The sequence below is a fragment of the Coregonus clupeaformis genome, chromosome 4, assembly GCF_020615455.1.
Source record: "Coregonus clupeaformis isolate EN_2021a chromosome 4, ASM2061545v1, whole genome shotgun sequence".
Classification (NCBI taxonomy): Eukaryota; Metazoa; Chordata; class Actinopteri; order Salmoniformes; family Salmonidae; genus Coregonus; species Coregonus clupeaformis.
In genome coordinates, this window is record NC_059195.1 from 22214833 (window position 1) to 22359011 (window position 144179).

At 43.6% G+C, this 144179-nt stretch overlaps 2 protein-coding genes and 1 non-coding gene across 9 annotated transcripts; 2 read left to right on the forward strand and 1 right to left on the reverse strand.

Annotated features, from left to right (window-relative positions):
• Positions 1-1690: 1690 nt before the first annotated feature.
• On the forward strand, positions 1691-66550 carry dcaf6 (ddb1 and cul4 associated factor 6). Of its 7 annotated transcripts, none has more exons than XM_041868045.2 (21): positions 1691-2147; positions 13013-13074; positions 23267-23359; positions 26503-26688; positions 26850-26963; positions 27216-27351; positions 28939-29150; positions 30614-30707; positions 31274-31396; positions 31711-32046; positions 32496-32669; positions 36990-37049; positions 43748-43973; positions 49496-49608; positions 49849-50257; positions 50420-50461; positions 51789-51927; positions 52132-52288; positions 64962-65050; positions 65484-65589; positions 66033-66550. In XM_041868045.2, exons 1-21 carry the CDS (start codon positions 2057-2059, stop codon positions 66089-66091), a joined length of 3021 nt encoding a protein of 1006 aa, XP_041723979.1. In that variant the 5' UTR covers positions 1691-2056; the 3' UTR covers positions 66092-66550. The 7 variants fall into 7 exon arrangements, with proteins under 7 accessions (XP_041723979.1, XP_041723994.1, XP_041723987.1 ...); XM_041868060.2 differs by having other exon boundaries at positions 50432-50461; XM_041868053.2 differs by having other exon boundaries at positions 49852-50257.
• A 4379-nt stretch (positions 66551-70929) lies between these two features.
• On the reverse strand, positions 70930-83921 carry gpr161a (G protein-coupled receptor 161a). Its single transcript, XM_041868098.2, has 6 exons — positions 83620-83921; positions 79325-79733; positions 76382-77115; positions 74041-74148; positions 73091-73207; positions 70930-72141 (listed from the first exon to the last, which is right to left on the reverse strand). The coding sequence occupies exons 2-6, from the start codon at positions 79687-79689 to the stop codon at positions 71864-71866; spliced, it is 1602 nt and encodes a 533-aa protein (XP_041724032.2). The 5' UTR covers positions 79690-79733; positions 83620-83921; the 3' UTR covers positions 70930-71863.
• Positions 82831-82905, forward strand: trnaa-ugc. Its single transcript has one exon. It is a non-coding gene; the product is annotated as a tRNA-Ala (tRNA).
• Positions 83922-144179: the final 60258 nt, after the last annotated feature.

Here is a 144179-nt window from a genome sequence, read left to right on the forward strand (position 1 = left end):
CCAACAGTACAGTAACACATAACAATACAAAACAATACACACAAAAACCCCAAAATAAAAAGAAATTAAGAAATATCAGAACAAGCAATGTCAGAGTCATGAATATATATATTGAACAAAAATATAAACACAACATGCAACAATTTCAACGATTTTACTGAGTTACAGCTCATATAAGGAAATCAGTCAATTTAAATAAATTCATTAGGCCCTAATCTATGGATTTCACATGATTTGGCAGAGGTGCAGCCATGGGTGGGCATAGGCCTACCCACTTGGCAGCCAGGCCCAGCAAATCAGAATTAGTTGTTGTTTTTTCCACAAAAGGGCTTTATTACAGACAGAAATACTCATTATTCATGATTAATTCAGGATTATCCGTAATCATGGTAGCATCCACATTAATGTAGAAGTGTTTTGGAAACATATTATATTCTTATTTACAATAAAAGTGACTCCAAAATGACACAATACATTATTTACCATTCATTTCTATTGGGCACAAAATAATCTGAAACACAACTAAAACAAACAGCAAATGCATCCAACAAGTTTGTAGAGTCACAAGCTTAATGTAATCATTGCATGCTAGGAATATGGGACTAAACATTTGACTACTTTAATACACATAAGTGAATTGTCCCAATACATTTGGTCCCCTAAAATGGGGGGACTATGTACAAAATGTACTGTAATTCCTAAACGGTTCACCTGATATGGATTAAAATACCCTCAAATTAAAGCTGACAGTCTGCACTTACCTCATAGTCATTGTATCATGTCAGATCCAAAGTGCTGGAGTACAAAAAACATGTCACTGTCCCAATACTTTTGGACCTCCCTGTAGATGGTAGCAGGCCGTGGCTCCGGTCCTTGATGATCTTCTTGGCCTTCCTGTGACACATTACATTAACGTCATTTAGCAGACGCTCATATCCAGAGCAACTTACATTATTTATTTATAAATTATTATTATTTTTTCATACCCCCTGTGGGAATCGAACCCACAACCCTGGCGTTGCAAACACCATGCTCTATCAACTGAGCTACATCCCTGCCGGCCATTCCCTCCCCTATCCTGGACGACGCTGGGCCAATTGCGCGCCGCCCCATGGGTCTCCCAGTCACGGCCGGCTACGACAGAGCCTGGATTCGAACCAGGATCTCTAGTGGCACAGCTAGCACTGCGATGCAGTGCCTTAGACCACTGCGCCACTCAGGACACCAGGTGCTGTAGATGTCCTGGAGGGCATGAAGTGTGCCCCACCCCCAAGCCTGACAGGATGCTCTCAATTGTGCAGCTGTATACATTTGTGAGGGCCAAGCCAAATTTCTTCAGCCTCCTGAGGTTGAAGAGGCGCTGTTCACCACACTGTCTGTATGTATGGACCGTTTCAGGTTGTCAGGGATGTGTGTTCACCGAGGAACTTGAAGCTTTACATCTGAACGCTCCAAAACGTTGCGTCCTGCTGAACGGTCCCCAGAGTCTACCGTTTGTTAATCTACCTACACATCCAGTATTAATATGATAACACTTTATTACAGCATCGCGCAATTATAACTATATTATATATAATGGCCTCAACTGGGTTTTCAACTAATATTGTTAGAGACTAGAGGGTCTACTCATTAAGGGCTGCGTCATACCGCTGCAACGTTGACGGTCTCGATTAATGGTCTCGACCATAGAAATAGAACGGCTCGCATACCTTTGAGAACCTGCTTTATCGCGTTGTTTCAACCAGGGAGTTAATTGGTTGCAACGGCAGGGTTTAACACAACAAGACAGAGAAGTAGCGAGCCATCCAAATAACAAACATCAGAGGAATATAGCGACCGAAGAGAGGCTGCAAAGTGAAGACGGGCGATAAAGATAGCTTTATATAGCTAGAGTAAGCTTAGCGCGCATGCTGACGTTACTAGCTAGCTACTGTACGTCGCAACGGCCCCAACGACCCCGCAGAGAACAAGCAAAACAACATCCAAAGGCGATAGTCAGAAGGCAGGGTTTACAACTGTATTTCAATGCTATTTTTAAATATAAAGAGGTTCGAGCATGATGTCCTGCTCTGGTAACCTGGTTTGGGATGTTAACAAGCGCTCCATTGGATATAATGAACCGAATGCTGTCAGGATCAACTACTTAGGTAAGAGCTCCTGACTCGGTCCAAAATAATTTGCAACAGCACAGACATCTACAGCTAGTGAACGTCGATCAGTTAACTAGCTAGCTATATTTTTGATTAGCTTGCCGACACGTGAAATACAAACTGACAACAATGCAACAACATTGTGCTATCTTGTTTCCCAGTTTAGACAACAGTAGCGTTGATACTTTGTTTCATTGCAACGATTGCTTTCCTTTCCGCTTGGGCAGCTTGCTATTTGTAACAATACCCCTTCACTTGCCACAACTAGCTATGCCTTTTTAAGTAGCTACACATAAGATACACCATTACGTATATTTGTGCCAGTTTGTGAATTCCTGTGTTGATATTGATGTTTGATTAACCGATTCTTTCCTCACATAGGTTATACAAGTTGTAGATAGGCCTAGGGGTACATTTCTATATCCACCTGCAGTCTACCCGTTGACCTTACAAAATAAATAATAATGCTGGTCATTTGAAGACTGTATTTCGGCAGAATATAGAGAAAGAGTCTTGGGCCAAGTCATTGGAAGTGTTGGTTATTGCGATTTGCCCAGTTGCTTATCAAATTAGTAGCTATCATTATATTATAGGTGATTATATTATGATTGAAGACATCCTTTTGTCTGACTATCAAACCTTGGCCTTTGAGAGAAAACAATGTAAACATGTATAATGTAAACATAACAGCATTGTTGAACTTGAACTGTGTGCAATTACTAACATCCAGACAGGTCAAATGCTGTCTTTCGCCATCTGTCCTTTAAACTCTTACAAGTTTCCAATGTTTATCATCTCCCACTGGGTTCTGGCATCTGTTAGAGGATGGGCCATTCTAAAGAATTCATGCTCATGTTTAAAATCAGTTTGAACTGAAAAAAAATCTGCCATATCATTAAAGCTAGAATCCTTAATTGCAACATCAATTTTTTGATTTATAAATTAATGATATATTCCCATTGATTCTTGAAGAATATACTTATAAATGCCTCATGAGCTTAGTTCAATTGTCGTACCCCATCAGAACCGGGCAGTTCCACGGTAACGGAATGATGCTGAGACTCCGATTTTTGACTTTAAAAGTATGCCAAACAAAAACCAGGGATTGCAAAGTTAAACATATCAAACAACTCTATGCACAAGGACGACTTTTAAACATTTCCACTGAAAATGTTACAAAAACACATTCGCTCAAAGAACAGTGCAGATGTAAAGTTTGGTAACAGAATGATGGTAAAATCTCTCTATGTTTTTTTGTGACCATGTTTTTATGTAGTTTTTTTTTTTGGGGGGGGGGGTGTTACAGGTACAAAAAACAACAACAAAGTAATGCATACAATAGGGCTGGGCGGTATCCAGATTTTCATACCGTCATACCGTTTCTGTACCATAACCAATATGAGCTGGGTATAATTTATTTGATCATCAAGACTCTTGGAAGAATATTCTATGGACCGATGATTCAAAAGTATAACTTTTTGGAAGACATGGGTCCCATCATGCCTGGCAAAAACCAAACACTGCATACCACAGTAAGAACCTCATACCAACGGTCTAGCATGGTGATGGTTTGGGGATGCTTTGCTGCCTCAGGACCTGGACGACTTGCCTTAATAGAATAAACCATGAATTCTGCTCTATATCAGCGAATTCTACAGGAGAATGTCAGGCCGTCCGTCTGTGAGCTGAAGCGTAGCAGGTTCATGCAGCAAGACAATGATCCAAAACACACAATCAAGAAATGGCTAAAAAGCAACACATTTGAAGTTTTGGAATGGCCTAGTCAAAGCCCAGACCTAATCCCAATTGAGATGTTGTGGCAGGACTTGAAACGAGCAGTTCATGCTTGAAAACCCACAAATGTCGCTGAGTTACAGCAATTCTGCTTGAAGAGTGGGCCAAAATTCCTCCACAGCGACGTGAGGGACTGATCAACAACTATAGGAAGCGTTTGGTTGGAGTCATTGCAGCTAAAGGTGGCACAACAAGTTATTGAGTGTAAGGGGGCAATTACTTTTTCACACAGGGACATTGGGTGTTGCATAACTTTGTTTATTAAATAAATAAAGTATGTAATTGTTGTGTTATTTGTTCACTCAGGTTCCCTTTATCTAATATTAGGTTTTGGTTGAAGATCTGATAACATTCAGTATCAAAAATATGCAAAAGTAGAGAAAATTAGAAAGGGGGAAAATACTTTTTCACGGCACTGTATGTGTGGGGCTTTAGCTGAGATTGTCTTTACAGAGTCAAGTACATTTGTCCAGGCCTCAATTGTTCCTTGGCTAGCACCATTTATTCTCTCTGTTGATAATTCTAATGTTATAACTTCTAATAGAAACTGTATCCACTGGTTAAATGGGAGAGCATGAGGTGGTTGCCATCTTAGAGCCCAACAATTTTTTGAGCCCAACAACTGCCTGCCAGAAGTAATCTTCTCTGATTGATTGAGAGTTATAAGGGGCTGTCATCGTTAAGTAACATGATAGATGCAAAGCACAGAATATTTAAATTCATGCACTTCTAAATTAATTTTGTTACTTTGCCCCAGAAGCATTTAACTGCAGGGCACTCCCACATCATATGAAGAAATGTGCGTTCCTGATTTTAGGGGACACAGTAAACAGCTGTGATTTGGGGCCAATTTCATCGTAAAACATTTCGTTGGTGTTAGATACAGTTTGTGAACAAACTGAAAATCTGTGGACCATACTTTTTTAATGGCTAACTCAGAATATGAGCTTTCCAAAAGTTGTTTATATATTATAGAGTTCAGTCCTTTCGGAAGCCCAGATCATTTATTTATAAATCCCATCATTGGATGGTTCGGTAGTTGGGTTTCCCAAGGGACTCAATAGTCCAGCATAGCTGACCTAAGTTGTAAATGTAGAAAAAAGGAGTTGCCTGGTAATGTGTATGTATCTTTCAAATCTTGAAATGTTCTCAAACCATTACTGTCCATGATATCGGTAAGGGTACAGATTCCACATTTGGACCATTGGGGGAATGCAATAGTCCGCCATCCAGATTGCAAGGCATTATTGTGAAATATTGGAGTATGGGCATGGCATTTTGATTCCCAGTTACATTGTTTTTCAATTTTGCGCCAAATAGAAATTGTGTGAGCAATAATAGGACCGAAGCGTAGTTTACATTGTTTAAGGGATATATCAGTGAAGATCCCCTCTTCCAGGGCAATAGGATACACCATATTTCTCTCTATACTCAGCAAGCGGGCAGAAGAATCATGTCTAAATCAATTTCAGGATGGGACGAAATGCTAGTACCTGGAAATCGTTTACCTTGCCATATACATTTTGAGACCGCACTGTGAATTTTATCCCAAAAGCCAGAAGGGGGAGCCATACGCAATGAACTACAGAAATTCAGCCGTGGCAATATATTCATTTTGACAATAGATATTCTGCCGGTTACTCGATTTTGAGCGTTTTGTTAAAGTTTCTGGCAATGGTTTTATCTAAGGAAGGAAATATATCTACTCCCAAATATAAAAAAATGGGAACTATTGTGATTCCATAAGTAGAGATGGACTCATCCATCGGGGTCTTGAGAGGCAGTAGGGCTGTTTTTGGTTAGATAATTCTGCTTAATCTCAAGCTATAAAATGTATCTACGGTCTTCAGTGCTTTTGGGAGCGATTGAGATACATTGTCTAAATATAGTAAAATATTGTCTGCGTATAATGAGATGAAGTGATCGGTAGATTTTAGTGTTATTTTCTTCGATTGACGAATTGCCTGGGCCAGGCGTTCCATGGATAATAAGAATAGCAAAGGCGAAATTGGATCGCCTTGTCTGCTGCTTCTAGTGATTCTGAATGGAGCAGAGCAGATATGGCCTGTTATAACTATGGCTGAAGGATTGGCATATAGTATTTTGTTTGGCATACTTTGAAGTGAAAATCTGAGTCTCAGTGTCATTCTGTTACTGTGGAATTGCCCATACACATAGCTTTACCTCCTACACATCCAGTTCTCAGTGTGTGCGTGTGTGTGGGAGATGGGGCCAGGAGTTGAATAATTGATACATAATCCTTAACACCCTGCTGGACTTCACAGAACGACAGCACAAACATCATCATCGCTTCCTTCCGCCCACACACAGGTCTCCATTCATCTCAGTTACGTTTCATGGGGGACAGATTTAATTGGGACACAACATGAGCACAGATTGGATGATTCATAAAACAAAGGCCACAACCAAAGCTTTAAAATCAGAGTACAGTAAGTGTTCAAACGCACTGGCATCAGTGTTTGTTTTCCTCGACACACAGGGAAAGAATCAGTCGATTTGGGGCAAATGGGCTACTCATAATATAACAGAGACTCTGAAATGAATCTGCTTGAGTGGGAAATGCACTGGAATTAAAAGCCTCTTTCTGACCTGGGTCTTAATCTAAAGTCTATGGTCTAGAAAAGAAAGCCCAGTCTTTTTCAACAGCTGCAGTGTCTGCAAGGAACAAAGTCCTATGAGTGTGGTACACCAGACTACATGATCTTAAATGAAACAGTAAGCATATGACAGAGGAGGCTACAGTAATGGGATCATCAACTTCAAAATGATCATAACAATCTACTGTTTCTATAATGAGGACATGTATTGGTTTACTTAATCCTTCTTCCTGTTGATATTAATTTACTGCCTGCAGCTCTGTAGTGGTTGTTTACAAACCTTCAGCTGTCCCTCCTATACACCACTCTTCCTGGGGTTGGCTCTCCACTACACTGACTGGCATCCCAAGTGGGTGGACCAGGACAACACTGGGGTTTCTCAGGTAGTGTGGGTACTGGATATGTGCACTCATGTCAGAGGACCCTGAACTGAAACTGCACCAGGCTTTTCCTTGAGCACCATTCACAAAAATCGATGATGCTCTGATTAAAACACGACGTTTTTATATGCCTAGGCTATATTCATTGTTTTTGATTTGCTGTGCTTCTATTTGATTCCCATCTGTTGTGTTGCCATCAGCTAACATACATTTCTACAATGTTCTACTACTCAGTCTGTGCCTTTTTAGCCTGTTTAATTGTGTGGCTGTTTCACTTGCTGGTGAAAAAGAATGATCAAGCTCCATAGAATCATACTGTTACAGTGGGGAAAAAAAGTATTTAGTCAGCCACCAATTGTGCAAGTTCTCCCACTTAAAAAGATGAGAGAGGCCTGTAATTTTCATCATAGGTACACGTCAACTATGACAGACAAATTGAGAAAAAAATTCCTGAAAATCACATTGTAGGATTTTTAATGAATTGATTTGCAAATTATGGTGGAAAATAAGTATTTGGTCACCTACAAACAAGCAAGATTTCTGGCTCTCACAGACCTGTAACTTCTTCATTAAGAGGCTCCTCTGTCCTCCACTCGTTACCTGTATTAATGGCACCTGTTTGAACTTGTTATCAGTATAAAAGACACCTGTCCACAACCTCAAACAGTCACACTCCAAACTCCACTATGGCCAAGACCAAAGAGCTGTCAAAGGACACCAGAAACAAAATTGTAGACCTGCATCAGGCTGGGAAGACTGAATCTGCAATAGGTAAGCAGCTTGGTTTGAAGAAATCAACTGTGGGAGCAATTATTAGGAAATGGAAGACATACAAGACCACTGATAATCTCCCTCGATCTGGGGCTCCACGCAAGATCTCACCCCGTGGGGTAAAAATGATCACAAGAACGGTGAGCAAAAATCCCAGAACCACACAGGGGGACCTAGTGAATGACCTGCAGAGAGCTGGGACCAAAGTAACAAAGCCTACCATCAGTAACACACTACGCCGCCAGGGACTCAAATCCTGCAGTGCAAGACGTGTCCCCCTGCTTAAGCCAGTACATGTCCAGGCCCGTCTGAAGTTTGCTAGAGGGCATTTGGATGATCCAGAAGAGGATTGGGAGAATGTCATATGGTCAGATGAAACCAAAATATGCTGAGGCGTTTCTTTGATTTACGAGAAGAAATTGAACAGTTCATGGAAGAAAAGGGCAAACCAGTGTTAGAATTTCATTCCGCAGAATGGATGCAGGACCTTGCATTTATGGTGGATGTTACAGAGCACCTGAATAACTTGAACAAATAGACTGTTCTCTCTGCTACCGCACGGCAAGCGGTACCGGAGTGCCAAGTGTAGGTCCAAAAGACTTCTCAACAGCTTCTACCCCCAAGCCATAAGACTCCTGAACAGCTAATCATGGCTACCCGGACTATTTGCACTGCCCCCCCACCCCATTTTACGCTGCTGCTACTCTGTTAAGTATTTATGCATAGTCACTTTAACTCTACCCACATGTACATATTACCTCAACTACCTCAACTAGCCGGTGCCCCCGCACATTGACTCTGCAACGGTACCCCCCTGTATATATATAGCCTCCCTACTGTCACTTTATTTTACTTCTGCTCTTTTTTTCTCAACACTTTTTGTTGTTGTTGTTTTATTCTTACTTTTTTTGTTTAAAATAAATGTACTGTTGGTTAAGGGCTGTAAGTAAGCATTTCACTGTAATGTCTGCACCTGTTGTATTCGGCGCATGTGACCAATAAAATTTGATTTGATTTGCAAGGGCGCAACAAAGTTGTCACGCAGTATTATGACAGCATACATTCTTTCAAGTTGAAGCTGTCATTGTGGGAGACGCAACTTGCCGGTGGAGATGCAGCTCACTTCCCCTGTCTGAAAAATGTGTGCGCGACCCAACATGTGGCAGACATGAAGCGGTTCAAAGATAAAATAACGGGACTGTTACGGGAGTTTGAGCAACGCTTTCAGATTTATGTTTATATGTTTTTATGTTGATGTGCTATTGTTTTTAATTGATTTTATTTTATTTGTATATTTAACCTATTCTTGACTCTGTGGTTCTTGCACTTGTTTGGGGAACAGGATTTCATTCTTTTTATCTACATTTCTGCCTGAAAAATGACGTTCTGTGATATACTTCTGTGAATCACTGAGGCATTGTGTGTTTGTTCTTTGTCCTCAGAACTTTCAAATAACTTGAGGTGTTTTATGATTAATAGTGATGTTGTGCTTTTGGACACTGTCCTCAGGCTCCAGCTTTATGTTTATATGTTTTTATGTTGATGTGCTATTGTTTTTAATTGTTTTTATTTTATTTGTATATTTAACCTATTCTTGACTCTGTGGTTCTTGCACTTGTTTGGGGAACAGGATTTCATTATTTTTATCTACATTTCTGCCTGAGAAATGACACCCTGATATAGTTATGTGATCTGTGAAACAGTTCTGTTAATCACTGAGGCAGTGTGTGTTTGTGTGTTCTTTTTCTTTAGAATTTTCAAATAAACTTGACGTGTTTTATGATTAATAGTGATGTTGTGCTTGTACTATTTTGGACACACTGTCCTCAGGCTCCAGTTTTATGTTGTATGTTGATCGTATTAAAACAAAGAAAACAATCTGAAGTTGTTGTTTTTAAGTTATATATATATACCATGATTTTTCCGGTCCGGCCCACTTAGGAATAGATTCTCCTCCATGTGGCCCCTGAGCTAAAATGAGTTTGACACCCCTGCTATAGGCTATATCAGATACGTTTCTTTTTTTGCAGGGGAAAAATTTGGCTTTTTATAAACACATTTCATGCAATTCTACTACACTTTATATGACTGGAGACATTAGGTGAAACATATATATTTTTACACAAATTACAAGATACACTACTCTGCTTACACTGACAAACAGATCAATAAAAACAACATTGTCGGATCCATATAAAAGGCCTACGAGAAGGGGAGACACATACAATATGACGTCCATCTAACCTGGAGGAGGAAATTATTGTCCAAAAACAAACTTTCATGTGGCACTGACCCAACAATGATAAAGAGTGAATATGAGCACTCACCGGGGATATGGCCGATGCTCTCCGCTGGTGCCAAGAAGGTAGGCCTAGGCTATACTGTTCGCTCAATTAAGTTGAGAATGTTGATAACTAAAAGACAGATTAGAATCTTGTCTTCTCTTTACAGCATTAGCCATTTGCTTAACAAACTGTTTTCCCATGATTGTATTTTTGAAATATTGCGGTATGCCTGGCTGGGCCTCTACCTTTCACTGACAGTTGCAACTCAACAATCATCTAGTTAGCATATCCGCTCGCGCTGCCCAAACTGTGGGCCCTCCCGACTGTAGACAATGCGATTTAAAGCAATCCACATCTTATTTTTAAAAAATAATCTAATGATCCTCTCTGGCCAAATCATGCTTTCTGGTGTAGTAGCCTATATTTATTTTATTTATTGGAGTAGGCTAATTAGGCTATATCATTTTGGCAATTTACTTTAGGGCAAGCTTAGTATGTATGTTACACTTTATCACAAATATGATTTCAGTGAATCATTAGTGAGGAAGTGGCTTTGAGAGATGTGATCTTCTGCAGGTTTCACATTCTCTGTTTCCCAAAGATGAATAACAATTACCACATGCTTGAAAAGCTACAGTATCAACCACCGTGCACAGTGTGTAGCAACAAAGCTATGGTCATGGTATCCTATGTGATATTGACTCAAAGATGCCTCTGCTCTCAAACTTTATGGAATTGACAGACACTGTGCTAACCATGCCATTCAGGATACCAACCATCTTCAATCAGAGGCCCAGACAGTCTCAGTCACTGATGGGATGCAAATGTTGGCACACATCTCCATCCGTACCAGTGGTTTTAGTGTCATCTACCTCAAGAATGAGAAACACTGAAAAATTAAAGTGTGTCTAGTTTTTAAACCCACTATGGCTCCTTCTTCAGAATCAGACCTCTTGGCACAGGGTCAATTGCCTGTCACTTCTCTTCTCTAGGGTTTGGTGACACTGGGATGTGGTGACACTTTAGCTTGTATAGCATGATGTTATAGGCTATATGTGGTTATGCTGTCTGGGGCTACCGGAATGGTAAATGTGTATTTTCTATCTGGGGCCAAGCTAACCTGTGATTGTATTGAGTGGTGTTTGAGTGAGGATTAGCAGGCCCAGGGGTGGGGCAGGTGGCGTATGGATCTGCCTAGCGCTGCATTTAGCTTGACTAGGCTGGCTGTGTTGCTAGAACTGTCAAAATCAATGGACAGGAGAGACATGCATGTAATCCTACCAGTTAGAGGCTACATTTGGCACTGTAAAAGGGGGGCCGCCAGGGGGGCTAGCATAGCATTTGTGGAATCTAAATCCCAACAAAAGCTAGAAGGATACTTTAAGGGAGAGTTAGGCCTAGGCTAACCATAGAACATTTAAGGCTATATGTTGCACAGTCTTCCTCACCCATGAGATTTAGCAAGATCAAAGTAGCCTACATGGTTTCAGCTAAATATGTTAAATCTATCATCACATGACATCAATGCTTATCAGAAAAATAAAGAGGGGGCTGGGACATGTTTATCTGGTGTCTCATTCTCTTTTTAGACATTTGACTTTAAATATCTGAAGGTTGAAGACAAAGGAGGGGATATGGAGACAACACCATTTTGAGCTGTCAGGCCTTTTTACAAGCATGTCTTCAATATTCCACTTCTCCAATGGTGAAATATCGTTATATTGATGCAGCCGAAGCTGTTCATTCCAGAAGGTGTGAGCGTAAAATGGGCAGCTTTCAGGCATGTCTTTGGGGACATCACTGACCTGGGAAGAGCTCTCTGTTGCCCTCCATTTTCTCTTATTGATTGGGTCTAATCCTCAACACTCTCAAAATGGATTGGATGTGAAAAGAACATCATGGCATAGGGGTGTGTGTGTGGGTGGGGGGGTGCCTGGAGTGTTGATAGTCCGGCACGAATAACTGTTTGATTTGAACAGCAATGCAGCAGCAATGAACTAGAACCCAGATGTAGGACAAAAGCTGATATTGTGCCTTGAATGCACTTACTAACTTGAAGCTCAGACTTCAATACGATTACAGAGCATTGGCCTGTTTATTTATTTATCATATTACCTATTTATTTACCTTTGCCTCTCTATTATTGAATGGGACTTTCCAATTTCATCTGGCTAGGCGACACAATATACATAGTATCAGTGTTTGTTTATATGAGCATTTCAGGACTGGCACCGAGGCACGCAAGGTCACAAAGGCCATAGTGTTAATGACTGTCTGCTGTAATTCTACTTTATTGCCTTTGACATTGGCCTTGTACTGTCAATGCACAGTAGAGTCTGTCATAGTGGATGATGGAACTAAGGCCTTCCTTTCCATGCCCTCTACGAATACAGAATGCAATGAATGGTTTTTAGATTCTAGCCTGTCATCGCTTTACCTGAGGGCATGAATTCTCGCCCAATGTTTTTTTTCTTACTATTCTAAGGCAAGTTGAATAATTTGAGGCGAGGATTTATTTTAAAACCTGCATCTTCTAGCCTGATACAGTTTAAGTTTAGAAGCAAGTTCACTGCCAAACCTGAACCTTTCTTCATGACATTAGTCTATTTCAGGACAGGATAGGCAGCCTGCTCATTTGGTTCTTCCCCTCTCCCTGTGATGGTGACAGCAGATGCGAGGGAGGCTTCCTCAAGATGAATAATACATTATAAGCCACAGAAAGACTGATTGCAATGATTCTATGTGACGCGTTAGTCCTCTCCCTGCTCCCTCTGTAAATACTGAGAGCTGAGGCATGAAAACAAACCATGGCAAAACAAAATGGAGCCTTACAAATGGGTTCCAACACTTCTGGTATAGGGTATGGCCATTGCTTTGTCATCTACCCTAGTCGATGACTTGAATTCATCAGTCATTTTTAATGCTGACTGAAGTAGTCCAAAAATAAATGAAAGTTCAAGTCATGGCTAAACAATTGTGACTTGAAAGAAAGTCTTTCTTCTGTTTCTGCACAGGTAGAAGAGAATTTGTCCAGCGGCTGAAACTCGAAGCGACACTCAATGTTCACGATGGCTGTGTAAGTACACATTACCCACCCTGTGTATGTTTTTGTGTCTGTGGTGTACACTGTGCATGTCTGTCCCTCCTTTCATCTTTAGAGCACTTCACCCTCCCCCCTGTCTGTCAGTCAGTGAGACTGACTGACTGAGTGACGGACAGACAGGAAGTGATGGACAGATGGACAGGGAGTGATTCTGTCATTCTAATCCTGTCCATTCAGTTGGTTGGAGTCTTCTGTTTGGAAAATAAAGAGATAAACAACAAAGGGTTGATGAAACTTCTGCATAGTACAAACAAAATCTGTCTGCCATACACAATCCCCTCGTACAACTTACTGCAATATTCCCGGATTGTAGGCTACATACACATATTTGTCCAAGCGAGTTCTGTCAAATTGTGTTATCTCTATTCTCTCAAACCAGTAGCTTGGAGTTTACGCCATATCACTCCCACCTACCCAGTCCTTATCAGTGCATATGAAAGATGCAAAGGGACAAGAAGACGTAAGGAAGCCATTTTTAAATGTCGCTCCGCTTACTGCATCACCAGCCCCTGTCTCTCTCCCTGAGGTCCTGTCTGTCACGAACGTCCTCTCTCTCATTTTGGAGACCTGAAGTCGAGCTGCCCTCCAACATGTCACGGGTGCCATTCTAACTCACAACCTCTATTGTGCCCTTACGAGTGACGAGATGTTGTGTTGGTGCTGGGGGCCATCACTTTTCAGTTTCCCAAATCACTGTATTGCCAGATGTTGAAAAACTAAGATGGAAGAGATACATTTAGATCTACTCTGTAGATAACATACTGTACAAAAGTACTGGATCACAGAAGTAGCCTAATACATACTGTATTGTCATGTAGGCTATTATTACACTTATTTTACAAAAATACACATTTCTTAAACAGCCTCTTGCCCATGTTTCGACTCCTTGGTGTTGTAGGCATATGCAGATCTGAATTTCTAAAGGGGGTTTATGGGAGCTTGTGCCGTATTGCTGCTCACACCTTTCTTCTTCCTGTAGATCTACAACACAGAAGGTACTGGGGCTTGGGGCAAGGAGAAGAAACTACTGTAGGGGTTGGTTTCAGACTGATTCAAAATGATGCTAGTCTGACTCTGAAGGGTCAGAGGGGTATACTACAAAGCAGCATCAATGAGTTAGCCAGCTAACTTGGATGAATAACTATTGGTTTTCTGGTTCATTAAGAAAGCGAAACTTAGAAATGTGTTTTTGGTTGTTGAGTCAATTAGACCATGCCTATTTCAATCTTATCTTTCAAAAACATTAAAAGTAATTTCAGAATATTTAGTTAGCTGGCTAATTCATTGAACCTGCTTTGTAGTATACCCCGCTGGTTGAGTCGGGTTGAGTTGAGGCTGGAGAGTGGAGGGAGGTAGGGACCTGGGCAGCCAGGGGCATCTGGGCAACAGAAGGTGGCACACAGTGGTCTGGGTGGCAAAAGGACTGACACAGACACACAGTATTCCTACAGAGTTTGATCAAGTAGTATTAGTATACAACACAACATGCAGAATAATTTGTAATGCAGGTGATAGGATAGGCCTATATTAAGATCAAGCTACAGTCTGCTTGAACAAAAAAGATGGTGGTTGTGGCAGGAGAACCCCACTTTTTTTAGTTCCGTTCCGACCAGAAAATAACGAAAGAAAAGTTACAGTTCATATAGTTCCCATATAGTACAGTTCATACATTCATTTACTCCCCCAATTAGCGCCGATAGAGCAGCTTGCTGTGGAACGGGTAAGATGTTATAAACAGTACCAGTCAAAAGTTTGGACACGCCTACTCATTCAAAGGTTTTTCTTTGTTTTTACTATTTTCTACATTGTAGAATAATAGTGAAGACATCAAAACTATGAAATAACACATATGGAATCATGTAGTAACCAAAAAAGTGTTAAACAAATCAACATGTATTTTATATTTGAGATTCTTTAAATAGCCACCCTTTGTCTTGATGACAGCTTTGCACACTCTTGGCATTCTCTCAACCATCTTCACCTGCAATGGTTTTCCAACAGTATTGAAGAAGTTCCCACATATGCTGAGCACTTGTTGGCTGCTTTTCCTTCACTCTGCCGTCCGACTCATCCCAAACCATCTCAATTGGGTTGAGGTCGGTGGATTGTCGAGGCCAGGTCATCTGGTGCAGCACTCCATCACTCTCCTTCTTGGTAAAATAGCCCTTACACAGCCTGGAGGTGTGCTGGGTCATTGTCCTGTTGAAAAACAAATGATAGTCCCACTAAGCCCAAACCAGATGGGATGGAGTATCGCTGCAGAATGCTGTGGTAGCCATGCTGGTTAAGTGTGCCTTGAATTCTAAATAAATCACAGACAGTGTCACCAGCAAAGCACCCCCACACCATAACACCTCCTCCTCCATGCTTTACGGTGGGAAATACACATGCGGAGATCATCCGTTCACCCACACCACGTCTCACAAAGACACGGCAGTTAGAACCAAAAATCTCAAATTTGGACTACAGACCAAAGGACAGATTTCCACCGGTCTAATGTCCATTGCTCGTGTTTCTTGGCCCAAGCAGGTCTCTTCTTATTATTGGTGTCCTTTAGTAGTGGTTTCTTTGCACCAATTCGACCATGAAGGCCTGATTCACACAGTTCCCTCTGAACAGTTGATGTTGAGATGTGTCTGTGACTTGAACTCTGTGAAGCATTTATTTGGGCTGCAATTTCTGAGGCTGGTAACTCTAATGAACTTATCCTCTGCAACAGAGGAAACTCTGGGTCTTCCATTCCTGTGGCGGTCCTCATGAGAGCCATTTTCATCATAGCACTTGATGGTTTTGAGACTGCACTTGAAGAAACTTTAAAAGTTATTGAAATGTTCCGTATTGACTGACCTTCATGTCTTAAAGTAATGGACTCTCATTTCGCTTTGCTTTTTTGAGCTGTTCTTGCCATAATATGGACTTGATCTTTTACCAAATAGGGCCATCTTCTGTATACCCCCTACCTTGTCACAACACAACTGATTGGCTCAAATGCATTAAGAAGGAATTCCACAAATTAACTTTTAACAAGGCACACCTGTTAATTGAAATGCATTCCAGGTCACTACCTCATGAATGCCAAGCGTGTGCAAAGCTGTCATCAAGGCAAATGGTGGTTATTTGAAAAATCTCAAATATAAAATACATTTTGATTTGTTCAACACTCTTTTGGTTTCTACATGATTCCATATGTGTTATTTCATAGTTTTGATGTCTTCACTATTATTCTACAATCTAAAAAATAGTAAAAATAAAGAAAAACCCTTTAGGTGTGTCCAAACTTTTGACTGGTAGTGTACATGTTTGATTGGTCAGGTAAGTGCAAGCCCGAGATGCCACTGAAATTTCACAGGTGGGGGGAGAGCAAGAGAGGGGTGGACATGGAGGGTGCTTGGCTTGAAGCGCTGAACATCATGACATGACGTGAATTGGAATGTGTTTAGGCTATTACTAGCATTATAACTTAACCAAATTATAGAATTACTGTGCCTTCAGAAGGTATTCACACCCCTTGATTTTTTCCCACATTTTGTTGTGTTACAGCCTGAATTTAAAATGGATTAAATTGAGATTTTGTGTCACTGGCCTACACACAATACCCCATAATGTCTAAGTGGAAATATGTTTTTAGAAATGTTTACCATTAATTAAAAACTTAATAAGTATTCAACCCCTTTTGTTATGGCAAGCCTAAATAAGTTCAGGAGTAGAAATGTGCTTAACAAGTCACAAGTTGCATGGACTCAGTCTGTGTGCAATAAAAGTGTTTAACATTATTTTTTTATGATTTCCTCATCTCTGTACCCCACACATACAATTATCTGTAAGGTCCCTTAGTCAAGCAGTGAATTTCAAACAGATTCAACTACAAAGGCCAGGGAGGTTTTCCAATGCCTCTCCTCTCAAAGAAGGGCACCTGTTGGTAGATGGATTAAAAAAAAAGCAGACATTGATTATCCCTTTGAGCATGGTGCAGTTATTAATTATACTTTGGATGGTGTATCAATACAGCCAGTCACTACAAAGATACAGGTGTCCTTCCTAACGCAGTTGCCGGAGAGGAAGGAAACCGCTCAGGGATTTCACAATGAGGTCAATGGTGACTTTAAAACAGTTACAGAGTTTAATGGCTGTGGTAGGAGAAACTGAGAATGGATCAACAACATTGCACTAAAGTAAAACTGCAAAAAATGTGACAAAGAAATTAACTTTATGTCCTGAATACAAAGCGTTATTTTGGTGGCAAATCCAACCCAACACATCACTGAGTACCAGTCTTCATATTTTCAAGCAAGGTTGGTGGCTGCATAAAATTTGATTTGATTTGTAATGGGTATGCTTGTCATCGGCAAGGACTAGGGAGTTTTTTAGGAAAAAAAATAAACGCAATAGAGCTAAGCACAGGCAAAATCCTAGAGGAACACCTGGTTCAGTTTGCGTTCCATCAGACACTGCGAGACTAATTCATACAATACAAATTCACCTTTCAGAAGGACAATAACGTAAAACACAAGGCCAAATATACACTGGAGTTGCTTACCAAGACAACATTGAATGAAGTTTTGACTTAAATCGGCTTGAAAATCTATTGCAAGAAATGGCTGTCTAGCAATGATGAACAACTAACTTGACAGAGCTTAAATATTATTTTTCAGAATATTGTGCAAATATTGTACAATGCAGGTGTGCAAAGCTCTTAGAGACATACCCAGAAAGACTCACAGCTGTAATCACTGTCAAAGGTGATTCTAACGTGTGAATATTTAAACAATATATTTAAATATATATTTAAACAAATTCGATATTTCTGTATTTCATTTTCAATAAATGTGCAAAAATGTCTAATTGTTGTTATGGGGTATTGTGTGTAGATAGGTGTGAAACAAATCTATTGAATCCATTTTGAATTCAGGCTGTACCACAACAAAATGTCAATAAGTCAAGGGGTATGAATACTTTCTGAAGCTACTTTACATTACAAATATTTTTGGAACACATTTTGTTTTTATTAACCAGTTCTCAAGATTTGAAAAGAACAGTTCTGCTGGAGCAGCTACTTGACACTTTTAATAAGGCACTAATTTCATTCATTCTTAAGAAGGATAGAGACCCCACTGACCCAGGCAGTTTTCGCCCTATCAGTTTAATCTGAGTTTATTGTAAGGTGCTCTCCAAAGTACTAGCCATGAGGCTGGAGAAGGTTTTACCTCATATTATTAACATAGATTAGATGGGATTTGTAAAAAGTAGAACCTCCACAGACAATCTTAGACGTTTGCTTCACCTCATGTGGCTGAGTCAAAAAGAGGATACTCAGGTGGCAGCCCTTTCCCTAGATGCAGAGAAGACATTCGATAGGGTGGAGTGGGGCTTTTTGACAAATACCAAGTGGGTTAAGGTATTATACTCCAATCCAAGAGCAGCAGTCCTCACAAATGGTATGATCTCTTCCTTTTTTTAATTTGTCGAGGGGAACCCAGCAGGGCAGTCCTCTCTCACCTCTCCTTTTTACTCTATTTTTGGAGCCCTTGGCAGCAGCAATCAGAGCTGATTCAGGAATCAAAGGAGTAATGGGAGGTGCCAGAGAGCGTAAACTGTTCTTATATGCTGACGACATATTGTTACTTATTAGGGAACCGGCCACATCAATCCCTTTGGTTTTGAACACAATTGACATGTTCTCACAGATATCTGGTTATAAGATTAATTGGCAGAAGTCAGAGGCTATGCCTGTATCCAAATTCTGTCCTCCTGTTGCAATTACTTCATTACAGTTAAAATGGGTGCCATCAGGGATGAAATACCTGGGTATAAGACTGAGCAATGAACTGCAAAATATAATGCAAATTAATATGATGCCACTACTACAAAAAATTAAGAATAATCTTGGTAAATGGAGGTTGCTTAATCTTACTTTATGGGGCAAAATAAATACTGTGAAAATGGTTGTGGCACCACAGTTTAAATATGTGTCCATGATGCTCCCTGTGACCATTTCTCCCTTACTATTTAAGCAGTACAATCAAATGATTAAGGATTATCTTTGGGATGGGAAAAACCCCAGAATAAATGTGAACAAGTTATATTTTCCAAGGGATAAAGGAGGACTAGCACTACCCAATGTAGAACTTTACAACATATCATTTGAAGTAGCCAAATTGCCCAGACAATGGGGCAAATATGATTCCCATTTGGGATGGACTCAGATTGACAGGTCTATCACAGCCCCGTTTAAGCCTATTGAGGCCTTATCACCCCAAAATATTCAGAGACAGCCAACTGAAGAGGATAACCCAATCCTACAACATTCCCGAGAGGTATGGGTTAAGATTCATAAGATGCTTGGAATTTCCCAGTATAAACAAAAATATTCTTCCATATGCACAACCCATCGGTTTCCATAGGAAAATATTTCATTTATCTGGGAGGTATGGCTTAGACAAGGCCTGCATGCACTAGGGGATCTATAGGACATAAGCACTCCTTTATCATATCAGAACCTGAAGGAGAAATGTAATTTGCAATTATAAGGCTGATTTCTGGAAATACTTACAACTAAGGAGCTGCATGGGGTCTTTTAGGAGTATTAACCTCCAGAGAGATGAAAACTTGTTAGAACAATATTTCATGTTACCAGGAATATCACACTCCGCTTCAGTGTTTTTATAAAAGAGTCTCATATGCACAATATGGAAACTGATTTGGCAGAGGGATCTTAATTGTGACATTGAAGAGGATGTATTGAAAAATGTAGTTTCCTATGTAGGGTGGTGTACCAGGGATACAAGGGGTACATTTACACATAAGATTGTTCATAGATACTACTGGACCCCAGTTAGATTACATAAAATGGGTTTATTGCAAAATAATTTATGCTGGAAATGCAAGGGTGAAGTAGGTACCTTTTTGCATGCTATATGGGAATGTCACATGGTGCTCCCTTTCACAGCTGTGCTTATTAGGGGATATATCTATTTTACTACCAGGTGTTAGCAAAGAAGAGTTTGGTCTTGCCTCAGTGGGTTTTCTTACTGCGGCTAGACTCATACTACGTAACTGGAAGAGCGCAGATGGTCCGAAATCAACAGATTGGCTCAAACTCATGGTGGAGACTGCATCTTATGAATCAATGATAGCGAAATTACAGGAGAGGAAAGGGAAATTTAGTATGATATGGGAACACTTTTCTAATTACATTTAAACTCAGTTTTTCACAATTCCTGACATTTAATCCTAGTAAAAATTCCCTGTCTTAGGTCAGTTAGGATCACCACTTAATTTTAAGAATGTGATATGTCAGAATAATAGTAGAGAGAATGATTTATTTCAGCTTTTATTTCTTTCATCACATTCCCAGTGGGTCAGAAGTTTACATACACTCAATAAGTATTTCGTAGCATTGCCTTTAAATTGTTTAACCTGGGTCAAACGTTTCAGGTAGCCTTCCACAAGCTTCCCACAATAAGTTGGGTGAATTTTGGCCCATTCCTCCTGACAGAGCTGGTGTAACTGAGTCAGGTTTGTAGGCCTTGCTCGCACATGCTTTTTCAGTTCTGCCCACATTCTCCATAGGATTGAGGTCAGGGCTTTGTGATGGCCACTCCAATACCTTGACTTTGTTGTCCTTAAGCCATTTTGCCACAACTTTGGAAGTATGCTTGGGGTCATTGTCCATTTGGAAGACCCATTTGCGTCCAAGCTTTAACTTCCAGACTGATGTCTTGAGATGTTGCTTTAATATATCCACATAATTTTCCTTCCTCATGATGCCACCTATTTTGTGAAGTGCACCAGTCCCTCCTGCAGCAAAGCACCCCCACAGCATGATGCTGCCACCCCGTGCTTCACGGTTGGGATGATGTTCTTCGGCTTGCAAGCAACCCCCTTTTTCATCCAAACATAACAATGGCCATTATAGCCAAACAGTTCTATTTTTGTTTCATCAGACCAGAGGACATTTCTCAAAAAAGTATGATCTTTGTCCCCATGTGCAGTTGCAAACTGTGGTCTGGCTTTTTTATGGCGGTTTTGGAGCAGTGGCTTCTTCCTTGCTGAGCAGCCTTTCAGGTTATGTCGATATAGGACTCGTTTTACTGTGGATATAGATACTTTTGTACCTGTTTCCTCCAGCATCTTCACAAGGTCCTTTGCTGCTGTTCTGGGATTGATTTGCACTTTTCGCACCAAAGTACGTCCATCTCTAGGAGACAGAACGCGTCTCCTTCTTGAGCGGTATGATGGCTGTGTGGTCCCATGGTGTTTATACTTGCGTACTATTGTTTGTACAGATGAACGTGGTACCTTCAGGCGTTTGGAAATTGCTCCCAAGGATGAACCAGACTTGTGGAGGTCTACCATTTTTTTTATGAGGTCTTGGCTGATTTCTTTTTATTTTCCCATGATGTCAAGCAAAGAGGCACTGAGTTTGAAGGTAGGCCTTGAAATACATCCACAGGTACACCTCCAATTGACTCAAATGATGTCAATTAGCCTATCAGTAGCTTCTAAAGCCATGACATCATTTTCTGGAATTTTCCAAGCTGTTTAAAGGCACAGTCAACTTAGTGTATGTGAACTTCTGACCCACTGGAATTGTGATACAGTGAAATAATCTGTCTGTCTGTAAATTTTTGGAAAAATTACTTGTGTCATGCACAAAGTAGATGTCCTAACCGACTTGCCAAAACTATAGTTTGTTAACAAGAAATCTGTGGAGTGGTTGAAAAATGAGTTTTAATGACTCCAACCTAAGTGTATGTAAACTTCCTACTTCAACTGTATATAAGGGACGTGCGGGTGAGAAGCTAGGGCATAAATTGGAACAAATGTATGTGTAATGTTTTTTGTTGATGTATTTTTATCAAAACAAATATATTAACTTTTTTTTGTTGCTCTTTTAATATTCCAACCACTGATATATATGTATTGTTAGTGTTATGTAATGTCATATTGATAAAACATTTTACAAATAAAATACGAATATATCAGTTCTGTTCCGGAACACTACAGATCACTTTCGTTACCGGTTTTGTTCCCTTAAGCAGTTCCAAATCCTGATTGTGGTCATAGTGATGATTTAATGATCTCCTCAATTTCATGTTAGCAACCCACAGAGCTAGGCCAGAAGAAATTGAATAAGCAAGAAAATAATATGAAAAGCATCGCCTACCACCGGTGATATCAATGCCAACATGTTTTTTCAGTGAATAGCCTATTTATTACACAATCTAGACCTACATTTGTACAATACTTTTCTGTAACATCAAATGTTGTGCCTTTTCTAGATGGATACCAGTTAACAGCAGTGTAGTCTTTAATAGCGTGGCTGTATTTTGTCTTGGCCACCACTGACACACGTTGTTAGCAGAGTGGCGACAACAGGAAAACATTCTTACCCCCTTTGGAGAGACTTTAGCGTTCTTTATCATTGAAAGATAATCTGTCTGTTTCCAATGCATGCATGACATTGTCCCCCACATTTAGAATGGGCTCCCTTTTGTGTCTGTCTGTATAGTGTGGTGTGTGTCTTTCTAATCTAAACCATCAACCATATATATCTAGTTACAGCATATGTGTGTTATTTTAGCACATAACACACCACTCTTATTAAGCTAATGTATTTTCTCAGACAGTGATGTGAGCAGTTTCTCCGAAATTACAGCCGTTCTGTGAAAATGCAATACCATTTACAGTGTTTTAAAGCTGCTCGACAAGGGACGGAAAATAAAACATGACAGGGGATTAAATCACCCAGAAAGACTATTTGGGAATTGGGGGGTTGATGGGGAGGAGGGGTCCAATTTGGTTTGGCAATGAAGAGGGATTGTGTGACCAACCTTGTTGCACACTGATGGGTCTCGCCCCAGAAATGGAGGGAAGAGTGTATCGACTTCCGCTGGAGGACTTAATGAAATATTGATCTACGGTCCCAAAGACATGACGCCTAGCGAAGGCGTTCACCGCCTTTAGTTCCATTCTAGTTCCATGTTTCTCATTTGGTGAACGTTCACCTGGTTTCTATTTGATTGGGGGACAGTGACACATTCAGATGTTACACCTTAGATTGGTTTACGAACATCCACAGTTGTAGACGTTCTTTCATAAAGTTGTTTCAATATTGTTATATGTGCATGGAGTGAACTCACACACTGTATTTTGTCCCAATCAGGTCAATACCATATCCTGGAACGATACAGGGGAGTACATCCTGTCAGGGTCAGACGATACCAACCTTGTCATCACAAACCCATACAACAGAAAGGTAAGGAGAGCTAGAGTCTAATGTACTGTATACCAGACCTGGGTTCAAAGAAGTGTATTTTGAAATAGTATTTGAACCCAGTTCTGTTGTATACAGATGAACCTTATGACCTTACATCACCAACATCATGTAGCTAACTGTGTTATAACAACAGGATCTACCTGGGGTTAAATGATAATGGATTGGATTTATAGAGATAGTGCTTTATAGGTGCTCATTATATGCCTGCTGAAAGATCTTTCTTGTCGATAAAGACGGACAGAGAAAAAAGCAGACAGTGGTTAGATTTCTATAAACCTCCCATCACCCTAATCAACAGCCAAAGAAATTGGCTGTCGAGGGATTCTGAAAAATCATAATCAGCGATGTCTGTCTCTTGTGTTGATATGAAACAAGAGTGACCTTGGTCAATTAAGTGCAGGTTCTATTTTTTTCAGTGCCCGGCCGTGCATTAAGTATACCTTTGTCAGCCCTCTTCTATTATACAATTATTATCCAATCACTTAAAGGTGCAATATGCAGAAATCGCTCTACCATTTCCTGGTTGCTAAATTCTAATAATTTGCCTAATGTCAGTTTACGTGACAAAACAAGCAAGTATAATGTAGACTAGAGAATCATTGTACCATCTACACCGCTGTGAAATACCTTTTAATAACCAAAAATATTGTATTTTCAGCTGTTTGAATCTGGTGTACAAAACAGAAAGTAAAAGATGCAAAAACTTAAGAACCAGAAGCATAGAAATAGCATACATAGAACAGATCTACCGCCTCTTAGACTTGCTTTCAATGCGAATGACAGACCTATAACTCACATTTCTATGTGAATTTGGTCATGTCGCCCAAAAAGTTACATATTAACGCTTTACATTTTATAATTATCTTAGTCAAGCACAATTCAACTGACCAGAATGTTTTTTGCGTGATTGAGTTGACTTCAGTTGACGAAGCATGGGAGAGAGAGAATCAATATTTTCCTTTGAGTCAGAAGACATAGGGAGCATCCCAGTGGTCTTCAATGCAAATGAAGAGGATACCAGGAGAGGGAGCCACTTTAGACTATTGAGACGCTCCTACACAGTAAAATTGCAGTTAATTCAACTCCTATGGAGGCAAATGTAACACTATTTTGGGGTTTATATGGTCCCACCCCCATTTTGTGTTAACTACTCTGGTCATGGTGTTGATATTTTTGGAGTTAAAACGACTCTAAATGCAGTAAATATCCAACTCTCAGTTGCTTAAAATTAACTCCAACTGCCATTTTACTATTTTCACTGTTGTTTTTAATCAACTCCCTTGCCATTTTACACTTTTCTGTGTTGTTTTGAATTAACAATCAACTACAGCAGAGTACATTTCTCTTTCAGTTTATTTCCTTTTGAGTTATAAGAGTGTAAAGCCTTATTTGAATATTTCTTAATGTGTCAAATTATGTTGGTTTGCAATGTGATATCACATTTCTGTTGGAAGTCAACTTGCAGGAAGATATCCAGCACTTTTACATCATTCACAACTTGCATTCAGAATGCCTGTCAGAGTAGGGAAGAAAATACAATACACTATATGTACAAAAGTATGTGGACACCCCTTCAAATTAGTGGATTCGGCTACTTCAGCTACACCCGTTGCTGACAGGTGTATAAAATCGAGCACACAGTCATGCGATGTCCATAGACAAACATTGGCAGTAGAATGGCCTTACTGAACAGCTCAGTGACTTTCAACGTGGCACTGTCATAGGATGCCACCTTTCCAACAAGTCAGTTCGTCAAATTTCTGACCTGCTAGAGCTGCCCTGGTCAACTGTAAGTGCTGTTATTGTGAAGTGGAAATGTCTAGGAGCAACAACGGCTCAGCCGCGACATGGTAGGCCACACAAGGTCACAGAAAGGGACTCCCAAGTGCTGAAGCAGTTGCAACACTCACTACCATGTATCAAACTGCCTCTGGAAGCAACATCAGCACAATAACTGTTCTTCGGGAGCTTCATGAAATGTGTTTCCATGGCCGAGCAGCCGCACACAAACCAAAGATCACAATGCCAAGCGTCAGCTGGAGTGGTGTAAAGCTCGCCGCCATTGTACTCTGGAGCGGTGGAAATGCGTTCTTTGGAGTGATGAATCATGCTTCACTATCTGGCAGTCCGACGGATGAATCTGGGTTTGGCGGATGCCAGGTGAACGAGACCTGCCCCAATGCATAGTGCCAACTGTAAAGTTTGGTGGAGGAGGAATAATGGTTTGGGGTTGTTTTTCATGGTTCATGCTAGGCCCCTTAGTTCCAGTGAAGGGAAATCTTAACGCTACAGCATACAATTACATTCTAGACGATTCTGTGCTTCCAACTTTGTGGCAACAGATGGGGAAGTCCCTTTTCTGTTTCAGCATTACAATGCCCCCGTGCACAAAGCGAGGTCCGTACAGAAATAGTTTGTCGATCGGTGTGGAAGAACTTGACTGGCCTGCACAGAGCCCTGACCTCAACCCCATCGAACACCTTTGGGTGTCCCCGCAGCAATGTTCCAACATCTAGTGGAAAGCCTTCCCCGAAGAGTGGAGGCTGTTATAGCAGCCAAAGGGGGACCAACTCCATATTAATGCCCATGATTTTGGAATGAGATGTTCCACGAGCAGTTGTCCACATACTTTTGGTCATGTAGTGTACATGAAGACTACCTATACTAACCTATACTATCTCACTAACGGTTGCTATAAATGTAGAACAAATTATTTTTCTTATCTATGTTTATTATAAGATTTTAAAAAGTCAATGTACATGCGAAAACACAGATATTGAAACAAACAATGACAAAAAAATCTACCTGCAACAGAGCATGCTGGGAAATATGACAATGAGGCCTCTCCCACATCTGTGGATAACTCCATAGATTTCTCCATCTCTGGTTACTCTTAATGGAGTTAAAAGTACCCCCCGTCCCAATGAACTCCAGTTATCAACACTAACTCCAGGGAGTGTGTAACTCTCTTGAGGGTTAAGATTACTCCCAGTAGAGTCAATTTAACCCAAAAATGTGTAACACTGATTTCAAACATCATTGATTTCCTGTGTATACAACAGAGCCAACCACACACACCACTGCAACTTGCTACACACTCTCCTCTCTGAAACTCTCCTCAGGTCAAGGCAACCATACGGTCGGGTCACCGGGCGAACATCTTCAGTGCTAAGTTCATGCCCCAGACCAGTGACCAGCAGATCATCTCGTGCTCTGGAGATGGCATCATCTACTACACCCACACAGAGAAGAGCCCTGACATCAACAGGCAGTGCCAGTTCACCTGCCACTACGGCACAGCCTACGAGGTACTGTACACAAGGGTTTCTCAACTTGATTTTTTTGTGTGGCTAATTGAAATTAGGTTGAGGGAGCTATGCAAACATTACATTTTTTCACATGTCCTCCCACCTCTCTCTCTCTTTCCCTTCACCTCTTGCTGCTCTCTCTCCTCCTGTTCTGCTGTTAGATTATGACGGTACCCAACGACCCCTACACGTTCCTGTCGTGTGGGGAGGATGGCACCGTGCGCTGGTTCGACTTGCGCATGAAGACCAGCTGCACTAAAGAGGACTGCAAAGACGTAAGGAAGGAGGGGAAGACATTTGTATTGATTTTGAACATAAATTAAAACAAAGAACACCAACAATCAGCACTTATCTCTTATTCATTTTTGTTTTTATTGGTCTATTATTTGGCCTCTTGTGTTTTAATGTCAGCATATTCTTCTTATTGTATCTTATTTTATATTATATCATGTCACACCTTTTTATCTTGCCAGTTTGCCTGATTTTAGCCAACTAGTCTGTTGTTTACATTCTCTTCCTCTCACCAGGACATCTTGATAAACTGTCGGCGGGCGGCAACGTCTATCTCCATCTGTCCGCTGGTGCCCTATTACCTGGCGGTGGGCTGCTCCGACAGCTCCGTACGCATCTACGACAGACGCATGCTGGGCACCAGGGCTACGGGTAACAACCAACTCTGTCCTCTCATTTAGTTATATCCAAATGTGTCTCTCTCGCTCTGCGTATATCTGTCTGTCTTTGTTGTACATCTGTCTGTCTGAATTTGTATCAATAGACATTTCATGGACTGGAAGATCAGTTAGTCAACAATCCCCTGTCACAATGTATTCTTCTATCAGTGTATCAATGTATCTATGGATATATCTATACTCCTATCCACTCCGCTGTTGGGGCAGTGCAATGACCCATACTACTGGACCATAGAGACACCATCCCTCCAGCACCTGCTACTGCTTTTCACAGTGCCCCTATTACAGAGTGCAGCAGTACACTGTGGCAGCCAGGTCTTTGGGTTGACAGATGAGGGTAACGCACTAGAGGCTGTCTTGTCTTTCTGTGTCTGTCTCGGTGATGCCATCGCCCTGTGGGCTAGAGAAAGATGAATGTCTGTTCCATTAAGCGCACTCCAGTCTAGACGGCTGTGCTGTGTCTGTTTGGCATCCTTTGGGATGAGTCTCTGAACGCTCTGTCATTGTGGAAGACAGACAGGATCTAACCTTACCATTGGAGCCAACTTCATCGAACGAGTGAAATACATGTTGTTTTCAAACTCTCGTAAGAATGTTTCAGATTAACTATATGTTCACTCATTAGATGGTTCTCCAATCGAAGGTGTTCCTGCATATAAGTACTTAGGCATTAGGATTGACATGGATTTGACGTTTAAAAAACCATAGATGAACTGGTTAAGAAGCTAAGATTTAATGTTGGCTTTTTCTACAGAAACAGATTGTGTCTTTCTCTAAGCAGTAGGAAGCAGATTATTCAGTCAACCTTTCTATCTGTTCTTGATTGTGGTGATATTATTTATCAAAGTGCAGCTACTACGACTCTTAAACCTTTGGATGCCATCTACCATAGTGCCCTTCGTTTTGTTACAAGTGACAGTTTTGATACTCATCACTGCATCCTGTATCAAAAGATTGGCTGGACTTCGCTAAAGACCCTTAGATCTCTACATTACTCCCTTATTGTTTACAAGGCCCTACTTCATAAACTTCCGTCTCTCCGTCTTATCTAACTTTGCAGTTGAAGTATAGATACCTGAGTTGCCTAACCCGTTCACAGGATTGGTTAACTCTTGAGGTTCCTAGGGTCTCCACCAAGCTAGGTAAATCTGCTTTTAGTTTTAATGCACCGTATTGCTGGACAAAATTCTAAATACATTTCATCTTGATGTTCTGGTGCCGTTCGGGCAAATTAAATTATTGATTGGGGACTTATTTGTGGAGGAATGTAACATGTTTATGTGTGATTTGTGATGTTTAATTTGTGCTTCCCATGACTGTGTTTTTCTATTTTAATGTGCATAGATAGATATAGTTTGGGTATAATGTGTATATTTATCTTGTGTATATACAGGGCACATTTGTAAAAGAGACCTAGGTCTCAATATGTCTTCCCTGTTAAAATAAAGGTTAAATAAAATAAACATTTGGAGTTACGCTACTACTGACTTCATTGCGTTTCATTTAACTCTGTCGTTCCCCCCTACTTGCCTCTGACTATCTCACCAAATCCCCCCCTCAGGTAACTACATGGGCCGTGGAACGACGGGCATGTGTGTGCGCTTTGTCCCAGCCCACCTGTCAAACAAGTCGTGTCGCGTGACGTCGCTCTGCTACAGCGGGGACGGACAGGAGGTGCTGGTCAGCTACTCTTCAGACTACATCTACCTGTTTGACCCCAATAATGACCAGGCCCGAGAGCTGAAGGGCCCATCCGAGGAGAGGAGGGAGGAGGTGAGGAGAGGAGGGAAGAGACGCCGCCATTTTAGTTTGAGTTAAATATGAAAGGTGTATACTTCTCTATGCACAGCCAGGCTAGGATACACACACACACACACACACACACACACACTGTGTGTTTGCCCCTCTGTGAAACTGTGTATACGTACTTCAGTATTTTTCCATACACTCTCCTTCTGTGTGTTAAAAACATTAAATAATATGCCATTTAGCAGACGCTTTTATCCAAAGCGACTTACAGTCATGCGTGCATACATTTTTGTGTATGGGTGGTCCCGGGGATCGAACCCACTACCTTGGCGTTACAAGCGCCGTGCTCTACCAGCTGAGCTACAGAGGACCAATTACATGAGTCAGTGTGGGATTTTATCACGATACCATGTTGTTTATTGTCCATATGGGACTTTGTGGGGAGCATAAACACACACATGGCCAGACAAGACATAGGCCTCTAATGTAAGCTCCTCCTCCACTCTCAAGCCAAGGGGATGTTGATTGTAAACAGACATAGTTGGCTTTGTGTTCAGCGACTGAAGTGCTCTCAGGGCATCTCCTGTTAATGTGTTGTGTGGTGGCTGCTGTTGCAGTGAGAGGAACCAAGGACCCTGACAGGCCACAGGAAGGACAGAAAGAGCGAGGAAGAGGGGAAGAAACAGGAACAGGAGGAGTAAGAGGGAGCATAAAATGAAAAGGAGAGAAGAGAAGGAGCACACACTAGATTCCAGGGGGAAGGAAGACGAGAAATGATTCTGCTCATATACTCAGCGGTGCACACACACACACACAAACAAACAGCCTCTGTAAGGACGTGGGCCAAGTTAAGAGTAAGGGCTTGAGGGGGGAACCAGTTTTTCTGGATGTGCTAGATCACGGTGCCAGTCTCCTCAGCTGTCGCATGGTGTGTCTGGATTGACCCGGCTCTGCTCCCGCATGCCTTTCCAAATACAGCTACCGACGCAGGCAATGTTCCGCCACTCACCCCACCGAAATAGACCAGGACGGGGACTGTAGGGCATGCCAAGGAATCTTTTTACCCCTCTCTAACGCGCTCTTCCTCCTCCACCCATAATCTTACTTCTGCAACCCTACTTGTGCTTGGTTTCTCACATCTTCAGCCCTCTCACTATCTCGCCTCTCTTTATCTCTCCTCTCTCCTTAGCTCCCTTCAGCTCTTTACCCTCTCACCCCCTCTCTCTCGCTCTATCCATTTATCCCTCCACACAGTTGTAATTCTGTCTCTTCCACGTTCTCGCTCTCCCTTCATCTCTCTCCACTGAAGTTGGCTGTCCCTCTCTCTATCTGTCCCCAGGGGAGGAGTTAAGGCACCAGTGTTGGGTGACCAGGTCCCTGGCTCTAGGCCTGTTTTCCTGTGTGGGGGAGTGACTGGGACTGTGCCATGTTTTGCTTGTCAGTGGGGCTATTTTTAACTATGCTTAATGTTTTGTGTGTGTCCACAGCTGCGGCAACCCCCAGTGAAGCGTCTTCGTCTACGAGGTGACTGGTCTGACACTGGACCCCGAGCTCGCCCTGAGAGCGAGAGGGAGCGGGACGGTAAGAGTACACAGAATCACGCTCACAACATACACACACATTCTCCCTCTCCCTCCCTCTCTTCTCTATTACCTCCTCGGTCTCTCTGTTATTCTTAATTGGTATGACTGAACACATTACAAAAACAATGTCACACCCTCTCAAACTTACACACACACACACTCTCTCTCGCTCTCGCTCTCTCTCTGACACACACAGCCTGATAACTCTCCACGTCTCCTCTGAGAGCCTGAGCTCTAATCTCTCACCCAGAGCCTCTACCTCTCATTGCTAATGAGGCTAACAGGGCCTATCTCTGTCTATGCGGATCTTGTTAGCTTTAGCTCTCTCTGACTCATAACTTATTACGGGCCCAGCTGGGACTGTGATAAAGCTGCCTCTCGCTATCACAGACTTTTATAGATCTTAGGGTATTGTAGATGTAGAAGAAGGAGAAGCAAACTTTTTTCCCAATAAGTCAGCAGTTGTCTGGATGATGCAGTGGATTGGTACTCCGCTGTTCGCTAATGAGGGACTTATGCATTATACTACAAGCTATACCCTGATTCGAGGATTCCCCCCCCCAGGAGAACAGAGCCAGAACGTATCGCTGATGCAGAGGATGTCGGACATGTTGTCCCGCTGGTTCGAGGAGGCCAGCGAGGCCCAGAGCAGTCGGGGGACCACGCGCCCTCAGACACGCCCCAGAGGTGAGACACTGGGACGGTAGTGGTTGGCGGCCAGCTTAAATGGCCGTTTTGGTGTAAGTACGCAGTACTTAGTGTTGGCCCGTTGCCACAGATCTAGGATCAGGCCTTAGTTGTTCGTTTGGGACACTATTTCTGGAGCTTAGTTTGCACCAATGTTTTTTTTAAAGTGGGAAATAATTGAATACAATATAATGAAATGGAATAGAAAACAATACATTTTTATTGTCTGAGGATGGAAATTCTCCTTGAAGTAACACTGAAAAAACCCTCAGAAAATGTATGACAAAAAAACATCTTCCATTTGTCTCCTCCAGGCACTCTTCCCCGTATAGAGGGGACTCTTACAACCCACACCATCCCAACACTCCCTGCAATACCCCCTCCACAAGAAGCCAGAGCCTCAGAGGGCTCCATGGAAACAGAGGCCCCCGCCGTCAACCCTGTACATGTACCCCTCCCCAAGTCCACCTCCTCAACCGAGTCATCGTCAACCGTTACAGCACCTCCCCCATCAACCTCCTCGTCCATGGAGGGCTCGGTGCTCCCCTCCTCCTCCTCCCTCACCTCCTCCCTAGACTCAGAACAGAGGAGTCAGGCAGACATGGCTGTGACCCCCACCCCAACACCCACCACAGAGGCTGTGCTGTCCGGTAAGAATTGCGTGGAGAGAACACACACACACTGAGTACTCCCATAAGAGGGGCGAGTCATCATCATATTTGATTTGAGGGGAGCTAACCGGTGACTCATAGTAGACCCACAAGCAGACCAAAACACGTGTGTGTGTGTGTGTGTGTGTGTGTGTGTGTGTGTGTGTGTGTGTGTGTGTGTGTGTGTGTGTGTGTGTGTGTGTGTGTGTGTGTGTGTGTGTGTGTGTGTGTGTGTGTGTGTGTGTGTGTGTGTGTGTGTGTGTGTGTGTGTACCGTCTATTGGTGTGTGGGAGCCATGCCACTCAAGCAGCAGCCTTACCCTCTCCTTTTTCGACCATACTATTTCCTTTGTCTCCCTTTGTTTACCTCTCCCTCTCCTCCTTATCCTCCTTCTCTTGTCTTCTGCCTCCATTCACTCTATCCCTCTCGTCTCTCTACCTCTCTGTCAGAGTACGGCCCTCACCGGCTGCCGGTAAGTCTAGTGTGTAGACGTTTGCAGCGGTTGCTCCTGTTGGCTGACCCCCCGGGACAGAGCCAAACCCCTTCCTCCACTGCAGCCACTGAGAGCCAATCAAGGGGGGCTACTGCTGTTGGTGCTGCCACTGAGATGCCCCCCCCTACAGGTTACTTGCCCCCCCAACCACTCCTTCCTGCACAAGTTTCCACTTAAATCCCCATACTTTCGGTAGAACTTGCCCGCACAGATCAAGGATCAGCTTACCCTATTGTGATTTTGATACTGAATCTGACCTTATATCTGTCTAGGGGTCATCTTCATCCTACTCCAATTCCCACACCCATACTCCCTTTTCTCTCTTCTCCCTAACTCACCACCCCCTCTACCCAAATTCCTTTTCCTAATTCTCATATGCCCCTCACACCTCACCTGTCAACATTACCTCTCACACACCCAAACCCCTTCCCACCAAACATACACAACCCCACCACCACCCCCTCCTCTTGCTGCTTGGGTAGTCCCGCCTGTAACTCCCCTGTATGGTGTGGCGTTTGGCACCCTCTGGCTGTGGAACACTGCTTTTGCACCCCCTTGGCATCAAAAGCAGTATGAAGTGGTTGTCTATCTATGAGATTGAAGACTATGGACTACGACCAATGTTCCCCCAGGACTGCCATGCAGAAGAAATATCAGCTCGCGCAGAGAAGCACGAGATTGAACTTCACACAACTTTCTAGTTTTTCCCTTTAGTTAACACTATCAACGTTTCCCTCTACTGTGGGAATTGCCAATATTAGCCACTTTCAATGCAACTTACCAAAACAAAACAAACTATGCAAGAGATTTTCTTGTAGGCAGAACGCACCGGAGTAGGATTCTATTGCGTTGACAGGCATGACCCAGCCCATACTCTACAGACTGGTGCGGTATAACCAATCAGAGCTGCAGTATCCCTATATGCAAATAGACCATTGCCATATATGGATCTGTGCCATTCACTTTGAACTGGACTGTGTTTACAGCATGAGTGGTCGCTAGTAGATGCACTTGTTTTGAGATCAAAGCTAGAGCTGCATGTAGCCACGTGTGCACATTTGTTCATATTCTTTGCTAGTAAGTGAGTTATTAGCCCAGATATAGCTAATTTCTAGTCAGCAATGTGGCAGTGGTTGCTTCCTACAAAACATGCATTTCTAGCAATCTTTGAAAAGCAAGTCCGGTAAAGAGCTTTTTTTTTTATGTCTTAAGGGGGCAGTGTTGTATTTTGAGACAGGCTTGAATAAGCTAGGTAGCCAATAGGCAGAGGGCAGCATAATTTGTCTAATTCTCTGTAATAATAGTAAAGTGGTTTCTTGCATCAAACAACACATTTTCAGTCACCTCCTTATCTCAAGGACAAGTGGATAAACAGGTTAATGTCAAGCTCTGCACATTTTTTCCAAAAGTCTCACGGAATGTAGGCCTACATTGAACACCACGCATTGGCTGCTACTGTAGGCTGAATGATATAACAGCTATTTCCGTGTAAAAAGGTTATGGGATGCATTTTCTCCATTGTTTTTGATGGTAGGCCACTCTGATAGGCATACCGTTGAAGTTGGAAGTTTACATACACCTTAGCCAAATACATTTAAACTCAGTTTTTCACAATTCCTAACATTTAATCCTAGCAAAAATTCCCTGTCTTAGGTCAGTTAGGATCACAACTTTATTTTAAGAATGTGAAATGTCAGAATAATAGTAGAGAGAATGATTTATTTCAGCTATTATTTATTTCATCACATTTCCAGTGGGGTCAGAAGTTTACATACACTCAATTAGTATTTGGTAGCAATGCCTTTAAATTGTTTAACTTGGATCAAATGTTTCGGGTAGCCTTCCACAAGCTTCCCACAATAAGTTGGGTGAATTTTGGCCCATTCCTCTGGACAGAGCTGATGTAACTGAGTCAGGTTTGTAGGCCTCTTTGCTCGCACATGCTTTTTTCAGTTCTGCCCACAAATTTTCGATAGGAGTAAGGTCAAGACTTTGTGATGGCCACTCCAATACCTTGACTTTGTTGTCTTTAAGCCATTTTGCCACAACTTTGGAAGTATGCTTGGGGTCATTGTCCATTTGGAAGACCCATTTGCGACCAAGCTTTAACTTCCTGACTGATGTCTTGAGTTGTTGCTTCAATATATCCACATCATTTTCCTTCCTCATGATGCCATCTATTTTGTGAAGTGCACCAGTCCTTCCTGCAGCAAAGCACCCCCACAGCATGATGCTGCCACCCCCGTGCTTCACAGTTGGGATGGTGTTCTTCGGCTTGCAAGCATGCCCCTTTTTCCTCCAAACATAACGATGGTCATTATGGCCAAACAGTTCTATTTTTGTTTCATCAGACCAGAGGACAGTTCTCCAAAAAGTACGATCTTTGTCCCCATGTGTAGTTGCAAACTGTGGTCTGGCTTTTTTATGGTGGTTTTGGAGCAGTGGCTTCTTCCTTGCTGAGCGGCCTTTCAGGTTATGTCGATATAGGACTCGTTTTACTGTGGATATAGATACTTTTGTACCTGTTTCCTCCAGCATCTTCACAAGGTCCTTTGCTGCTGTTCTGGGATTGATTTGCACCAAAGTACGTTCATCTCTAGGAGACAGAACGCGTCTCCTTCCTGAGCGGTATGATGGCTGTGTGGTCCCATGGTGTTTATACTTGCGTACTATTGTTTGTACAGATGAATGTGGTACCTTCAGGCATTTGAAAATTGCTCCCAAGGATGAACCAGACTTGTGGAGATCTACAATGTTTTTTCTGAGGTCTTGGCTGATTTCTTTAGATTTTCCCATGATGTCAAGCAAAGAGGCACTGAGTTTGAAGGTAGGCCTTGAAATACATCCACAGGTACACCTCCAATTGACTCAAATGATGTCAATTAGCCTATCATTTACATTTTACATTTTAGTCATTTAGCAGATGCTCTTATCCAGAGCGACTTACAGTTAGTGAGTGCATAATCATTTTATTTTTTTTCTGGAATTTTCCACGCTGTTTAAAGGCACTGTCAACTTAGTGTTTGAACTTCTGACCCACTGGAATTGTGATACAGTGAATCATAAGTGAAATAATCTGTCTGTAAACAATTGTTGGAAAAATTACTTGAGTCATGCACAAAGTAGATGTCATAACCGACTTGCCAAAACTATAGTTTAACAAGAAATTTGTGGAGGGGTTGAAAAACTAGTTTTAATGACTCCAACCTAGGTGTATGTAAACTTCCGACTTCAACTGTACATTATGATCAAATATAGCCACTTTTATAACTGTAACTTTATAACAGTAAACGCGCACCAGAAGTTGCACAGAATTTTCACAACGTTCAAGTTTGTGCTCAGCAGACCTGACATTTGCTCAGTGCCGAACATTTTTCACACACTCAAAGGGCCATGGCTTGTGTTATGGTTGTATTCTTATAGTGTTGAAATATGAGAATACATACAGTATATAATGTAAATGGCTACAATGATTTAGTTTTCTTTAGCTTCCCATTCCATATGTAGTTAAACTAAATATGTCCATATTTGGACCTGAACATTTGACCTTCAGTAATGGTGCAAGGCCTCGTCAGTGCTGTGAAATATCTGGCTTTACTGTAGACACTGATAAAGCTACTTTGTACACACCAATTGGTATTTTCATATTAAGATGAATAACAAGGTTCATTCTCAATCCTCTACGATTTGCCTCACGCAACGCTGTAATGTGGACGTACATAGCTTGAATTGCAGTGGAATGCACTAGCATCAGACCATGTGACATTGTTGTAGGAATCAATCAATATGTACTGGTAACAACTTTTTGGGGGATGTCTATGAATCTAATTTGAGGTGGAGTAAAAGGTTTGCCAATGATGAATTTCTGCATGATGCCCTTTTTGAGATTACTGACTACTGCTCACATACGGTGACAGGTGTTTGGGCATGACATGGGTTTTGGTCAGTGTGGTTGCCCATTGGTATCAGTTTAACAGGCATGCAGTGAGTGGATGTTAGTATTACTGTGAGGTCCATCAGTCCATGACTTAGGTCTCACTCAGCCCTGTGAGAGTAACTTGAGATGCGTGAATAAGTTAAACTACTGTGTAAATCTTCCATTGACATCAAACTTTGAATCGCGCGTGTGATATATTTTTCAGCACTGTACGTGTGGCACTCTACAGTCTGTTCAATCTCCCACAAGCTGTGTGTAGGGAAATTGCTGTTGTTCTATTCCCATATCAATATGTCCTTCCTAGCTCTTCCCAGCGTTACACCAAACAACACTGTCTGTTCATGTAGCCGTGTTTGTTAACTCTTCTTCCTGCTGTTTGTTAACTCTTCTTCCTGCTTGGACTTGGTCCACTTTAAGCTGCTTTTGAACTTTGACCTGCGCGTGACCATATGACCCCTGGTGTGACCTCCGACCTCTATGCCCGTTGTTTAGTGAGTCTTATTTGTGTTCCAGATTCTCCCTCATCTGTGGTTAACAAACAGCTGGGATCCATGACTCTGGATGAGCAGCAGGGTGCGTCTCCTCTCCTCTCTTTCCCTCCCTTCTCACTTTCTCGCTCTCTCTCCCTCCTTCACTCTCTCCTTCTTTCCCTGTATCCTTGTAGTTTATTCCTTTCTCTCCTGCTTTTGTATCTCTGTTTTCCTCTGTGCTTTCTCTCTGTCGTCTGTGTGGCATTTTAAAAAACATATTCGCATGAGACTCACGGCGTGCACCTTGCCCCTCTACCATCTTTACCTGAGAGCATTTTCACTAGGCATGCATTCTAGTCACTTTGACCAACCCAGTCCCCAAGGCGGAAACTGGTGTTGGCTATCTTCTCCAAGGCTTTCTTGTTGAACCTATAGCTTGAGATAATGTTTGGTCATTCTCCAGCCCTAAAGTCTTGTTTTTATTTTGGATTCATAACATAATCTTGCTCCTCTTCTTCTGGCTTTTCACTCAGTCACAGCCGTGTGTAAATCATCTCAAGCCCAAACCATTCCCTCTCAATGGAATCGTCCCTGTATTGGCTTATTTCACAGAACATTAACACAAAATGCCCTAGGATGACAGTGACATTCGTATACCCTTTGCCTTGACCCCTTGACTTTTTCCACATTTTATACGTTACAGCCTTATTCTAAAATTGATTAAATTAAACATTTTCCTCATCAATCTACACACAATACCCCATAATGACGAAGCGAAAACAGGTTTTTAGTTTATTTTGCAAATGTGTGTATATATATATACAAAAAAAAACTGAAAAACCTTATGTACAGTTGAAGTCGGAAGTTTACATACAGTGGGGGAAAAAAGTATTTAGTCAGCCACCAATTGTGCAAGTTCTCCCACTTAAAAAGATGAGAGAGGCCTGTAATTTTCATCATAGGTACACGTCAACTATGACAGACAAATTGAGAAAAAAAATCCAGAAAATCACATTGTAGGATTTTTAATGAATTTATTTGGAAATTATGGTGGAAAATAAGTATTTGGTCAATAACAAAAGTTTCTCAATACTTTGTTATATACCCTTTGTTGGCACTGACACAGGTCAAACGTTTTCTGTAAGTCTTCACAAGGTTTTCACACACTGTTGCTGGTATTTTGGCCCATTCCTCCATGCAGATCTCCTCTAGAGCAGTGATGTTTTGGGGCTGTCGCTGGGCAACACAGACTTTCAACTCCCTCCAAAGATTTTCTATGGGGTTGAGATCTGGAGACTGGCTAGGCCACTCCAGGACCTTGAAATGCTTCTTACGAAGCCACTCCTTCGTTGCCCGGGCGGTGTGTTTGGGATCATTGTCATGCTGAAAGACCCAGCCACGTTTCATCTTCAATGCCCTTGCTGATGGAAGGAGGTTTTCACTCAAAATCTCACGATACATGGCCCCATTCATTTTATCCTTTACACGGATCAGTCGTCCTGGTCCCTTTGCAGAAAAACAGCCCCAAAGCATGATGTTTCCACCCCCATGCTTCACAGTAGGTATGGTGTTCTTTGGATGCAACTCAGCATTCTTTGTCCTCCAAACACGACGAGTTGAGTTTTTACCAAAAAGTTCTATTTTGGTTTCATCTGACCATATGACATTCTCCCAATCCTCTTCTGGATCATCCAAATGCACTCTAGCAAACTTCAGACGGGCCTGGACATGTACTGGCTTAAGCAGGGGGACACGTCTGGCACTGCAGGATTTGAGTCCCCGGCGGCGTAGTGTGTTACTGATGGTAGGCTCTGTTACTTTGGTCCCAGCTCTCTGCAGGTCATTCACTAGGTCCCCCCGTGTGGTTCTGGGATTTTTGCTCACCGTTCTTGTGATCATTTTGACCCCACGGGGTGAGATCTTGGTGGAGCCCCAGATCGAGGGAGATTATCAGTGGTCTTGTATGTCTTCCATTTCCTAATAATTGCTCCCACAGTTGATTTCTTCAAACCAAGCTGCTTACCTATTGCAGATTCAGTCTTCCCAGCCTGGTGCAGGTCTACAATTTTGTTTCTGGTGTCCTTTGACAGCTCTTTGGTCTTGGCCATAGTGGAGTTTGGAGTGTGACTGTTTGAGGTTGTGGACAGGTGTCTTTTATACTGATAACAAGTTCAAACAGGTGCCATTAATACAGGTAACGAGTGGAGGACAGAGGAGCCTCTTAAAGAAGAAGTTACAGGTCTGTGAGAGCCAGAAATCTTGCTTGTTTGTTGGTGACCAAATACTTATTTTCCACCATCATTTGCAAATAAATTCATAAAAAATTCTACAATGTGATTTTCTGGAAAATAATTCTCAATTTATCTGTCATAGTTGACGTGTACCTATGATGAAAATTACAGGCCTCTCTCATCTTTTTAAGTTGCACAATTGGTGGCTGACTAAATACTTTTTTCCCCCACTGTACACTTAGGTTGGAGTCATTAAAACTCGTTTTTCAACCACTCCACAAATTTCTTTTTTAACAAACCATAGTTTTGGCAAGTCGGTTAGGACATCTACTTTGTGCATGACGAAAGTAATTTTTAAAACAATTGTTTACAGACAGATTATTTCACTTATAATTTACTGTATCACAATTCCAGTGGGTCAGAAGTTTACTAAGTTGACTGTGCCTTTAAACAGCTTGGAAAATTGCAGAAAATTATGTCATGGCTTTAGAAACTTCTGGTAGGCTAATTGACATCATTTGAGTCAATTGGAGGTGTACCTGTGGATGTATTTCAAGGCCTACCTTCAAACTCAGTGCCTCTTTGCTTGACATCATGGGAAAATCTAAAGAAATCAGCCAAGACCTCAGAAAAAACATTGTAGATCTCCACAAGTCTGGTTCATCCTTGGGAGCAATTTTCAAATGCCTGAAGGTACCACATTCATCTGTACAAACAATAGTACGCAAGTATAAACACCATGGGACCACACAGCCATCATACCGCTCAGGAAGGAGACGCGTTCTGTCTCCTAGAGATGAATGTACTTTGGTGCGAAAAGTGCAAATCAATCCCAGAACAGCAGCAAAGGACCTTGTGAAGATGCTGGAGGAAACAGGTACAAAAGTATCTATATCCACAGTAAAATGAGTCCTATATTGACATAACCTGAAAGGCTGCTCAGCAAGGAAGAAGCCACTGCTCCAAAACCGCCATAAAAAAGCCAGACTACGGTTTGCAACTGCACATGGGGACAAAGATCGTACTTTTTAGAGAAATGTCCTCTGGTCTGATGAAACAAAAATAGAACTGTTTGGCCAGAATGACCATCGTTATGTTTGGATGAAAAAGGGGGTTGCTTGCAATCCGAAGAACACCATCCCAACCGTGAAGCACAGGGGTGGCAGCATCGTGCTGTGGGGGTGCTTTGCTGCAGGAGGGACTGGTGCACTTCACAAAATAGGTGGCATCATGAGGAAGGAAAATTATGTGGATATATTGAAGCAACATCTCAAGACATCAGTCAGGAAGTTAAAGCTTGGTCGCAAATGGGTCTTCCAAATGGACAATGACCCCAAGCATACTTCCAAAGTTGTGGCAAAATGGCTTAAGGACAACAAAGTCAAGATATTGGAGTGGCCATCACAAAGTCTTGACCTTACTCCTATCGAAAATGTGTGGGCAGAACTGAAAAAGCATGTGCGAGCAAGGAGGCCTACGAACCTGACTCAGGTACACCAGCTCTGTCAGGAGGAATGGGCCAAAATTCACCCAACTTATTGTGGGAAGCTTGTGGAAGGCTACCTGAAATATTTGACCCAAGTTAAACAATTTAAAGGCAATGCTACCAAATACTAATAGAGTGTATGAAAACTTCTGACCCACTGGGAATGTGATGAAATAAATAAAAGCTTAAATAAATAATTCTCTCTACTATTATTCTGACATTTCAAATTCTTAAAATAAAGTGGTGATCTTAACTGACCTAAGACAGGGCATTTTTACTAGGATTAAATGTCAGGAATTGTGAAAAACTGAGTTTAAATGTATTTGGCTAAGGTGTATGTAAACTTCCGACTTCAGCTGTACATAAGTATTCAGACCCTTCGCTATGAGACTTGAAATTGACCTGTGGTAAATTCAATTGATTGGACATGATTTGGAAAGGCACACACCTGGATATATAAGGTCCTACAGTTGACAGTGCATGTCAGAGCAAAAACCAAGCCATGAAGTCAAAGGAATTGTCTGTAGAGCTCCAACATAGGATTGTGTTGAGGCACAGATCTGGGGAAGGTTACCAAAACATTTCTGCAGCATTGAAGGTCCCCAAGAACACAGTGACCTCCATCATTCTTAAATGAAAGAAGTTTGGAACCACCAAGACTCTTCCTAGAGCTGGCCGCCCGGCCAAACTGAGCAATCGGGGAAGAAGGGCCTTGGTCAGGGAGGTGACCAAGAACCCGATGGTCACTCTGACGGAGCTCCAGAGTTCCTCTGTAGAGATGGGAGAACCTTCCAGAAGGACAACCATCTCTGCAGCACTCCACCAATCAGGCCTTTATGGTAGAGTGGCCAGACTGAAGCTACTCCTCAGTAAAAGGCACATGACCGCCCACTTGGAGTTTGCCAAAAGGCACCTAAAGGACTCTGACCATGAGAAACAAGATTCTCTGGTCTGATGTAACCAAGATTGAACTCTTTGGCCTGAATGCCAAGCGTCACGTTTGGGGTGAACCTGGCACCGTTCCTATGGTGAAGCATGGTGGTGGCAGCATCATGCTGTGGGGATGTTTTTAAGCGGCAGGGACAGGGAGACTAGTCAGGTTCGAGGGAAAGATAAACGGAGCAAAGTACAGAGAGATCCTTGATGAAAACCTGCTCAGGACCTCAGACTGGGTTGAAGGTTCACCTATCAACAGGACAACGATCCTAAGCACACAGCCAAGACAACAAATCTCTGAATGACCTTGAGTGGCCCAGCCAGAGCCCGGACTTGAACTCGATCCAACATCTCTGGAGAGACGTGAAAATAGCTGTGCAGCGACGATCCCCATCCAACCTGACAAAGCTTGAGAGGATCTGCAGAGAAGAATGGGAGAAACTCCCCAAATACAGGTGTGCCAAGCTTGTAGCGTCATACCCAAGAAGACTAGAGGCTGTAATCGCTGCCAAAGGTGCTTCAACAAAGTACTGAGTGAAAGGTCTGAATACTTTTTCAGTTTTTTATTTTTTATACATTTGCATAAGATTCTAAACCTCTTTTTGCTTTGTCATTATGGGGTATTGTGTGTAGATTGAGGAAAAAAATAATTGAATCAGTTTTGGAATAAGGCTGTAACGTAACAAAATGTGGAAAAAGTCAAGGGGTCTGAATACTTTCCGATTGCACTGTATATGACCCACCGAAATAGTGTTAAACTAACACTTTTCAAAGTGTTGATAAACTAACACCCCAAGAGTGTTGGGTCCCCTAACACTGTGGGTGTTGCTAATTCCGACTTACATTAACACTTTATTAGCGCTGATGCTGTTATACTTCCTCAGTGTTAGGGAATTAACCCCTGTGGTGTTACTGTAACTCGTTGTTGGGTGTTTTAACACTGTAGGGTGTAAAGCCTTATTCGCATATTTATTTCCATGGGTGCCTTTTGAGTGAATTTTAAAGGTACCAGTACCACCCATGACTGTGTTTGCTAGTGTTAGAGACATGATTGTTGCATTCGATGGCTTTGTTTTGTAGCCTTCAACAAGTGAATGCCTAAGTGAATATTCTTCAAAAAATTATTTATTACAATACATTACTTTTATCATAAGGCAATACTTTGACAGCCTAGTTTTACCCTAACACAGTGGTCTGAAACTCTTGGTTTGCAGGCCACATCGGCAAGTCACATTATGCTGGCTTGCAAAGTGTTATATAATTCCTATTGGAATCCACTCAGAATTAGGATATCAAACAAATTGAACTTTTAATCACCCGCAATCTGCAGTTGGAACGACTGCCAAGGTAGGGAAGATAGATAAATGAGACTACCTAAACCATATAAACTGGAACAACCATGCCAATAATGGGTGAAATAAGTCCAACCACTTACAGATTGAATTAGTGAAGAAAAATGTGTTATTTATCTTTGTGTATTATAAGATAAATTAATCAATATGCATGCACAAACATAGATATTAAAACAAATTATTCTAAAAAGCAACATGAAACAAAGCATGCTGGGAAATATGATGACGGCCCTCCCACGTCTTTTTCACTCAGAGTTGACGCAGTCGAGTAACTGTGATTCAAGTAACTCTTAATTTATTCACCGCAGGTGGCGTCAATTTCAATCCCACGGGTTAACCCCACTTGAATCAACATTCCGATATAACACTAACAACACTTTTTACCTCAACACCGAGATTTTAACACCAGCAAATTTGTTGTGGCTTTTTTGCATTGCCATTGACATACCTCAAATAACAATGCTGCATGTTGTCATCATATTGCAAAGTGCTAACACTGAAATGGAATACAATGTGGTTTTATCTATTTGCTAAATTATTATTAGTCTACACACTAGTTTCAAAAGCAACCAATGATGATTGTTTTATCACAAAGTCTCAAATGTACTTAAGATGAATAACTGGGTTGAAAATGTATGGAGGCTAGTAGTGATTTTTACTTTGGTAACCAGGAGCCAATCAAAGGCAAAACTATTGTCATATATAAACTAATATATTCCACCTTATTAAATAATCTGTATCTCTTTCTACTTCCCTTCGTCTCTCTCTCCTCTCTCCTCTCTCCTCTCTCTCTCAGGAGCATCAGAAGCTGTGAGTGTGGAGCGAAGTGCTGGAGCGAGTTCAATCAAAGTGAAAACCCAGTCTCTATCTGTCAGTGTAGCTGGAACCTCGTCCGGGGAACCTAGTAGCAGTACTGGACCTGGATGTAGCCGAGCCAGCACAGCAGAACCCGTCCTGAGTTTACACTACAGCACTGAGGGAACCACCACCAGCACCATCAAACTGGACTTCACTGACGAGTGGTGAGCAAGTGACTCTGACTCCACTGCTTAAAAAGCCAGAAGCACAACTTTACACTATTCAAACTTTAGGAGCTGATTTCACAGACACAGGTTAAGCCTACTGCTGGAATGAAAAGCACACTCCATGGAGATGTTTATTTTTTTGTGACTTTGTTTTATTATTATAATTTTGATAAGACCTTACAAACACAACACAAAAACAAACAAACAAAACGCCCACTATACAAAACATTCTTGAAAGTGATCAAGATACACTGCACTAACATAACATCTACTGCTGCTAAGCTTCCCAGTAAAGCAATAAAAACAAGTAAGCATCCCTGTCACGATCGTCAGGGAGAGACCAAGGCGCAGCGTGATGAACGAACATGGTAAACTTTATTATCTTTAGTGATAATAGAAACAATAAACAAAACAAGAATCGACTCGTGAAGTCCACGGTAACAATGACCGAACATGGAACAAGAACCCACAAACACAAAGGGAAAATAGACAGTATAAATATGGCTCCCAATCAGAGACAACCAACGACAGCTGACACTCGTTGCCTCTGATTGGGAGTCACTCTAGCCAACATAGAAATAAACACAACAGAATTACCAACATAGAAATAAACACATAGAATGAACACACCCTGGCTCAACATATAGAGTCCCAGAGCCAGGGTGTGACAGTACCCCCCCCTAAAGGCGCGGACTGCGACCGCGCCTCAACCTGAACAAAACAGGGGAGGGCTGGGCGGGCATACCTCCTCGGCGGCGGTTCTGGCTCCGGCCTTGACCACCACCCTCCAATACACCCCCCATAGCGCCCCTGGTCCAGTCTGGCCCCGCCGGCTGGAGCTGAACTGGACTTAGCAGGAGCGGTTCGCTTCAGCTCCATAGTGGAGCAGTTGACCGGTGCCTGGGACCCAGGCACGGGTTGTGCTGGACTGACGACGCGCACCCCTGGCTTGGTGCGTGGAGGAGGAACGGGCCTTACCAGGCTGACGACGCGCACCCCTGGCTTGGTGCGTGGAGGAGGAACGGGCCTTACCAGGCTGACGACTCGCACCCCTGGCTTAGTGCGTGGAGGAGGAACGGGCCTTACCAGGCTGACGACTCGCACCCCTGGCTTAGTGCGTGGAGGAGGAACGGGCCTTACCAGGCTGACGACTCGCACCCCTGGCTTGGTGCGTGGAGGAGGGACGGGCCTTACCAGGCTGACGTCTCGCACCCCTGGCTTAGTGCGAGTAGCAGGAACAGGCCTTACCAGGCTGACGTCTCGCACCCCTGGCTTAGTGCGAGTAGCAGGAACAGGCCGGGCCGGGCTGGCGACGCGCACCGTAGACTTGGTGCGAGTGGCAGGAACAGGCCGGGCCGGGCTGGCGACGCGCACCGTAGACTTGGTGCGAGTGGCAGGAACAGGCCGGGCCGGGCTGGCGACGCGCACCGTAGACTTGGTGCGAGTGGCAGGAACAGGCCGGGCCGGGCTGGCGACGCGCACCGTAGACTTGGTGCGAGTGGCAGGAACAGGCCGGGCCGGGCTGGCGACGCACACCGTAGGCTTGGTGCGTGGAGCAGGGACAGGCCGGACTGGGCTGGCGACGCACACCGTAGGCTTGGTGCGTAGAGCAGGGACAGGCCGGACTGGGCTGGCGACGCACACCGTAGGCTTGGTGCGTAGAGCAGGGACAGGCCGGACTGGGCTGGCGACGCACACCGTAGACTTGGTGCGTGGAGCAGGGACAGGCCGGACCGGGCTGGCGACGCACACCGTAGGCTTGGTGCGTGGAGCAGGGACAGGCCGAACCGGGCTGTGGAGACGGATAGGAGACCTGGAGTGAAGAGCGGCCACAACCCGTCCTGGCTGAATGCCTACCCTCACACACTCTGTGTGAGGCATCCGCACAGGACGTACAGGGCGGTGTATCCATAACCTGGTGGCCTTCTGAATCCGCCTCTTTTCTGCCTCCGTCAGCCCCGTCGTCCATGCCGTGTGCCCCCCCCTAAAAAATTTCTGGGGTTGCCTCTCGCCTGTCCGACGTTGACCCTTTTGGCGCCGCTGCTCCTCTCTACGGCACGCCTCCACCGTCTCTTCTCCCGGCGCTTCCTCCCATGTCCAGCCCAAGAGCTGCCCCTGGACACGCTGCTTGGTCGGTGCATGGTGGGTTCTTCTGTCACGATCGTCGTAATGAACAGACCAAGGCGCAGCGTGATGAACGAACATGGTAAACTTTATTATCTTTAGTGATAATAGAAACAATAAACAAAACAAGAATCGACTCGTGAAGTCCACGGTAACAATGACCGAACACGGAACAAGAACCCACAAACACAAAGGGAAAATAGACAGTATAAATATGGCTCCCAATCAGAGACAACCAACGACAGCTGACACTCGTTGCCTCTGATTGGGAGTCACTCTAGCCAACATAGAAATAAACACAACAGAATTACCAACATAGAAATAAACACATAGAATGAACACACCCTGGCTCAACATATAGAGTCCCAGAGCCAGGGTGTGACAATCCCAGAAGAAAAGTGCTCAAAATAGCCCATGTTAACATATGTAGCTTAAGAAACAAGGTTCATGAAATCAATAATTTGCTAGTAACAGATGACATTCATATTCTGACTACAGCCCTGTGTAGCTCAGTTGGTAGAGCATGGCGCTTGCAACGCCAGGGTTGTGGGTTCGTTTCCCACGGGGGGCCAGTATGAAAAAATGTATGCACTCACTAACTGTAAGTCGCTCTGGATAAGAGCGTCTGCTAAATGACTAAAATGTAAATGTATCTCTGAAACTCACTTAGATAATACCTTTGAGGATACAGTGGTAGCAATACAAGGTTATAACATTTACAGAAAAGATAGAAATGCCAATGGTGGAGGTGTTGCTGTTTATAATCAGAACCATATTCCTGTGAAGATTAGAGAGGATCTCATGTTAAATACTGTTGAAGTAATATGGCTACAGGTTCATCTGCCTCACCTAAAGCCAATTCTGGTGGGAAGCTGCTATAGACCACCATGTGCTAACAGTCAGTATCTGGATAACATGAGTGAAATGCTTGATAATGTATGTGATATCAATAGAGAGGTATACTTTCTGGGTGATTTTAAATATTGACTGGCTTTCATCAGGTTGCCCACTCAAGAGAAAGCTTCAAACTGTAACCAGTGCCTGCAACCTGGTTCAGGTTATCAGTCAACCTACCAGGGTAGTTACAAACAGTACAGGAATTAAATCATCAACCTGTATTGATCATATCTTTACTAATGCTGCAGAGATTTGTTTGAAAACAGTATCCAAATCCATTGGATGTAGTGATCACAATATAGTAGCCATATCTAGGAAAACCAAAGTTCCAAAGGCTGGGCCTAATATTGTGTATAAGAGGTCATACAATAAGTTTTGTAGTGATTCCTATGTTGTTGATGTAAAGAATATATGTTGGTCCGTGGTGTGTAATGAGGAGCAGACAGACACTGCACTTGACGCATTTATGAAATTGCTTATTCCAGTTACTAATAAGCATGCACCCATTTAAGAAAATGACTGTAAAAACTGTTAAATCCCCGTGGATTGGTGAGGAATTGGAAAACTATGGTTGAGCGGGATGAGGCAAAAGGAAAGGAAAGTAAGTCTGGCTGCACAACCGATTGGCAAACGTATTGCAAATTGAGAAACCATGTGACTAAACTGAATAAAAAGAAGAAGAAACAAGGATAAATGACATAAAGAATGATAGTAAAAAGCTTTGGAGCACCTTAAATGAAATTTTGGGAAAAAAGGCAAACTCAGCTCCATCATTCATTGAATCAGATGGCTCATTCATCACAAAACCAACTGATATGGCCAACTACTTTAATATTTTTTTCATTGGCAAGATTAGCAAACTTAGGCTTGACATGCCAGCAACAATTGCTGACACTACACATCCAAGTATATCTGACCAAATTATGAAAGACAAGCATTGTAATTTTGAATTCCGTAAAGTGAGTGTGGAAGAGGTGAACAAATTAGTGTTGTCTATTAACACTGACAAGCCACCGGGGTCTGACAACTTGGATGGAAAATTACTGAGGATAATAGCGGACGATATTGCCACTCCTATTTGCCATATTTTCAATTTAAGCCTACTAGAATGTATGTGCCCCAAGGCTTTGAGGGAAGCAAAAGTCATTCCGCTACCTAAGAATAGTAAAGCCCCCTTTACTGGCTCAAATAGCCGACCAATTAGCCTGTTACCAACCCTTAGTAAACTATTGGAAAAAATTGTGTTTGACCAGATACAATGCTATTTTACAGTAAACAAATTGACAACAAACTTTCAGCATGCTTATAGAGAAGGACATTCAACAAGCACAGCACTTACACAAATTACTGATGATTGGCTGAGAGAAATTGATGATAAAAAGATTGTGGGGGCTGTTTTGTTAGACTTCAGTGCGGCTTTTGACATTATCGATCCTAGTCTGTTGCTGGAAAAAGGTATGTGTTATGGCTTTACACCCCCTGCTATAATGTGGATAAAGAGTTACTTGTCTAACAACCTAGAGGGTGTTCTTTAATGGAAGCCTCTCAAACTTAATCCAGGTAGAATCAGGAATTCCCCAGGGCAGCGGTTTAGGCCCCTTACTTTTTTCAATTTTTACTAACGACATGCCACTGGCTTTGAGTAAAGCCAGTGTGTCTTATGTATGCGGATGACTCAACACTATACACGTCAGCTGCTACAGACTCTGAAATAACTGCAACACTTAATAAAGAGTTGCAGTTAGTTTCGGAATGGGTGGCAAGGAATAAGTTAGTCCTAAATATTTCCAAAATCATTCACTAAACCCTAAACCTCAACTACATCTCGTAATGAATAATGTGGAAATTGAGCAAGTTGAGGTGACTAAACTGCTTGGAGTAACCCTGGATTGTAGACTGTCATGGTCAAAACATATTGATACAACAGTAGCTAAAATGGGGAGAAGTATGTCCTTAATTAAGCGCTGCTCTGCCTTCTTAACAACACTATCAAGGCAGGTCCTTAGGCCCTAGTTTTGTCGCAACTAGACTACTGTTCAGTAGTGTGGTCAGGTGCCACAAGGAGGGACTTTTTGTGTGTATGGAACATTTCTGGGATCTTTTATTTCAGCTCATGAAACATGGGACCAACACTTTACATGTAGCGTTTATATTTTTGTTCAGTGTGTGTGTGTATCTGTGGCATTGTGTGTGTGTGTGTATATGTGTATGTGTATATATATATATATATATATATATATAATACGACTTATGATTCCATTGGTAAGTCCATTGCCCAACGAGGACTAAATTACACTTTTATTTATTACAATTATTTTTTATATTTTTTTATATTGAAGATTCTTTATGAAATACCGAGGGAAACTGAACCTTGATGTTCTCTGATTTTTACTCATCAAATAAATTTACAAATTAAAATGTACAATCTCATTTTGGTGACAATGTTTCTCAGGTGTTCTTTAAGAAAGACTCTCACCCCCCCACCCCCCACACTTTAGGAGCAGCAGAGCCTCCAGTTCCAGGGGCAGTGGAGGGCCCAAACAGTCAGAGGCAGCAGGGGCCGTCCAGACCAGAGAGGGGCCCTCGGCTGAGAGCTCTGCCTCAGAGCAGGGTGAGGACTAGAGCGGCCTAATGTCCATGATTGTTACTGCACTCTATGGGATGCCATGTGTAGCACTGATCTGGTGGTCATGACTTCAAACATTGGAGGGTTTTATTCAGTGGATCACACGAAAACGGCATTAGGTCCACTTAGTTTCTGACATATTGTCCTCACCTAGACAACTGTTCAGTTCTTGAGCCTCATACTGACCACATCACTCTCCCTTTCTCTCTCCTCCTTCAATACCAGCAGCTGCAGCTATTTTAGAGCCCTCAAGCCGGAGCAGGGCTGCTGCTCCCCATACAGACCCAGTGTGCGAGGCTGGGGATGCCTCCGCCTCCTCCTCCAGCACCAGCACCCAGGGCTACACGCCCGCCCAGGCCCCAGCACAAGCCTCCTCTGTGGGGGAGAGTTTGACTGCCTCGCCCCTGGAAAGGAGCCATGGTGTGGGTGCAGAGGACACCTCTGGGGGGTGCAGGAGAGAGCAGCCTGCTGGGGAGGGGGGGCATGGGGGTCCAACAGGACCAGGGGGGCAGGGGGTTCCAACGGGACCGGGTGGGCAGGGCCAACCCTCCCGTAGTAACCAGGACTCAGACGACAGTGATGACGACCCAATTCTTATCCCCTCAGCGAGGTACAGAGGAGGACAGGGGCAGAGGTACGGACTACAGCACGGCAGCTCATACACACACACACACACACACACACACACACACACACACGCACACTATTTTGATGTATATTTTCTCCTTGTTGTGAGGACTCCTTTTCTCTTGTTCTGTGTGGTTTATTACAATTGATGATTCTGCTATACACATAGATCTAATTTCAGAGGATCAGCGGTAGGCGATAGAATGATCAGGTAACGTCTGTGTGTCGACTACTAAAACATCTAACCTGCAAGGAGTGCAGTGCTCATAGAAAAACTCCCATGAGTCCAAGCAACCCCCTGAGACTACTGTAAGTCTGTACCTAGAAGGCGTGGTGTTTGTAGTTTTCACCAACATTATTAAGCCTTGTGGGTGTGAGGGGCACTGTTGCGGAACACTAATGGTGTGAGCATGCATATGCATGTGTGTATCACCACCACCATTTGCTAAGAGGATAGCTATTAGCTACTTCATCCCTGGCAGGTACCTAGTGATGTCGCCAGGGTAAAAGGCAACACCAGTGATGCAACAGCCAATGAATGAAGCCCTACAATCCCTGGAGAAAATGTAGATGATGCCTATTGGTAATATAGCCAGCTTAGACTAAGCTTATTCATTGTTTGCACACAACAAGATTGATAGGATAAAGATATATATATATATATATATATATATATATATATATATATATATATATATATATATATATATACTGTATATATATATACTGTATATACACTGAGTGTACAAAAACATTAAGAACACCTGCTCCTTCCATGACATAGACTGCAGCTGAATCCAGGTGAAAGCTATGATCCCTTATTGATGCCACTTGTTAAATCCACTTTAATCAGTGTAGGTGAAGGGTAGGAGACCAGTTAAAGAAGGATTTTTAAGCCTTGAGACATGGATTGTGTATGTGTGCCATTCAGAGGGTGAATGGGTAAGACAAAAGATTTAAGTGCCTTTGAACAGGGTATGGTAGTAGATGCCAGGCACACCAATTTGTGTCAAGAACTGCAATGCAGCTGGGTCCTTCACCCTCAACAGTTTCCTGTGTGTATCAAGAATGGTCCACCACCCAAACGACACCCAGTCAACATGGGCCAGCATCCCTGTGGAACGCTTTCGACACCTTGTAGAGTCCATGCCCGACAAATTGAGGCTGTTCTGGGGGTAAAGGGGTGGGGGGGTGGGGTGCAACTCAATATTAAGAAGGTGTTCTTAATGTTTTGTACACTGTGTGTATAGATAGATTGGCTACAGTGAGAAGTCAAATAATTACATTCCCCTATCTACAGTATGTGTAGGATCGTAATAGACTGGTGACAGTCAGTTAGCTTGGCATGAGGAATATTGGCAGCTTGAAGCTGATTCTTTTTCCATGTGATGTTTTGGTTGGTTCAGTATCATCGAGGGGTGAATCAGCATGACGCTCAGTATTCACTTCCCTCTCTGCAGATATAGAGTGAAAGATATTAACTGTCAATACTGTATATAACTTCTGTGTGTCTCTTTCTGTCTCTGCGTGTGTCACAGACGCTCCGCTGCGGCCCGTATCCAGGAGCTGTTTCGTCGGAGGAAGGAGAGGAGAGAGATGGAGGAGAGCGAGACCCAGAATATCAGGAGACCCTCAGTCAAAATGGTCTACAAGGGACACCGCAACTCCAGGACTATGGTACGCTAATCTTCACTTCCAACTTTGGTTACTTCTGGTCCCTCTTTTACAGCTGATTCTAGATCAGCTCACCCCTACCTGTGCCCGTACTGAAAACATCATGCAATGTACAATACACTATACTATATATAAGTACGTTTCGAGATGCTTTGAAAGCATTTAAAATTCCTTTATCTACGCCAATGCTTTGTGTGTTGTCTGTAGATTAAGGAGTCGTGTTTCTGGGGGAACAACTTTGTGATGAGCGGTTCAGACTGCGGACACATCTTCATCTGGGACAGACACACGGGGGAGCACCTGATGCTGCTGGAGGCCGACAATCACGTAGTAAACTGCCTCCAGCCACACCCCTACGACCCCAGTGAGTTGTATTTATTTTGTATTCCTTATTTTACCAGGTCCGTTGACTGAGAATACATTCTTATTTACAGCAATGGCATGGGGAAAGTTACAAAACATAGTAAAAATATTAGTTAACATTTATAAACATGCAAAAAAACAAACACAATAAAAAATGTATAAAAATATGAGATCAAGCACAGAATCATAAGAAACAAACACATTCTCAGTGTTTTCCACAACCACATGGAGTAGTCAGCCAAATAGAAAAAGTAGCCAGCCGTGCTCCCCGGGCCCAGGTTAAGAACTTTATGCCGAACAAGCTCTATTTTGGTGGCCTCTGGTACATTCCAATGCTAGAATGTATTTGTATTTTCAACCAGCAACTATCAGAAAATAACACTGATCAGATTTTTCACACTTTTACAGTGTTAGTTTTATCAGCTGTTGTACAATATGATATAAAAGACAGGAAAATCTGTATTTTGACTTAAAGAATCCTTTTAAGAGTCTGCTGACTTCCACAGGTTTCAGGCTTCCTTTTAAGAGGCATTTTGTCAGCTATCTGCAATACAGGTATGATTGAAGAATGAAGCAGGTGTTAAACATTTTCTTTGCTACACAGAAAGCAGCAGTTGACTCCTCCATAGTCAACACTTTGATTAAATCAGTAGACCTATATCAATATCTTTGAAAATACCATATAAGTATCATTAGCTTTTAAAACAATTCAATCTGTTTTCTTTTATCATATTTTGGACCAGAGTGAGGCGCTCTCTCCACTAGCTTACCCATTGTTCCTGCAGTGAGGAGGATTTCACCATCTTCAACAAATGTTTTCATAAGTTATCTGCAGATAATCGCCCAAAAGACTACCAGTATGCAAATTAGGGAGCAAAATGAACGTCTCTCTTACCAATGCGATTTGGTAGGCTACTGACAAGTCATTTACTTTAACGTTACTGTCTGGCAAGTCCTGATGGACTACATATCGAAAATACAAAATGATATATTTAGGTTACTTGTCCCGATGTGATACCAGGGACATATAATTATGTTGTATGATTTATGAATGGCAAAGATGTGAGATCGACTTTATTCAGTCAGTTCGACACCTTTCATAAACTATTAAAGCTTGCTGTTCGTCAATCAAAGCACAGTAAATAGCCTATGCGCCACCACTCCGTGGCTGCATATGAAATACGCCATGGTCCAACGTTAACTTTTTTTCTTCACTGGCCCAGTCAGTCCAGTTGGCCAAAAATCTACTGGCCCGAACATAATTTCTACTTTCCCGGACATGGTGTAATTCTTAAATGCATTGGGGTCATGCAGGGCACTCGCTAACTGTAAGTCGCTCTGGATAAGAGCGTCTGCTAAATGACTAAAATGTAAATGGTGTGGTTACACGTGGTCTGCGGTTGTGAGGCCGGTTGGACGTACTGGCCAAGTTCTCTAAAACGACTTGGAGGCAGTTTATTGTAGAGAAATGAACATTCAATTATCTGGCAACAGCTCTGGTGGACATTCCTGCAGTCAGCATGCCAATTGCACACTCTCTCAAAACTTGAGACATCTGTGGCATTATGTTGTGTGACAAAACTGTACATTTTAGAGTGGCCTTTTATTGTCCCCAGCACAAGGTGCACCTGTGTAATGATCATGCTGTTTAATCAGCATCTTGATATGCCACACCTGTCAGGTGGATGGATTATCTTGGCAAAGGAGAAATGCTCACTAACAGGAAATAAGCCTTTTGTGCGTATGGAATATGTCTAGGATCTTTTATTTCTGGTCATAAAACATGGGGCCCTACGGGTCGCCCTGTCCTGCCCGTAGGGATCCACCGCCCTGCAGCGCCCCAACCCAACACACCCCACTCAGCTTTAGGATCTTACTGAGACGTTCATTTTTGGTTTCAAGTGTGTTAGGCCAAGGCCAGAGTGACTACCCACAGTACGGCAGACCCACAGGACCAGGACTGAGCAGCCCAGCAGCTAGTGATTACCTAAATAGGTATCTCCCCTGATAAGGGCATGTTTTCAATCCAGACTCCTTTTGTCGTACTGTATTCCATATAAGGCATCCAGACCTTATGAAAGTTGCCCAGCATACCCTTAATATTGTAATAAATCCAATCTAGTGATGCATAACTTGACATTTCTGTTATCCATTGTGACATTGTGGGAGGATAACCAACCTTCCAATGAATGGCAATGCATTGCTTAGCCGCTATAAATGCAAGGTTACAACCAAATTATGATAAATGTACTATATTACGTATTTGATCACAAAAAAATAAAAAATTTACATTACCATGTAGTTTACCAATAAAATGGTCTGATGGTGATGTGGATATACTCGGAATACATATCCTAAATGATCTCACTCCAATACATTTTAATAGAAAGTTAGCAAAAATAGATTAGATCTTGCTACCATGGAAAGGTAAATACCTGTCAATTTGTGGAAAAATCACCCTGATTAACTCTTTAGTATTATCCCAGTTTACGTATTTGCTTATGGTCTTGCCTACGCCTAGCGAACAGTTTTTTAAATTATATGAGAAAAAAAATATTCCATTTTATTTGGAACGGCAAGCCAGACAAAATTATTAAATATTAAAGCATCAGACCTATCACTAAAAGCTTCAGTCATACAAAAGTTATACTTAAATCCGAACTGGTTCTCTAGCAAATTAGTAAGATTGTCTCACCCAATGTTCAAGAATGGCCTTTTTCCCTTTATTCAGATTACAACCTCTCACTTTGTTATTTGAAAAGGAAATCATCTCCCAAATATCACTATTTCTAAAACAAGCCATAGAAAGTTGGTTCCAATTTCAATTAAATCCTCCAGAAACGACAGAACAAATAATGCAACAAATATTGTGGTTAAACTCAAATATACTAATTGATAAAAAAAAACATTATTTTTTGACAAAATGTTTAAAAAAGGTATAATCTTCGTAAATGATATCATAGGTAGGACTGGTGGAGTTATGTCGCACATGCAGCTAACAAAAACATATGGAAATGTCTGCTCTACCCAAAATTACAACCAAATTACAACCAAATATTTTAAAATAATTGCAGCATTACTGCAAAAATGGAAGAGGAAAGTGGAAGGGGGAAAAAGTAAGGAACTTGTCTCTCGGCCCTGCATTAAAGAACATAATTGGTTAAAGAAAATTGTGATAAATAAAAAAAAGTATAGCAGTTTAATTTAAGGACCAAAGGATTGACAGCCGTCCCATATAGATTGCAAAATAGTTGGGGAGAGATTTTTGATGTACCGATTCCACCATTCCAGTGTTTATGAACTGATACGCAAAACGACGCCGGATTCAAAACTTCAAATTTTTCAATTTAAATTATTATATAAAATTCTTGCTACCAAAATAATGTTATTTATATGGGGGATACCATCTTCCCAGCTCTGCAGATTTTGCTGCGAAGAGACAGAATCATTAGATCATTGGTTTTGGTACTGTCCATTTGTAGCTTGTTTTTGGACACAGGTCGCAATATTTACCTGGAGCTAACCCTGCAGATAGCACTACTGGGTGATCTGAAACGTCATAGTCAATTTTAATATAATAATACTTTTAGCAAAAATGTTTATTTTCGATTTACAATCTGTAGAAACAATGAGAATAGAAAGGTTCAGAACCTTTGTAAAACATCACAGTACAGTTGAAAAATATGGCAAATAGAAATCCAATATGGATGGTGTTAAGAGATAGATGGGTGGTGTTGAAGGATGGGACTAATAACAACTAACAACAACTAATAACAACAAGATAACTAATGTAAAGCATACTGTGTCCATAATAAGTATATAGGTTGAGAGGTTTTGTGAAAGAGCACAGTTAGAAAGATATGGCATATAGAAGCAAACCGGATGGACATCATGAAAATGATCGGAGAGGTTGAGGGTAGAGGAAGTTCAGGAGTAAAAACAAACAAAATAGAATTATTGTAAAATTGACTGTGTCCATAAAATGTATATACAGTGAGGGAATTAAGTATTTGATCCCCTGCTGATTTTGTATGTTTGCCCACTGACAAAGACATGATCAGTCTATAATTTTAATGGTAGGTTTATTTGAACAGTGAGAGACCGAATAGCAACAACAAAATCCAGAAAAACGCATGTCAAAAATGTGATGATTAAATTGATTTGCATTTTAATGAGGGAAATAAGTATTTGACCCCTCTGCAAAACATGACTTAGTACTTGGTGGCAAAACCCTTGTTGGCAATCACAGAGGTCAGACATTTCTTGTAGTTGGCCACCAGGTTTGCACACATCTCAGGAGGGATTTTGTCCCACTCCTCTTTGCAGATCTTCTCCAAGTCATTAAGGTTTCGAGGCTGACGTTTGGCAACTCGAACCTTCAGCTCCCTCCACAGATTTTCTATGGGATTAAGGTCTGGAGACTGGCTAGGCCACTCCAGGACCTTAATGTGCTTCTTCTTGAGCCACTCCTTTGTTGCCTTGGCTGTGTGTTTTGGGTCATTGTCATGCTGGAATACCCATCCACGACCCATTTTCAATGCCCTGGCTGAGGGAAGGAGGTTCTCACCCAAGATGTGACGGTCCATCGTCCCTTTGATGCAGTGAAGTTGTCCTGTCCCTTAGCAGAAAAACACCCCCAAAGCATAATGTTTCCACCTCCATGTTTGACGGTGGGGATGGTGTTCTTGTGGTCATAGGCAGCATTCCTCCTCCTCCAAACACGGCGAGTTGAGTTGATGCCAAAGAGCTCGATTTTGGTCTCATCTGACCACAACACTTTCACCCAGTTCTCCTCTGAATCATTCAGTGGTTCATTGGCAAACTTCAGACGGGCATGTATACAGAGGGGGAAAAAAGTATTTAGTCAGCCACCAATTGTGCAAGTTCTCCCACTTAAAAAGATGAGAGAGGCCTGTAATTTTCATCATAGGTACACGTCAACTATGACAGACAAATTGAGGAAAAAAAATCCAGAAAATCACATTGTAGGATTTTTAATGAATTTATTTGCAAATTATGGTGGAAAATAAGTATTTGGTCACCTACAAACAAGCAAGATTTCTGGCTCTCACAGACCTGTAACAACTTCTTTAAGAGGCTCCTCTGTCCTCCACTCGTTACCTGTATTAATGGCACCTGTTTGAACTTGTTATCAGTATAAAAGACACCTGTCCACAACCTCAAACAGTCACACTCCAAACACCACTATGGCCAAGACCAAAGAGCTGTCAAAGGACACCAGAAACAAAATTGTAGACCTGCACCAGGCTGGGAAGACTGAATCTGCAATAGGTAAGCAGTTTGGTTTGAAGAAATCAACTGTGGGAGCAATTATTAGGAAATGGAAGACATACAAGACCACTGATAATCTCCCTCGATCTGGAGCTCCATGCAAGATCTCACCCCGTGGGGTCAAAATGATCACAAGAACGGTGAGCAAAAATCCCAGAACCACCTAGTGAATGACCTGCAGAGAGCTGGGACCAAAGTAACAAAGCCTACCATCAGTAACACACTACGCCGCCAGGGACTCAAATCCTGTCCAGGCCCGTCTGAAGTTTGCTAGAGTGCATTTGGATGATCCAGAAGAGGATTGGGAGAATGTCATATGGTCAGATGAAACCAAAATAGAACTTTTTGGTAAAAACTCAACTCGTCGTGTTTGGAGGACAAAGAATGCTGAGTTGCATCCAAAGAACACCATACCTACTGTGAAGCATGGGGGTGGAAACATCATGCTTTGGGGCTGTTTTTCTGCAAAGGGACCAGGACGACTGATCCGTGTAAAGGAAAGAATGAATGGGGCCATGTATCGTGAGATTTTTAGTGAAAACCTCCTTCCATCAGCAAGGGCATTGAAGATTAAACGTGGCTGGGTCTTTCAGCATGACAATGATCCCAAACACACCGCCCGGGCAACGAAGGAGTGGCTTCGTAAGAAGCATTTCAAGGTCCTGGAGTGGCCTAGCCAGTCTCCAGATCTCAACCTCATAGAAAATCTTTGGAGGGAGTTGAAAGTCTGTGTTGCCCAGCGACAGCCCCAAAACATCACTGCTCTAGAGGAGATCTGCATGGAGGAATGGGCCAAAATACCAGCAACAGTGTGTGAAAACCTTGTGAAGGCTTACAGAAAACGTTTGACCTGTGTCATTGCCAACAAAGGGTATATAACAAAGTATTGAGAAACTTTTGTTATTGACCATATACTTATTTTCCACCATAATTTGCAAATAAATTCATTAAAAATCCTACAATGTGTTTTTCTGGATTTTTTGTTCTCATTTTGTCTGTCATAGTTGACGTGTACCTATGATGAAAATTACATGCCTCTCTCATCTTTTTAAGTGGGACAACTTGCACAATTGGTGGCTGACTAAATACTTTTTTCCCCACTGTATGTGGGTTCTTGAGCAGGGGGACCTTGTGGGCGCTGCAGGATTTCAGTCCTTCACGGCGTAGTGTGTTACCAATTGTTTTCTTGGTGACTATGGTCCCAGCTGCCTTGAGATCATTGACAAGATCCTCCCGTGTAGTTCTGGGCTGATTCGTCACCGTTCTCATGATCATTGCAACTCCACGAGGTGAGATTTTGCATGGAGCCCCAGGCTGAGGGAGATTGACAGTTATTTTGTGTTTCTTCCATTTGCGAATAATCGCACCAACTGTTGTCACCTTCTCACCAAGCTGCTTGGCGATGGTCTTGTAGCCCATTCCAGCCTTGTGTAGGTCTACAATCTTGTCCCTGACATCCTTGGAGAGCTCTTTGGTCTTGGCCATGGTGGAGAGTTTGGAATCTGATTGATTGATTGCTTCTGTGGACAGGTGTCTTTTATACAGGTAACAAGATGAGATTAGGAGCACTCCCTTTAAGAGTGTGCTCCTAATCTCAGCTTGTTACTTGTATAAAATACACCTGGGAGCCAGAAATCTTTCTGATTGAGAGGGGTCAAATACTTATTTCCCTCATTAAAATGCAAATCAATTCATAAAATTTTTGACATGCGTTTTGTCTGGATATTTTTGTTGTTATTCTGTCTCTCACTGTTGAAATAAACCTACCATTAAAATTATAGACTGATCATTTCTTTGTCAGTGGGAAAACGTACAAAATCAGCAGGGGATCAAATACTTTTTTCCCTCACTGTATGTATGTATGTATGTGAATATATATATATACATTGGGGAGAACAAGTATTTGATACACTGCCGATTTTGCAGGTTTTCCTACTTACAAAGCATGTAGAGGTCTGTCATTTTTATCATAGGTACACATCAACTGTGAGAGACAGAATCTAACAAAAATCCAGAAAATCACATTGTATGATTTTTAAGTAATTAAATTGCATTTTATTGCATGACATAAGTATTTGATACATTAGAAAAGCAGAACTTAATATTTGGTACAGAAACCTTTGTTTGCAATTACAGAGATCATACGTTTCCTGTAGGTCTTGACCAGGTTTGCACACACTGCAGCAGGGATTTTGGCCCACTCCTCCATACAGACCTTCTCAAGATCCTTCTGGTTTCGGGGCTGTCGCTAGGCAATACGGACTTTCAGCTCCCTCCAAAGATTTGCTATTGGGTTCAGGTCTGGAGACTGGCTAGGCCACTCCAGGACCTTGAGATGCTTCTTACGGAGCCACTCCTTAGTTGCGCTGGCTGTGTGTTTTGGGTCGTTGTCATGCTGGAAGACCCAGCCACGACCCATCTTCAATGCTCTTACTGAGGGAAGGAGGTTGTTGGCCAAGATCTCGCGATACATGGCCCCATCCATCCTCCCATCAATACGGTGCAGTCGTCCTGTCCCCTTTGCAGAAAAGCATCCCCAAAGAATGATGTTTCCACCTCCATGCTTCACGGTTGGGATGGTGTTCTTGGGGTTGTACTCATCCTTCTTCTTACTCCAAACACGGCGAGTGGAGTTTAGACCAAAAAGCTCTATTTTTGTCTCATCAGACCACATGACCTTCTCCCATTCCTCCTCTGGATCATCCAGATGGTCATTGGCAAACTTCAGACGGGCCTGGACATGCGCTGGCTTGAGCAGGGGGACCTTGCGTGCGCTGCAGGATTTTAATCCATGACGGCGTAGTGTGTTACTAATGGTTTTCTTTGAGATTGTGGTCCCAGCTCTCTTCAGGTCATTGACCAGGTCCTGCCGTGTAGTTCTGGGCTGATCCCTCACCTTCCTCATGATCATTGATGCCCCACGAGGTGAGATCTTGCATGGAGCCCCAGACCGAGGGTGATTGACCGTCATCTTGAACTTCTTCCATTTTCTAATAATTGCGCCAACAGTTGTTGCCTTCTCACCAAGCTGCTTGCCTATTGTCCTGTAGCCCATCCCAGCCTTGTGCAGGTCTACAATTTTATCCCTGATGTCCTTACAAAGCTTTCTGGTCTTGGCCATTGTGGAGAGGTTGGAGTCTGTTTGATTGAGTGTGTGGACAGGTGTATTTTATACAGGTAACGAGTTCAAACAGGTGCAGTTAATACAGGTAATGAGTGGAGAACAGGAGGTCTTCTTAAAGAAAAACCAACAGGTCTGTGAGAGCCGGAATTCTTACTGGTTGGTAGGTGATCAAATACTTATGTCATGCAATAAAATGCAAATTAATTACTTAAAAATCATACAATGTGATTTTCTGGATTTTTGTTTTAGATTCCGTCTCTCACAGTTGAAGTGTACCTATGATAAAAATTACAGACCTCTACATGCTTTGTAAGTAGGAAAACCTGCAAAATCGGCAGTGTATCAAATACTTGTTCTCCCCACTGTATATATATGCGAGAAAAAAAATATATGGGGGATTGGAAGTGATGCAGACAATTACATTGATGGAAGTTACAATCTATCTGCAATATTAAAGCTGATATACCCCCTAAAAAAAAGGAGAAACAAAAGCTAGGTTACAGAGTATCTTTTGATAAGTCTCCAGTATCAACATTTCCAAGCAAACAAAAACAGGGAGAATCTGTAGACATGCTGAGATAAAAGAACATACTCTTTGCCAGAATTCAGCCGGCCTTCACAAGACCATAACATACAGTTGAAGTCGGAAGTTTACATACACTTAGGTTACATTACATAACACTAACAATACATATATATCAGTGGTTGGAATATTAAAAGAGCAACAAAAAAAAGTTAATATATTTGTTTTGATAAAAATAAAAAATACATCAACAAAAAACATTACACATACATTTGTTCCAATTTATGCCCTAGCTTCTCACCCGCACGTCCCTTATATACAGTTGAAGTAGGAAGTTTACATACACTTAGGTTGGAGTCATTAAAACTTGTTTTTCAACCACTCCACAAATTTCTTGTTAACAAACTATCGTTTTGCAAGTCGGTTAGGACATCTAATTTGTGCATGACACAAGTAATTTTTCCAACAATTGTTTAGACAGATTATTTCACTTATAATTTACTGTATCACAATTCCAGTGGGTCAGATGTTTACATACACTAAGTTGACTGTGCCTTTAAACAGCTTGGAAAATTCCAGAAAATGATGTCATGGCTTTAGAAGCTTCTGATAGGCTAATTGACATCATTTGAGTCAATTGGAGGTGTACCTGTGGATGTATTTCAAGGCCTACCTTCAAACTCAGTGCCTCTGCTTGACATCATGGGAAAATCAAAAGAAATCAGCCAAGACCTCAGAAAAAGAATGGTAGACCTCCACAAGTCTGGTTTATCCTTGGGAGCAATTTCCAAACGCCTGAAGGTACCACGTTCATCTGTACAAACAATAGTACGCAAGTATAAACACCATGGGACCATGCAACCATCATACCGCTCAGGAAGGAGACGCGTTCTGTCTCCTAGAGATGGACGTACTTTGGTGTGAAGTGCAAATCAATCCCACAACAACAGCAAAGGACCTTGTGAAGATGCTGAAGGAAACAGGTACAAAAGTATCTATATCCACAGTAAAACGAGTCCTATATCGACATAACCTGAAAGGCCGCTCAGCAAGGAAGAAGCCACTGCTCCAAAACCGCCATAAAAAGCCAGACTACGGTTTGCAGCTGCACATGGGGACAAAGATCGTACTTTTTGGAGAAATGTCCTCTGGTCTGATTAAACAAAAATAGAACTGTTTGGCTATAATGACCATTGTTATGTTTGGAGGAAAAAGGGGAAGGCTTGCAAGCCGAAGAACACCATCAGCATCATGCTGTGGGGGTGCTTTGCTGCAGGAGGGACTGGTGCACTTCACAAAATAGATGGCATCATGAGGAAGGAAAATGATGTGGATATATTGAAGCAACATCTCAAGACATCAGTCAGGAAGTTAAAGCTTGGTCGCAAATGGGTCTTCCAAATGGACAATGACACCAAGCATACTTCCAAAGTTGTGGCAAAATGGCTTAAGGACAACAAAGTCAAGGTATTGGAGTGGCCATCACAAAGCCCTGACCTCAATCCTATAGAACATTTGTGGGCAGAACTGAAAAAGCGTGTGTGAGCAAGGAGGCCTACAAACCTGACTCAGTTACACCAGCTCTGTCAGGAGGAATGGGCCAAAATTCACCCAACTTATTGTGGGAAGCTTGTGGAAGGCTACCCGAAACGTTTGACCCAAGTTAAACAATTTAAAGGCAATGCTACCAAATACTAGTTGAGTGTATGTAAACTTCTGACCCACTGGGAATGTGATGAAAGAAATAAAAGCTGAAATATATCATTCTCTCTACTATTATTCTGACATTTCACATTCTTAAAATAGTGGTGATCCTAACTGACCTAAGACAGGGAATTTTTACTAGGATTAAATGTCAGGAATTGTGAAATACTGAGTTTAAATGTTTTTGGCTATGGTGTATGTAAACATCCGACTTCAACTGTATGCAAATATGTCCCCTTTTTGTGTTTTACACCTCCAGCAGAAGAATGACATTTCTTAGTGCATGTTATTCATTTTCACTGGCATAGTACATTCTAAGGATGGTCTTAAACACTGTCTGAGATTATATGAACATGACTGGGAAATTCATCATAGTCATCATCAATAGCTTCTCCCAGGTCTTCCTCACATTTTAGTTTTACATGTTTTGTGTCATCGGGAAAAGCCTCTAGCAACCCTTAATACAGTTTGGAAATCAACTTTGGAGGTTTGTCAGACTGCCTTAAAATAGTTTTGATCTTTGAAGTATTTGCTGCACAGAGAGAATAAAGTGTTGTATCTGCAAAAGTTCACCTCCGCTCCATCAGACTGGTCTTCCCTGGCTGCCAGACCCTGCTGAGACCCCTGTCACCATCTGATCCTGCTAAGATGAGGCATGAAAAAGAATGACCTTGGTGTACATTTATACATTATATTAACCAAGAATAGAATCAATGGTTCAATAATTAAAATTACCATTATTCCCAGATCCCAGACTGTAGCTTTAAGCTTAAACTACTGCCGTGTAGCTACTGTAGGCCTACCCATCAACTCAAGATGGAACTTTGTATACATTCACAGATATTGTAATAATATAATGCAAAATTCACCTGAGCTCCGTAGACTGGTCTTCCCTGGCTGTCTGACCCTGCTGGGACTTCTGTCACCATCTGGTCCTGCTATGACATGATGAGCATAGTGTTGTGTACCATGACCGTGAAGCCTGTAGAACTGTTTATTACTGTGTCAGTGTGAAAAGTAGGGAACTAGCTAGGGAAACTGATAGATCAACAACGTTACATTGCTATACTGACTAACAAAAACTCACATTGCGCTGAAAAAATTTCAGAATATCGGTTTTCAATCGTTTGGCCGCTGGTTTCATCATTTGATTCAGGTCTGGTGTGATTGAGGCAAAGATAATAGCTAACCTTCGTCAACTTTTGGCTAGCTCTCTTTCTAACGGTACATCAACTGGAGAAAGCTAGCCAAGTTCATTTATTACAGCTGTTAGATATAATATAATCTAACAGCTGTAATAATATATTGCTATCTGACACATCGCTAGAGGCTAGCCCTCAGTTCCATTACATTATTCGTAAGTCATTGGACAAAGGCGTCTTCTGTACAAGAGCCCCGATTCTCAATCTGAACATTAACACGCGTCGCTTGCAGTACGGTTTTGGAAGCATAAGGACCTTATCTTTCATATCAGTGAGAAATAATATTAAATAAAAAAGTTGATTAAATTGAGCTGAACTTGCTGTGGTAGCTACTAGCTAGCTAATTCGTTCACCACAGTCGAGAGGGGATGAAACATTAGCTAACGTTACATATCTGTTACACTACTAGCTCAGCACTGGGAATAAACACTAGTTTAGTTTTTCTTCTTATGTTAAGTCAAACAGCAGTTACCTTGTCAACTAAAGAGTAGCCCGTTTCTGCTCTGCTTGCTTTTACAACTCGGAGAAAGAGCGCAACACGTACACACTGACAGCAGCTGCCTCTGTTCAACTTTTCCCTTGCCAGTCCTAAGCCAGCCTTTCGGAAGCTTTGCCTTCACACAGCCTGTCCGCAAGCGCTGTTGGTGTCTGCCCTGTCCTAAATCTAGCCGGCTGAAACCGCCAAACAGCCTACCTGATTCAGAGGGGTTGGGTTAAATGCGGAAGAGACATTTCAGTTGAATGCATTCAGTTGTACAACTGACTAGGTATCCCCCTTTAACTGTATCGTACCCTATTGCCAATAGTTTGCGTCTCCTGTCTGTTCCAGTTCTTGCCTCGTCAGGGATCGACTACAACATCAAAATCTGGTCACCTCTGGAGGCGTCGCCGTCGTTTAACAGAGTCCTAGCTGATGAGGTATGTTTGGTAAATGATTTATTCAACCTTAGTGGCAGATGGCAAGTAGACTGAGGTGCACTTCTCTGTCATCCAGTAGAGGGAGTGGATTCCCCACTGTGGGGGACTTCCCCATAGTCTGTCTGCTCCTCTCCATGAGCTCTCACAACAGCTGACTGGAGACGCCTTCCTCCCTGTACCCTCCCTCATCACCCCCTCTCTGTTCTCTCCTCTCTGTTCTCCCTCCTCCTCCCCATGCCCTCTTCTTTCTCTTTCGTCACCCCTTCTCCCTCTCTCACCAGTCCCACTCCCAACTCCAGTCAGTGATAGAAACCACATTTTCTTTGAAGCTTCTGACACAACAGAGATGATGAATTCAGAGATCAAATATAAGGTTCACTGGTATAATTCACTTTCACCCGCTCTCTTTCTCTCACACTTATTCTCCCTGTAGGTGATCACGCGTAATGAGTTGATGCTAGAGGAGACCAGGAACACCATCACAGTCCCTGCATCCTTCATGCTGCGAATGCTGGCCTCCCTTAATCACATAAGAACGGGTACACACACTCTGTTCAATTTTGCTTGTAGTTTTGTGATATTAACTATATTTTGGGGCTTTTGTGAATTGGTTGAAATTGTGGTTTGGAAAGCAGTTAGCCAATGAACCAATAGAAAGTGCATGTGGAAGTATTTATGTACTTTGGGACCCTTGAGCTTGGGCTGAGTAAACCTCTTACCACCGGGAGATTAACTGGTTCATTCACTCAATTACCAGCAACCAGTTATGATGCTTCTACTGCAGACCCCACAAGCTGGGTACAGTAGGAAATGAGATCTAGGTTGCGTTCATTAGACACAAAATGGAAGAAAACAGACTGAAGTAGTGTGGAACTACAAGAATCCAATAAGAAATGCACATTTTTGTTTTCCGTGTGCCTTAATGAAAATGACCCAGGGGTTTATTACACACTCTCACTTAGTTTTTCCTTCCTTTCCTCAGATCGCTTGGAGGGCGACCGCTCAGAAGGCTCTGGACAGGAGAACGAGGATGAGCAGTAGCTGCCCGGACGCCATTTTATTTAAAAAATAATAAAACAAAAACAATTTTATTTTGCTCTATCACTTGAAGATCTTGAGATTTGTACAAGTGTTATGTAGAATATTTCCTTATCTGAGCATTAGTTACATTTGTAGCCCTCTTCTTTTTTAAGATGAATTTCGTACTGGTGTGTGTGTATGAGAACTGCATCTGAGAAAAATAACTGTGTGTGAATGCAAGCGCAAAGCCAGGCAATATATATATAAAGAGGGAAATATTATTTAGATGACTGGTGCGTGAGGATGTTTAAAGTGCAATATTATTTTTGTCAGGAGCAAATGAGCTTTGATCAGTGTTAAGGTGTGACATTTCTTATTCGTAGCGCAAGGCTGAGAACTCAAATGTTTATATACTGTACTTGCAGTTATGCATGTAAACATAATAATTATGCTTTAAATAAACAATTTTGTTGTTGAAAATGTCTAAGTATGTCTGTCTCAAAGGTATAAGTACAGTGCCTTCGGAAAGTATTCAGACCCCTTGACTTTTTCCACATTTTGTTACAGCCTTATTAAAAAATGGATTTAAAAAATAATCCTCAGCAATCTACACACAATACCCCATAATGACAAAGCGAAAACAGGTTTTTAGAATTTTATTTTTATTTTTTATATATACTTATTTACATATGTATTCAGACCCTTTGTTAGGAGACCCGAAATTGAGGTCAGGTGCATCCTGTTTCCATTGATCGTCCTTGAGATGTTTCTACAACTTGAATGGAGTCCACCTGTGGGAAATTAACTGTGGATAAGAGCGTCTGCTAAATGACTAAAATGTAAATGTAAATTCAATTGATTGGACATGATTTGGAAAGGCACACACCCGTCTCTATAAGTTCCCACAGTTGACAGTGCATGTCAGAGCAAAAACCAAGCCATGAGGTTGAAGGAATTGTCTGTAGAGCTCCGAGACAGGATTGTGTCGAGGCACAGATCTGGGGAAGGTCTGCAGCATTGAAGGTCCTCAAGAACACTGGCTTCCATCATTCTTAAATGGAAGAAGTTTGGAACTACCAAGACTCTTCCTAGAGCTGGCCGCCCGGCCAAACTAAGCAATCGGGGGAGAAGGGCCTTGGTTAGGGAGGTGACCAAGAACCCGATGGTCACTGACAGTGCTCTAGAGTTTCTCTGTGGAGATGGGGGAACCTTCCAGAAGGACAACCATCTCTGCAGCACTCCACCAATCAGGTCTTTCTGTTAGAGTGGCCAGACGGAAGCCACTCCTCAGTAAAAGGCATATGACATTCCGCTTGGAGTTTTCCAAAAGGCACCTAAAGACTCTGACCATGAGAAACAAGATTTTCTGGTCTGATGAAACCAAGATTGAACTCTTTGGCCTGAATGCCAAGCGTCACGTCTGGAGGAAACCTGGCACCATCTCTACGGTGAAGCATGGCAGCATCATGCTGTGGGGATGCACACAGCCAAGACAACGCAGGAGTGGCTTCGAGACAAATCTCTGAATGTCCTTGAGTGGCCCTGCCAGAGCCCGGACTTGCACCCAATCTGGAGAGACCTGAAAATAGCTGTGCAGCGACGCTCCCCATCCAACCTGACAGAGCTTGAGTATCTGCAGAGAAGAATGGGAGAAACTCCCCAAATACAGTTGTGCAAAGCTTGTAGCGTCATACCCAAGAAGACTCAAGAATACTCGAGACTGTAACCGCTGCCAAAGGGGCTTCAACAAAGTACTGAGTAAAGGGTCTGAATACTTATGTAGATGTGATATCATTTTTTTCTTTTTAAATGTGCTAAAATTTCTAAAAACCTGTTTTTGTTTTGAGGTATTGTGCGTAGATTGATGAGGGTGAAAAAACAATTATACATTTTAGAATAAGGCTGTAACGTAACAAAATGTGGAAAAAGTCAAGAGTTCTGAATACATTCCAAAGGCACTGTATGTCTTGTGATTCCATCCTGTAACTGTTTTTACAGAAAACAACTGAACTCTCATCTTGGCGCTGTTGAAGGATCCACACAACAGTTTAGGGATCCTGAATGTCGCCCAGGTCACAGGACAGATGGCTTGTGGTAGCTGTTGGCTGAAGCACTAACACAGTATGGCCCGTTTACTCCATAATGTATGTGTATATATACAGTGGGGGAAAAAAGTATTTAGTCAGCCACCAATTGTGCAAGTTCTCCCACTTAAAAAGATGAGAGAGGCCTGTAATTTTCGTCATAGGTACACGTCAACTATGACAGACAAATTGAGATTTTTTTTTCCAGAAAATCACATTGTAGGATTTTTAATGAATTTATTTGCAAATTATGGTGGAAAATAAGTATTTGGTCACCTACAAACAAGCAAGATTTCTGGCTCTCACAGACCTGTAACTTCTTCTTTAAGAGGCTCCTCTGTCCTCCACTCGTTACCTGTATTAATGGCACCTGTTTGAACTTGTTATCAATATAAAAGACACCTGTCCACAACCTCAAACAGTCACACTCCAAACTCCACTATGGCCAAGACCAAAGAGCTGTCAAAGGACACCAGAAACAAAATTGTAGACCTGCACCAGGCTGGGAAGACTGAATCTGCAATAGGTAATCAGCTTGGTTTGAAGAAATCAACTGTGCAATTATTAGGAAATGGAAGACATACAAGACCACTGATAATCTCCCTCGATCTGGGGCTCCACGCAAGATCTCACCCCGTGGGGTCAAAATGATCACAAGAACGGTGAGCAAAAATCCCAGAACCACACGGGGGGACCTAGTGAATGACCTGCAGAGAGCTGGGACCAAAGTAACATAGCCTACCATCAGTAACACACTACGCCGCCAGGGACTCAAATCCTGCAGTGCCAGACGTGTCCCCCTGCTTAAGCCAGTACATGTCCAGGCCCGTCTGAAGTTTGCTAGAGTGCATTTGGATGATCCAGAAGAGGATTGGGAGAATGTCATATGGTCAGATGAAACCAAAATAGAACTTTTTGGTAAAAACTCAACTCGTCGTGTTTGGAGGACAAAGAATGCTGAGTTGCATCCAAAGAACACCATACCTACAGATCTCAACCCTTAGCCTTAGATCTTAGCCTTTTAAAATGATAAACTTGGATTAGCAAACACAACGTGCCATTGGAAGACAGGACTGATGGTTGCTGATAATGGGCCTATGTAGATATTCCATTAAAAATCAGCCGTTTCCAGCTACAATAGCCATTTACAACATTAACAATGTCTACACTGTATTTCTGATCAATTTGATGTTATTTTAATGGACAAGAAAATCGCTTTTCTTTTGAAAACAAGGACATTTCTAAGTGACCCCAAACTTTTGAACGGTAGTGTAGGTATTCCTCTTTTCTAGGTGGGAGAGGGCAGAGTGGAGTGCAATTGAGATTGCGTCGTCTGTGGATCTGTTGGGGCGGTATGCAAATTGGAGTGTGTCCAGGGGATCTGAGATGGAGTTTGTGTGCCATGACCAGCCTTTCAAAGCACTTCATTAGTACATATGAGTGCTACGGGGTGGTAGTCATTGTGGCAGGATTCCTTAAGCGTTTTTGGGGACAGGAATGATGGTAATCAGCTCAAAACGTGGGGATTACAGAAAATGTCTGTGAAGAAGCCTACCAGGTGGTCTGCGCATGCCCTGAAGACTCCCTGGAACACTGTCTGGCTCTGCGGCCTTACGAGTGTTGACCCGTTTAAAAACCTTACATCAGCCTCAGAGAGAGATCACCCAGTCCTCTAGATTTGCAGGGACCCTCATGCAGGGCTGTTGTTCTTGTCGAAGCGTGAATAAAAAGGACTTTGTGATTAAATGCATTTGGTTGCAGAGGATTGCAAGACATTGGCATGATTCAACTGAATCTGAGAGTCATGGCAGTGAGCAAAATGATTGAAATATTGTTTCCCAGCAAACAAAAACACAGGAATCTTCTGCTATGTATACAAAAAAAACTTTAATACAACAGTACAAAAAGTTTTAGGGCTGGATTCAATCCAAATTGTGGAAGATCCGAGTTAAAATGTAAAGGTAATTTCCAATTGAGCCGACATATGCAGCGTTTACCGTGTATGCAGTCTCTGCGAACGCGGGAACATTGCCTTTAAATTCAAATTGCGCTATAAACACGGATCTTCTGCGATATGGAATGAATCCATCCCTTAGTGGAAATCAAACGTGTACAATACCTTACATTCTGGAGAATTGCTCTTACAATGCAGTACCATACTCGGACAGTGACGCACAGATAAACACACATACAGATCAGTATGTGCTTGAAAGCACAGTCAGATGAGTTGACTAAAGCAGCACTTACAGATCTGGGATCAGGCTAGGTGTCCCTTGCTACAGGGACATAGAAAGCCCACATGACATGTACCAGGATTCCTAACCAACAGAGTCAAATTATTGAATAATACAGTAAGTGGCTTGATGGTGTCCTATTATGTGCTTTACTTTGTCAGTCTGATAAAATACCACAGTCCTGCAAAGCCTGCAGCTCACCCACACTAGGACCATTGTAGAGTAATACTGACAGGAGAGATACACTACATGACCAAAAGTATGTGGACACCTGCTCGTCGAACATCTCATTCCAAAATCATGGGCATTAATATGGAGTTGGACCCCTCTTTGCTGCTATAACAGCCTCCACTCTTCTGGGAAGGCTTTCCACTAGACGTTGGAACATTGCTGCTGGGACTTGCTTCCAATCAGCCACAAGAGCATTAGTGAGGTTGGGCACTGATGTTGGGCGACTAGGCCTGGCTCACAGTCGGCGTTCCTATTCATCCCAAAGGTGTTCGATGGGGTTGAGGTCAGGGCTCTGTGCAGGCCAGTGAAGTTCTTCCACACCGATCTCGACAAACCATTTCTGTATGGACCTCGCTTTGTGCACGGGGGCATTGTCATGCTGAACATTCAAATCAGAAGGGGACGGATTCATACTCTGGGTCCTGCATTATTCAAGTGCAATCAAATGTACATTATCTTCTAGGGCATGTCTTCACATGCCGTACTGTGAAATGTTGAAGTATACAGGAAGTTGGTCCTCTACTCCAAAGGCATTACAGCTACTGAGAACCATGAAGTTCTCCTCCTGGGAATACCTGGCCACGTTCAGTAGGCAAATGTTGTGGAACGTTGCAGATAGAAATGTCATGAATAGAGCTGACATGACCCCTTACTTGACATGTCATTGAGGCATGTTTGTTCTACATAACACATTTCTATATGAACGTTCCACAATGTTGTTCCCTGCTGAACATACCGCTCGTCTAATACTACGCAACAGACTTATCTGTTCACACCAGCAAGAGGCAGTCTTTAAGCATGGAAAGAAAATGAGGAATAAGTCACTTATGATATTATCATAGGCATAAACAAAAGCTTTCCAATGAGAATACAAACATTGAACCGTCAAGATACAGTAGTTAAGGCTTCCTATTTATCAGAGGTGTATATCTAGTACAAATATATGGCACGTACTTGGTCCAACAATGTCCTTAGTGTGTCTATTGCTTTTCAAGATTTCAATATATGAAAATTGGTCATTGGGCCCACCTGTTGATGTGAAGTATCTATTCACAGGAGAATAGGACAAATACAAAAGTGTCAACAAGGCATGCACTGTATTTGACAGAAGAAGCCTTGCATTGTTATACATTTCTATTTTAAATATACACACTGTGCGTACTGCGTTCAAAGATTATAAAGTATGCAATGCCCAATGTACCATAAACTCTTAAGTACCTAAAAGAAGAAAAGGGATATTTGTTCTATGCATCATCTCTCTCTTGGTCTTCTCTGTCGTCTTTGACGATCCCTTCATCGATGCTCTCCAGCCTCAGTCTCTGACCGTCCAGGTAACGGGGCCTCTGTGCCCCCCTCGCCACAGCAGCAAACAACACCCCAGATAGGGGTGCGTCCTCGCCAAAGAGGGTGAGCTTAGCGTCGCTTTCGATGGCCCTGGCCAGGCAGGAGGCGAAGGTGTCCAGAGATTTGTGTATCTCTACTTGGACCTGGACAGTAGAAGGGATGGTGGTGCTCTCTGCAGCTGAGAGGAAAAGGAACAGGAATTGAGTTTTTGGATTGTCCTTGCATTAAATAGTTATAGCACTATTACAATGAATGGTGATGAAGACCTGATGCGAATTTGCTCCAATAAATATTGAACACATGTTTACACAAGTCTGTTTACTCAAATGCCTAAGTGGGACATATGTACTAGTGATGGGAAGTTTAAGTATTTTAACTGGCTCAAATATTTTCAACTCGTTCAGTCAAAATAACTAATCTATTGACTCATTTCATTAATTTCATTCAGTAATGCCCAGAGCATGCAGGACCCCTTACCGGCGACCTACAATTTTGAAAAAAATCATGATTCTACAAGCCCTCTCGTTCAACATAGGGGCCTTATTGGAGCAGTCATTTGTGACTTAGGGTGTTTTCACACTTGGTCGCCTTCAGTCAATTCTTGTGAACTCAGTGTGGTTCGCTTAATTTTTTGTGCCGTGTTAACAGTCCAAAGGAACTCAGACCCCTCAAAACCGAACTGAGACCATCTCAAGAGGTGGTCTGAGTTCGGTTCGCTTGAATTCCGCGGTCAGGTTCCCTTTTTTAGGACAATGCGAACGCAAAGTTCCCCAGGTTCACTTGTCATTATTCCTGCACCACACACTAGACTACTGCCATAAACCCTCACATTGGTGCCACAAAGAGAAGATGATGTGCAGGTTCGCAGAAAGAAATGTGTGCTGTTTTTGGATATTGATTAGCGATTGTCAAGGACGCACAGAAAATCCAAAATGTGTGGAGTTTAGAGTTTAGATTATTTGTTTGCAATATGTGATCTATAGGCTAAGTATAGTATGTGTATCATTTTCTCAAATCAAACACATTGACTTGACTGTGTGAAACCTCCCGTCTTCCCTAGATCTTACTGCTTTGTCTGAAGCCCCCTCCCATAGCACTTTCATCTCCAAGTGAGAACGGACAGGTACCTTTGGAATGCTGCTGCTCGTCTTCAAAGGTGACCGAGCTCCGCCTCTTCACGGCCACGCTTCCAATGTGGGAGGAGCCATCTGTGGAGAAGTTGTCCAGCAGCATCACGTCTGTACCTGCATGGGGAAGGGGGAGGGGAGGGATTCATGACCTTCAGTATTTTGTAGTGCAGTATTTCAGTAGAGATTAAGGAACCGAAAGATGCATAGCAGACAGACACTTGAAAATTGATCCTATTGTACTTACAATGTGTGTCTTCTCTAAACGAATCCGAAAGACTCAAAATAGTATTAATCAGGTAACTCAGTTGGTAGAGCATGGCGCTTGCAATGCCAGGGTTGTGGGTTCGATTCCCACGGGGGACCAGTATGAGAAAAAAAAAGTATGAAAATAATAAGAGCGTCTCGATAAGAGCGTCTGCTAAATGTCAAAAAATGTAAATGTTAAAAAAAGTGTGTGAATGCCTGTGATGACTCCTGTTGAGTCTGCACCAATGAGGAGCATCACACACATGACAGATGATTACACATGATAATACAGTACACACCCTACGATCTACCCTCTGCCAAGACACAAAGCAGGAATCTGGGCTGATCAGAACACAGCTGAGGGATGATGATGATACAACAGAGACAACCAGGCTAAACAGTATTTATCAGCAATAAAGCCCTATGGGGGCAGTTTCAACATGTTTTAAAAGGTACTGGAAGACCAGGGGCGTATTCATTACGCCTGATTCTGTTGCAAAACGTTTATTCAACGGAAGCAAACGAAACAGGGAGGGACCCCGTTTGCTTCCGTTTGGTTCTTAAAATGGTAAACAGTTTCTGCAATGAATATGCCCCAGCTATATCTGTACTGTTCAGTACATTCAGACACTGTATTTCGACTAGGACATAAAGGCCTTGTTTGAATCGTCTTATGCCAGCTTCCTGTGTGCACCACTCACATGAGTCCTGAGTGAAACTGAAGCCGGTGTCTCCAGTGCTGCTGCCGGGGGCCAGGAGCTGCCCTCCTCCCACCAACATGGCCGTCAGGTGAGGGGACATGCCCAGGTCTGCAGGAAGAAACAACAGCAGGGTCAAATATCCAATGCCATACAACTAGGGCTGTCCCTAACCAATTTTGGAACAAACAGCTGACAGAAGACGGGACGGCCGGCCGGCCATTCATGAGTCCCTTTCTGCAGTAACATGGACTCTTAACAACATGATGAAACAAGCAAGGAGTCTTCGGTTGCCTAGGCAATGCCCCTTCCCGCAGCAGCACACATAGAAATAGAATGAATAGAACGACATGGACCCACTAACCCTGGCAATTTACTGCTAGTTTACACTCGCAATGGCTGCCTGGTATTGTGATGCAATAATTTCCATGGTAATGTAGAATGTTAATTCAATATATGTTAAGTTGAATCAACAAATCACAGCACATATTGATGGGTACACTTCCTGCTTTACTCCTATCGGTACACTCGCAATAGCAGCCTGTCCACCCATTAGAATGGGGATGCCCGTTCTATTCATTCTATGGCAGCACATGCAGTCAGGAGTGGAGGAGGAGAAAATGTGCATATAAAAAAAAAAGTAAGCCATTTACTGCTAACCTACAAAGCATTACATGGGCTTGCTCCTACCCATCTCTCCGATTTGGTCCTGCCGTACATATCTACACGTACGCTTGGTCACAAGACGCAGGCCTCCTTATTGTCCCTAGAATTTCTAAGCAAACAGCTGGAGGCAGGGCTTTCTCCTACAGAGCTCCATTTTATGGAATGGTCTGCCTATCCATGTGAGACGCAGACTCAGTCTCAACGTTTAAGCCTTTACTGAAGACTCATCTCTTCAGTAGGTCCTATGATTGAGTGTAGTCTGGCCCAGGGGTGCGAAGGTGAACGGAAAGGCACTGGAGCGACAAACCGCCCTTGTTGTCTCTGCCTGGCCGGTTCCCGTCTCTCCATTAGGATTCTCTGCCTCTGACCCGATTACGGAGGCTGAGTCACTGGCTTACTGGTGCTTTCCATGCCGTCCCTAGGAGGGTGTGCATCACTTGAGTGGGTTGAGTCACTGACGGGATCTTCCTGTCCGGTTTGTCGCTCCCTCGGGCTCGTGCAATGGAGGAGATCTTCGTGGGCTATGCTCAGCCTTGTCTCAGGGTAGTAGATTAGTGGTCTGTTGATATCCCTCTGGTGGTGTGGGGGCTGTGCTTTGGCAAAGTGGGTGGGGTTATATCCTGCCTGGTTGGCCCTGTCCGGGGGTATCGTCGGACGGGGCCACAGTGTCTCCCGACCCCCCCCGTCTCAGCCTCCAGTATCTATTGGCAATAGTCTATGTGCCGGGGGGCTAGGGTCAGTCTGTTATATCTGGTGTTATTCTCCTGTCTTATCCGGTGTCCTGTGTGAATTTAAGTATGCTCCCTCTAATTCTCCCATCCTGGAGGACCTGAGCCCTAGGACCATGCCTCAGGACTTCCTGGCCTGATGACTCCCTGCTGTCCCCAGTCCACCTGGTCGTGCTGCTGCTCCAGTTTAAACTCTTCTGCCTGCGGCTATGGAACCCTGACCTGTTCATCGGACGTGCTACCTTGTCCCAGACCTGCTGTTTTCAACTCTCTCTCTCTACCGCACCTTCTATTTCAACCTCTAAATGCCCGGCTATGAAAAGCCAAGTGACATTTACTCCTGATGTACTGACCTATTGCAACCTCTACAACCACTGTGATTATTATTTGACCAAACGTTCATAGATGACCAGCAGGAACATCTTGGAGAAAAATCTGGCCTTAATGGCCATGTACTGTTATAATCTCCACCCGGCATAGCCAGAAGGGGACTGGCCACCCCTCAGAGCCTGGTTCCTCTCTAGGCTTCTTCCTAGGTTTCTGCCTTTCTAGGGAATATTTCCTAGCCACCGTGCTTCTACATCTGCATTGCTTGCTGTTTGGGGTTTTAGGCTGGGTTTCTGTATAGCACTTTGTGACATCTGTTGATGTAAAAAGGGCTTTATAAATAAAATTTGATTGATTGATTCGAACGGTTATTGCAGTGACCGCAGTCATTTCCAAAATTGAATGACCGTCACAGCCCTGCATACAATACAACACAACGTAACAGTCAACTTAACTCTTAACACAACAGCAAGGTCAGCCATACAACACAACAAAGAACACAACAGAACAATATTTTATGTTGCACCAGTAAGGTTGTGCTGGTTTTCAGCACACAAAGCCAGTTCAAACCTCATCCATCCTCAGCCTCAATCTAACAGCACCACCACCCTCCCCCTGCTCACCTGTGATGCGGTTGGAGATACTGAAGAGGCGTGACGTGCGGTGGCGTGTGGCGAACGACTCCACGCGGTAGTAGCGATCACCGAAGCACATGCCCAGCAGTTCCTTGCGCACAGTCTTGTTCCACAGGCCGTAGATGAGCGGGTGGCAGATGGCGCTGCAGAAGGACAGCCAGGCCACCAGGGTCTCCAGGCCCTGGGACACGCTGCCCTGGCCCCACAGGGCCTCCGTACACACCACCCCCACGTAGGGTCCCCAGGTCACCAGGAAGGTCCCGATCACCACCATAATGGTGACGAAGGCCTTGCACTGGCTCCCGGCGTACACTAAACTCCGCCGGCTTCCGTTGGACGACGTGGACGTAGATGAGTTTTTACGCTGGTCGTTCCTCTGAGCGCCCGATGACGTTTCTTCTGAAGACGCCACCACCGTCGTCCCACAATGCACCTTGCGGGCCTTGAGGCGTGCCACGCGGAAGATTACGCCGTAGCAGGCCAACATGGCGAGCAGCGGCGGCAGGCTGCACCAGGTGACCCAGAAGGCAGTATAGGCAGGGGTGCGGTGCCAGGCCGCCACGCATGTCCACTTGAAGCGGTCGAACTCGAAGGAGGACCAGCCGAAGAGGGGTGGCAGGCAGCCCACCAGGGAGTGCAGCCACACATAGGCGATGGCCACCACCGCCCGGTTGCCTGTGATCTTCATCGGGTAGATCATGGGGTAAAGTACCGCATAGTACCTGTGGGCACAATGATAATGTCAATCCATACATTCTATCAGTGTAAAAAATATCCAAAAAGGATTGCACACAATATGATAGATCGTGAGGCAATTAAAAAAAATAGGAGTTAGGGAATCCTACATACATTTTTATGTGCAAGGAAATTCCACCCAGAAAGTATGTCCCTGGGATGAGCACCATAACAACCAACCAGCCAGGAAGTGACAGAGGTTTATAGGCTACAGTCAGAGCCTCCGTGTGTGGCAAATGTTAGGAGATGCTCAATGGAAGATGGAATTTGAATGATGGAATTAAAAGTTAAAGGAGAAAGATAGGCTACAACGACCAAGAGCCAACAGGTAGGCTGCTACTTTATATTCTGAATGGAGTTGTTAGGATGAGAACGCGCATGACTGCAGCCTCAATTAGCCTATCTAGCTAATATTAACTAGCTTCTCCTGGTTTGATGCAGTCAAGACCGGTACTACGTATTGGATGCTAAATAACCTACACTGAACAAAAATATAAACGCAACATGCAACAATTTCATGACTAGGAATACAAATACGCATCTGTTGGTCACATATCCCTTAAAAAGAAGGTAAGGGCGTGGATCAGAAAACCAGTCAGTATATGGTGTGACCACCATTTGCCTCATGCAGCGCGACATCTCCTTCGCATAGAGTTGATCAGGCTGTTGATTGTGGCCTGTGGAATGTTGTCCCAATCCTCTTCAATGGCTGTACGAAGTTGCTGGATATTGGCGGGCAATGGAACACGCTGTCGTACAAATCGATCCAGAGCATCCCAAACTTGCTCAATGGGTGACATGTCTGGCGAGTATGCAGGCCACAAGAACTGGGACATTTTCAGTTTCCAGGAATTGTGTACAGATCCTTACGACATGGGGCAGTGCATTATGCTGAAACATGGGGTGATGGCGGCAGATGAATGGCACGACAATGGGCCTCTGGATCTCGTCACTGTATCTCTGTGCATTCAAATTGCCATAGATAAAATGCTAATTGTGTTCGTTGTCCGTAGTTTATGCCTGCCCATACCATAACCCCACCGCCACCATGGGGCACTCTGTTCACAACGTTGACATCAGCAAACCGCTGGCCCACACGACGCCATACACGTGGTCTGCGGTTGTGAGGCCAGTTGGACATACTGCCAAATTCTCTAAAATGACGGAGGTGGTCTATGGTAGAGAAATGAACATTCAATTCTCTGGCAACAGCTCTGGTGGTCATTCCTGCAGTCAGCATGCCAATTGCACGCGCTCTCAAAACTTGAGACATCTGTGGCATTGTGTTGTGTGACAAAACTGCACATTTTAGAGTGGCCTTTTATTGTCCCCAGCACAAGGAGCACCTGTGTAATGATCATGCTGTTTAATCAGCTTCTTGATATGCCACACCTGTCAGGTGGATGGATTATTTTGACAAAGGAGAAATGTTCACTAACAGGGATGTCAATACATTTGTGGTCCTCTGTAGCTCAATTGGTAGAGCATGGCGCTTGTAACGCCAGGGTAGTGGGTTCGATCCCCGGGACCACCCATACGTAAAAATGTATGCACACATGACTGTAAGTCGCTTTGGATAAAAGCGTCTGCTAAATGGCATATTATTATTAAATGGCATATTATATTATATTATATATATTATTATTATTATATTATTAGTGCACAAAATCTGAGAGAAATAAGCTTTTTGTGCGTATGTAAAATTTCTGGGACCTTTTATTTCAGCTCATGAAACATGGGACCAACACTTTACATGTTGCGTTTATATTTTTGTTCAGTGTAGATATGGCAGCTATTAGTCTACTATAGTGTGAGTCAGCTTGTTGGATGGTTGCTGTCTCTCCCTCCTTTCCGTCTCACTCGCTGACAGTACAGCCCCTCCCACGCCTGCTAGAGCAGCACCTCTCCCTCCTCTCACGCTTTATCTGCTGCTTCCCTCACTTGATTCGGATCGGGCCAGGTCTGGATCTGATCAGATATATATGGAACAGGTCTAGTTGTCCTCGGGTCTCTTCGGAACAGGTTACTATATTTAAACAATGTATTTATGCATATCGGCTCCGGGTGGGAATGCCCCAGGTTCATTTTGGAACGGGTCCAACTTTTTGAACCTGTGAAGACCTCTAGCACAACATTCCCTACATACATACTGTACCTAGCAAGCAGCCATCCTAGTGTAGGGGTATTATCACTGACCTGTCGATAGCGATGGCCCCCAAGGTGAGCATGCTGGCCGAGCTGATGAGCAGGTAGATCAGGGCGGTAAAATTGCACCACACCACGCCGAACACCCACTCCCGCCGCGCCGAACTCACCGCCACAAAAGGCAACACCAGCACTGACAGCAGCAGGTTGGACAGGGTCAGGCTGAACACAAACTTGTTGCTGGGTGTGAGGAGGTAGGGCCTGCGGTACAGGGTGGCCACGATGAGGAAGTTGCCCAGGCAGGCCAGGAGGGCGATGGTGACGATGAACACTGACTCCAGCACCACTGGGCCCCCGCCAGCGTCCCACGCAGCCGTGGCGTTCCCCGCAGTGGAGACATTCCCGCTGAAATTCATGGTGAGAGGCTAGGCCGCCGGAGGAGACAGGGCATACCGGGGGACTAGAGGGAGGAAAGAGGGAGGGGACAGTATAGGGTTAGAATGGACTGCACACAACCACAGGCTTGGAGTTAAGGTTAGTTGGAGTTAGGGTTGAAGCCTCGACCCAAGGTCAGTTTTGCATTTTCTCCTCTAATGGTTAGGTTAGGACACACACAAACACACTCTCTCCCCCTCGCTCTCATTGTTTAGCTAGTGTGTATGCTATGCACATTGTATATGTATAGGGAAGAAGAGAAGCCGGATTGTTTTCAGCTTAGTGAACTAGAGAGAGACTGACTGGAGTGGTATGTTGCCATTTAAGCATGTTAGGTCATTTGTCAATCTAATTACACAAATGTGCCCAACGCAGCAGTACAAAATACTGTAGTCTAGTTTGATTTCTGTTTGGATGCTTCAAGTTTCAAAGTTTTATTGTCACATGCACAGGATACAGCAGGTGTAAAACAGTACAATGAAATGCTTAGCCTGATGACTCACACTAAATTCTTCCGCTGCTCTGTCGTTCGCTACATACTTTAGTCTGAGACTGCCATCATTGAAGTCATTTGTGGTGACGAAGGGCATTGTACAATTGTGCAAAACAAAGTCATCAGCGATTGGATTGTCTCTAACCAATCAGAGTACCAATGAAACATTTTCAAACCGCCACTTTACCCATGCCTGTTCTGGCTCAGGCCCAACCCATCGGATTCTGGACCAATCAGATGGCCCAGAATGTGTTTACATTCGGTGAAGGGTTGTGCAGGTACTCAGATCCAGACTTATCGCAGAGAAGAAAGTAATGTCCGTGGACATGATGTAGCATTTGGCCAGAGAAAGGAGTCTGGGTAGCCAGGCAATGAAATGCTTACTTGCGAGCTCTTCCCAACAGTGCAGTAATAATATATACTAATAATAATAATATAATAATATATATATATATTTATTTATTTTACGCGAGAATGCAGTTATATTTACATTTAAGTCATTTAGCAGACGCTCTTATCCAGAGCGACTTACAAATTGCCACATTCAACTTAGGATAGCCAGTGGGACAACCACCACTGGGGGAGGGGGGTGTAGAAGGATTACTGTTAGACTATTCCAGGTATTCCTTAAAGAGGTAGGGTTTCAAGTGTCTCCGGAAGGTGGTCAGTGACTCCGCTGTCCTGGCGTCGTGGGGGAAACTCTTGTGTCAGTGTCATTACCATTATTAGAATATGCAGGGGTAATGGAGTGATTGAGGTCGGTATGTACATGTAAACAGGGGTCAAAAGTGACTGGTAGCAGGATAAATATGAATGATAATAATAATCAATATTGAAGCAGCATGTGGTGAGTGGATGTGTGCATGGTGATGTGTGTGTGTGTGTGTGTTTTTTGGATGGCTAGGATCTCACCCCCAGTGATGCTATCAGGCCCTGGTTTCTTACATTAATGGGATAATATATGGCATGGCAACACAGCCTGACAGCAAAGACAACAAGATAAGAATTTGATCCCCTGAGTCCAGACCAGAGATCCAGACTTGCGCAGCTAGAATTAAGAACAAACTTCCACAACCTGTAGAATGGATGAAACTGTTTTGCTTCATTCCGCGACCTACAAATAATACCTAGTTATCAAATCAAGTTGTATTTGTCACATGCTACGTAGACTAACAGTGAAATGCTTACTTACGCGTCCTTTTCCGACAATGCAGAGTTAAAGATAAATATTTTTAAATAGAAATAGTGACACGAGGAATAAATACATAATGAATAACAATAACGAGTAAAAAAAATAACATCGCTATATACAGGGAATGCCAGTAGTAGTAGATGTAGTTAGATGTATAGCTAACTGTATTGCGCTTTTACTCTGTCTGAGTTCTTAATAAATTACTTTTGTAAGTGTTGCATTAGCTAGGCTTACAATTTACAGAGTAAGCTACTGCCTACTAATGGACTAAAGGAGCCTAACGTTACTCCTTATAGTCCAAGGACCTTACATGTTCTGTTTAGAGGCCAATTGGATCTGGTAGCCAAATACTCCATCTAAACATGAATCGACTCAATTGCGGTACAGTTCTAGAAACATAAAGCCCTCCACTTTCATATCACATCAAAATAATTTCACAAATGCTAATTACACACTTAACCGGTTATAACACAGTTGCAGCGGACAGTGTTTTTCAGTGACAATACGTTTGTAGCGTCCGTCTTCCATTTACACACAGGTGTTCGGAGACACAAGATAGCTAATGAACACAGGTAGTTGATTCTGTAACATGGAAATATGGCCGTGTGGGAACCCTAATCCTATTAAAGGTGAGTAGTAATTTAACCTTTTGTTTTTTGAAAATTATTTCTCGCTGATATACAGTACGTTCCTTTTGTTTCCAAAACCGTACGGAGCGTCGAGGCTCTGAACTAAACTCCCCTGCACCGAAGATACTATCACAGATCAAACAATGAGCCAGATGTTTCACCGGATGTATAAATCTAAAGAATTAATAAATCTGAAACATCCGGTTGGCGATTCCACTCACCACCAAATATGGTGATGAGAGGAAGCCCAGTGGCTGGCAGTGGGAGAAAATGCAGCGAGATGGATTTTGGCCGACATTCTGCTCATTTTACATTTTAGTCATTTAGCAGACGCTCTTATCCAGAGAGAGAGTGCATACATTTTTCATACTGGCCCCCCGTGGGAAACGAACACACAACCCTGGCGTTGCAAGCGTCATGCTCTACCAACTGAGTAGATGATCATCAATAATATAATAATAACATGCCATTTAGCAGACGCCTTTATCCAAAGCGACTTACAGTCATGCGTGCATACATTTTTGTGTATGGGTGGTCGCGGGGATCGAACCCACTACCTTGGCGTTACAAGCTCAGTGCTCTACCAGCTGAGCTACAGAGGACCACGTTTGATTTCAATACAGTTGTCTGGTCCCAAAAATAGAATATGTTACGAACAGAGTGGCTTACGTTTTGTAAACTTTACCATTTGCCAAAGTAAAATAAAAAATAAAAAATGCGTGTTAGGAGTGCAAGGGCGAATCAAGTTACTGCACATGTGCACCTCAGAGTAGGCGTTCCCTAACGAAAATATGCAAATACAAGCTAGGCCCCCCTTTAGCTCAGTTGGTAGAGCATGGCGCTTGCAACGCCAGGGTTGTGGGTTCGATTCCCACGGGGGGCCAGTATGAAAATGTATGCACTCACTAACTGTAAGTCGCTCTGGATAAGAGCGTCTGCTAAATGACTAAAATGTAAAACGCACCAATAGGATCTCGCTAGCTCGTGCTTGGCCCTTCCCACCTCTTTGCTTGTTCTGCCCACTGATTAATTTGCCATCATTGGAAACGACAGGCTATGGTCCATCTTTGGTTAGTTATAAATCTCTTTGATACTATCGGCAATAGGCACTAAAGATAGTTAGCGTCTATGAATGGGATAGCTACAGCCAAGTTATTTACTGTCAACAAAACTCTGATAAACAGCTCAGAAGGTCACCCATTCACAAGACTAAACCCAAAACTTTCCAGATGTACTACTTTAACTACAATTTTTGTCAAGAAAGGGTCGGTCAGTTGTTTTTGTAGTTTGTAGAATAATTGTTTATACAGACAGTACTGGGGGAGGGATTAACGCAGACAAAAAACGAGTTTCGCATGATTGACACAGACACCGTTCACTCACTGTCACAAATGACAACATACATACGCCAATTAGAGGTGCTTCAATAACCTATAAAGGCCTAGCTAACTCCTTACATAATTTCTGATATTCAAAGGCTTTTAATACCGTCGTCCCCCTGTGACCCTGTTTGTAGCTAGCTTCTGCTAACTAGCTAGCTAAAACTTTCTCATTGTCCGCGCATACTCCCCCACCTCCACTACTATTCTCTTCTCACCTCTAGAACCGCGTTGAGGACCGTCATCTCCTACGAACTGGCAACGAAAGTTGTGTGTTCCTTGGCACTACAACTTTAATTCAACGTAGAAATAGTTGAATCCTCGAATTTTCCCCATTTCATAGTTATCCTTTCGCTACAAAATCCGGTCTTGCAGTTCCCGGTTTCAATGGCGTCCTCCACTAGCCTCCACTGACTGAACTCAGTCTTCTCTGTCCTTGCTGGCGGGTCCCCCTTCTCAGCCTGTGGGTGGTCTGTGATGGGTGTTACTTTAGTTAGTTCCTTTGTAGCTAGTTTATATGCAAGACAGTTGCATTTGCTTTCACGTTCAACAATGCTACAAATAGCCTACGTTGTCGAGTAAAACAAGAAGTTTGTTGCTGTAATAAAAAAAAAGGCTAACTAGCGCAATTGGCTATGTCTACACATTTGGTTAATTTCGTAATCGTTCTAAATATTGCACACAAAAAACTATTGTAATGTATACACTGAGTGTAAAAAAACATTAAGGACACCTGCTCTTTCCATAACAGACTGACCAGGTGAAAGCTATTGATGTCAATCCACTTAAATCAGTGTAGATCAGTGGTCATCAACCTTTTATGAGTAAAGATCACTTTTGCAGTCAAAAAGCAAGCCGAGATCTACCGCTCAGATTGTTTTAAACATGACAAAAATGTAACTAACCTAATAAAAACAGATCTGTAGGAATTACATTTCTGCAGTAAGCAGGCCTAATACGTTATCACAGCATATTGGCTACAGTGCATTCGGAAAGTATTCTGAACCCTTGACTTTTTCCACAATGTGTTACTTTACAGCCTTATGCTAAAATGGATTAAATTGTTTTTTCCCCATCAATCTACACACAATACCTCATAATGACACAGCAAAAACCGTTTAGAAATTTTTGCACATTTATTAAAAATAAAAAACGGAAATATCAAATTTACATAAGTATTCAGACCGTTTACTCAGTACTATGTTGAAGCACCTTTGGTAGCGATTGAAGCCTCGACTCTTGGGTATGATGCTACCAGCTTGGCACACCTGTATTTGGGGAGTTTCTCCCAGAATTCTCTGCAGATCCTCTCAAGCTCTGTCAGGCTGAATGGGGAGCGTAGCTGTACAGCTATTTTCAGGTCTCTCCAGAGACAAACTCCAAGCGGGCTGTCATGTGCCTTTTACTGAGGAGTGGCTTCTGTCTGGCCACTCTACCATAAAGGCCTGATTGGTGGACTGCTGCAGAGATGGTTGTCCTTCTGGAAGGTTCTCCCATCGCCACAGCGGAACTCTGGAGCTCTGTCAGAGTGACCATCGGGTTCTTAGTCACCTCCCTGACCAAGGCCTTTCTCTCCCGAGTCTTGGTGGTTTCAAACTTCTTCCATTTAAGAATGATGGAGGCCACTGTGTTCTTGGGGACCTTCAATGCTGCAGACATTTTTTGGTAACCTTCCCCAGATCTGTGCCTCGACACAATCCTGTCTCGTAGCTCTGACATGCACTGTCGACTGTGGGACCTTATATAGACAGGTGTGTGCCTTTCCAAATCATGTCCAATCAATTGAATTTACCACAAGTGGACTCCAATCAAGTTTTAGAAACATCTCAAGGACGATCAATGGAAACAGGATGCACCTGAGCTCAATTTCGAGTCTCATAGCAAAGGGTCTGAATACTTATGTAAATAAGTTATTTCAGATTTTTATTTTTAATAAATGTGCAAAAATGTTTTTCGCTTTGTCATTTTGGGGTATTGTGTGTAGATTGATCAGGAAAAATAAATAATGTAATCCATTGTAGAATAAGGCTGTAATGTAACAACATTTTGAAAAAGTAAAGGGTTCTAAATACTTTTAAAATGCAGTGCATTTTTTGGGATTGACATACAGAACTTTGTTACAAAGAAAACAGGACAGGTTGTACAATTGAATGGTTTTGATATAATTATTTATTCGAGGAAATTCTGACATTGATAAAGATGTAGTATATTTAATTCAACTGCTAATAATATTTGGTAAATTTCATATTCACAAATGCAAATGGTCTAATTCATAACCTAACTTTTCACATTAATTTAAACAATATGGCAGTACTTTAACTATAATGAAAAACAAAAAGGCAATTAAAACTTGTTGTATTATTAATGAATATGTTTTGTTTGTTTAGGATTCCTGGCAATATAAATAGTTTGTATGTATGCTTGTTTGCATGTGACTATTCCTCTTTTGTTTGTTGATATTTGTTTATTAATAAAAAATAAATACATAATAATAATAATATATATATATATATATATATATACAGTACCAGTCAAAAGTTTGGACACACCTACAGTGAGGGAAAAAAGTATTTGATCGCCTGCTGATTTTGTACGTTTGCCCACTGACAAAGAAATGATCAGTCTATAATTTTAATGGTAGGTTTATTTGAACAGTGAGAGACAGAATAACAACAACAAAATCCAGAAAAACTCATGTCAAAAATGTTATAAATTGATTTGCATTTTAATGAGGAAAATAAGTATTTAATCCCTCTGCAAAACATTACTTAGTACTTGGTGGCAAAACCCTTGTTGGCAATCACAGAGGTCAGACGTTTCTTGTAGTTGGCCACTAGGTTTGCACACATCTCAGGAGGGATTTTGTCCCACTCCTCTTTGCAGATCTTCTCCAAGTCATTAAGGTTTCGAGGCTGACGTTTGGCAACTCGAACCTTCAGCTCCCTCCACATATTTTCTATGGGATTAAGGTCTGGAGACTGTCTAGGCCACTTCTTGAGCCACTCCTTTGTTGCCTTGGCCGTGTGTTTTGGGTCATTGTCATGCTGGAATACCCATCCATGACCCATATTTAATCCCTGGCTGAGGGAAGGAGGTTCTCACCCAAGATTTGACGGTACATGGCCCCGTCCATCGTCCCTTTGATGCGGTGAAGTTGTCCTGTCCCCTTAGCAGAAAAACACCCCCAAAGCATAATATTTCCACCTCCATGTTTGACGGTGGGAATGGTGTTCTTGGGGTCATAGGCAGTCCTCCTCTTCCTCCAAACATGGCGAGTTGAGTTGATGCCAAAGAGCTCGATTTTGGTCTCATCTGACCACAACACTTTCACCCAGTTCTCCTCTGAATCATTCAGATGTTCATTGGCAAACTTCAGACAGCCCTGTATATGTGCTTTCTTAAGCAGGGGGACCTTGCGGGCGCTGCAGGATTTCAGTCCTTCACGACATAGTGTGTTACCAATTGTTTTCTTGGTGACTATGGTCCCAGCTGCCTTGAGATCATTGACAAGATCCTCCCGTGTAGTTCTGGGCTGATTCCTCACCGTTCTCATGATCATTGCAACTCCACGAGGTGAGATCTTGCATGGAGCCCCAGGTCGAGGGAGATTGACAGTTCTTTTGTGTTTCTTCCATTTGCGAATAATTGCACCAACTGTTGTCACCTTCTCACCAAGCTGCTTGGCGATGGTCTTGTAGCCCATTCCAGCCTTGTGTAGGTCTACAATCTTGTCCCTGACATCCTTGGAGAGCTCTTTGGTCTTGGCCATGGTGGAGAGTTTGGAATCTGATTGATTGATTGCTTCTGTGGACAGGTGTCTTTTATACAGGTAACAAACAAACTCCCTTTAAGAGTGTGCTCCTAATCTCAGCTCGTTACCTGTATAAAAGACACCTGGGAGCCAGAAATCTTCTGATTGAGAGGGGGTCAAATACTTATTTCCCTCATTAAAATGCAAATCAATTTATAACATTTTTGACATGCGTTTTCTGGATTTTGTTGTTGTTACTCTGTCTCTCACTGTTCAAATAAACCTACCATTAAAATTATAGACTGATCATTTCTTTGTCAGTGGGCAAACGTACAAAATCAGCAGGGGATCAAAAAAGTTTTTCCCTCACTGTACTCATTCAAGGGTTTTTCTATATTTTTACTATTTTCTACATTGAAAAATAATAGTGACGACATCAAAACTATGAAATAACACATTTGGAATTATGTAGTAACCAAAAAAGTGTTATACAAATCAAAATATATTTTATATTTGAGATTCTTCAAATAGCCACCCGTTGTCTTGATGACTGCTTTGCACACTCTTGGCATTCTCATCTGGAATGCTTTTCCAACAGTTTTGAAGGAGTTCCCATATATGCTGAGCACTTGTTGGCTGCTTGTCCTTCACTCTGCCATCCGACTCATCCCAAACCATCTTAATTGGGTTGAGGTCGGGGGATTGTGGAGGCCAGGTCATCTGATGCAGCACTCCATCACTCTCATTCTTGGTAAAATAGCCCTTACACAGCCTGGAGGTGTGTTGGGTCATTGTCCTGTTGAAAAACAAATGATAGTCCCACTAAGCACAAACCAGATGGGATGGCGTATCGCTGCAGAATGCTGTGGTAGCCATGCTGGTTAAGTGTGCCTTGAATTCTAAATAAATCACAGACAGTGTCACCAGCAAAGCACCCCCACACCCTAACACCTCCTCCTCCATGCTTTACGGTGGGAAATACACATGTGGAGATCATCCGTTCACCCACACCGCGTCTCACAAAGACACAGCGGTTGGAACCAAAAATCTCAAATTTGGACTCCAGACCAAAGGACACATTTCCACCAGTCTAATGTCCATTGCTCGTGTTTCTTTGCCCAAGCAAGTCTCTTCTTCTTATTGGTGTCCTTTAGTAGTGGTTTCTTTGCAGCAATTCGACCATGAAGGCCTGATTCACACAGTCTCATCTGAACAGTTGATGTTTAGATGTGTCTGTTACTTGAACTCTGTGATGCATTTATTTGGGTGCAATTCTGAGGCTGGTAACTCTTATGAATGTATCCTCCGCAGCAGAGGTAACTCTGGGTCTTCCATTCCTGTGGCGTTCCTCATGAGAGCCAGTTTCATCATAGCGCTTAATGTTTTTTTCCGACTGCACAAAGTTCTTGACATTTTCCGTATTGACTGAGCTTTATGTCTTAAAGTAATGATGGACTGTCGTTTCCCTTTGCTTATTTGAGCTGTTCTTGCCATAATATGTACTTGGTCTTTTACCAAATAGGGCTATCTTCTGTATACCCCCCTACCTTGTCACAACACAACTGATTGGATCAAACGCATTAAGAAATAAATAAATTCCACAAATTCACTTTTAAGAAGGCACCCCTGTTAATTTAAATGCATTCCAGGTGACTACCTCATGAAGATGGTTGAAAGAATGCCAAGAGTGTGCAAAGCTGTCATCAAGGCAAAGGGTGGCTATTACACTTTTTTGGTTACTACATGATTCCATATGTGTTATTTCATAGTTTTGATATCTTCACTATTATTCTACAATGTAGAAAATAGTAAAAATAAAGAAAAACCCTTGAATGAGTAGGTGTGTTCTAAAACTTTTGACCGGTAGGACCAGGGCAACAGCAGTGACAATGAGTACAGTCAGGGGGCTTCGGGTGATCTCTTTGTGGGAAAAGTCACGCTCGCAGGACCAGAGAAGGACTGGACTATTACCTACAGACTAATGGAACTGACATTGTGTTCAAACTTGACACTGGAGCGCAGGTCAACATAATTCCAGAGACTGAATTGTTATGGTTACAGGTAAAAGCAGTGGTGAACACAAAACAAAGGATAAGAAAGCTTATAGTGGTGAAGCAATTGCCACTTCAGGGATATAAACATTGGTGCTCGAGGTCGATGATATATCTCACAAGGTTCCTTTTGACCTGGTAAAGGGAGAAAAAACACCTATCACTGGTTAAAGTAATGTAACTTAATGGGTCTAGTGAAACGGGTTCATACAGTGAATGGTGAAATGACTAATGTTAAGGATGCATATGCAGATGTTTATCAGGGAATAGGAAAACTCAAGGTGCAGCACAAAATCGAGTTAGAGTAGCCAAATAGATCAGTGATCCATGCACCTAGAAAGGTACCATTATCACTAAGATAAGCTAAAAGCAGTGCTACTGAGGCTAGAGTCCTTAGATATGCTAGACAATGTAGAAGAGCCTACTGAATTGGTCCCCTCACTAGTAATACAGTAGTTGATAAGAAAGACTGCTCGCTCAGACGGTATGGATCCAAAAGAGCTAAACAAGTATGTGAAAAGGGAACACTTTCAGCTGCCTACCAGAGGGGAGTTATTCAGGGACATAGCAGGGGCTAAATACTTCTTAAAGCTAGACACCTCCTCAGGGTTTGGGCAGATCAGTCTACAGTCATGGTCAAAGGTTTTGAGAATGACACAAGTATTGGTCTTCACAAAGTTTGCTGCTTCAGTGTTTTTAGATATTTTTGTCAGATGTTACTATGGTATACTGAAGTATAATTACAAGCATTCCATAAGTGTCAAAGGCTTTTATTGACAATTACATTAAGTTTATGCAAAGAGTCAATATTTACAGTGTTGACCCTTCTTTTTCAAGACCTCTGCAATCCGCCCTGGCATGCTGTCAATTAACTTCTGGGCCACATCCTGACTGATGGCAGCCCATTCTTGCATAATCAATGCTTGGAGTTTGTCAGAATTTGTGGGTTTTTGTTTGTCCACCCACCTCTTGAGGATTGACCACAAGTTCTCAATGGGATTAAGGTCTGGGGAGTTTCCTGGCCATGGACCCAAAATGTCTATGTTTTGTTCCCCGAGCCACTTAGTTATCACTTTTGCCTTATGGCAAGGTGCTCCATCATGCTGGAAAAGGCATTGTTCATCACCAAACTGTTCTTGGATGGTTGGGAGAAGTTGCTCTCGGAGGATGTGTTGGTACCATTCTTTATTCATGGTTGTGTTCTTAGGCAAAATTGTGAGTGAGCCCACTCCCTTGGCTGAGAAGCAACCCCACACATGAATGGTCTCAGGATGCTTTACTGTTGGCATGACACAGGACTGATGGTAGCGCTCACCTTGTCTTCTCCGGACAAGCTTTTTTCCGGATTCCCCAAACAATCGGAAAGGGGATTCATCAGAGAAAATGACTTTTCCCCAGTACTCAGCAATCCAATCCCTGTACCTTTTGCAGAATATCAGTCTGTCCCTGATGTATTTCCTGGAGAGAAGTGGCTTCCTCGCTGCCCTTCTTGACACCAGGCCATCCTCCAAAAGTCTTTGCCTCACTGTGCGTGCAAATGCACTCACACCTGCCTGCTGCCATTCCTGAGCAAGCTCTGCACTGGTGGTGCCCCGATCCCGCAGCTGAATCAACTTTAGGAGACAGTCCTGGCGCTTGCTGGACTTTCTTGGGAGCCCTGAAGCCTTCTTCACAACAATTGAACCTCTCTCCTTGAAGTTCTTGATGATCCGATAAATGGTTGATTCAGGTGCAATCTTACTAGCAGCAATATCCTTGCCTGTGAAGCCCATTTTGTGCACAGCAATGATGACGGCATGTGTTTCCTTGCAGGTAACCATGGTTAACAGAGGAAGAACAATGATTTCAAGCACCACCCTCCTTTTAAAGCTTCCAGTCTGTTATTCTAACTCAATCAGCATGACAGAGTGATCTCCAGCCTTGTCCTCGTCAACACTCTCACCTGTGTTAACGAGAAAATCACTGACATGATGTCAGCTGGTCCTTTTGTGGCAGGGCTGAAATGCAGTGGAAATGTTTTTTGGGGATTAAGTTCATTTTCATGGCAAAGAGTGACTTGCAATTCATCTGATCACTCTTCATAACATTCTGGAGTATATGCAAATTGCCATCATAAAAACTGAGGCAGCAGACTTTGTGAAAATTAATATTTGTGTCATTCTCAAAACTTTTCACCACGACTGTAGACAAGGAGAGTACAAGGCCTTGTACTTTCAATACTCCTTTTGGTAGGTACTCATTTAAAAGGCTCCCGTTTGGTCTCACTTCAGCACCAGAAGTCTTTCATTGGACAGTCCAACAGATATTTGAGTGTGCCAGGCACCAAAGTGTACATTGATGATGTGCTAATATGGGGTCAGACTCTTGAAGAGCACAACACAAGGTTGAAAGCAGCACTTGATCTAGCCAGAGCTAATGGGCTAAAGCTAAACGCAGACAAATGTTAATTCAGGTGAAAAACTAACATGTGAAACTATTCAGATAGACCATAGCAAAGTGACAGCCATCAAAAACATGCCACCGCCTACCGACCAAGAGTGTGTCCAAAGGTTCTTAGGTATGGTTAACTATGTGGGCAAATTTGTACCTAATCTGGCAACTCACACACGCCAGATGAGAAGTCTACTGTGTAAAACTACAGAGTGGTGTTGGAACAGTAATCACCAGAATGAGTTTGAGGAGCTCAAGGCATTAATCATGCATGCTCCAGTACTGATGTTCTATGATGAAAAGCGCAAAACCAAAATCTCAGCAGATGCCTAAAAGCAGGTTTAGGTGCAGTGTTGTTACAGCAGGTGCCAGTCGCATATGCCTCCAGGGCTCTGACAATGTCTGAGTGTAACTTGCTCAGATTGAGAAAGAGACATTGGCACTGTCAAATGCATGTGAGAAATTCCATGTGTTTATCTATGGTAAAACAGTGTGGGCTGAAACTGATCATAAACCTTTGGTTACTATTGCAAAGAAGGGTCTAGCATACACACCACCAAGGGTACAGAGACTGTTTTTAAAACGTCAGAAATATGACTTGCAACTCGAGTACAGGCCAGGGATAGAATTGTTAGTGGCAGACACATTGTCCAGAGCTTTTGACAGCTCAGAACCAAACGAGATATACGAGCAGGACAAGACCATACATGCTAAGTTTATCAGAAAGAGTTGCCCAGTCTCAAATTAAATGTGTACAGTTATTTCACGTGCTAACTGCAGAAGATGAGTGTTTGCAAAAGCTGATTCAAGCAATAACATGCAGGTGGTCTGTACAAGCTATACCATACCCTTATGGTCAATAAAGGGATGAGCTATCTGTATGAGGTGTTGAGACCATGGGGCAAAGTAGGAATAGATATCTTTGCTCTTGAAGACAAGAACTATGTTCTACTGATGGACTATTACTCTCATTATCCAGAGAGCTTTACTGAAGGACACTACTGCTAGTCAGGTGATAACTCACATTAAGTCATTCTTTGTTCGCCATGGGGTCGCAGAGGTAGTCCGTACGGACAACATCTCACAGTTCAGCTTTCAGTGATTTTGCTAAACTGTACGGGTTCAAGCATGTCACATCCAGCCCACTATACCCACAGTCTAATGGGTTAGTCAAAAACAGTGTCAAAACAGTGAAACTACTGCTTAAGAAAGCTCTCGACTCAGACAGATCCGTATCTAGCTTTGGTAAACTACAGGGCTACTCCACTAAAACATGGTCTGTCTCCTGCAGAGCTGTTGTTCAACAGGAAACTCAAAACTAGGTTGCCAGTATTCCTAGAAACAGAGAAGGATGACAAGGTCATTCTTAACAAACGGAGAGAAAAGAGTGAACAGAAAAGGTACTATGACAAAGGTCCAAGGTGCTCAGTGCACTCAGTCCAAATGATAGTGAAAATGCATGATGGGAAAACATGGAGCGTTGAGGCTTGTGTGGTGAAAACAGTGGCAAACAGGTCATATGATGTAATGACACCTGAGGGAGTTACATACAGGAGAAATAGGAGACACTTGTTACATGTACCTGAGCGTGAGCAAACAGACAGGCAAGAGGGTGACATTTACAAGTCAGACAACGTCAAGCCCAGACACTCCTGTGTCAGACCCACCAGGGCAGCATGTTGAAATGAGACGGTCAGGTAGAGAACTAAAAGCACCTCAGAGGCTGATTTGAGAAAGTGTACATTTGTTATTGAAATGCAGTGTTCACTATGCAAATAATTGTAACCAGGATTTATAGAGAATTGTTATTGTTTTATCTTATACAGGAAAAAGCATATCTTGATAATGGGGATGTGGCATATTGTATCGAGGCCACGTGACCACTTAGGGGAACTGCAATGCAGCCCGCACACAGGAGTTGGACAGCGGGAGATTCCAGCTCAATGCACTATACTTGTATGGCTCCGGTTAACTTGAATAAAGAAGAACTTGTGTTTTAAAGAGGAAATGTTTTCTTTAGTATTTCTTAGACAAGAAGATACAGTACAGCATTTGGTGATCGACTAGGAATGGCTTGAAAATTGACCAGTCTATCGTGATTGTCACGGTTTCGGCCGAGGCTGCTCCTCCTCCTTGTTCGGGCAGGCTTCGGCGGTCGTCGTCCCCGGAGTACTAGCTGCCACCGTTGTATGTTTCGATGTTTGTTTGGTTTTGTCTGATTGGTTACACCTGTTTCTGTTTTGTGCTTATTATGTGTCCTATAAGTTCTCGTCGTTTGAGTCTTGTGTTGTGTGTAATTGTTTCTCCAGTCAGCAAGGGCTATTAGTATTTTCTCTCCAGTTATTGTTTTGAGAGAGTGTCCGCACTGTGTGCGCATTTGTTTTGTATTTTGGTGCTTTACGCAGTGTGCGTAAAGTTCGCTTGCCTCCGGCTTGGATTTAGCAGGGTGTTTTGTTTACGTGTCTTTACTAAAGACTGTTGGACGAAACCTCTGTTGTCCTGCGCTTGATTCCACACCACATCCACGCTCGCACCTGACAGTGATTGTCCGGTTGGTGACAACTGGTGTAGATGAAGGGGAGGAGACAGGTTAAAGAAGGATTTTTAAGCTTTGAGACAATTTAGACATGGATTGTGTAGCCTATGTGTGCCATTCAGAGGGTGAATACAAGACAAAACATTTAAGTGCCTTTGAACGGGATATGGTAGTAGGTGCCAGATGCACAGTTTGTGTCAAGAACTGCAATGCTGCTGGGTTTTTCACACTCAACAGTTTCCCTTGTGTATCAAGAATGGACCACCACCCAAAGGACATCCAGCCAACTTGACACAACTGTGGGAAGCATTGGAGTCAACATGGGCCAGCATCCCTGTGGAACGCTTTCGACACCTTGTAGAGTCCATGCCCCGACGAATTGAGGCTGTTCTGAGGGCAAAAGGTGGAGATGCAACTCAATATTAGGAAGGTGTTGCTAATGTTTGGTATACTCAGTGTACATGTACTGTATGTATCTACTAGGGTGCATTTAATTTCAGCACTCTGGACCTCCGAAGCACTGTAAGTAAAATGTTTTAAACTTCTTCCACTACCACACAAATACTTTCAAAAAGCTGAAGCAAGTCACACAATTTTTCTACATGGAAAATTACCATCTAGTTATTATTATTATGATGATTATTCTTTAGCACGCTGCCTACTCCTGTTAAACTGTTTAAGCTAGAAACGCCATTCAAACTTTAAAATGTGTAGACTGATCTGGGTGAAGTTGGTTGCATACAACTTTTTGATACTATTTAAACTGTTAAACTTTTATTAAACTTATTAAAGTTCATCCACTTTCATGGGATTTCTTCAACATTCTAAAGGTCCTATTGTTACATCATGACTTCTAACATTCTATTCTATTCACTGTAAACAATGTAACTTTGACATATCAGCTACTTTGCCCACTCACTCTTTGCCTTAGAACATTACATTGTAGGTCCAGACATTGTAGGTCCAGGCTATTACACATCACATCAGAGTAAATGGACCAACACGTTACTGTGGCCAGTGGTGTATGTTTTACATATTTACCTGACGTCTTTATAAAGTCTGTCTCATGTCAGACACAATTACCTACAGATTAGTTAGGCCTTCATTAATACACATTCTGTGGACGTATTCAATCTCTCCCTATCCCAGTCTGCTGTCCCCACATGCTTCAAGATGGCCACCATTGTTCCTGTACCCAAGAAAGCAAAGGTAACTGAACTAAATGACTATCGCCCCGTAGCACTCACCTCTGTCATCATGAAGTGCTTTGAGACTAGTCAAGGATCATATCACCTCTACCTTACCTGTCACCCTAGACCCACTTCAATTTGCTTACCGCCCGCCCCAATAGATCCACAGACGATGCAATCGCCATCACACTGCACACTGCCCTATCCCATCTGGACAAGAGGAATACCTATGTAAGAATGCTGTTCATTGACTATAGCTCAGCATTCAACACCATATTACCCTCCAAGCTCATCATTAAGCTTGAGGCACTGGGTCTGAACCCCGCCCTGTGCAACTGGATGCTGGACTTCCTGATGTGCCGCCCCCAGGTGGTGAAGGTAGGAAACAACACCTCCACTTTGCTGATCCTCAGCACTGGGGCCCCACAAGGGTGCGTGCTCAGCCCCCTCCTGTTCCTGTACTCCCTGTTCATCCATGACTGCGTTGCCAAGCACGCCTCCATCTCAATCATCAAGTTTTCAGACGACACAACAGTAGTAGGCTTGTTTACCAACGATGACGAGACAGCCTACAGGGAGGAGGTGAGGGCACTGGGAGTGTGGTGCCAGGAAAATAACCTCTCACTCAACATCAACAAAACAAAGGAGATGATCGTGGACTTCAGGAAACAGCAGAGTGTGCACCCCCCTATCCACATCAATGGGACCGCAGTGGAGAAGGTGGAAAGTTTTAAGTTCCTTGGTGTACACATCACTGACAAACTGAAATGGTCCACCCACGCAGACAGTGTGGTGAAGAAGGTGCAACAGAGCCTCTTCAACCTCAGGAGGCTGAAGAAATGTGGCTTGGCACCTAAAACCCTCACAAACTTTTACAGATGCACAATTGAGAGCATCCTGTCGGGCTGTATCACCGCCTGGTACGGCAACTGCACCGCCTGCAACCGCAGGGCACTCCAGAGGGTGGTGCGGTCTGCCGAACGCATTACCGGGGGCAAACTAATTGCCCTCCAGGACACCTACAGCACCCGATGTCACAGGAAGCCCAAAAAGATAATCAAGGACATCAACCACCGAGCCACTGCCTGTTCACCCCGTTATCATCCAGAAGGCGAGGTCAGTACAGGTGCATCAAAGCTGTGACTGAGAGACTGAAAAACAGCTTCTATCTCAAGGCCATCAGACTGTTAAATAGCCATCACTAGCACATTAGAGGCTGCTGCTGCCTATAGATATCACTGGCCACTTTAAGAAATGGAACACTAGTCACTTTAACAATATTTACATATCTTGCATTACTCATCTCATATGTATATACTGTATTCTATAATATTCTACTGTATCTTAGTCCATGCCACTCTGTCATTGGTCGTCCATATATGTATATATTCTTAATTCCATTCCTTAGATGTTGTGAAATTGTTAGATATTACTTGTTAGATATTACTGCACTGTCGGAGCTAGAAGCACAAGCATTTCACTACACGTGCAATAACATCTGCTAAACACGTGTATGTGACAAATAAAATTTGATTTGATATATGAACCATTGAGATATAGCCATGATCAAACTAGATCTTGGTGTGTCTTCAATACCACCATGTGGTTTAATAAAATGTGTTCTGCTCACAGGGAGCTGCTTTTTTTAAATGTCCCTATATAACATTGTACACAAAATGATTGACGCATTTGTGGTCCTCTGTAGCTCAGCTGGTAGAGCACGGCGCTTGTAACGCTAAGGTAGTGGATTCGATCCCCGGGACCACCCATACACAAAAAAAAAAATTTATGCACGCATGACTGTAAGTCGCTTTGGATAAAAGCGTCTGCTAAATGGCATATTATTATTATTATGTCTCACCTGTTATTAATCTATTGCACACCTATATTACTTGACATGGGGGAAAAAAAACATGTATTCATGTTTTTCCATATATGTCTATATGTCTATAATATTTATTGTGATGTTCATGTATGTATGTATTCAATTGACTGGATGTATTCAATTGACCCGATGTACATTTAAGTAGGTGTGTTTCACAGTGATGTATGACCTGACGAAGATCCAACTCAGATAGAAATGTAGTCTTTTTTTGCGTCTGAATTAAATCACCATAGGAGCATACCAGTTGCGGACATTGCTTTTTTCTTTGACACGTTCTTCTGTCCTGCTCCTGATAAGTTAGATGTGCATATTTTTATATGTTTTCTCGTATAAAAAAATACAATAGTATCTCATATATTTGTGCTTAAATGTACAATTCCACCACTAGAGGGCGGAGTAAGCTCTCAGAGAGTCTGGTGTTGGAATGTTAGGACGGAAACATGAAGGAAGAAGAGAGGGATCTTATAGAGATCCTTGATGTACCAATGAAATAAGGAAAGCAATACAAAAAAAACTACAGTCAGATCTCCTGTGAATCTGTTTGGATGGAGTCAAAATGTAAATATCTCATTGTGGCAAATCTTTGTTTCTAATAGATAGACCTTATGGTTCAAGAGAAAATAGCCTAATTCATGAAAAAAGCATCTAATCAACAATGGCATTATTTTCAATTAACTCTGCAACTCTTCCAACTATTTACCTTTTTCACAACTGATACCAGTTTGACACCAAAACATTGACAACAAATACATATTGACATAGTAGAATAAATAAAAGTATGTAAAAATCTTTATTGGATATTTCATGCTGAAACCATCATATTAAACACCAATGGTATTCACTAAGTTGATGGGTTATATTTAGGATAATGTTTTGCAGTTTTGTCATTCTATTTTTGATTTTAAAATAAATGTATTTAAGTTTTTCATATATTTTATATGTGATAAGGCCACATAGAGGGCCAGAGATAATAAGACACCTGTTATAATCTGAAGTACCCAAAAGGGCCACTAGATTTCCTAAATGAATTATTGTTAACTTACAGCCATGCATGCAAGAAGCCTTGACCTGCTGTACACATATTTATCTGTCCTCAGTTTGATTGAAGTCTGTCTTTTTGTCTTTTTTTAAACTAATTGCTTCTAGAAAGAAAGAGAGAAGGAACAACACATGATCAAGATGAGCTAGCTACTAGTATAAATCAATGAAAATCTAAGTGTTACATTCGGAAAGTATTCAGACCCCTTCCCATTTTCCACATTTTGTTATATTACAGCCTTATTCTAAAATGGATTAAATTCTTTTTTTCCATCATCAATTTACACACAATACCCCATAATGACAAAGTGAAAACAGCTTTTTAGAAATGTTTGCAAATGTATAAAAAAATTAATTAATGAAATATAACATTTACATAAGTATTCAGACCCTTTACTCAGTACAAATCCATGCCTTTTGCGGCCAGTGGCCGTTGTGCCCTTGGGCTGAATATAATAATTATAATTTCCTTCTCACGTCTGGATGCACCTCTCACTCACATGGCTCTCAGTCATGTGATCAGGTCTTTCTCACAGGCTACAAGTGAAGACAGACACATCTGGGACACAACTGCGCACGTCCTTATCCAATTCCAAGGCGCATATGGAAGATATTGGAAGAACTGTCCACATTTACTTTTCGTCAGCCAACAAGATGAGTAGGCCTAACGAACAGCAAAAGCACTAACCTATGTCAATCTACAATCCCCCATAGTGCAAAAGTTGAACTATTCTATTCTGTACGAGAAATAAATATTCCAAACAGTCTAGGACAGTTGTGGGATGCAATAGATCCGAAATTAATACAGCCACTAGCATCAAAAAACCTGTTTTAAGCAATGAGCCTGATGCAACAGACGAGAACTGTTGTAGAATTACAACATTATGTTAATCACATTACTTTTATATTAGAATGTATTCCTATATTAGTACATTCACACGGTCTGTTCTTCTGAGGCAACATAATAGGGTTTTTAGAACTCTCCTGTGTCTGTGTCGAACTGAGATGAGCCTCTGAGATTTAAACGCTGGCAGTTGATTTGCGATGACTTGGTGATAAGACAACATTCCATTCCATGATTAGTTTCTGTGTGCCTGTCTGTCGGTGCCAGGGAGACCCAATCTCCAGTTTATTTATCCTATATGGAAGATGAACACTGGACTTAATCATTTGAGGGAATTACATAGTGTTCTAGGTTACATTAGAATGTATGTATACAAAAGCAGTAAATGAACCAGAGACAGATATTTGGCTCCATGTAAATCTTGATATCTGTTGCATGAGAGCACAATGTACCTTTTGACCCATTCCACACATCTGCTGTTTGTCATGTATTCAAAAGGATGTGTCTTTGCTATAAAGGGCTGTAACCTCAGTTCTGCCCTTCTGAGTTCTCAGTGATCACCTCCAGAGTGGTTACCGACTTTTATTTATTTATTTTATTTCACCTTTATTTAACCAGGTAAGCCAGTTGAGAACAAGTTCTCATTTACAACTGCGACCTGGCCAAGATAAAGCAAAGCAGTGCGATAAAAACAACACAGAGTTACATATGGGGTAAAAAACATAAAGTCAAAAATACAACAGAAAATATATATACAGTGTGTGCAAATGTAGCAAGTTATGGAGGTAAGGCAATAAATAGGCTATAGTGCAAAATAATTACAATAGTATTAACACTGGAATGCTAGATGTGCAAGAGATTATGTGCAAATAGAGATACTGTCACGGTTTCGGCCGAGGCTGCTCCTCCTCCTGGTTCGGGCAGGCTTCGGCGGTCATCGTCCCCGGAGTACTAGCTGCCACCGATCTATGTTTCATGTTCGTTTGGTTTTGTCTTGATGTTGTACACCTGTGTCTTGTTAGTCCTCGTTAGTGTCCTATTTAATTCTCGTTGTGTGTGTTTGTCTTTGTGTGTGATTGCTCTTCTGTTTCGTGTTGGAGCTACGTACTTCCCTCCAGTGTTTTGGAGAGGTTTTTCGCACATGTTAGTGCGCCGTTTGTTTGACGCCTGTGTGCGCCGTTATTTCGCCTTCGGGCTTATGGTGCTTATTTTCTACGTGAATATTGCACTAAAGTATTTTGGACTGAGCTTCTGCGTCCTGCGCTTGATTCATGCACCACACCCACCTTCAGCACCCCTTGACAGAATCACACACCTTAATGGAATCAGCAGGATCTGCAGTTACGCCTGAGTCGCTCGAGGAGCATGTTCGCGGCCAAGATGACCAGATACGACAACTGGGGACCGCTCTACAGGACGTCATCAACACCCTGCACCGATGGGAGGCCAGCGGGGTACCCACACCCAGGGACGGCTTGTTCAATAGGGCGATATGGGCGACGCACTGCCAAACGGGAAAAGGAAGGGATTTTTTTTCTAATCAATTATATCACGGCAACAGCAGTTATCAGTGTTCACGTCTGATCTGCCAGCCACTAAATGTCAAATCAGGCTAAAGTCGTGCTTCAAATGGCCCCGCCCGTTTTTGGGGCGATTTCAGTCAAGTTGAAAATCGCCCAGAAGTCTCTCATAGCCTGTCATGTAAAATCTATTTTTTCACATTTCAAAGCTTTCAATACATTCTCTATGGGTGTCTGTGGGCTTGCACTTACGCGCTTTCGTCATACGTGACGTAACGTTGAACGTAACTAAGACAATGGCGGCTAGAAGCGTCTCTGTTGCGACCTGCAGTGCGGCGTTATTTTATGTTTTTAATTTGTAGACTTAGTTTACAAACATTCTGCCAACCATGGATTTCCAGTGGTTGGTTTTGGACTGATCTTGTTGATCGTGTACATACCCGCTACGAACGGACTAAATAATGAAAACGCTGCTGGCAGCTGAATCCCAATACAGCTGGGAGACTTGGCTGGATGAGTCCCGGACAGAGAAGTGGAGCCGGCCACCTTCACCCCTGGTCAGAGCGGACCGCGATCCTGGTAAGAGAGCGACTCTGTACCCGACATTGAACTGCTTTCTGTGTCATTGCGACCTTACTATCAATTCAATTCAATTTAAGGGCTTTATTGGCATGGGAAACGTGTGTTAACATTGCCAAAGCAAGGGAAGTAGATAGTAAACAAAAGTGAAATAAACAATAAATATTAACAGTAAACATTACACTCAGAAGTTTCAAAAGAATAAAGACATTTCAAATGTCATATTATGTATATATACAGTGTTGTTACAATGTGCAAATAGTTAAAGTACAAATGGGAAAATAAATAAACATAAATATGGGTTGTATTTACAATGGTGTTTGTTCTTCACTGGTTGCCCTTTTCTTGTGGCAACAGGTCACAAATCTTGCAGCTGTGATGGCACACTGTGGTTTTTCACCCAGTAGATAAGGGAGTTTATCAAAATTGGGTTTGTTTTCGAATTCTTTGTGGATCGCTGTAATCTGAGGGAAATATGTGTCTCTAATATGGTCATACATTTGGCAGGAGGTTAGGAAGTGCAGCTCAGTTTCCACCTCATTTTGTGGGCAGTGTGCACATAGCCTGTCTTCTCTTGAGAGCCAGGTCTGCCTACGGCGGCCTTTCTCAATAGCAAGGCTATGGTCACTGAGTCTGTACATAGTCAAAGCTTTCATTAAGTTTGGGTCAGTCACAGTGGTCAGGTATTCTGCCACTGTGTACTCTCTGTTTAGGGCCAAATAGCATTCTAGTTTGCTCTGTTTTTTTGTTTGTTCTTTCCAATGTGTCAAGTAATTCTCTTTTTGTTTTCTCATGATTTGGTTGGGTCTAATTGTGTGTTGTTGTTGTTGTTGTTGTTGTCCTGGGGCTGTGTGGGGTCTGTTTGTGTTTGTGAACAGAGGCCCAGGACAAGCTTACTTAGGGGACTCTTCTCCAAGTTCATCTCTCTGTAGGTGATGGCTTTGTTATGGAAGGTTTGGGAATCGCTTCCTTTTAAGTGGTTACTATCTGCCCCGTGAGTTCCCCCAATTGTTTGTTACCGTTGTGTACTGTTGATAATCACAAGTTTACTGGAGAACTGAGACCAAGTAGAGACTTTGGACAGGGTGGATATGGTATAATAAAGGCAGTTTATTCAGAGGTAAAGATATCTGGAATCGCGTGCACGGACTCGTGCACGTGTGTAGGTCACCTAAATCATCAGAAAAATTGCCCCTCCTGAGAATTTTTTCAGGAGCCGCCACTGCCCACACCTCCACCTACCCTGCCAACCCCATCGGCCGGTCCACCAGTCCCAGGTCCGGAACCCAGGGGGATTCGGCTCTCGCTCCCGAGGGCGTATGACGGAACAGCTGCCGGGTGTCAGGGGTTCCTCCTGCAGGTGGAGCTCTACCTGGCCACTGTACACCCGGTGCCCTCGGGACACGAGAGCGTTTCCGCCCTCATCTCCTGTCTCACGGGCAAGGCGTTGGAGTGGGCTAACGCCGAGTGGAGGAAGATGGACGCCAACACCATCTCCTACGCCGAGTTCTCGGGGGAGCGTCTAGTCCACCTGAGACAGGGGAGGAGGAGCGCACAGGCGTTTGCTCTAGAGTTCCGGACTCTAGCGGCGGACGCAGGGTGGAATGAACGGGCCCTCACCGACCATTTTCGATGTAGCCTACGGGAGGACGTTCAACGTGAGTTGGCCTGCAGGGATACCCATCTCACCTTCGACCAGTTGGTCGATATGTCCATCCGTCTGGACACCCTTCTGGCCACCCGTGGACGTCCCGAGGGGGTCCGTCCATTCCCGCCTCCGGCACCTCCGAGCCGAGCCCTATGGAGCTCGGGGGTGCCGGCGCTAGAGAAAGGAGGAGGAGGAGCCCGAGGGGGCCTGTCTCCTGCACCAAGTGCGGTCGTGGAGGGCACACTGCGGCCAGGTGCTGGGGAGGGTTCTCCGGGGGAGAAGACAACAGGCCACGCACTGGGGGGGCCTCCCAGGTGAGTAGACGTCCCACTTACCCAGAGCTTTCTGTTGTGCACTTTTGTATACCTGTGTGTTTTCCACAGGTTGCACCTCATTCCCAGCATAAGGCGCTAGTAGATTCAGGCGCAGCTGGGAATTTTGTTGATCGGAAGTTTTGTTTAGATTTAGGGATCCCTCTCCTACCTGTTGACAAACCTTTTCCCGTTCATGCCTTAGATAGCCGCCCGTTGGGGTCGGGGTTGATTAGGGAGATCACAGCACCACTTAGGATGTGTGCGCAGGGGGGTCATGAAGAGGCTATACAGCTGTATCTGATCGACTCTCCTGCGTACCCAGTGGTGCTGGGAATTCCCTGGTTAAGCACCCATAACCCTGCTATTTGTGGCAACAGAGGGCTCTCGATGGGTGGTCTGCTCAGTGCGAGGGGCGATGTCTGGGTGTTTTCCGTGGGGGGCGACTTCGGTGGAAAGTCCAAACCAAGTGCCCGCACTGCACATTCCGCCTGAATATGGGGATTTAGCTCTCGTGTTTAGTAAAACTAGGGCGACGCAGTTGCCTCCTCATAGACAGGGGATTGTGCGATTGATCTCCAGGCAGGAGCAGCGCTCCCACGGAGCCACGTGTATCCTTTGTCTCAAGAGGAGAGAAAAGCTATGGAGACTTACATAGCCGAATCTTTGAGACAGGGATACATTCGGCCCTCCACTTCTCCCGCCTCCTCGAGTTTCTTTTTTGTGAAGAAGAAAGATGGAGGGTTGCGCCCGTGCATTGATTACCGTGGTCTCAATCAGATTACTGTGAAATACAGTTATCCACTCCCTCTGATTGCGACCATGACAGAGTCATTGCATGGAGCGCGGTTTTCACAAAATTGGATCTCAGGAGCGCGTATAACTTGGTGCGCATTAGGGAGGGCGACGAATGGAAGACAGCGTTTAGTACCACGTCAGGTCATTTCGAATATCTCGTCATGCCATATGGGTTGATGAATGCTCCATCAGTCTTCCAATCCTTCGTAGATGACATTTTCCGGGATATGCAGGGACAAGGGGTGGTCGTGGACATTGATGACATTCTGGTGTACTCGTCTACCCGAGCCGAGCATATAACCCTGGTGCGTCGTGTATTGAGGAGGCTGTTGGAGCACGACCTATATGTCAAGGCAGAGAAATGTCTGTTTTTCCAGGAGTCGGTCTCCTTTTTGGGTTATCGGTTGTCCGCGTCAGGGGTGAGAATGGAGGTGGATCGTGTGTCCGCTGTGCGTAATTGGCAAACTCCAACCACTGTAAAAGAGGTGCAGCAGTTCTTGGGCTTTGCGAATTACTACCGGAGGTTTATCCAGGGTTTTGGACAGGTGGCAGCTCCCATCACGTCCCTTCTGAAAGGGGGGTCCGGTGCGCCTGCAGTGGTCAGCTGATGCGGACAGGGCCTTTAGGAGACTGAAGGACCTGTTTACGCCGGCTCCGGTGCTGGGCGCATCCGGATCCCGCATTACCCTTTCAGGTTGAGGTAGACGCGTCTGAGGCTGGTATAGGGGGCCGTTCTCTCTCAACGGTCCGGCACGCCACCTAAACTCCGCCCCTGTGCTTTTTACTCAAAAAAGCTCTGGCCCGGCGGAGCGTAACTATGACGTTGGGGACAGGGAGCTGTTAGCTGTAGTTCAAGCCCTTAAGGTGTGGAGGCATTGGCTTGAGGGGGCTCAACACCCTTTCCTCATTTTGACTGACCATCGGAACCTGGAGTACATCCGGGCAGCGAGGAGACTTAACCCTCGCCAGGCTCGATGGAGTATGTTTCTCACCAGGTTCGTATTTAAAATCACGTACATCCCTGGGTCCCAGAATGGTAAGGCAGATGCGCTGTCCCGGCGGTATGACACGGAGGAGAGGTCCGTTGAGCCCACTCCCATACTACCGGAGTCTTGCCTTGTGGCACCGGTGGTGTGGGAGGTCGATGCCGAATCGAGCGAGCGTTGCGCACCGACCCCAGCCCTCCACAGTGTCCTGAGGGTCGGGAAGTACGCTCCGTCGAGATTCGGGATCGACTCATTTACTGGGCTCACACGTCACCCTCCTCTGGACATCCGGGTATTGGCCGGACAGTGCATTGCCTTAGCACTAAATACTGGTGGCCCACTTTGGCTAGGGATGTGAGGGTTTATGTCTCCTCCTGCTCGGTGTGCGCCCAGTGTAAGGCGCCCCGACATCTGCCCAGGGGTAAGTTACAACCCCTGCCCATTCCACAACGACCATGGTCCCACCTCTCGGTGGATTTTGTGACAGACCTTCCCCTCTCTCAGGGGAATACCACCATCCTGGTCATTGTGGACCGGTTCTCTAAGGCCTGTCGTCTTCTCCCTATGTCGGGTCTTCCTACTGCCCTACAGACCGCTGAGGCCCTATTTACCCACGTCTTCCGGCATTACGGGGTACCCGAGGATATAGTGTCTGATCGAGGCCCCCAGTTTACCACCCGTGTTTGGAGAGCGTTCATGGAACGTTTGGGGGTCTCGGTTAGCCTTACCTCAGGGTACCACCCGGAGAGTAACGAGCAGGTAGAACGTGTCAACCAGGATGTGGGTAGGTTTCTGAGGTCGTATTGCCAGGGCCGGCCGGAGGAGTGGGCAAGGTACATTCCCTGGGCCGAGATGGCCCAGAACTCTCTCCGCCACTCCTCTACCAACCTAACCCCCTTCCAATGTGTGTTAGGTTACCAGCCGGTTCTGGCACCTTGGCAGCAGAGCCAGATCGAGGCCCCTACGGTGGATGATTGGATGAGGCGCTCGGAAGAGACGTGGAACGCTGCCCACGTCCACCTGCAGCGGGCCGTCCTTCGTCACAAGGCGAGCGCCGATCTCCACCGCAGTGAGGGGCCGGTGTACGCACCCGGAGATCGAGTCTGGCTCTCTACCAGAAACCTACCCCTCCGCCTGCCCTGCCTGAAGCTGGGTCAGCGGTTTGTGGGGCCCTTTAAAGTCCTGAGAAGATTGAACGAGGTGTGTTATAGGTTACATCTATAAGAATATTAACCCCTCGTTCCATGTGTCTCTTCTCAGGCCGGTGGTAGCTGGTCCACTCCAGGACAATGAGATAGGGGAGACTCCTCCGCCCCCACTGGACATCGAGGGGGCTCCGGCTTACACCGTTCGGTCCATATCGGACTCAAGACGCCGGATGGGGGGTCTCCAGTATCTCGTGGAGTGGGAGGGGTACGGCCCGGAGGAGCGGTGCTGGGTGCCGCGGAGGGACATCCTAGACCCATCTCTCCTGTCGGAGTTCCACCGGGACCATCCCGCGCGCCCTGCTCCGCGTCCTCCTGGTCATCCCCGAGGCCGGGGTCGGCGCATGGCTGGAGCTGCGCGTCAAGGGGGGGGGGGTACTGTCACGGTTTCGGCCGAGGCTGCTCCTCCTCCTGGTTCGGGCAGGCTTCGGCGGTCGTCGTCCCCGGAGTACTAGCTGCCACCGATCTATGTTTCATGTTCGTTTGGTTTTGTCTTGATGTTGTACACCTGTGTCTTGTTAGTCCTCGTTAGTGTCCTATTTAGTTCTCGTTGTGTGTGTTTGTCTTTGTGTGTGATTGCTCTTCTGTTTCGTGTTGGAGCTACGTACTTCCCTCCAGTGTTTTGGAGAGGTTTTTCGCACATGTTAGTGCGCCGTTTGTTTGACGCCTGTGTGCGCCGTTATTTCGCCTTCGGGCTTATGGTGCTTATTTTCTACGTGAATATTGCACTAAAGTCTTTTGGACTGAGCTTCTGCGTCCTGCGCTTGATTCATGCACCACACCCACCTTCAGCACCCCTTGACAGATACTGGGGTGCAAAAGAGCAAAATAAATAACAATATAGGGATGAGGTAGTTGGGTGGGCTAATTTCAGATGGGCTGTGTACAGGTGCAGTGATCGGTAAGGTGCTCTGACAACTGATGCTTAAAGTTAGCGAGGGAGATAAGAGTCTCCAGCTTCAGAGATTTTTGCAATTCGTTCCAGTCATTGGCAGCAGAGAACTGGAAGGAATGGCGGCCAAAGGAGGTGTTGGCTTTGGGAATGACCAGTGAGATATACCTGCTGGAGCGCAGACTACGGGTGGGTGCTGCTATGGTGACCAATGAGCTAAGATAAGGCAGGGATTTGCCTAGCAGTGATTTATAGATGGCCTGGAGCCAGTGGGTTTGACTGACGAACATGTAGTGAGGACCAGCCAACAAGAGCGTACAGGTCACAGTGGTGGGTAGTGTATGGGGCTTTGGAGACAAAACGGATAGCACTGTGATAGACTACATCCAATTTGCTGAGTAGAGTGTTGGAGGCTATTTTGTAAATGACATCGCCGAAGTCAAGGATCGGTAGGATAGTCAGTTTTACGAGGGCATGTTTGGCAGCATGAGTGAAGGAGGCTTTGTTGCGAAATAGGAAGCCGATTCTAGATTTAACTTTGGATTGAGATTCTTTATGTGAGTCTGGAAGGAGAGTTTACAGTCTAACCAGACACCTAGGTATTTGTAGTTGTCCACATACTCTAGGTCAGACCCGTCGAGAGTGGTGATTCTAGTCGGGTGGGCGGGTGCCAGCAGCGTTTGATTGAAAAGCATGCATTTAGTTTTACTAGTGTTTAAGAGCAGTTGGAGGCTACTGAAGGAGTGTTGTATGGCATTGAAGCTCGTTTGGAGGTTTGTTAACACAGTGTCCAATGAAGGGCCAGATGTATACAAAATGGTGTCGTCTGCGTAGAGGTGGATCTGAGAGTCACCAGCAGCAAGAGCGACATCATTGATATACACGGAGAAAAGTCTCGGCCCAAGAATTGAACCCTGTGGCACCCCCATAGAGACTGCCATAGGTCCAGACAACAGGCCCTCCGATTTGACACACTGAACTCTATCTGAGAAGTAGTTGGTGAACCAGGCGAGGCAGTCATTTGAGAAACCAAGGCTATTTAGTCTGCCGATAAGAATGCGGTGGTTGACAGAGTCGAAAGCCTTGGCCAGGTCGATGAAGACGGCTGCACAGTACTGTCTATTATCAATCGCGGTTATAATATCGTTTAGGACCTTGAGCGTGGCTGAAGTGCACCCATGACCTGACTAACTCCATTACTGCAGTAATTAATAAAGTTAAATTGTTTTGAGGAAATGTAAAAGTCTCTCCTTTGATTAGAATAATTACCACGACAATTTGGCGATGAGGATGGGATGGTAAACTTCATTTGACTGATTGTTCCCGGGGAAATTCAGGTTAAACGTGCACAGAGTTGCATTAGATGCAGCTGGGAAAGCCACACTCCACTATACGAAGCAGATCGGATCCCCACTTGGCTGGGAGCGTCAGCTGAATGGATAAATCATTTCGAACAGAATTAGATTAAGGGTGAGACTGATTTCTTTCAATAATTAAACTTGAAAGTGCACAGAATTAATAGTACTAATTAGACATTAATTGAACATTTGTTGATGTCAGTGTGGGCAGTTAGGAGTAAAAGGTTAAGACATGAATTGAACATTTGTTAATGTTGAGTGGGCCGTTTAGGTGAAAATGTTGAGTGCGCAAGAAAACATTTCACGTAGCTAATGATATATTTTTCTTGAAAATAAATTTTATTTTCTGGGAGACTTTGCGTGGTTTCAGGGAGGTTAGAGAACCGTTGAGGATCCCATGACCGGCCGGCCAAAAGTAATTTTTTTGGTTCCGCTGGGAGTATGTTTGAAGAAGCTGCTTTGTGGCGATGGAGAATCGTTGAAAACGCGAATGGATTGGTTGATGTGAGTACCTAAGAATTTCTAACGTTCTATATGGATTCTGTGAATATATGAAAATATGATATATTTTATGTGTGTAATCGATTACTAGAGATTTGATAAAGTAATAATTTGAATAATATTAATATACTAACTTGCACACCCAAACGTAGACGCACAGTACCAGTCAAAGGTTTGGACACATCTACTCATTCAAGGGTTTTCTTTATTTTTACTATTTTCTACATTGTAGAATAATAGTGGAGACATCAAAACTATGAAATAACACATATGGAATCATGTAGTAACTAAAAAAGTGTTAAACAAATCCAAATATATTTTATATTTGAGCTTCTTCAAATAGCCACCCTTTGCCTTGATGACAGCTTTGCACACTCTTGGCATTCTCTCAACCAGCTTCATGAGGTAGTAACCTGGAATGCATTTCAATTAGCAGGTGTGCCTTCTTAAAAGTTAATTTGTGGAATTTCTTTCCTGAATGCGTTCTCATGAGGACCGCCACAGGAATGGAAGACCCAGAGTTACCTCTGCTGCAGAGGATAAGTTCATTAGCGTTACCAGCCTCAGAAATTGCAGCCCAAATAAATGCTTCACAGAGTTCAAGTCACAGACACATCTCAACATAAACTGTTCAGAGGGGACTGTGTGAATCAGGCCTTCACTACTAAAGGACACCAATAATAAGAAGAGACCAGCTTGGGCCAAGAAACACAAGCAATGGACATTAGACCGGTGGAAATGTGTCCTTTGGTCTGGAGTCCAAATTTGAGATTTTTGGTTCCAACCGCAATGTCTTTGTGAGACGCGGTGTGGGTGAACAGATGATCTCCGCATGTGTAGTTCCCACTGTAAAGCATGGAGGAGGAGGTGTTATGGTGTGGGGGGTGCTTTGCTGGTGACACTGTCTGTGATTTATTTAGAATTCAAGGCACACTTAACCAGCATGGCTACCACAGCATTCTGCAGCGATATGCCATCCCATCTGGTTTGGGCTTAGTGGGACTATCATTTGTTTTTCAACAGGACAATGACCCAACACACCTCCAGGCTGTGTAAGTGCTATTTTACCAAGAAGGAGAGTGATGGAGTGCTGCATCAGATGACCTGGCCTCCATAATTCCCCGACCTCAACCCAATTGAGATGGTTTGGGATGAGTCGGACCGCAGAGTGAAGGAACAGCAGCCAACAAGTGCTCAGCATATGTGGGAACTCCTTCAAGACTGTTGGAAAAGCATTCCAGGTGAAGCTGATTGAGAGAATGCCAAGAGTGTGCAAAGCTGTCATCAAGGCAAAGGGTGGCTATTTGAAGAATCTCAAATATGAAATATATTTCGATTTGTTTAACACTTTTTTGGTTACTACATGATTCCATATGTGTTATTTCATAGTTTTGATGTCTTCACTATTATTCTACAATATAGAAAATAGTAAAAAATAAAGAAAAACCATGGAATAAGTAGCTGTGTCCAAACTTTTGACTGGTACTGTACGTCAGGGGTGAAATAATAAAATAAATAAATACACTTTTTCTAAGGTAAGCATTATATGACTGTCTACAAAGTCTGGGCAATTGTCTCAGAAACTGATTGGCGTATGTCCACTTTTGGTTAACTTACCCTAATGATGTAACTATAAAATGCTTATGGAATTTTCTCAGTTCGGGTACTACATTTAACATGAAACTGCCCATAAGGCAGCTGTAATATTTGGAGACGCTTTCTCTCCGTTGGGACAGACGCGAACTGGCTGAATCGAATCAGTGGCTAGCTTTGCACTTAACTGGCTAACAGAAGCTACTAAGGGTAAGTTATAACCTACATTTATTTTTGTTTTGTTTTTACATACTGGTACCAGAGTCGTTCAAGGGAATTCGGGACATGGGTGACTAGTTAACGTTAGCTTGGCTCTCTCTGTGTTTCGTGCCGTGGGAGGAGGGGTTGGTTCGTTGGCAGAGAGCAATGGCTAGCTAGTATGCTAACTATTCTAGCTAACTAACTGGCTGAATAAGTTGACGAAGTATTCACTCAAACTGTCAACACTAACCCAAAACTTTACACAACGTTAGACATGGACACGAATGATCTGTTTGGCGTGTTAACACACTGGTGGTTTGTTGCAACCGAGTATTGGTGATAAACCGTGTTATTGGAGGCTGGCATGCTAGTTGGCCATGGCGTCATAGGATTCGGTGCCCTGGACGGTTTTCACAGAAGAATACTGTACCAAGTTAGCTAGCTGAATAAACTAAGTTAGAGTCTATTCCTAGAAAACATTGAACCGCTGTAGTTTACATCAATTATAATTCTAAAGTGGAAGTTGGGAGAGTTATATTTGAGTGTTTCAGTGAAACGTAAGTGAGGGAGGCCCCGCTCTCTCACTTTCCCAGATGTTTAGTTCATTTCATTCCGATCTCCTTTGCATTATTGTAGCCTTTTTCTGTAGCCTGTCAACTATGTGTCTGTCTATCCCTGTTCTCTCCTCTCTGCACAGGCCATACAAACGCTTCACACCGCGTGGCTGCTGCCACTCTAATCTGGTGGTCCCTGCGCGCACGACCCACGTGGAGTTCCAGGTCTCCGGCAGCCTCTGGAACTGCCGTTCTGCGGCCAACAAGGCAGAGTTCATCTCAGCCTATGCTATCCTCCAGTCCCTCGACTTCTTGGCGCTGACAGAAACATGGATTACCACAGAAAACACTGCTACTCCTACTGCTCTTTCCTCATCTGGCCATGTGTTCTCGCATACCCCGAGAGCATCTGGTCAGTGCGGCGGTGGCACAGGAATCTTCATCTCTCCCAAGTGGACATTCTCTCTTTTTCCCCTGACCCATCTGTCTATCTCCTCATTTGAATTCCATGCTGTCACAGTCACTAGCCCATTCAAGCTTAACATCCTTGTCATTTATCGCCCTCCAGGTTCCCTTGGAGAGTTCATCAATGAGCGTGACGCCTTGATAAGTTCCTTTCCTGAGGATGGCTCACCCCTCACAGTTCTGGGTGACTTTAACCTCCCTACGTCTGCCTTTGACTAATTTCTCTCTGCCTCCTTCTTTCCACTCCTCTCCTCTTTTGACCTCACCCTCTCACCGCCCCCCCTACTCACAAGGCAGGCAATACGCTTGACCTCATCTTTACTAGATGCTGTTCTTCTACTAATCTCACTGCAACTCCCCTCCATGTCTCCGACCACTACTTTGTATCCTTTTCTCTCTCTGTCACGTGAATTTCTATCTCTAATTCAACCTAAGCTTGAATCATTACCAGAGGTTGTAAAGCTCTGGTTTTAATCATCAATGATTCAAGGTCCACAATCCACAAGTAATTATCGGTAAATTTTATTCAAGGAGAGCTCTGCTCAAAAACACAAATATACTGTTTTTATACCCCTTGACAAACAAAGGCACTATGCTCCTCCCACCTTTAGGTGGCTTTCTTAAAACAGTTCCCGCCTTCTTCTTTACCCTTGAATGTTTAGTAATGTTAGTGGGTTGACACTACATGATAATTAGAATATCGTATACACATTTCTACTGTATTTGGGGTGAAATCTTTTAGTCATTATTTATATCTATCAATCCACCCTTTTGACTAAATGGTTTCATCTTCAGGATAAATGTATTTACAAACATGTTTAATCTCAGAGATCAGTTCTATTTATCTACATCCAATCATAGGTCTTCTTTTTAGGATTTTCCCTATGACCTTCATACATCAGAACCAATAAACGTTTCATCCAATTGCGGTCTTTCAGGGTCAAAGTCGTCGTTATCCCCCAAGCCTGGAGGATCGTATTTCCCGCTCTCCTGGTCAGAGTCCGGAGTCGATCCATCTCTTATCATTTGGTGAGATACTGCATTCACCAACGCCTTGCTCACCAATCCTCGGACACAGGGAACAAGACAACAACCACATAATACAAGAATTCCCATACAAACACTGACTGCCCCTAAGATGGTTGCTGCTATGGTTTTCCATTTACCAAACATGGTATCAAACCATCCTGTCCAAGATGTACTAATTCCTGAGTTTTCAGCCCATTCTTTACTTAGCGCAGTTAATCCTGCAAGAGCTCTGGTCACCGTCCCCTCCGGTGCGGTGTTGTTAGGGATAAATGTGCAACAATGGCCCCCCACCATTTTACAGACTCCACCCCTTTCTGCCAGCAACATATCCAGAGCTAACCAATTTTCCCAGGTCATAAGTGAGGTGGCCGATAATTGCTCGGAGATCCCCTTTACTGCATCTCTAGTCTGGTTAATAAATCGTTGTTGGTTGTAATAGATATAATTAATCCAATCCACATTTTTGTTTATTGTCACCCACCAGAAAAATGTTGTGGTGAACCCCTCCCATATCTGATTCATAGCTTTGTATTCATCTGGAACACCCCTGGGGATGCCTATACCATCTATCCAAATGGGGCTATTTCCTTCCTGACCTATATTCCTTTTCCTTCTGATTATTCTTCCTGTCACTGGTCTTTGATGACTAATTCTTACAGGCTGGACCAACAATACTGGTGCACAAGTACCCACCCATCCCTCTGGTAATGTCTGCCGAATACCTTCTTTTTTTGTGCATGCCCACCACACATCAGTCAGAGGGATGGTTAGGTTCCTAATTTTTTTCCTTCCTTCCTTATCTAAATCAGTCACATTAATTATCTCCTTACAGCCATCAAAATCACCCAAGTTACGGGTGCCATTTCTATGTCTGTAACACTGGTATTCGCCAGGAGTTAAAGTGAATCTAGGTGGGCTGGCCGAGTATTTCAATTTTGCCAGCCCAATCCCTGTGCAATTGGGCTCTTTTTGATTGGACCCCAGGTCTAATACATAGGGAAACATTGCCTTTGGCATTGGGGCGGTCAACATTGTCGGTCGCCCAATGGAGCATGCATAACAATTGGTCTCCCCCAAGGCCCTAGCGGTGTATTTCATCCACTTTAACCAGAGATTCTCATCAGGGACCCCCTCCACTTCCCCATTGTTCCATTCCTGGAGGAGAAAATCTTTCATAGTGGACGGGTTAGTCAAATTGACTCCGTCATCCCTTGACTGATTTACTCGGTCTATTGCCATTAATGGATTAATGCCAGTACCTGCTCCCCTCTATATATTTTTACTCCATTAAATATAATCTTAGACAAGTATCCCGTCCGTATACGTCCCGCGCAAGCCCAGTAAGTTCTTTTCATGTCCTCTTTAGTGACCTTTACTATCGTTACTACCATCTCCGTGGGGATGTCGTTATACCTTCTTATCCTCCATCTGGACGTCCAGCCCCCCGTCTCATATCTCCTTCCCCCAGTATGTCTAAATACCTGAGCCCAGGAACAATCCGCTGAGGGGGCTGAACATAAATACAACGGGATCTTATAATCCCATGTTGCTTGCTTATCCGCTCTGATAAGATCCCTAATCATAATTTTGAATCTTACTCCCCACCCTTCTCTGACTCCTATTTTGTAGATCACTCGCCCTTGATGGTCAGTATGTCGGGTCGCTTCCCTTTATTTCTTAATAATGGTAAGGCCATAGCGTAATTGGTGCGAGGTGGTGGTGGATTTTGACCTACCACGACTATTGCCGAGACTATGATGCAGCTCAGGGTCACCCATATTCCCCAAAACCGCCAACCCTCTCCTGTCTTGAGTCCTTCTGCTCGGTACCACCCCATACTCACACCCTAGGAACACACTACAGTGATGATAGGTCTGGGTAGGAGATCTTCGTTGACAGAGGTGACCCCCGGACCCTGTGGCTCAGTTCCGCTCGTCAACTCTGCGTGTGCTAAGCGGTGCTTGTATGTGGTCCTACCTTCTTGCAGTGGGTAACATGGACCCAGGTTCCCTCTCTGCTATTCTAATGGCAAAGGCGGTGACCAATAGAACCTGGTAGGGGCCTTCCCAACGGGGCTGCTTCCAGTCTTTCTTCTTTAGGGATTGTATCCACACCCAGTCTCCGGGTTGGATAGAGTGGGTTACCCTCTCCTTTAGTTCTCCTGTGGGACACAGAATCTTTGACATACGTGTTTGGTTAATGAACAGTCTTCTCATATGTCCCGCCAATGTCCCTTCTACTTCTGTATCTGCCTCCTCTAGTCTGCCTAACTCGGGCATTCTATATGGTCTCCCAAACACTTTTTCAAAGGGGGGATAACCCATCTTTATCCGGTGTTACCCTTATCGTCATTAATACTATTGGTAGACATTGTACCCAATTTCTTCCTGTACTCATGTGCGTTTTTCTTAAACGTGATTTAATCGTCGAATTAGTGCGTTCAATCAAACCTGCTGATTCCGGATGATATGAACAATGTTTTTTCATATTAATATGTAACTTCTGTCCAATATTATCTATTACCTGGTTGGAGAAGTGAGACCCATTGTCGGAATAAATAGTTTCTGGCAATCCGAACCGAGGGATTATTTCCTGACATAAAGCTTTAGCTACTGTGAATGCATCAGCGGAGGAGGTTGGAAAGACTTCTACCCATTTGGTATACTTGTCTATCACAGTCAAACACCATTTTTTCCCTTCACTTCTTGTAAGTTCTGTAAAATCCATTTCCAACTGTTGGAATGGATATCTGGCCTGGGGAAATTCCCCTTTTGGTGCTCTCTGCTTTCCTTGATGATTACTTTGTGCACATATAACACACCTAGAACAATTTTTTAAAAAGTAATTTGTTATCCTGTACGCTACAAAGTGCTTTCTAATTATTTCCACCATTCCCCCGGTTGATACGTGACTTTGTCCATGTATCAAAATTGCTGCATATCTTAACAGAGATTTTGGTAATATAGGTAAATTATCTTGATGCCACATTTCCCCCTTCTTGACTGCTCCCATTTTCTCCCATCTACTCACTTCCTTCATCGGTGCTCTTAACTGGCTGTCTATCAGTAATGCTTTATCAATGTCTACCTCCTCTTTTAGATGTAAGTATGTGGGTGATTATGGTTTGACACCTGCCTTTTTCGCTTCCTCATCTGCCTTTCTGTTGCCGTTGCTTATGCTATCTACACCTTTAGTGTGAGCATCACATTTACAGATAGCTAACTTCTCTGGTAGGAGTACAGCATCTAAAAGATTCAAAATTAACTGGGCATGTGTAATGGTTTTGCCAGAAGTGGTTACCATTCCCCTGTTTCTCCATTGTGCAGCAAATACGTGTACTGTATTAAATGCATAGGCACTATTGGTGTAAATAGTAACCTTTTTCCCTTTACCCAAATGACATGCCCGAGTGAGAGCCACTATCTCTGCCTGTTGTGCAGAATAATTTCTAGGTAATGATTCAGCTTCCAAGACGTCAGTCTCTGTTACAACTGCATATCCTGTAGCATTCGTACCATCAGGGTTTTTTCTAGATGAACCATCAACAAACATAGTCACTTCCCCATCCACTAAGGCTAGGTCTTTTAAGTCAGGTCTTGGCAACACAAGTTTCTCAGTTTCAGTTATACAATCATGTGGGCTGCCATCTGTCGCAATAGGAACTAGAGTAGAGGGGTTTAGAGTTGTACACCGTTCAATGGTCAAATTAGGCATATTTAACAGGATTATCATACAAGATAAATGTCTAGCAGGTGACATATAGGCCATTTTATGCTCCAACAACAGTATGGATACTGCATGCGGAACCTTTAGTGTTAATTCGTGGTACAAAACTATTGATGCCGAATCTTGCACTGCCTGAGCTGCAGCTACCACAGATTGTAAACATAGTGGCATTGCTTGTGCTACCTGGTCTAATTTAGATGAATAATATGCAATAGGTTTGTTCTTATCCCCATGTTTTTGAGTCAAAACCGATGTCATATATCCCTCCCTACAATCTACCGCCTGGGTAAAAGGCCTGTCATATCTAGGAAAAGCTAAGGCTGTTTGGGAAGTGAGCAACTTTTTTATCTCTATAAATTGTTCCTCCGCCTCAGAGTTCCAAATGATTTTATCATGGGCTGCCATTGCCTTCCCATAGATAAGATCACTTAACTTCCCAGTATGCAGTGCATAATGTGGTACCCAAGCTCTACAGTAGTTTATCATCCCCAAAAAGCTCATCATTTGTTTTTTGTTCAATGGTTTTGGCGCTTCAAGTATAGCAGTTTTCCTGGATGAGTTTAACATTCGCCCTTCCTGAGTTATAGCGTGTCCTAGGTAAATCACCTCGCTCTGCCAAAGTTGAAGTTTCTTTTGCTCACTTTGTGTCCCTGTTCTGCCAGGAAGGTTAACAATTGGATTGTATCCTCTTACATCCCTCCTGAGTGGGATTAGCCAATAGAATATCATCTACATAAACTAACATTTGGCTTCCTCCTGAGGTTCAAACTTTCCCAAATTCCTAGTTATAGCCTGGGCAAAGATTGTAGGACTTTCCGAGTAGCCCTGAGGCATCCTAGCGTATGTCCATTTTCTTCCCTGAAAAGTAAAGCCAAACCACCCCTGACTATCCGGATGAACTGGGATACTAAAGAAAGCATTAGCTAAATCTATCACTGTAAAATAGGAGTTTTCTGGTTTCAATTGGTTCAGCAATGTATGTGGATCTGGTACACATGGAGCTCTGGGAATGATATTTCTATTAACCCCCTGCAAGTCCATTACCATCCTCCAGTCGGCGCTAGGTGCCGCCTTTTTAACAGGAAATACTGGAGAGTTACATTGTGCCTCGTCTCCAGGAATTATCACCCCTCCCTTAAGTAAATGCTCAAATGTAGGTGTTATCCCTTTTATTGCTTCTGGTTTCATAGGGTATTGCTTTTGGTATGGTCTATGATCGGATCGAGGAATCACTTGTACTGGAGCTACCCCCTTAATTAGTCCCACATCGGCTGGTCCTTGTGACCATCATTTGAATGGAATTGCTGCTAACTCATCCTCCTGTTCCTGAGTTAAGAAAATCTCTTCCTGTCATCCGTTAAAATTTGTCTCCAGGTGGACTCCGGGCTGGGTTTTTGCTCTCCAATTCAATTTTCTTCTATATCTCCCCGTGGAGTGGCTATACTGATCCCCATTTGGTGTATTTTGCCAGTCAGTGATGTTTTTCCCCTGTTTTATCCATTTACCTAGTGATAACCATTCCTCTGAAGGTTCTTTCACTAGGGAAACATGGGGGCTCCACCTTTCTCTGTACAGTCTCTGGCTTTGTGGTCCTAACTCCACCTCTACAGCTGCCCCTTTTTTATCATAGTGAACCCATTTTAACCCAATTGTTTTTTCTGTGGTTTTTAACTATTCTTCCTCATAATCTGGGTTAGAACCTGGGTGCTCATTACACCATAATGTACAGTGTAAGTCATCTACCGTCATCTTGGTTGATCCAATCACTAACTCATTACTCAGGTCCATTAGTGATTTCGGTATGTCTGTGAGTCCCCCTCTTAGCAGATCCTGGCTATACCAATAGCATGGTTTTCCCTCCCCGCTCAATACCATATTATCTCTTACGACATATGCCTTCATACCCCTTAGCGTTGGCTTTACAGCTACGTTCAACTGAGTCATGGCATCCCTTCCTAGCAAATTGACCGGACACAGGCTTGATACAAGTACAGGTATGCATACCTCTCCCCTGAATCTTCATGTTTTAAAGTCACCGGGGCCGATAATCGCTCTATAAATTGATGGCCCGAGGCCGAGCGTACTCATGATTTTTTTTCCCATTAATTCTAATTCCTTTGGGTATGTCGGCTACACAGATCGCTGTGCGACATGCCCCTGTGTCACACAAGAATTTAATATTTTTTCCCAATATTGTTAAGGTGAGGTATGGTTTCTGTTCTTGCTGCAGAGCCAATTCAATCGTTTCCAATTCAAACACTTCACACCCCGTATCAATGGTATCCTCTGACCCCTCTCCTTCACTATCTGTCTTACTATCTTCCCCTTGCTCTAGTCATGCCTCATCTTCCTCTTCCTCCCTACCGGAACTGGGTGGTGGGTGTTTGTAGGCCCTTTCTCTTTTCCCCCCCCAATTATTTTGCTTGCCTCTTCTTTTATTGCTGCAGCCGCGATAGTTATGACCTGGCTCGTTACAGTATTTACACGGCCCCTCACACTCCCTTACAAAGTGTCCTTCTTTGTCACAGTTAAAGCACCTACTTCCTTTCCCATAGGGCAGGAAAGAGCGAAGCCTCGCTCCCCCTCTTCTGGAGTTCTATTTCTCCCAGCTATCTCCCCCAGAGTAGCAATTAAATACTCTGCTCCCTTTTGTTCCCTTTTACTCTATCCTGTCTACTATTCTGCTCATGATGGATTGCATATCTCCTGACCTCGGCTAACGATGTAGTTCCCCATCCCACTAAAGTTCTCTTAATATTCCTGCTTATTTCTGGTCTCATTCCACTAAGGAATGCTATTTTTAACTGTTGATGGTACGGAGTATCATCACCTTGCCTTTGGGGAGGCTCAGGTATCCCACTATTTGCGTTAAATACATTTCTCAGTCTCTCTAAGTATTGGCTGATGGTCTCACTGTCTTCCTGTTTACATTCATGTACTTTGGAGAAGTCAGCATGTCGATGGTAATATTCCTTAAATTATTACACAATTCAGTTATTTTCCCAACATATTGCCCATCATCTGCCCATGGTAGGACTGCTCCATTGGCATCCCCCTGCAACCCACTGCCCCCGAACAGCTGCCCAATCTTTCCCAACTAGGGTTCTGACTGCCCTTTCAATTTCCCCTGTGTTTAGCTTAAAGCTTGCCGCTAGACTCTCCAAATCCCTCCTGAACCCCTCTATTCCTGTCTTAGGGTGCACTACACCCTCTATAGCTCTCACTACATCTCGCTGTGTCCATGCCCTATATACATCCAGTGTGTCTGGTGCATGCTCCTCCCCAGCCCTTGGGTTCGGCAAGGCTATCAAAGGGTACTGGTCATCCCCTGTGTCATCATCTACCCACTCTTTCTTCCCTGGCTTATTGTAGTTTTCTAATCTTTTTAACTCCCTGTTCTTAAACTCTCTGTGTTTACTTTCTCTAGCTTTCCCTGCCTCTTTCTCTCTATCCAATTCTACCCTTAACCTGACTACCTCCTGTTGTAAAACTTCCCCCTCTTTGTTCTCTTCACTGGCCTCTTTACTCTGCCCCCCGTCTTCCCGCCCTTCCAACATTCCGGCTTGGCCGTCATATGGTGGGGGAAGGACGGGGATCACCCCTAATCTTCTTTTACGCATGACAACGGTGTCATCTGGGCTTTCTTTCCAAGCTTGCTCTACCAACTCTGGATATAACCTCTCTGCTCTTTGCTGTGGGGGAGGTCCTGAAACTTCCTTTTTCTGTATATCCCTTTCTCTCTCCATCTCTAACTTTTTCCTCTTTTCTCCTTCCTCTCTCCTTCGCGCTTCAAAAAGCCATACCCTCGCTGTCTCTAGCCCCTCCGCTCGCTGTTTTTTAACATTTGCTCCACAGTTGATATCCATTTGCGTAATCATATTTTCTAACTTTGCAACATCGAGATGCCCAATAAATCCATACCTCTTCTCCCAAATGGACCCATAAAACATATTTCTCCGATCCCTCCCTAACATATATCTTTCATCTCCCGTTAATTCTCGGACTTGTTTAGAAGATGTCTTTCCCATCGTGGAACAATAAGAAATCCCTCCCCCCCTTTTTGTTTTTTAAATAATTCACTCCCGAATTATTTTCGTAGGAGCTAATCTCTTAGTGCGCCTCTTGCTTTTGTAATTAACCCTTTAAAATTATTTAACCCCTAACCCAGAGTTTCTATTTAAAACTCCGGTTTCATGAAAAGAGTAAGTTACCCAATTTTGCTCACGCGACTTATTTTTTTCCTCCACCCCTGAAATAATGATCACGTCTCCCGAGGGATTAAGTCTCACACATATACGACCTTATCATCTGCCAAACTTGTTTGCAAAGTTCTAGCAAATGCCCAGTCGTATATAGAACTCCTGACACATCCCTCTCACACGATGATAATTATTTCCCTGTTTATACTGTCATACTGCAATTCGTACAATGACAATATTAATTAGTTTACATTTGTGATTGCAATTCACTTCATGTCATTTCGGACTAGTTTTTTTTTTGTAATAGCTATTTACCTAGGATCATTGCGGACCCTTCCTGTCGTAATAATTATTACCTTCTTTGAGATTTTGGTAACCTGTCTGCCCTTCACAAGAATCCCTATTCTTATACAAGTTCAAATCATTTCACCAAAATCCATGAATAAAATTACTGACCTTTCCCTTGTAGTTTGGATTCAAATAATTTTTCAAACTCGTTAACGTCTTTATCGTTCATAAAGAGTAATCACCGGCCTGTTTATTAACCTTAACGTCGAAGTCCAGGACTATTCTTCACGGATGCAATCACCCGGCCGTGCACGGATTTCGGTGTCTCTAGAACGATAAAGATGTATTAAGCTCCGCTCAGAAGGACCAATCTGTCACATGAATTTCTATCTCTAATTCAACCTAAGCTTGAATCATTACCAGAGGTTGTAAAGCTCTGGTTTTAATCATCAATGATTCAAGGTCCACAATCCACAAGTAATTATCGGTAAATTTTATTCAAGGAGAGCTCTGCTCAAAAACACAAATATACTGTTTTTATACCCCTTGACAAACAAAGGCACTATGCTCCTCCCACCTTTAGGTGGCTTTCTTAAAACAGTTCCCGCCTTCTTCTTTACCCTTGAATGTTTAGTAATGTTAGTGGGTTGACACTACATGATAATTCGAATATCGTATACACATTTCTACTGTATTTGGGGTGAAATCTTTTAGTCATTATTTTTAATACACAAATTTATCTATCACTCTCGCTCTCCTCCAACACTACTCACTCCGCCCCTACTCAGATGGTAATGCGCCGTCGCAACCTTCGCTCTCTCTCTCCCGCTACTCTCTCCTCTTCCATCCTATCATCTCTTCCCTCTGCTAAATCCTTCTCCCTCCGATCTCCTGATTCTGCCTCCTCAACCCTCCTCTCCTCCCTTTCTGCATCTTTTGACTCTCTATGTCCCCTATCCTCCCGGCCGGCTCGGTCCTCCCCTCCTGCTCCGTGGCTTGACGACTCATTGCGAGCTCACAGAAGAGGGCTCCGGGCAGCCGAACAGAAATGGAGGAAAACTAGACTCCCTGCGGACCTGTCATCTTTTCACTCCCTCCTCTCTACATTCTCTTCCTCGGTTTCCGCTGCTAAAGCCACTTTCTACCACTCTAAATTTCAAGCCTCTGCCTCTAACCCTAGGAAGCTCTTAGCCACCTTCTCCTCCCTGCTGAATCCTCCTCCTCCTCCCCTCCCTCCTCCCTCTCTGTGGATGACTTCGTCAACCATTTTGAAAAGAAGGTTGACGACATCCGATCCTCATTTAACCGCTGGTCCTGCTCACACTGCCCTACCCTATGCTTTGACTTCTTTCTCCCCTCTCTCTCCAGATGAAATCTTGCGACTTGTGACGGCCGGCCGCCCAACAACCTGCCCGCTTGACCCTATCCCCTCCTCTCTTCTCCAGACCATTTCCGGAGACCTTCTCCCTTACCTCACCTCGCTCATCAACTCATCCTTGACCGCTGGCCATGTCCCTTCCGTCTTCAAGAGAGCGAGAGTTGCACCCCTCCTCAAAATACCTACACTCGATCCCTCTGATGTCAACAACTACAGACCAGTATCCCTTCTTTCTTTTCTCTCCAAAACTCTTGAGCGTGCTGTCTCTAGCCAACTCTCCTGCTATCTCTCTCAGAATGACCTTCTTGATCCAAACCATTCAGGTTTCAAGACTGGTCATTCAACTGAGACTGCTCTTCTCTGTGTCACGGAGGCTCTCCACACTGCTAAAGCTAACTCTCTCTTCTCTGCTCTTATCCTTCTAGACCTATCCGCTGCCTTTGATACTGTGAACCATCAGATCCTCCTCTCCACCCTCTCCGAGTTGGGCATCTCCGGCGCTGCTCACTCTTGGATTGCGTCCTACCTGACAGGTCGCTCCTAGCAGGTGGCGTGGCGAGAATCTGTCTCCGCACCACGTGCTCTCACCACTGGTGTCCCCCAGGGCTCAGTTCTAGGCCCTCTCCTATTCTCTCTATACACCAAGTCACTTGGCTCTGTCATATCCTCACATGGCCTCTCCTATCATTGCTACGCAGATGACACACAATTCATTTCCTCCTTTCCCCCTTCTGATAACCAGGTGGCAAATCGCATCTCTGCATGTCTGGCAGACATATCAGTGTGGATGTCGGATCACCACCTCAAGCTGAACCTGGGCAAGACGGAGCTACTCTTCCTCCCGAGGACTGCCCACTCCATGATCTCGCCATCACGGTTGACAACTCCATTGTGTCCTCCTCCCAGAGTGCAAAGAACCTTGGCGTGACCCTGGACAACACCCTGTCGTTCTCCGCTAACATCAAAGCGGTGACCCGATTCTGCAGGTTCATGCTCTACAACATTCGCAGAATACGACCCTACCTTACACAGAAAGCGGCACAGGTCCTAATCCAGGCACTTGTCATCTCCCGTCTGGATTACTGCAACTCGCTGTTGGCTGGGCTTTAATCCGTGCCATTAAACCCCTACAATTTATCCAGAACGCTGCTGCCCGTCTGGTGTTCAACCTTCCCAAGTTCTCGCATGTCACCCCGCTCCTCCGCACACTCCACTGGCTTCCAGTTGAGACTCGCATCTACTACAAGACCATGGTGTTTGCCTACGGAGCTGTGAGGGGAACGGCACCTCCTTACCTTCAGGCTCTGATCAGACCCTACACCCAAACGAGGGCACTACGTTCATCCACCTCTGGCCTGCTAGCTCCCCTACCTCTACGGTAGCACAGTTCCTGCTCAGCCCAGTCAAAGCTATTCGCTGCTCTGGCACCCCAATGGTGGAACAAGCTCCCCCATGACAGCGGAGTCACTGACCACCTTCCGGAGACACTTGAAACCCTACCTCTTTAAGGAATACCTGGAATAGTATAAAAGTAATCCTTCTTCCCCCACCCCCCCACTGGCTATCATAAGTTGAATGCACCAATTTGTAAGTCATGTAAATGTATGTGAGGAGTTGCTATATTTATCGAATAAGCCCTTTTCCCATACTGTTAGAGCGAATTAATGTGGAATATCGACGTAACTTATAACATTGTACAAAGCATTAGGGTTTTCCATCAAGATAATACTCACTATGGAGCGAATGTGATGTAATAAAGGAATTTCGTTATGTCGCAAAGGAAAACAAAATCAGTTTTTATTAAACTCGCCAGATCTGTTTCCAAATCAATGAATGTCGATTTAACTCGTTGACTGCTAATTTCTTTCCTTTGCGCATGTGAAAATCTCTGCGGAGAAACACTTGAACGAACATTAGGGCTATTTTCCGGAAATTGTGTCGTTATTATGTGCCAGATGTTCAGACTACAAACCATTATGCTTGGGTTATTTGCGGGATTTCTTTGTCATTTCAATAGCATTGGGTCTATGGTATTGACTAAAATCTGGGTTTCTGATTGTAATTCAACTATTGGTATGTTTTGCTTAGACAGATATTGCAGCCAGTATTTTTTATTTTTTTTTTATCTTATTTTTTCTTTTTTGGGGGGGGTAGATCAGCTTAATATTGCAGATAGATTGTAACTTCCATCAATGTAATTGTCTGCATCACTTCCAATCCCCCATGTTTAAAAAAAAAAAAATATATATATATATATATATATACACACATATACATTTACATTTTACATTTTAGTCATTTAGCAGACGCTCTTATCCAGAGCGACTTACAGGAGCAATTAGGGTTAAGTGCCTTGCTCAAGGGCACATTTACGTCATTTAGCAGACGCTCTTATCCAGAGCGACTCACAAATTGGTGCATTCACCCTATAGCCAGTGGGATAACCACTGGGGGGGGTTCTGTGAGCTCGCAATGAGTCATCAAGCCACGGAGCTGGAGGGGAGGACCGAGCCGGCCGGGAGGATAGGGGACACAGAGAGTCAAAGGATGCAGAAAGGGAGGAGAGGAGGGTTGAGGAGGCAGAATCAGGAGATTGGAGGGAGAAGGATTGAGCAGAGGGAAGAGATGATAGGATGGAAGAGGAGAGAGTAGTGGGAGAGAGAGAGCGAAGGTTGCGGCGGCGCATTACCATCTGTGTAGGGGCAGAGTGAGTAGTGTTGGAGGAGAGCGAGAGAGAAAAGGAAACAAAGTAGTGGTCGGAGACATGGAGGGGAGTTGCAGTGAGATTAGTAGAAGAGCAGCATCTAGTAAAGATGAGGTCAAGCGTATTGCCTGCCTTGTGAGTAGGGGGGGACGGTGAGAGGGTGAGGTCAAAAGAGGAGAGGAGTGGAAAGAAGGAGGCAGAGAGAAATGAGTCAAATGTGGACATAGGGAGGTTGAAATCCCCCAAAACTGTGAGGGGTGAGCCATCCTCAGGAAAGGAACTTATCAAGGCGTCAAGCTCATTGATGAACTCTCCAAGGGAACCTGGAGGGCGATAGATGACAAGGATATTAAGCTTAAATGGGCTAGTGACTGTGACAGCATGGAATTCAAATGAGGAGATAGACAGGTGGGTTAGGGGAAAAATTGAGAATGTCCACTTGGGAGAGATGAGGATTCCTGTGCCACCACCCCTCTGACCAGATGCTCTCGGGGTATGCGAGAACACATGGTCAGACGAGGAGAGAGCAGTAGGAGTAGCAGTGTTTTCAGTGGTAATCTATGTTTCCGTCAGCGCCAGAAAGTCGAGGGACTGGAGGTTAGCATAGGCTGGGATGAAGTCAGCTTTGTTGGCAGCAGAACAGCAGTTCCAGAGGCTGCCTGAGACCTGGAACTCCAGGTGTGGGGTGCGTGCAGGGACCACCAGGTTAGAGAGGCAGCAGCCACGCGGTGTGAGGCGTTTGTGTAGCCTGTGCAGAGAGGAGAGAACAGGGATAGGCAGAGGCATAGTTGACAGGCTGTAGCAAATGGCTACAATAATGCATAGGAGATCGGAATGAAATGAACTAAACATCTGGAAGAAGAGAGAGCAGGGCCTCCCTCACCAAAACTTCCACCTCAGAAACTATAATTGTTTCACTGAACCACCCGAACAAAAACTCTCCCAACTTCCACCTTTAGAAATCAGAATTGTTGTGAACCACAGTGGTTCAATGTTTAAAGGAGTAGACTCAACCCACTTTATTCAGCTAGCTAACTATGACACCATAGCTAACTAGCATGCTAGCATCCAATAACACACAGTTTAGCACCAATACTTGGTTACAACAAACTACCAATAGTGTGTTAACACACTAAACAGATAATTCGTGGCGTGTCTAGTTCCTTTCATAACGCAGCAAAAATTAAACGTTGGCTAGCTAGCACATTAACATTGGAAACAACTCTCCACCGTTGTTAAACGTTACCAGTAGCTACCCGCTAGCTAGCTAGCCTCGTGCTTTCTCCGGGCTCCGCCGTAAACAATACTTACCTACAATAATTACCTACGGAAACCTACAATAACTACCTAAATAAACTACCTACAATACCTAACTACAACTACCTACCTACGATCAAATGCATGGTTTAAGCTTTACTCAACACCATATAAGAAGCCAAGCTTACCTCAAGCTTACCTCCTGCTAGAGAAAACACAACCTCTCCCGACCACAGCGTTCTCATTTTTTTGATATACATATATATACATACACATACACATACATACATACATACATACACATACATATCCTTTAAAAAATATATATATTCCCCTTTATTACTTTCCAACCCCACCACCCTTTCCCTACTTGGAGTAAACTAGTGAACAACAATGCTTAGGCCTCTACTTCCAGCTTATACCTACTATCTACATTTTATGGACACAGTCAATTTTACAATAATTATATTTTGTTTGTTTTTTCTCCTGAACTTCCTCTACTCTCAACCTCTCCGATCATTTTCATGATGTCCATCCGGTTTGCTTCTATATGCCATATCTTTCACAAAAGCTCCCAACCTACAGCCTATATACTTATTATGGACACAGTATGCTTACATTATTAGTTATCTTGTTATTATTTGTTGTTAGTTGTTATTAGTCCCATCCTTCAATTCCATTCAACACCTCCCATCTATCTTTTAACACCATCCATATAGGATTTCTATTTGCCATATATATTTCAACTGTACTGTGATGTCTTACAAAAGTTATGAACCTTTCTATTCTCATTGTTTCTACAGATTGTGAATTGAAAATAAACATTTTTGCTAAAAGTATTATTATGTTATTGATCGATTGACTATGACTTTTCAGATCACCCAGTAATGCTATCTGCAAGGTTAGCTCCAGGTAAATATTGCAATCCTTTATCCATTCCTGGACCTGTGTCCAAAAACAAGCTACAAATGGACAGTACCAGAACCAATGATCTAATGATTCTGTCTCTTCGGAGCAAAATCTGCAGAGCTGGGAAGATTGTATCCCCCATATAAATAACATTCTATTGGTAGCTTGAATTTTATATAATAATTTAAATTGAAAGATTCTAAGTTTTGAATCCGGTGTCGTTTTGCGTATCAGTTCATAAACACTATGCCATGGGATCGGTACGTCAAAAATCTCTTCCCAACTATTTTGCAATCTATATGGGACGGCTGTCAATCCTTTGGTCCTTAAATGAAACTGATATACTTTTTTATTTATCACAGTTTTCCTTAACCAATTATGTTCTTTAATGCAAGGCCGACAGACAAGTTCCTTACTCTCTCCTCCTTCCACTTTCCTCTTCTATTTTTGCGGTAAGGCTGCAATTATTTGGTTGTAATTTTGGGTAGAGCAGACATTTCCATATGTTTTTGTTAGCTGCATAACTCCACCAGTCCTACCGATGATATCATTTACGAAGATTCTACCTTTTTTAAACATTTTGTCCCAAAAAAAGTTTTTTTGTCTATTTGTATATTTGAGTTTAACCACAATATTTGTTGCATTATTTGTTCTGTCGTTTCTGGAGGATTAAATTGAAAATGCAACCAACTTTCTATGGCTTGTTTTAGAAATAGTGAAATTTGGGAGATGATCTCCTTTTCAAATAACTGAAAGTGAGTGGTTGTAATCTGAATAAAGGGAAAAGGGCCATTCTTGAACATTGGGTGAGACAATCTTACTAATTTGCTAGAAAACCAGTTCGGATTTAGTTTTCGTGTGTGGGGGGCAGGTGTTATGTGGTATTGTTCATTGTCAAGCTGTTGCTCTGTTGTATACTCTCGTGTTTGTTGTTTTTCCCGAGAGTCCGCACTGTGTGCGCTTTATTCATTTTTACACACTGTGTGTGTTGTGCGTAATTTTGTACTTTGCTTCCCGGTTGGGTTGGCTGTTCGCCTGTTTGGTGCTGCATTTTTGTTTACTAAGTCTGTTGACGAACGCCCGTGTTTCCTGCGCTTGATTCCCTCACCGCATCCACACTCAACACCTGACAATAACTTTTGTATGACTGAAGCTTTTAGTAATAGGTCTAATGCTTTAATATTTAATACATTTCTGTCCTCTGAATTCATATTAATTATATAAATAGGCCCGTTTAATTTTGTCTGACTTGCCGTTCCAAATAAAATGGAATATTATTTTCTCATATAATTAAAAAAACTGTTCGCTAGGCGTAGGCAAGACCATAAGCAAATAGGTAAATTGGGATAATACTAAAGAGTTAATCAGGGTGATTTTTCCACAAATTGACAGGTATTTACCTTTCCATGGTAGCAAGATCTTATCTATTTTTGCTAACTTTCTATTAAAATGTATTGAAGTGAGATAATTTATTTCCTTTGGGATATGTATTCCGAGTATATCCACATCACCATCAGACCATTTTATTGTTTCCTGCGCTTGATTCCCTCACCGCATCCACACTCAACACCTGACAGAATACCACATCCCACATGGAGTCAGCAGGAGCACCCGCGCCGACAGAAGTCATGGAGGACCGTCTTCGTGGACAGGAGGACCGGATTAACCAGATCGGTCACGCCTTGGATCGGGTGATGAACACTCTCCACCGATGGGAAAGCAGCGGGGTACCCACGCCCCCACCTACCGGACCATCCCCATCGGTCAGTCCTCCTGTCCACATTCCGGAACCCAGTGGGATTCGGCTCTCGCTCCCGAGGGCGTACGACGGCTCCGCTGCCGGGTGTCAAGGGTTCCTGCTACAGGTGGAGCTCTACCTCGCCACCGTACACCCGGCGCCCTCGGGACACGAGAGTGTCTCCGCCCTCATCTCCTGTCTCACCGGCAAGGCGTTGGAGTGGGCCAACGCCGAATGGAGGAGAATGGACGCCGCTACCATCACTTATGCAGAGTTCTCCCGCCGCTTCCGGGCCGTGTTCGACCATCCACCAGAAGGGAAGGCGGCGAGGGAGCGTCTGTTCTTCCTCCGACAGGGGATGAGGAGCGCGCAAGATTTTGCCCTGGAGTTCCGGACTCTAGCGGCAGATGCAGGGTGGAATGAGCGGGCCCTCATAGACCATTTCCGTTGTAGCCTTCGGGAGGACGTCCAAAGAGAGTTGGCGTGCAGGGATACCATGTTGACGTTTGACCAACTAGTCGACATGGCCATTCGGTTGGACACCCTGCTCGCCACCCGTGGACGTCCCGGATGGGGGTCGCCCATTTCACCCTCCAGCACCTCCGAGCCGAGCCCTATGGAGCTCGGAGGTGCTGGCGCTAGAGAAAGGAGGAGTAGGAACCCGAGGGGGGCCGTCCCCTGCACCAACTGTGGCCGTGGAGGGCACACCGCGGCTAGGTGTTGGGGAGGGTCCCCCGGTGGAGGTGAAGGCAGGCCACGCATTGGGGAGTCCTCCCAGGTGAGTAGGCGCCCTAATTACCCAGAGCTTTCTGTCGTTCACATAACCTTGCCTGTTTGTTTTCCACAGGTAGCACCTCGTTCCCAGCATAAGGCGCTAGTCGATTCAGGCGCAGCTGGGAACTTTGTAGATCGCCAGTTCTGTGTAGAATTAGGGATTCCTCTCCTACCTGTTGATAAGCCTTTCCCTGTACATGCCCTAGATAGCCGTCCGTTAGGATCTGGGTTGATTAGGGAGGTCACAGCGCCCCTTAAGATGGAGGCGCAGGGGGGTCATGAGGAGACAATTCAGCTCTATCTGATTGACTCTCCTGCGTATCCGGTGGTGCTGGGGCTTCCCTGGTTGATTACCCATGACCCTACTATATCGTGGCGAGAGAAAGCTCTTAAAGGGTGGTCTGCTCAGTGTGAGAGGCTGTGTCTGGGTGTTTCCATAGGGGCGACCTCGGTGGAAAGTCCGAATCTAATGCCTGCACTGCATATTCCCCCCGAGTATGAGGATTTGACACTGGTGTTTAGTAAGACTAGGGCGGCGCAGCTGCCGCCTCATAGACAGGGGGATTGTGCGATAGATCTCCAGTTAGGAGCAGCCCTCCCCGCGAGCCATGTGTATCCCTTGTCTCAAGAGGAGAGGAAGGCGATGGAAACTTACATCGCCGAGTCTCTGAGACAGGGATACATACGGGCCTCCACTTCACCCGCTTCCTCGAGCTTCTTTTTGTGAAGAAAAAGATGGAGGTCTGCGCCCGTGTATTGATTACCGCGGTCTCAATCAGATTACGGTGAAGTACAGCTATCCACTTCCTCTGATTGCGACTATGACGGAATCATTACACGGTGCTCAGTTCTTCACAAAATTGGATCTCAGGAGCGCATATAACTTGGTGCGCATTAGAGAGGGCGATGAATGGAAGACAGCGTTTAGCACGACCTCCGGTCATTACGAGTATCTCGTCATGCCATATGGGTTAATGAATGCTCCTCAGTCTTCCAATCCTTCGTCGATGAGATCTTCCGGGACATGCAGGGGCAGGGAGTAGTCGTGTACATAGACGATATTCTGGTGTACAGTTCTACCCGAGCAGAGCATGTAGCCCTGGTGCGCCGAGTGTTGAGGAGGCTGTTGGAGCATGACCTATATGTCAAGGCAGAGAAATGTCTGTTCTTTCAGAAGTCGGTCTCCTTTTTGGGTTATCAGTTGTCTGCGTCAGGGGTGAAGATGGAGGTTGACCGGGTGTCAGCTGTGCGTAATTGGCAAACCCCAACCACTGTGAAAGAGGTGCAACAGTTCTTGGGTTTTGCGAATTACTACCGGAGGTTTATCCGGGGGTTTTGGACAGGTGGCAGCTCCCATAACGTCTCTGTTGAAGGGGGGTCGGTGCGCTTGCGGTGGTCAGCTGAGGCGGACAGGGCTTTTGGGAGACTGAAGGACCTGTTTACCTCGGCGCCGGTGTTGGCGCATCCGGATCCCGCTTTACCATTCCAGGTAGAGGTAGACGCGTCCGAGGCCGGTATTGGGGCCGTTCTCTCACAACGGTCTGGCACACCACCTAAACTCCGCCCCTGTGCCTTTTGTTCTAAGAAGCTCAGTCCAGCGGAGCGGAATTATGACGTAGGGGACAGGGAGCTGTTAGCCGTGGTACAGGCCCTAAAGGTGTGGAGGCATTGGCTTGAGGGGGCTCAACACCCTTTCCTCATTTTGACTGACCACCGTAACCTGGAATACATCCGGGCAGCTAGGAGACTGAATCCTCACCAGGCTCGCTGGACTATGTTTCTAGCCCGGTTTGTGTTTAAGATCACTTACATCCCTGGGTCCCAGAACGGGAAGGCAGATGCCCTGTCTCGGCGGTATGACACGGAGGAGAGGTCCGTTGAGCCCACTCCCATACTACCAAAGACTTGTCTGGTTGCACCGGTGGTATGGGAGGTCGATGCAGAGATCGAGCGGGCGTTACGCACCGACCCAAGTCCTCCACAGTGTCCAGTGGGTCGGACGTGCGTTCCGCTCGAGTGACGCGATCGCCTCATTTATTGGGCTCATACGTCCCTCTCCTCTGGACATCCGGGTATCGGCCGGACAGTTCACTGCCTTAGCACTAAGTACTGGTGGCCAACGTTAGCCAGGGATGTGAGGATTTATGTCTCCTCCTGTTCGGTGTGTGCCCAGTGTAAGGCGCCCAGACATTTGCCCAGGGGTAAGCTACAACCCCTGCCCGTTCCACAACGACCCTGGTCCCACCTCTCGGTGGATTTTGTTACCGACCTTCCCCCTCGCAGGGGAATACTACCATCCTGGTCGTTGTGGATCGGTTCTCGAAGGCCTGTCGTCTCCTTCCCATGCCGGGTCTCCTACTGCCCTACAGACCGCTGAGGCTCTGTTCACCCATGTCTTCCGGCATTACGGGTACCCGAGGATATAGTGTCTGATCGAGGCCCCCAGTTCACCTCCAGAGTGTGGAGAGCGTTTATGGAACGGTTGGGGGTTTCGGTGAGCCTTACCTCGGGTTACCACCCGGAGAGTAATGGGCAGGTTGAACGTGTCAACCAGGATGTGGGTAGGTTTCTGAGGTCTTATTGCCAGGGCCGGCCGGAGGAGTGGGCGAGATACGTTCCATAGGCCGAGATGGCACAGAACTCTCTCCGCCACTCCTCCACCCAACTAACCCCTTTCCAGTGTGTGTTAGGGTACCAGCCGGTTCTGGCACCTTGGCACGAGAGCCAGATCGAGGCCCCTGCGGTGGATGAGTGGGTGCGGCGCTCGGAGGAGACATGGAACGCTGCCCACGTTCATCTGCAGCGGGCCATCCGTCGGCATAAGACGAGCGCCGATCTCCACCGCAGTGAGGGGCCTGTGTACGCACCTGGAGATCGAGTCTGGCTCTCGACCAGGAACCTGCCCCTCCACCTGCCCTGCCGGAAGCTGGGTCAGGCGGTTTGTGGGGCCATTCAAAGTCCTGAGGAGGTTGAACGAGGTGTGTTACAGGTTAGAACTGCCTATTGATTACAGGAATATTAACCCCTCGTTCCATGTGTCTCTCCTCAGGCCGGTGGTAGCTGGTCCACTCCAGGACTATGAGATAGAAGAGACTCCTCCGCCCCGTTGGACATCGAGGGGGCTCCGGCGAACACTGTGAGGTCCATCCTTGATTCGAGACGCCGGATGGGGGGTCTCCAATATCTCGTGGAGTGGGAGGGGTACGGCCCGGAGGAGCGGTGCTGGGTGCCGAGGAGGGACATATTAGACCTGTCCCTGCTGACCGAGTTCCATCGGGGTCATCCTACGTGCCCTGCTCCGCGTCGTCCTGGTCGTCCCACGGCTGGAGCCGTGCGTCAAGGGGGGGGTACTGTCACGGTTTCGGCTTCGGCGGTCATCGTCCCCGGAGTACTAGCTGCCACCGTTCGATGTTTCATGTTTGTTTGGTTTTGTCTGTTTGTACACCTGTCCCTTGTTAGTATTTGATTTGGTTGCCTATTTAGTTTTCGTGTGTGGGGGGCAGGTGTTATGTGGTATTGTTCATTGTCAAGCTGTTGCTCTGTTGTATACTCTCGTGTTTGTTGTTTTTCCCGAGAGTCCGCACTGTGTGCGCTTTATTCATTTTTACGCACTGTGTGTGTTGTGCGTAATTTTGTACTTTGCTTCCCGGTTGGGTTGGCTGTTCGCCTGTTTGGTGCTGCATTTTTGTTTACTAAGTCTGTTGACGAACGCCCGTGTTTCCTGCGCTTGATTCCCTCACCGCATCCACACTCAACACCTGACAATAACTTTTGTATGACTGAAGCTTTTAGTAATAGGTCTAATGCTTTAATATTTAATACATTTCTGTCCTCCGAATTCATATTAATTATATAAATAGGCCCGTTTAATTTTGTCTGACTTGCCGTTCCAAATAAAATGGAATATTATTTTCTCATATAATTAAAAAAACTGTTCGCTAGGCGTAGGCAAGACCATAAGCAAATAGGTAAACTGGGATAATACTAAAGAGTTAATCAGGGTGATTTTTCCACAAATTGACAGGTATTTACCTTTCCATGGTAGCAAGATCTTATCTATTTTTGCTAACTTTCTATTAAAATGTATTGAAGTGAGATAATTTATTTCCTTTGGGATATGTATTCCGAGTATATCCACATCACCATCAGACCATTTTATTGGTAAACTACATGGTAATGTAAAAATTGTATTTTCTAGTGATCAAATACGTAATATAGTACATTTGTCATAATTTGGTTGTAATCCAGAGAGGTTAGAAAATGTATCTAGATCCTCTATTAGGCTGTGGAGGGATTCTAGTTGTGGATTTAAAAGAAAACATAAATAATCAGCGTACAATGACACCTTTGTTTTTAAGCCCTGGATTTCTAATCCCCTGATATTATTGTTGGATCTGATTTTAATAGCTAACATCTCGATGGCCACAATAAATAGATATGCCGATAGTGGACAACCTTGTTTCACTCCTCTTGACAGTTTAAAACATTCTGAGAAATAGCCATTATTTACTATTTTACACCTAGGGTTACTATACATGATTTTGACCCATTTTATAAGAGATTCTCCAAAATTGAAATGTTCCAGGCATTTATATATAAACCCCAGTCGTACTTTATCAAATGCCTTTTCGAAGTCTGCTATGAATAGCAGGCCTGGTTTCCCAGATTTTCCATAGTGTTCTATTGTTTCCAACACTTGCCTTATATTATCTCCAATGTATCTTCCATGTAAAAAACCTGTCTGATTAGAATGAATAATATCCGACAATACCTTTTTAATTCTATGCGCTATACATTTTGCTAGAATTTTTGCATCCCAACACTGAAGTGTAAGGGGCCTCAAAAAATTTTTATGGACTGGATCTTTATATTTTCCACTTGTATCCTGTTTCAGTAATAATGAGATCAGACCTTCTTCTTGAGTGTCAGATAATCTACCATTTACATAGGAGTGGTTAAAACATGCTAATAACGGTCCTCTTAGTATATCAAAAAAGGTTTGGTATACCTCGACTGGTATGCCATCCAACCCTGGAGTTTTCCCGGACTTAAAGTCTTTAATTGCATCCAGAAGTTCCTCCTCTGTAATTGCACCTTCACATGAGTCTTTCTGTATGGTTGTTAATTTTACATTATCAATAGAAAAAAATCTCTACAATTAGCTTCAGTTAAAGGAGATGGAGGCGACTGAAATGAAAACATATGCTTAAAGTACTTTGTTTCCTCCTTCAAAATATAATTTGATGAATCATGGGTTACTCCGTCAATTGTAACCAGTTTCATTAAATTCTTTTTGGTAGCATTCCTATGTTGAAAATTAAAAAATAATTTGGTGCATTTTTCCCCATATTCCATCCAGTTTGCTTTATTTTTATAATATATTACACTTGATCTTTCTTGAATAAGTTTCTCAATTTCTTTTTGTTTTTCCTCTAATTTATTCTGAGCCTGTATGTTACAGTTTTTATTGCCATCTATCTGTTCTGTTAGACTTTCTATTTCCTTTGTTAGTATAAACTATTTTGACCTAAATTGCTTTTGTTTTCGAGATGAGTACTGAATTGCATGGCCTCTAAAGGCACATTTAAAGGTGTCCCATACAATAAGGGGATTTGCTGTACCTACAGTGAGGGACAAAAGTATTTGATCCCCTGCTGATTTTGTACGTTTGCCCACTGACAAAGAAATGATCAGTCTATAATTTTAATGGTAGGTTTATTTGAACAGTGAGAGACAGAATAACAACAAAAAAACCAGAAAAACGCATGTCAAAAATGTTATAAATTGATTTGCATTTTAATGAGGGAAATAAGTATTTGACCCCCTCTCAATCAGAAAGATTTCTGGTTCCCAGGTGTCTTTTATACAGGTAACGAGCTGAGATTAGGAGCACACTCTTAAAGGGAGTGCTCCTATAATCTCAGCTTGTTACCTGTATAAAAGACACCTGTCCACAGAAACAATCAATCAATCAGATTCCAAACTCTCCACCATGGCCAAGACCAAAGAGCTCTCCAAGGATGTCAGGGACAAGATAGTAGACCTACACAAGGCTGGAATGGGCTACAAGACCATCGCCAAGCAGCTTGGTGAGAAGGTGACAACAGTTGATGCGATTATTCGCAAATGGAAGAAACACAAAATAACTGTCAATCTCCCTCGGCCTGGGGCTCCATGCAAGATCTCACCTCATGGAGTTGCAATGACCATAGTCACCAAGAAAACAATTGGTAACACACTACGCTGTGAAGGACTGAAATCCTGCAGCGCCCGCAAGGTCCCCCTGCTCAAGAAAGCACATATACAGGGCCGTCTGAAGTTTGCCAATAAACATCTGAATAATTCAGAGGAGAACTGGGTGAAAGTGTTGTGGTCAGATGAGACCAAAATCGAGCTCTTTGGCATCAACTCAACTCGCTGTGTTTGGAGGAGGAGGAATGCTGCCTATGACCCCAAGAACACCATCCCCACTGTCAAACATGGAGGTGGAAACATTATGCTTTGGGGGTGCTTTTCTGCTAAGGGGACAGGACAACTTCACCTCATCAAAGGGACGATGGACGGGGCCATGTACCGTCAAATCTTGGGTGAGAACCTCCTTCCCTCAGCCAGGGCATTGAAAATGGGTCGTAGATGGGTATTCTAGCATGACAATGACCCAAAACACACAGCCAAGGCAACAAAGGAGTGGCTCAAGAAGAAGCACATTAAGGACCTGGAGTGGCCTAGCCAGTCTCCAGACCTTAATCCCATAGAAAATCTGTGGAGGGAGCTGAAGGTTCGAGTTGCCAAACGTCAGCCTCGAAACCTTAATGACTTGGAGAAGATCTGCAAAGAGGAGTGGAACAAAATCCCTCCTGAGATGTCTGCAAACCTGGTGACCAACTACAAGAAACATCTGACCTCTGTGATTGCCAACAAGGGTTTTGCCACCAAGTACTAAGTCATGTTTTGCAGAGGGGTCAAATACTTATTTCCCTCATTAAAATGCAAATCAATTTATAACATAGATAGGAGAAGGAAGGAAGGTAGAAGGATTACTTTATCCTATCCCAGGTATTCCTTAAAGAGGTGGGGTTTCAAATGTCTCCGGAAGGTGGTGAGTGACTCCGCTGTCCTGGCGTCGTGAGGGAGCTTGTTCCACCATTGGGGTGCCAGAGCAGCGAACAGTTTTGACTGGGCTGAGCGGGAACTGTGCTTCCGCAGAGGTAGGGGAGCCAGCAGGCCAGAGGTGGATGAACGCAATGCCCTCGTTTGGGTGTAGGGACTGATCAGAGCCTGAAGGTACGGAGGTGCCGTTCCCCTCACAGCTCCGTAGGCAAGCAACATGGTCTTGTAGCAGATGCGAGCTTCAACTGGAAGCCAGTGGAGTGTGCGGAGGAGCGGGGTGACGTGAGAGAACTTGGGAAGGTTGAACTCCAGACGGGCTGTGGCATTCTGGATGAGTTGTAGGGGTTTAATGGCACATGCAGGGAGCCCAGCTAACAGCGAGTTGCAGTAATCCAGACGAGAGATGACAAGTGCCTGGATTAGGACCTGTGCCGCTTCCTGTGTAAGGCAGGGTCGTACTCTCCGAATGTTGTAGAGCATGAACCTACAGGATCGGATCACCACCTTGATGTTAGCGGAGAACGACAGGGTGTTGTTCAGGGTCACGCCAAGGTTCTTCGCACTCTGGGAGGAGGACACAACGGAGTTGTCAACCGTGATGGCGAGATCATGGAGCGGGCAGTCCTTCCCCGGGAGGAAGAGTAGCTCCGTCTTGCCAAGGTTCAGCTTGAGGTGGTGATCCGTCATCCACACTGATATGTCTGCCAGACATGCAGAGATGCGATTCGCCACCTGGTTATCAGAAGGGGGAAAGGAGAAGATTAGTTGTGTGTCGTCTGCGTAGCAATGATAGGAGAGGCCATGTGAGGATATGACAGAGCCAAGTGACTTGGTGTATAGCGAGAATAGGAGAGGGCCTAGAACTGAGCCCTGGGGGACACCAGTGGTGAGAGCACGTGGTGCGGAGACAGATTCTCGCCACGCCACTTGGTAGGAGCGACCGGTCAGGTAGGACGCAATCCAAGAGTGAGCCGCGCCGGAGATGCCCAGCTCGGAGAGGATGGAGAGGAGGATCTGATGGTTCACAGTATCAAAGGCAGCAGACAGATCTAGAAGGACAAGAGCAGAGGAGAGAGAGTTAGCTTTAGCAGTGCGGAGAGCCTCCGTGATACTGGTCTGTAGTTGTTGACATCAGAGGGATCGAGTGTTGTTTTTTTTGAGAAGGGGTGCAACTCTCGCTCTCTTGAAGACGGTAGGGACATAGCCAGCGGTCAAGGATGAGTTGATCAGCGAGGTGAGGTAAGGGAGAAGGTCACCGGAGATGGTCTGGAGAAGAGAGGAGGGGATAGGGTCAAGCGGGCAGGTTGTTGGGCGGCCGGCCGTCACAAGTCGCAAGATTTTATCTGGAGAGAGAGGGGAGAAAGAAGTCAAAGCATAGGGTAGGGCAGTGTGAGCAGGACCAGCAGTGTCATTTGACTTAACAAACGAGGATCGGATGTCGTCAACCTTCTTTTCAAAATGGTTGACGAAGTCATCCACAGAGAGGGAGGAGGGGGGGGGGGGATTCAGCAGGGAGGAGAAGGTGGCAAAGAGCTTCCTAGGGTTAGAGGCAGATGCTTGGAATTACAGTGGTAGAAAGTGGCCTTAGCAGCAGAAACAGATGAAGAAAATGTAGAGAGGAGGGAGTGAAAAGATGCCAGGTCCGCAGGGAGTCTAGTTTTCCTCCATTTCCGCTCGGCTGCCCGGAGCCCTGTTCTGTGAGCTCGCAATGAGTCATCAAGCCACGGAGCTGGAGGGGAGGACCGAGCCAGCCGGGAGGATAGGGGACATAGAGAGTCAAAGGATGCAGAAAGGGAGGAGAGGAGGGTTGAGGAGGCAGAATCAGGAGATTGGAGGGAGAAGGATTGAGCAGATGGAAGAGATGATAGGATGGAAGAGGAGAGAGTAGCGGGAGAGAGAGAGCGAAGGTTGCGACGGCGCATTACCATCTGAGTAGGGGCAGAGTGAGTAGTGTTGGAGGAGAGCGAGAGAGAAAAGGATACAAAGTAGTGGTCGGAGACATGGAGGGGAGTTACAGTGAGATTAGTAGAAGAACAGCATCTAGTAAAGATGAGGTCAAGCGTATTGCCTGCCTTGTGAGTAGGGGGGGACGGTGAGAGGGTGAGGTCAAAAGAGTAGAGGAGTGGAAAGAAGGAGGCAGAGAGAAATGAGTCAAATGTAGACGTAGGGAGGTTGAAGTCCCCCAGAACTGTGAGGGGTGAGCCATCCTTAGGAAAGGAACTTATCAAGGCGTCAAGCTCATTGATGAACTCTCCAAGGGAACCTGGAGGGCGATAAATGACAAGGATGTTAAGCTTAAATGGGCTAGTGACTGTGACAGCATGGAATTCAAATGAGGAGATAGACAGATGGGTCAGGGGAAAAATAGAGAATGTCCACTTGGGAGAGATGAGGATTCCTGTGCCACCACCCCGCTGACCAGATGCTCTAGGGGTATGCGAGAACACATGGTCAGACGAGGAGAGAGCAGTAGGAGTAGCAGTGTTTTCAGTAGTTCTAATGTATCCATGACATTCACGATTTCCTTAAGAGCATGTGGGTGATTGTTTGTGGTTTTATTTCCTTTACGGTCCATTGAGCTATTTAAAACAGTATTATAATCCCCCACCATAATAATATTGTCTTGAATTGCTTGCAGGGTTGATAATTTATTATATATATTGTCAAAGAAGTGTGTTTCATCATTATTTGGTCCGTAAAGGTTAATGAGCCATATCTGTTTATGGTCCAATAACATATTTAAAATAATCCATCTACCTTGCGTATCTATTTGGACAATTTGCACATTCGGATTGAAATTACTACTAATTAATATCATCACCCCTTTTGAATTTCATTGCCCATGGGAGAAGTATATTTCGGCCAAAAAAGTATTTAGTCAGCCACCAATTGTGCAAGTTCTCCCACTTAAAAAGATGAGAGAGGCCTGTAATTTTCATCATAGGTACACGTCAACTATGACAGACAAATTGAGATTTTTTTTCTCCAGAAAGTCACATTGTAGGTTTTTTAATGAATTTATTTGCAAATTATGGTGGAAAATAAGTATTTGGTCACCTACAAACAAGCAAGATTTCTGGCTCTCACAGACCTGTAACTTCTTCTTTAAGAGGCTCCTCTGTCCTCCACTCATTACCTGTATTAATGGCACCTGTTTGAACTTGTTATCAGTATAAAAGACACCTGTCCACAACCTCAAACAGTCACACTCCAAACTCCACTGTGGCCAAGACCAAAGAGCTGTCAAAGGACACCAGAACAAAATTGTAGACCTGCACCAGGCTGGGAAGACTGAATCTGCAATAGGTAAGCAGCTTGGTTTGAAGAAATCAACTGTGGGAGCAATTATTAGGAAATGGAAGACATACAAGACCACTGATAATCTCCCTCGATCTGGGGCTCCACGCAAGATCTCACCCTGTGGGGTCAAAATGATCACAAGAACGGTGAGCAAAAATCCCAGAACCACGCGGGGGGACCTAGTGAATGACCTGCAGAGAGCTGGGACCAAAGTAACAAAGCCTACCATCAGTAACACACTACGCCGCCAGGGACTCAAATCCTGCAGTGCCAGACGTGTCCCCCTGCTTAAGCCAGTACATGTCCAGGTCCGTCTGAAGTTTGCTAGGCCCGTCTGAAGTGCATTTGGATGATCCAGAAGAGGATTGGGAGAATGTCATGTGGTCAGATGAAACCAAAATATAACTTTTTGGTAAAAACTCAACTCGTCGTGTTTGGAGGACAAAGAATGCTGAGTTGCATCCAAAGAACACCATACCTACTGTGAAGCATGGGGGTGGAAACATCATGCTTTGGGGCTGTTTTTCTGCAAAGGGACCTGGACGACTGATCCGTGTAAAGGAAAGAATGAATGGGGCCATGTATTGTGAGATTTTGAGTGAAAACCTCCTTCCATCAGCAAGGGCATTGAAGATGAAACGTGGCTGGGTCTTTCAGCATGACAATGATCCCAAACACACCGCCCGGGCAACGAAGGAGTGGCTTCGTAAGAAGCATTTCAAGGTCCTGGAGTGGCCTAGCCAGTCTCCAGATCTCAACCCCATAGAACATCTTTGGAGGGAGTTGAAAGTCTGTGTTGCCCAGCGACAGCCCCAAAACATCACTGCTCTAGAGGAGATCTGCATGGAGGAATGGGCCAAAATACCAGCAACAGTGTGTGAAAACCTTGTGAAGACTTACAGAAAACGGTTGACCTGTGTCATTGCCAACAAAGGGTATATAACAAAGTATTGAGAAACTTTTGTTATTGACCAAATACTTATTTTCCACCATAATTTGCAAATAAATTCATAAAAAATCCTACAATGTGATTTTCTGGATTTGTTTTTCTCATTTTGTCTGTCATAGTTGATATGTACCTATGATGAAAATTACAGGCCTCTCTCATCTTTTTAAGTGGGAGAACTTGCACAATTGGTGGCTGACTAAATACTTTTTTTCCCCACTGTATACTATATTTAAAAATGTATATCCCTCATCTACACAAAATTCAACACACAAAAGCTCTCTCTCACTACCCCTGCTCATAGACACCCGTCGGCTCTGGGATATGCAACCATTTCCCCTCTCACTCACTTAACGCCGCACCCTTCCAAACACAAAAATGCACACCACATGGTTGACTGCAGAGGAAACGGGCCGAGCGCACAAACGCACCCGCATCCCTCACCTGCCGCAAGGGGGAAAGGACGCCAGGGAGAACACAGGACCAACCACAACAACCGCCCGCCAAAACAACAATTGCCCGCCAAAAAAGCCATGTTCTAATTAGTTGTATTTGAAGATGTATTATTCTGCTTTTTATCTTTTCTTGTTATATTGTTTTATCCTTTTTTTAAATACTATACTTACTATAAATGTTCTTTAATATTACAATTCCTATCATTGCTAGTATTTGGTGTTCCATTATTCGACTCCTCTATTACAACTTTTAGAATAGCCATGGAGTAGTCTTTGTGTCTCTGAACATTTGGTTGGCAATATATATTTTATCGACCACCAGTGCAACACGTTTCCCTTTCAATCAAATTTTTTTTTTGAACATTGGATACAGAACTTTGTGCCTTTCTGCAATCTCCCTCGGGAACTGATCATTCATGCCTATTTTCGTGCCAGCAAGTCTTTTACCTAGGCTTTTAACCATTGCTTTATCCTTAAAAAATTCAAATTTGGCAACGATTGGGCGATCATATTTCTGTCTTCTTTGTCCGAAAACGGTGTACACGTTCGAGTTGGATTTTATCGACAGCCTCGAGTGGGATTTGAAGCGCTGTATGCAGGAAATCCTTCGTAATATTCTCGGTTATTTCTCCCTCCTTTTCCTGAATACCCGTAAGTACTAGATTTTCTCTCATCGATCTAGTTTGGATGTCTAGTGAGGCTTCTCTCAGAAGGTTGGTCTCCTTTTTAAGTTCCCTAACGTCCGTTTCCATCTTAGTGACTGTCACTTTTAATTTTTTGGTTTCTTTCTCCATTATCGCAGCTTTTTCGTCACTCATTTCAAGACTCGCTTTCAACTCTTTTACGTCCTTACTGACCAATTCTAGTATGCCCAATTTGTCATTTATCGACTTCAACAGGTCGCTTTCCACACTTACCAGACCCAGTGGTGAAAAGCATATATCATCTGTATCAGTCGACGAGTCGCGTTTTCTCTTGGAGATTGGTTCTCCTCGTTTATCTTCCGACATGTTTGGGTGTTGCGTGTTGTTGTAATATTTGTCGATATATTTCTCTAGCCTTATGATTTGTTTATTTACTGTGAATATATGAAATGCTAATATTTAGTCTAACTTACTGATTTTGAATATTATGTTTTTATCTTGAGGTGGTTTGTACCGCTTTCTATTCAATACGCCATCTTGTCTCTACAGCCAGTATTTGTTTTATGATGTAAACTGGACGATTTAGCAGCTTGCTTGGTTCAAATTGAAAGACTCACTTATTCAACATGAATGGGGGACCGTACTGAGAATTGGGTCGTAATTTCAATCACTATAATTTCAATCAGAATATTATTACTATGAATATAAATTGAATATATGCTTGTCCAAAAACAGCAAGTGTTTGTTTTCTTGCCTGTAGCCTAATCAGAAGAGACAGTTACCTAAATCTGATTAATTCTAATAATAGCGGATACGCGATTGCAATAGAGCTGTGACCATGATCACAATTGTTAAACTAAACATGGGTATTAATTATTGCATGATAAAATAAGGCTACAACAGCAATCTAGTCTTGTGAAAGTTATCAAGTTAGTTTTCTTTACCTTACGATAGAGGTAAATGCAGAACGTTGTTTGAGAAAGTTATTTTATTTTTTTCTACTGGAACGAATAGAAGTTTCCATGATTTAGCCTGCGAGTGAAAGTGAGTAGTAACGTTACTCACTGAACTCAAACAGGCTGTAAGGGATAAAGAGGGACATGTTGGAGCAGAGGCATGAATAAGTTAAATGTGAAAGGTTTTTGACAAATTCTAATTATTATTACTCAAATTTATAGTTTGGGTAACACCAGTGATTTAAGCAAACAGTTAATGTATTCTAAAACGATAATCTGTTTCCGTTACGTGGAACAGTGTCAAGAAATTAAAGTGGATTGCAACTTTTTGAAAGTTCTAGATTTGTTAAACAACAGGTTTATATTTTTACTAAATCAATGCAACGGGTTAAAATGTTAACATTACCGGAAAGGGGCACAATCTAAAGCGAAACGGCTATTACCTATGTTGTTGGACATTGGTCCAGTAATGATACCAGGATCATTTTACATGGTTATGGAAAAGGGAGACCAGTCATATACGGGAGTGAATTGTTAGACTCGGTGATGAGATACATGTTGCCGTGTCTAAGGGTAGTATATGCAAAATAAAGGATAAATAAAATGATGGGGTAGATTAAAACACACAATGTATGATTGGACAGTGGAATTATCTTCATCATGTTTTGTTTGTAATTAAAACGTTTGGGTTGCTGATTCAGATGTAGTATAGTGGATATTGACGACATGTACACTTTCTCTTCCAGGAGAATGGGGGTTTCATTATCTATCTTCCCGAGTCTGTGGTCTTGGGGAGAGCCGTTAGTGAAATTCGGCAGTTTTATAAGTATACGAGTATCCGGATTAGTCCGTAGAAAGGGTGCTACCAAATTAAATAAAGCCTGGCCATTTCTGTTTGTTTTTGCCATATGGTTGCAAATACCAACTTACCGGTTATGAATATGGGCTAGTGCCGAGGTATCTTAAAGGGGCACACACATGGAATTTTCTGACGTTTTTCTTTTCTGAGTTTTCATTGAACACATGTGA

Excerpts from the sequence above, each read along its gene's own strand:
- dcaf6 (XM_041868045.2), top strand. The coding sequence starts at position 2,057 with ATGATGTCCTGCTCTGGTAACCTGGTTTGGGATGTTAACAAGCGCTCC. Across the intron at positions 30,708-31,273 it reads GAGCGAGAGGGAGCGGGACG|GAGAACAGAGCCAGAACGTA; the intron begins GTAAGAGTACAC and ends TCCCCCCCCCAG. Across the intron at positions 51,928-52,131 it reads ACCGCAACTCCAGGACTATG|ATTAAGGAGTCGTGTTTCTG; the intron begins GTACGCTAATCT and ends TGTTGTCTGTAG.
- gpr161a (XM_041868098.2), bottom strand. The coding sequence starts at position 79,689 with ATGAATTTCAGCGGGAATGTCTCCACTGCGGGGAACGCCACGGCTGCG. Across the intron at positions 74,149-76,381 it reads TATCTCCAACCGCATCACAG|ACCTGGGCATGTCCCCTCAC; the intron begins GTGAGCAGGGGG and ends TTCTTCCTGCAG. Across the intron at positions 72,142-73,090 it reads CGAGCAGCAGCATTCCAAAG|CTGCAGAGAGCACCACCATC; the intron begins GTACCTGTCCGT and ends TTTTCCTCTCAG.